General features: G+C 43.8%; 2 protein-coding genes across 7 annotated transcripts in view; both read right to left on the reverse strand.

The window, feature by feature from the left end:
* Positions 1-340: 340 nt before the first annotated feature.
* On the reverse strand, positions 341-81,391 carry ACTN1 (actinin alpha 1). 5 transcript variants are annotated; one of them, XM_072337150.1, is made up of 22 exons: positions 81,142-81,391; positions 45,779-45,893; positions 41,218-41,337; positions 34,170-34,256; positions 33,521-33,608; positions 32,321-32,399; positions 27,132-27,213; positions 25,449-25,534; positions 18,540-18,632; positions 17,207-17,437; positions 16,534-16,681; positions 15,827-15,977; positions 13,348-13,456; positions 12,725-12,865; positions 10,450-10,632; positions 9,438-9,572; positions 8,425-8,604; positions 7,383-7,529; positions 5,352-5,432; positions 4,748-4,813; positions 3,130-3,288; positions 341-1,240 (listed from the first exon to the last, which is right to left on the reverse strand). In XM_072337150.1, the coding sequence occupies exons 1-22, from the start codon at positions 81,247-81,249 to the stop codon at positions 1,082-1,084; spliced, it is 2,748 nt and encodes a 915-aa protein (XP_072193251.1). In that variant the 5' UTR covers positions 81,250-81,391; the 3' UTR covers positions 341-1,081. The 5 variants fall into 5 exon arrangements, with proteins under 5 accessions (XP_072193251.1, XP_072193250.1, XP_072193248.1 ...); XM_072337149.1 differs by lacking the exons at positions 5,352-5,432; positions 25,449-25,534 and adding an exon at positions 24,079-24,164; XM_072337147.1 differs by lacking the exons at positions 4,748-4,813; positions 25,449-25,534 and adding an exon at positions 24,079-24,164.
* Positions 81,392-101,143: 19,752 nt separating this feature from the next.
* DCAF5 (DDB1 and CUL4 associated factor 5) overlaps positions 101,144-141,041 on the reverse strand; it is a 62,393-nt gene continuing 22,495 nt past the window's right edge. For both annotated transcript variants that reach the window (XM_072337481.1, XM_072337482.1), the window contains exons 6-9: positions 131,175-131,388; positions 118,435-118,501; positions 109,154-109,281; positions 101,144-103,211 (exon numbers count right to left, since the gene is read on the reverse strand). In XM_072337481.1, coding sequence (XP_072193582.1) covers positions 101,403-103,211; positions 109,154-109,281; positions 118,435-118,501; positions 131,175-131,388 — 2,218 coding nt within the window. In that variant the 3' untranslated portion in view covers positions 101,144-101,402. The remainder of the gene's footprint in view (positions 103,212-109,153; positions 109,282-118,434; positions 118,502-131,174; positions 131,389-141,041) is intronic.

The raw sequence follows: 141,041 nt of genomic DNA on the forward strand, positions 1-141,041 counted from the left end.
GAACAGCAGAGGAATCCTTCATTAGATGGTTCAGAATGCAATGATTGTTTGCATACCTCTGCAATTAATTCTGTGCTGTTTTTAAAGGAGTAACAAGGATATTGTCCTGGAGATACGTGAGCATCGGGGATGATTAAAAGCAATACGTCTAAATTGAAGTGGTCAGAAAGCTGTGTAATTTCCAATCTGATTCAACAAAAATGAAAAGGTTAAGGAGGTGAGAAGCTGACATTTGAAGGACCATAATTTCAACTGGAAAGCATTTCAGATTCTCTTCGTGTATGTGGTTTCAACTAAAGAGGACTAAACATTCGCTATACAAATGAATAAAGTCTAGATTTGTTATCACAAGAAATTTTAATATGGTTTGTGACAAGCAATATCAAAGTTACCAACTCTCAAGCTTCATCTGAAACCAGACAACTCTCAGCAACAAAAAATGCTGTGCACTGATAAACATAGGAGGCATATTGTATTTTTTTAATTAAATATGAAAACATGAGCTGTGTACATTATTTTTTTCCCTAGAAAACACAGCAATTTCAAAAGTTTATCATAAAATATTTTCATGAAATGAGTGAACCAGCAAACACATGCACTTGTGTGCCTTCCCCCCTCCAAAGATAAACGTGATAAAGAGACATACGCATATGTAGAAGTTAACAGAACAAGTGGCGTTTTGTTGTTGGTTGGTTCTTTTTGGAAAGGATGGAATGTAACATTGTGCTCGACTTTCTATGTCACAACAAAAAATATTTGGTGCAATATTTGAACGTTTTCTTTTTTTTTTTTAAGTTTCAATCTGGTGGAGAAAAATACCCTTTTTTTTCTATAATAAAATATGTCTGTTCTTTTTAAAACGTAACTTTTTTTTTCACAAAATAATTTTGTAAACTGTCATTTCAAGGGCAAGGTAGGCGGTGTCATGTCAATGTCCTCCCCCCATTTAAAAACGTGATCTGTTATCTGAAGCAAAACAGGGAAACACAAAAAAAGAGCGGAGCAGAGGCTGCTTTGCAAAGAGAAAGAAGGGTGTGTTGGACGGGGAGAGGGGAGGGTTGTGTGGTGGGGCAGGAAAAAGTTAAAGGTCACTTTCGCCATAGAGTGCCGTGGAGAAAGACATGTAGTCCAGGGCACCGGGTACAGCATCACGGCCAGTGTAGGGTGCCATTCTAGCAATGCAGTACTCAGCCTGATCAGGAGGCAGTTCCCGCCGTAACTCATCCACGGTGATGTAGTTCTGCAATGAAGACACAGGATAAGGTGAACGTTGTCTTCAAAACACTGACAACCATCAGAGGGACCCCACTCCCTGCCCCCTCAGGGCAGCAGACAGCAGTCAGGGGCTGACCACAACAACGAGACTTGTACGTGCGCCCATACACAGAGCTCACCAGGCATGCACCTCTCAGGGAAATGCAGTTGCTCTCCCTACTGTTTGGCCAAGAAAATGTTTTTACCGAGGAGAGGAGGATTGTTTTTGCAGGAGACGTGCTGGCACACCTCAAGAAAAGACCTGGTGGGAGTTCAGCTAAATTGTTGTACCTTCTCACTGAAAGTGGAGGTCTGGCTTAAGGCAAATGGAAAGAAGCAGGATTTTCATTTGGATCCTGCCCGTGTCAGTTAGCAGTTAATGCTGCTCGGGAGCTGCCATTCCATCTCCTCAGAGCATGGAAAGGAGCCAGCCCCACTAGCACTGGCTGGGGGCACCACTGCAGGCAGCAGACAAGTGAACACTTCAGGAAGCTTTCACAGCTCTGCTAATAATTCTTGTCTTTCACAGCAGGCATTTTTAATAAGCAAGCAAAATGTCTTACATAAATTTGGCTTCTGGAGATTCATTCAGCTGAGGTGAGTCTAGCTTGGGTTCTTTTCATGCAGCAAGTAACAGTAACTGCCTGTTTGCTAACCAGTAGGTTGTGTTTAGCTAACTGACTCGCTTGCAGTTTTCTGAATTACAACTCAGGTTTCAGAGTCTCTTTTTCTTTCTTTCCTTTTCTTTTCTTTTTTTTTTTTTTTTTTTTTTTTTTTTTTTGCATGCCTTCAATTTTGCGACTGGAATGAGCAGAAAATTTTTCTTCATAATGAAATAGTGTCTGATTCATGTTATAGCATATTATACATCGACAATTATATTTAATGTACTCCAAAGAATGAGTTAGTAAATAACACTATATCCCCAAAAGCTTCCTTTCTCAGTGTTTAGCCCATCACGTTAAGCTGGAATTTTCAAGCCTTGAAAGACAATAGAACTGACTTTAGTTAGGTATCATGCCTTACAGAAAGATGGACATCATGGGTTTCTACGTTACAGGTTATGGAAAGATGATTAGTGAAGCACAGAAACCTACACTGGATGAAAGGATAACTTATGATAGCCTGAGAAGTAGAATCCCGTGTTTCATGTGAGATGATAAAACCATTAGAGAACACAGAGAATCATTAGTATCAGAGATATCACTTCTTTTTTTTCAATTACTTTGAAGATTAGTGGGTATTTTTATGTTAGAAAATTAGGAATATATAATTTTTTATATCACCTGGTTCCACTGACATTGCAAATTTAGAGGAGTCAGCATCATCCTGTGAGTTTTCTTACTTTCAACCAATTTATTATTAAAATATGCCCTTCTAAAATTGTGTAGCTGGCAGATATAACATATCTTTAATGACAGTCTAGTCTCGCCTCTCGGCCTTTTGGCTAAGATAATGTGTAGCATTCCGTGATTGACTGTGTAATGACTGCAGCGCCACACGTATATCTACAAAGATTGTCTCGAGTTTATAGCTGTCAGCAATTAACAGTTTTTCAAGAAGATTAATCAAGAACCATCTGTTTAATCTATTCTTAAAGTAACAAATTGAAACTAAGCTCTTAATCAATTTTTTAATGCCAGAGTGGGCAGCATAGTTCTGCTGATCTGCTGACAGCTGAACAGGACTTTCAAGTGCCTTGGCAGGCTGCTCATTAACCCACACTTCAGCCTTGCACTCCTCTAGCACTGCAGTGTTCCCATGAAAATGCCCTCTTTGCTAGAGAGTGCTTCCCTCAACACTTCCTCTTGCAGACAGGAGGGAACAAGGAAGGCAGGAACAACACAGACTGGAAAGAAGACCATAGAGCCTCACCTTATCTCCAGCCAGGATCTTGAAAGAAGCCATAACCTGGTCAGCAGTATCTGTATCTGCTGTTTCCCGAGACATGAAGTCGATGAAGGCCTGGAACGTCACTACGCCCATGCGGTTAGGGTCGACGATGCTCATGATGCGGGCAAACTCTGCCTCTCCCTGGAGAACAAGAGAGTCATATAAGCCTGGACACTTGGGCAGCAGTGACATGACAGTGAGGAGAAACTGTTCAGCAGTACATCTCACAGCTGGGAAAGCAAAGTCAAAGAGAAACAACTTCAACCTTTCATTAAAATACTCCTTTTTATCTGGCTGTGTGCAAATGCTTCCTACTCATTTGTCCTCTGGAATAAAATATTCTCAGCTGTTCCTTAAGATAGCACCCAACTCCAGCTAGCTCTAGGATAATGCTTCTCCTAGGGAACAATATCACACAGACTTGAGGAGAAGATGCAGCTTTCTCTGTAGCAGGTGTCCTAGATGTCTGCAGCAATACTGGAAGATTTGCATTCATTACATCCTTTTATTTCCTGAACATTCGTGGTTCTCTTCTGCTGCTAGAACAGAGTCCACCAGTAGAAACATCCTTGGGGCTTTGAATGTTTTCTGGTAGTACAAACTAGGCAGGCTTTGGAGAAAAGGACTTCTATATTGGAAAGGCTCAGGGACGTAGCTTTTAGAGGAAAGGTTGTACATATAAGTTTACTACAGAAGGCAAAACCGTGCAGAGTTTTCTGGTTTTCTGTAAGTTTTTATTTTTTTGTTTGTCTTTTTTATATAAACAAAATATTGTCTGTTCTCATCATTGGGGGATTCCTTTCTCACCAGGTAGGGAGGAAAAGAAATCAGAGCTGAGTATTCTCCTGGGTATACGATCTTCTAACACCTTTAGATCAGTATACCTTCCAGATTCATTGAAGTATGTCATCAAATGTTACTGCAGATTGGCACACTGCATCAAAAAGTGTCTGTGCTTAACACTGGGCTGATAAGGAAGACAAATAAACACTGCTTTGCCTGACATAATCAACAAAGATACTGAGAGTAGAGCTCAACATTTTTGCACCGTAGTTTTCTCCTGCCCTTTGGTGAACATCAGTATTTGGTGAAACTCTGCATTAGTTATCGTGCTTCTCAAGGTGCCACATGAATGTGCAAGTGCTTTGGTGAGGGAAAAGCTACAGGGAGGATGACTGGAACTTGAACCTACTTACATGAACAAAGAGATGTGAAATAAATGGCAGGAATGAGAGGAGCAACTTTGAATGTACTCAAAAATCGGGCTTCCAGAAGAGTTCAATTGATGCTTAGGTCTGGGAAACTTATGTGCCACTATGTAGAGCATATGTACCAATATAAGAACATTGTTTATAATGTTGATAATATTGTTTCTTCCACTTGTAGCTGCACAGTTTGGTAAACATAATTCTTACTTGAAATACAAAGAATTAAGACAGTGATATCATTTCTTTTTAATCTTCAGCTACTGCTGCAAGACAATATTACATGTACATGAGATCGTATTTACCTTGATTCACTCACTACACACTCTCCCTTTCTTTCTGAAGGTGGCTATAAGAATCACTTTGAACAGAAGTGATAGAGGGCTCTACATTACCATATTGTAACCCATGGAGATAAGGCAGGCTCGGAAATCTTCACAATCCATCATACCAGTCTTCTTCTACAGAGAGTGATGCAAAGATGGGAAAAGCCAAGAGAGAAAAGGAAGACCAGTCCAGAGAGAAATGAACCCACATGAGACATTGCAGACAAAGAGTTTTAGGGAGGAGATGGAAAAAAGTATTTAAAGGACAATGAGAAACAATGTAGCAAAGGTAGTTTGTGAAACCATGATGTAAAAGTTGTTTTGGACACAGAATAGTTAGCACGCACAGAAAACAATGATGAAAAAGCAGAAGATATTAAACAAGACACAATAAGAGATGGACAAGAGAAGGAGTGTTAAGCGACACGAAGTAAATGGAATATTTTAAAGACATAAAAGGAATTCCCACAAGACAAGACATTACAGAATTAAGAAGGAATAAATACCAAGGTATGTTTAGAGATAAAGTAGAACGGAAAAGCGATGCATATATAGTCAAACAAAAGAACAGCAATGACAAATACATTAAGACAAACAAGAAAAGAAAGGGAAAAAAACACGTTATTTTTTCACAGCTTAATATCTGTCTGTGTTCACCACTAGCATTCAGTACCTGTGCATCGTTTCCAATATCGTAACCCAAGCTGATGAGACAGGCTTTGAATTCCTCAGGGCCAAGTGTGCCGGAGTGGTCCTGGTTATGCGGTGTGCCAGGCAGCAGGACATGCAGTGCCAGTGGGGTGACGGTGTGGGGCAGAAGGAAGGGAGACACAGAAGAAATCAAAGGGAGGTGGAAAGACAACAAACAGGTGCACCATGCAGTGGGTGAGAGGACAGGGAGAGGAAGAATGACATGCAGATAGAAACACAGGAAAGAAAAATAAAAAGTGCACAACATTAGATATCACAATGACATTTCAGGATGTGCTAAAAATGCTCTTGAAACAGTCCCTTCTGAGAAAGCTCATCACATCTTGAGAGTGTTTGAATGATAAAAACAGTCATTGCTCAGAAGCCTCAAGATCTCCATCTCCCAAGTGAATTACTTGCATCACTGCTTGTTATCCATAGTGCCAGAAGCCCTGTGTTTCGCTAGTGACCTGGAGAGCAGGTAAGCAGGAAGAGGCAGTGGGAAGCATTGCCTTATTCTTTTAGTCAACAGTCCCACCAAAGGAGTAGGTGAGGACAGGTACGTTTGGCAACACACCCAAGGAAGCTGAGCTGTCAGGGCATCCCAGGAACAGACAAAGAAAAACAGCTGAAGCTCAAGGGAGTGTTATTGCTGTACTCATGAGACCTGCACATAAGGTGGAACTTTGATTGGCAAGCTGTTTGAAGTGCTCAGCTCTGAAAACAGCACTACTGTACAGCATGGCACAATGAGGCTTGGCAGCTGCTGTTTCCCTTGCTTATTCCCTGCTCTCCTAGTGCTCAGATGAATCCATGATCACAGACTACTACCTGAACCGAGAATCCCCATTCACCCCACAGAATTTTAGCTCAGAACAGCCTCAGGCATCAAAGAGCCCCTGCCAGCAGCCACCATCTTTGGCCATAGAAAGGAAGCTACAAACATCATTGTGGGGCCAATTCCATGTGACTTTCCTCAAACAATCAGCTTTTTAAAGCCAGCATCAAGCCCTCATAACTCAAACACATAGCTGAAGACTGGGAAAGACGCAATCTTTCTGTATTATCATTCAGGCCGTTGTGGAGGAAAGGGCAAATGATACACAGGTAAAAATGTTAGATCTACAGGGTTGTGTGGGGCCTGCTAAGGAAGGAAGGTGTGGTTTTGGTTTTCCTTTGAAAAGCTAGAGAAGGGCTTGAATGCACTCAGCAATCTTAAAGTGTTGTCAGCCTCTGAGAGGGGAAGCTGCAGCCCTGATTTCAGGGGATCTTTCAAAACAGTCTGGATCGTGCAGCAAATGGTGGAGGGCACCTACATTTTCATCACTGATTTAGTACCTGCAGGCTGCTCATGAATTTCCAAACACTGAGGGGGTTTACAACTGAACCTACAGTCAGTCAGGAGATGGTTTCAGGTTTGGGCTGCTGTCTCTGCCTCTCTGTGTGAAAGCTTCCTGATTTGATCAACAGAAGGATGCTAGCTGATGGCTAGCACACAGGAGGAAGAGCTGCAGGGGGGGTGTATAACTAAGGGGAGGATTTTCTTTGAGGAAAGCTTTTCTTTTTGTATCTGTTATTGCCTTGACAGGTATTTCCACAATAAGGCAAGGCAGGCTTTACATCAGGGTTTATTTATGTTTTGCAGCGTCATGCTGTGCATAGATCCTCCTGTTTGTTCCATACAAGAGCAATGCTGTTCTTTTCAATATCAGTTTATGTGGTGGTGTATTGGAGTGGAGGATGGCTGCTCCAAAGGATTTTATAAATCAACATAGTGAAGCTGAGGTAAAAATCAAATTTCCTAAATAAGCCCTCAAACATTTTCAACGTTTACCTTTACTAGGGATCTTGGCATTTCAGATATCCTTCAGTCTAATAATCACTTCTCAGTCTCTGTGCTCCACAGGAGTGGCATTTTAAAGAATCAAACATATTCTATTGATCTAGTTTTATCGTGGTGACTGTTTCTTATTGCACTGTGCAGTCTACCAAGCCGCAGTCAACACTGACTTACCCTGTCAAAATGGTTGAAAGAGGCTCGGAACTCATTCATCTGTTCCTGGCTTATTCCTTTGGCATCACGGGTCAGAATCTGGTTTTCCACTTCATTAATGGTTCTAGCAATTGTTGTTAATAGCTGCTCCCAGCCCACTCGAATATGCTGGAAAAAAAGAGAGTAAGACAATTTTAAAACTAAAAAGTAGCTCTTCTGCCTCTGAGGCTACTAGATCAAATGTGCCAAGGCAGTCTATTTGCTCATTAGAGCTTCCTTCTCATCTGCAGCGTGAGCCAACTGGATGTTTAAAATGTGAATTCTGACTGCAGAAAGCATTGAAGGGGCCACTTTCTGCCCACAGTAAAGTCCTGGTCCTATTGCAAAGGCCCTTTCCCTTATAGGTCAGCACAGTGGGGGCCTTTAACACAAAAGATAACCAAAGCCGATGCTTATAGGACTTACTTGGGCAGAAAACCCTCTTTACATGAACCAAGAAAATAAATGAACCACAGTCCTTGGAAGATACTGGTGCTCTACCACTTCTGTGGCCAGAGCTGGCCAGAAACAAAAAAGCAAGTTTCAAAGCCTGTCTGTGTTTTGATGAACTCACATTTAATTCAGGCTGTTTCCATGAAGCCTCTTGTTGCTAACAGAAAGCCAGACTCTTATCTTGAAAAGGTTCTGTTGGACTTTTTTCTTCTTCCATGCTATAGCAGCTCAGAATCACCAACACTTGTCTGGGCTTTCTAATTCCAGCTACTGGGCTAACACAGCCAGGTTACAAGACCAGCCAATTTTTCAAGCAACACCATTGATCTTATTTAGGTAATTCCTATTGTCTGTGTGTGGAAGTACAATGGACTGGGTTGGCATAAAGTACAGTAAGGTTGAAAAGAATTTCAGTGTCACGATGTTGCATGCTTGGCCACTCTGTGAAGCTCTCCGCTCTCCAAAGGACCACAACGTATTGCCTGAACTGGATGCAGCTAGTGCAACAACAGATCAAGCTGTCTAAACTGCTGGTGCTACATTGCAGGAAAAGGCACTGCAAAATGTTTACCTCCATGGTGTAGTTGGTGTGCTTGTTGTCAAAGATAAGCGCCTCCTGGATCTGTTGGTGGTCTCCTTCCAACTGGTCGATCTTTGGTTTGTAATTCACAATGCTTTTCTCATACTGCCGCAAGTGGTTGAGCTGGTCCTCCAGGGTCCCATGCATCTCTATTGAAATGCGGCCAATCTCCTGCATTAGCAAAGCCAAAGGTGTTAGACCCTGTTAGATGGAATGGCCTTCACATGGCTGATATTTATTAATGCAGCTATTTCATGCTTACACAGGACGATGAATCAAAACAAAAAATGCATCTCAGACAGAAGTTACTCTAGATGAGCAGACAGTGTCAGCAAAAATTTCAGCAGAGCCCTGAACATTTTCCAAGTGGAGTGCATCTTATAAGATGCACCTAATATAAGGATGCAAAAGAAGGAAACTGTAGCTCATAAGCTAGTACTGTAGCTAGCCAGAATTTCTCCTGATGCATTCTCTGGCATTGTGTTAATCCTTCCACAGAGTAATATTTCTGTAATTGCTCTCTTCTTATCTCCTACCCTCATTAACAGCTTCATAATTTTCATCTTACCAATTACTTTAATTCATGGTTTACCTAAAGAGAGAAGATCCCCATTAAAAATGTTTCTCTTCTGCTGATGTTCAGCACACTAGATGAATTTATTTTCTCATGTGTAACAAGAGCCGTGTGCAACTGCTATGAAAGCAGTTCCATAAAATATGCTTTGATGCAGGGTCTTTCCCATGCTGCATATAAATTCAACTCTATTAAAATGCCAGTGTTCCCCACTCTGGGTAGCATTTTTTACCTCTTTACAACAGAGTTAGGGGAAGAAAAGTACAAGCACTTCAGTAACTGATACCCATCTTTGGATTCTCTGTATTTTCTATAAAAGTTTCCCTTGTAATCTCAAGGAATAATGACGATATCAGTAGTAAAAGGTGAATCAGAATAAAAGGATCAGTGAAAATCAGAGAAAAGAGAATGAAAATGAGTAAAGCTGCACCTCCATCTTGGTCTGAATCCAGGGACCAATGACATTGGCTTGTGCACCAAACTGCTTACGAAGTCTCTCATTTTGCTGCTGGCGAGCATGTTCTTCCATTAGGGCTTGATCCCTTCTAGGAACCAGCTGCCGCACCTAGAGCAAAGAGTAACAAAGTGTGCATATTGTACATACAAAAGCAAATAAATAATAACTGTAGAACTGCAGAGTCCCACTGTGAGTGAGTTTGCGAAAGGACTGCTAAAAAAAGGCTCTTAATCCTGGCCACTTTTTGGGTGAGCCCCAGGTGGAGTGGGTGTTGGACCTGGGTACTCCCTATGGCTAGGGTTAGGCTTTGGAGAAAACACAGAGCTTTGCTGTCAGTGGGGTTGCAAACAGGCCTGTAAGAAAAGGGAGAGGAGTGTTTGTTCTGAAAAAAAGGCAGACATAAGCTTTAGGCCTTGCAAGGAGGCTCATGGAATGTGAATCCTCTTCAGTGGAGAATGAATTCTTCAAATTCATCTCATGCCATGAAAAGCAGCTTTCATCCACTATCTGGGGTTCTGGTGCCTGATATTTGCTTAAATGCACTAGTTGTAGTCTGCCACTGATTTTGTGGTAAGAACCATTGGCATAGGCTGGTAGTGAGAGTAACTGCTCTGTTAGTACTGTAGCATTAGAAAGCTCCTTGTCTGTGGAGGCTGAATATCTGAAGGGTTGAATGGTAGAGATGGACACTGACTCCCATACTGTACTTGCTTTTCAGGTCAACTGAGAACTTAAAATCACATCTTTCCCTAAAAAAAAAAAAAAAAAAAAAAAAAAAAAGAACAAAAGGAGATCTGACACCCTTAGGCATTTGTTTTAAAGGTCTCTTCCACTTTCCAAGCACATGGCATTTGAGCCATAAACATAGGGCAAACATGCAGAAGCTCATCAGTAAGTGTGAGAATAACAGAGAAAATAATTCTCTTCCTAGAGCTGTGGTGACTGAGACTTCTCTACACTAACTGCAATGCTGTAAAGAACTCACATGTTCCCATTTGCCATTGATCTCCTGTGGGGTGATTGTAGTGTAAGGATTTGTTCCTGCCATGTTGACATGGTACGTCTGGACAATCTTTGAGACTTCATTGTGGATTCCCAGGATGGCCTGTCGCTCCTTGTCAGCATCTGGCAAAGTGGCTTTGAACTGTTCATGGGCTGTGGTCAATCCCTGTGGAAGGAAGACAGCAGCAAAAAAGAGCATTAGTCACTGAATAGCCTCTTAACCAAATACAACCCTGCTGAAGAAACTGCAAAAGCTTACACATTTACAGGATACAAAACAGGCTATTCTAACAGACTTCCAGTATCTCTCAGCATCACTAAACAGGTTGTTTTAAGTAGTCTCCTTTCCCCTCTATTTGTTTCTGTTCCATGTTGACCAGAAACAGAGATCACATCCCAAAACATGATGGAATAATTCTGGCTCACAGTTTAAGGGAAACTGTTTCCCCAACACTGCTGTGTGACAGGCTGTTAGTCCCCTTAGGAAAGACAGAACTGCTAGCATTACTCTAAAGTGGCCATATCTCATGAGCCTAAATGCACAATTCAGTTCTTCTCCCACTAGATATGTACTAGCTCTACAACAAAGATGACTCCAGGTGAATAACAAAGTCAGATCCAGTCTGATCAGTGTAAGTTAGAGCTAGATTAAGGTCTTTCAGACTACAGCAAACCTGCACAGGCAACATAAGCTCCTGTTGCTGAAAAGTGCTCCCTCTCCCTGTACACAACAGGCTCTTTCTGTTCCCCATCTGGCTGTGGTGCCCAGACTGTGATCCAAAGACCGAAGTTGGGGGCACGCTTGCTGGCAGCTTGTGGACAGCTGACAAGCCAGTTGGTCCTGGCTCACTTCCCACTGCTTCTACAGGCCTTTAAGATACTTCATCCCAGAAGTCTGGAAGATCAAGAGTAGGGAAGCAAACACAGGGGAAGAGGCAGCAAAACAGATGTGAGACAAAAACACGTGCAGGGATAATGGAAGGAACAGTGCGGACAGAAGAGGGAATGAAAGTAAACCTTGTAACTGACCACTTTCTTACAACACATACACTGTAACCACTTTTGTAAAATTGTTTCCTTACATGGTGACTCATTACTTTGCAGCTGCTGCAGTGGCCATAGAAATGTAAGTCTGGGAGACCTGGGGAATATTCTGCAGTCACAAAAGCGATGATGGAAATGTTTAAACACTGTTCAGGTTTGTTTTGCATTATGAAAAACTTAGCGAGCCCCTTTATTCAGGAGAGAGAGGTGAATGTAGAAACTCCACAGTAACAGTGCTCAAACCAGGCTGGGGCTGTACTACTTGCTTCTGTCTCCCTGACTGCCTTGTTACCCCTGCTGGTTTCCCACTCACTGCCTCACTGATGGCCATATTGCTGTCAACTTTTCCTACAAAACACTCAAGTTTTGACAAACTGACCAGGTCCTGAGAAAGCACAATGTCAGGAGGAAATCAGGGCAGTAGCGCAGCAACTGCTATCTGTAAGAATATCCTGGCTATTCATCTCAACCAGCTAAATCCAAATGAATGGCTGGATTCTTTTCAGGGGCCCATCAAGCAGAAGAGACAGACTCCCCTCTAGAACCCAGAGAAGTATAATTCCTGCTCTCAAAGGTGAGAAAACTACCTGTAGATACTTCAAATTCCTTTCATTACACCCTTTCAGAAGAGGAAGTCCCCATTGTCTTGCAAGAGCCAAGAAACCTTTGGCTTCAAATGGCAATCCACTAACAAAGCGAAGAATCCTGATCTGCTCAGCACTGAAACCCAGCCCACAGCTCAACAGCTACCCTCATGACACATCGCATAGGACCAAATGACCTACATATAACAGTACATGGGACAACTGACCCACAGAACCTGACAGCAGCACTAAGTTTTGTTCGTTTTGATTAAAATAATAATAATAATAATAATAATAATAATAAACAATCAAAAAAGCCTAACAAATGCAGGATGCTAAAAAAATGCTCTAAGCATTCTAGCTCTCATTAGTAAGATTGGAGTCACAATGAAAAATCCACTTTCAGTTCATTGTAATCAGCTAGGATAGTGTGAACTCGACTCACATCTACTCAGATACAGGTTTTTGGAAGTAATCAAGGAAAAGCATGATCCTTTTTGTTGCTTGTGCTATGGCTTGTTCACTAGAACAGCACCATCAAAACACGACATAAATATCCAGCACCATTAGGAATTCAGAAGACCTCTGACTTCCCTCTATCCCAGTACAATGCAAATGACTGCTCTGTACCTGGATCTCCTCAATGGTGTGAACAATGAATGTGTCCTGCAGGTCCTCCATGGCCCCTTCCATCCAGTTATTGAAGGGGGCAGCTCGTTTGGCATATTCCAGGTACAACTGGTCAATTGTTTCCAGTAGCTTCTCTGTCCTCTAAACATGCACAAAAAGAAAAGAAAGAAAATCGGGGAAGATGGTTAGAGAATAAAAATCACACAGATGTGAGGGCTCTTTGAGTTGCTCCTTCCTTTCAGACCTGCTTGGTACTCTCAGGAGGGCACTACAGCAAAAGTCTCTACTAAGACATTACTCAAAGGATGGATTTTTTGCTCACTCTGAGGAAAAAGTATGAGGTCCTTTGCAACAAAATGAGTCTTTTCAAGGAGAATAAAATTACAAACACAGAGGACTAGAAATATCAATAAATCAATAGCCTGAGCAAATGAATAGTACTGTAACTAGGCTGGAAACAAAGAAGGTGGTTAAATATACTGAGACACAGCTTTGGGTTACAGGGTGGGATTTCTAGAAGTGGACAACAGGGCTGAAATAGGACATTCGTGCCCACTGCAGCTTGTTTCCCACAAATGACCTACTCATGTAATCCCAAAGGCCCATTTGGAGATATGACTCACCTCTAAAGCTTCTCTACGTTTCTGGGTTAGGGCACCCAGATTATCCCACTGATCACAGATCTTCTGGCACCTGGCATTGACACTCGGAGAGTCATAATAGTCCAGCTCACTATGAGGGGTGGAGAAAAAGAACAAAATACCAAATAAAGGCCTTTTGGAGAAGAATGATAAATGCATCAGAAATCTTTATCAGTCTTAAGAATAGATGCAAAATGAAGGTTTGTGGTCTCTGCAAATGAAGTATGCCAGGAAGACAGTAGCATCTAGCTTTGGAGACACTGGCACATCAAACAGCACAGAACAGGAAGAAAAATAATCACACTAAGGTTGCTCTGGGCTACCTGATGGGAATTACTTGGCACTGGGGGAAGGGAGTGGAGTCTTTTCTTGGGCAGGGAATAAGCAGATTAAAAGCAGCAGTATGCCCCTGTATTCTGCTTAAGAACATCACATAGGCTAGCTACCTGCATGTACCTGATATACACCAGGAGAAAGGACAACAATGGTTTTATTTCAAATGCAAAGAAGCCACTTAAGATTGTTTTAAGTGTTGCACAAGAGAGGTGGCAATCTGCAGCAACGATTTGTTTATTTAGGACAATTCCTGAATTTCAGTGCAGGTTTCTCTCTGATATGCCAGACAGATAGTACTTGGCTGCACTGTAGCCTGGCATTCCTGGAAGAAGGGCTGTAAAGAGCATGGCTGGAAAAACAGGGTAGAGGTAGGCTGAAGCTTATGGTTTTGCTCTGCATTTTGCTCTTGGTTCTGCACATGATCAAAGAGGGAGAAGCTTGTAGGCTGAGGGAGACAAGCCCTGAAAACTGTGAAGTGTCACCCATGAAAGAAGGTGGAATAACTTGCTGAGCTACCAAAAGACCCTGGGCAATATGATGAGCATTTCTTTTAAGCAGCAATACAGGTTTCAACAGTTTCCTCCTACTTCATTTCTTCCTATCATTGTACTGCCCCTCCTGAGGTGTGTGGGCACGACTGTTGGTGGAGTCTTGGGGAAAACTAGTCATGAAACTGCCTTGGGCTAAAAATAACATTTTCTTTGCTGCGTTTTTAATCCAGATCAGTTCCTTGATCTACTTTGCTGCACAGCAAGCACTGCAGCTGAAATAACTGCTCCTGAGTCTTGCTTATAATGCACTTGGATCACTCGTGCTGGGGAGTTAAATGTGCCCATACCCCCACACATGCCTGGTATTAACAGTCACAGACCTTCTTGTTCTCCCTGGCAGTGCATCTCTGGGGGGAAAAACGAGCTCAGCTATGTTTATTTGAAGGCACAGTGTCTTTGCTAATGTGGGAGATGGCTTCTGGAAGGATGGCAGAGCATTCTGTTCTCACACTTTGGAGGAAATTACCTCTCCCTCAATTAAGGATGCATCCTTCCCTGTCACTATCAGAGTTGCAGCTGTTTGTCTGGCACGTAGCATTTGCTTTGAAAGTGGCAGGTCAGCTAATGCTTGCTGACTAACTAGCCTCAGTGTTAATCTTACTGACATGGAGGATTGCCTTGAACTCTCCTCCTGTTTCAAGGTCAATCCTCCAGTGACAAAGGGAAAACTTCTGTAAATCTGTGTTGGTAAAGGAGATAATGATCTTGATCCAATAATCCTGATTTTTTAGAAAAAGAAAAAAAAGAGTCATTCAGCCCTAGGGAGCTGGTCTAATCCAGACAATATCTAACTTGAGATAGGTTGATGTGATATGGAAGTATTTTTAATTATAGGAAACAAAGTGAAAGCCAAACTGCTCAGACTGTTTTTGCCAAGAAATATTCAGGGCTTAAAAATCTTTCCCTGTGCTCTCCGTAGCAATCAACTTCCCACACTGATGAGGCACCATTTATCCTGGTGACTGGTTGCTCCTCACCCCAGGAAAAGGTGCGGAGGTGAAGGTTTCCAAGCCAGGGGGAAGCCCAGAGGGAACTCAGTTGCCAGGAGCCCCTGGTACAAGTGCTAACTGCATGCACATGGCACATTATTCTTAGAGCGAAATGCCTGCAGTGGCAACAGAGGCCACGATGGGCTGAAACAACTGATTGTTCTCCTTCACTATTTCTGATAAAACTGAGCCAACTGGGAGTCTCTGAAGTGCACGCTATCCTCTGCAATTTCCTTCTGTTCCTGGAAAAGCCAAACAGTGCTTCAACTCTGAAACCTAGCAGGGGCCAGAGACAGGTTTCCTCCTTAGGAAAAGGTTCACAGCAGCATAATGAGCTGGAAAAGAGTGGAAACTTGGCTTGAGAATGTAATTCTGCCTCCCCCTCATCAGCACCCACAACTCAACCATTTCCTGGCCTGCTCTTCTGGTGTGTCTGGATACTGAAGAGCAGTATCCTAGATACAGTTTGGAAACACTTAGACTTCCCAAAATGTTTGTATGGGAATGATTTTGTGGCTGTACAGAGGGCAAAGCAGATCAGGCCTCCCTGGCCCCAAGGATCAGATGTATGCTGGGGTGCCGTACTTCAGCTCTTGTGCAATAGCAGCAATCTGTTCCACACGGTCCTGGTGCGCAGCCAGGTCGCTCTCAAAGGCCTCGTGTTTCTTCAGCAGGGCCTTTATCTCCGAGAGGGTAGCAGTTTCATAATCCTTCTGCTGCAACATCGCTTCCTTACCTGGGGAGGGAGCCAAAGGACAGGAGAATGAAGGACTGGACCCAACCAGCTCCCTTGCACCTAGACAGCCCTGGGGCCCTCCATTTTGCACTTTCCCCACTCCAGACACTCTGCCCAAGTGTTGCCCTCACACATACTTGCCTAGAGTTGCAAAATTACAACTTTCAAACCACTAAGAATGAGTTTGCCACGATCAGCAGAGATGCAAATAGTGCAGCTTAGGACACTGCAGTCACAGTTTATACTGAACTCATCTTACTATGTGCAAACTGTGCTACACTTGTCCTGTAGATGCCAACTGCAGCATTTACTGCACAGCACCCTCTTCTCTCCACTGTAGCTCTATTTTATCCAAGAATCTCACTCTGTCAGCTACGGAAAGCAGATGCAGAATAGAGATCATGGTGATTTTCATGTTTTTTTTTCCTAATAAAGTAATAAATAAATCCCTGAAAAGGAAAATCTTATAGAAGAGCTTATATATGATCCATCTCTCCTCCCTGCATAACTGACAGCATTATGTCAGGCAATAAGAAGCATGTAGGCTTGCATTTACCATCTGTCCAGGACTCGTGAATAGATGCCTTCTGCCGGAACTTCTCTGCCAGGTGATCCAGCCTCTCTAGCCTCCGGATCTCATTCAACAACCACTCCTCATATCCCTTCTCAGCCTGCTCTAGGCCACCCCAGGCATTGTTTATATCCTAGAGACAGGAGCATGGGAAGAAATTGAAGTTAGAAGTTAGTGTAGAAGTACTTCAGAATTATTCCCAGTAGGAAACATGTTTCAAATTGGTTGGAGAGAATGGGTGTGGGCTTCTAATCTCAGAAGGTTGTGCAGACAGGTCAAGAAGACAAAGTGTCAGACTTAATCAGTTCTAGCAGTAACCAGAATATACCTGTCTGCATGAGAGTCTCTCTAAACATTCCCACACATGAAAATACAGGAAAACACAACCACCTCTGAATTAGAAAGAATGAGAGGCACACAGACATCTTCTCATAAAAGCATGGAACTTGTCAAGAACCTCAGAGTCTGAATTAGAGACCTAGGAGCAATGATTTCTTACTCCTCTCTTATCATGAAGTTACTGAACTGTGTGCTGCAGGGTTCCTACCACAGAATAGCTCACTCTGAAAGTGGGCATTGCTCTGCCCACCAATAGACATAAACAAGTTTCATTTCTTAGAAACAGCTTGGGTATACACACTCAATTACGCCCACGCACCGAAACCATTTTCCCTTCCGAAGGCATGAAGGCTGGCCTATTGCTGAGCCGCAGCTTGGTCTGCAAGGTGTTGAAATTGATCTCAAGCTGGCACTTCTCTTGGACTTTGGGGGGCTTGTGCAAGCGGCGGTAGTCCCGGAAGTCCTCCAGTTTCTGCTGCATGGCTTGCATGGTGTTCTCTGGTGCCCGGTTCTCCAGCCAGGGGATGGTGCGACGGATCCATTCCAGCAGCTGAAAAAAGCAATGACAATAAGCCTTGAATTGAAACTGTATTAAAACTGCAGGTGTTGGCCTGATCTTACTAGGGACCACTTACTTTTGTTTGCTATCAGAAAGGTTCTATCTACAGCAGGGCTAGTAAAGAAAACATCACCAGCCTTTTTGGAATTATATGCTTTCCTTATTAAGGAGCCCATTCCTTACCACACCGAGTAGCACCACTTGTTACAGCACTGCCAGTACAATGTGCTTAGGTCATAGCTTTCACGCAGTCAGGTCCAAACAACATCCTTAGATTACACTAAAGCCTGAGAATTTTGCTGGGCTATTGCACAACTAGAGGATGCTATAAGTCATATTAGTTCCAGAGGTGTCTGGAAGGAGAAAGCAAGTTGTTTCCTCCACTTACGCTCTTCTCACTCTAGCTGCTTAGAAGTCAGCATTGCCTTCGAGTCGCAGAGCTGGCAAGGTAGCAATGAGCAGTCATAGCATGAGTGAAGAAGTGTCCTACACTTTCCAAACCAGGCTGAAAACAGGCTTGTGGGCTATTTGAGCTTTTGTTTTCCATCTTTCCCTCCCTACTTATCTTACACAAACATACTCCAGACCACATTTGGTCTGGAGTTTCACAGATGTCACTCTGTCAGCCTTCTCCATTAACCAATGCAGCCTCAGATTGTATTGAACACAGATTCTTTCCAATTATCAGCAAACACATATTTCTTTCCTCAGTTATCTACCTCTTCCATGTTCTTAGATCCAATTCCTGACTTCTGCACTATGTTGGCCTATGATCGGTATAAAGGATATCATATATATCATTAGACATATACGCAGTCCTGAGCAAGACAAGTCAAAACAGCTTGATTTTTCCTTAAATCTTATTATTGTTGTGGCTGCTCCTAATAAAGTGAGAAACTTAAAGCTGCTACATGGGAGTCTTCCACTTAAAAGCCAACTTTTCTTTCCTTTTATTTTTCTCAAGCTATAAGGGAAAGAGAAGATTCTAGGAAAACACAGGCCAAAAGCAGTGCCCAGGATTAGCCGTAAGTGTTAAATGCAATTCCTTTCTACGCAACACCACCCAGAAACCAACAGCACCACGGACACCTACATCACTGGCCAGCTTTTCGTAGTCTTCCATGAGCTGTTCATTCTCTTGGTTGACTGCCAGCACCTTGCAAATACGATTTGCTGCTGTCTCCGCCTGCCAAAGAGAAGAAAAACAGGAGAAGGGGAAAAGTGTGAATAAGTCATAAACCAAAGCTTGCTGCTTAGCTTCCTGCTACGTACCTGTGGGTAAAGTCTCCTAATCTTGGCTCTTACAGCCTGTCTGTGCTTCAACTGACCTCTCTGCATGTCATCAGAACTTCCGTAACACTTTTTTTCCCCCCTTCTAAGGAGACCACATTCCTTCAGATTCTGAGCTTACGTGATCCCAGCCCTGTGTGTTTTGAGACAACCACCTTTCCATGTTTTTTCAGAAGCTGCTCTTACAAGAGTGCCCTGCTGTCTGCTTCCTGCCAAAGGACCCCAGCTACCTCTTTACAATGACAGTTTCTGTCATCACTTCCACTCCTGTCACTAACATGCAGAGCTGCGATAACAGGAACTGCATGTTGTCAACCTGATGGGTGTCTCTACTTACTTTTACGTATGGAACATAATACCTATCTGCACAGAATCGTAGAATGACTTAGGTTGGATATCACCTTTAGAGGTCACCTAGTCCAACTCCACTACCATTGGCAAGGACACCTTTCAGTAGATCAGGTGAATACATACATCAGACTTCAGAAATGTCCTACATCTGCTTTAAAGCTAAAGTAGTAGATATCCTTGAACTTAAATTCAACTCAGCAAAGATGTCCTCCTGCATTCCTTATATTCCTTGCACCCATAACAGGACCATGTCCTCCAGCATCTTGCTGCATGACACCTACCATGCACTCAGGTTCTTATGATCCAGCTGAAAAGAGGATATTTTCCCCCCTTCTTGGTAGTCTCTCTGCTTACTAGCTCAAAATAAATCTCAAGAAAACAAAACAAACAAAACAAAAAGAAGAGCCTGTTGTTGCTGTTTAGCTGTTGGGTTGTAGGATTTTTGTTTTTTTGTTTTTTTCACATTATGGGACTAAAACCTGTCTCTCTGCAGAGAGCTGGACACGTTAAAACATGACTTTGGAATACAGCAGTACTCAGAAGAATCCTAGCTATGAGCTCAGGAGTGAACAGTCTGCCCTGAAGTGCCACAAAAGTGTTTGGCATGGGCAATATACAGCAGGCTGATTCTTGTACAGTGTCTATCTGTGGATCTCTGCAGCTCCCCTTATCAATATTTAGGCAGGTGCAATGCTGTAAAGCCTTGGAGGATGTGGCCCTGTGATGGATGTCAGGAGACTGTTCAGTACCCTCTTATTGCAGCACAGCTATTGCCCTGGTGCCTGTGTAGGTGCTAGAGCTACCTATAGGACTCCTATAGAGGGGTTCTCCTCACTGAGCCACAGAGGCCACATGGAGATGAAGAGGAGGGCACATGCCAGCACTACAACAAGCCAGTTGTCAGTGCTGTGCCCTGTCTTAAAACTGTGTGGGAGTGATGCCAAAAGAAGCTTTGCTGAGCTTATAGCTGGCAAGTTTCAACCTCTTTTTATTTGTAAAAGGCCTTTTATGATCTGTTTACTCAATCTTCAAGGCTGTTTGAAAAAAAAATGCTCCAATTTTTGCAGCTGATGTGAGGCAGCAAGAACAGCAATAAAGTCACAGGCTATACAGTGACAAACAGATTGCTGAAATCTCAGGGGATATGATGATCTAAGTCATTTTTAAGAAGTTCTAAAAATGTATATTCAGTGATCTGCCTCTTCATTAAAGTCGGTCAGTTAGCAGATACAGATATTAACTCATTAGAAACATATCATAGCAAACTGTACAAGAGGAAGCCATTTCATTCCAAAATAAATCTGTCAAAAGTGTAAATGATGGCTGTATTTATGAAAGCTTGTACTTTGATCTGTTTTTACCAAAAGTTTGTACTTTAACAGGTAACTTTCTGTTACTGAGAGAAAACTTTACAGGCATGGGATAAAATGGTCTGTCAGAAAAACGTAGGGCCAGAGCCGTACCTTGACCCACCTAGTAGCTGCAGGAGACCAGCAGTCACAAACATTTATCTCTGTCTTCCCAGGAGAGGAGTGCTCTGTATGCTCTTAACTCTCCATTTCTTTTTTATACACTTGGAGCAAACTGAAGCAGCAGCCAGCTGTGCAGGAGGGATCTCATTTAACATAGGCACATTTACATCTATCTGACAATAGATTTCCCGCAGCTGCCCAGGATTGTGTGTGTATATATGTGTTGAACATCTGTCCAAACACAAAAGCCCTCTGAATGTCAGCAATTACGACATTATTTGTGTTACCCTAATGGTTGACACGCAGAGGCCAATCTTCTTCCTCTCCTGCACCAGCACTAGCTTCTCTGTGGTTCTTGCCTACTCCAGACTGCTCTGTGCAAGTGTCATGCAACAGCAGAAGGAAAGGTTCTGTGGTCACCATGACCATTAATATCATAAGCAAAATGCTACACTGACTTGCTAAGAGCAGGGCAGGACAAAAGGATTCCAGCACATTCAAGTGACCTCTACAAATACCCTTTGCACTACTATATATGTGAGCAGTTATGTGTAGATGACAGACTCAGTGAAATGCATTCAGGTAAAAGAAGAGTTGCACACTGATGTGTTTAATACATGATGCCAAGGCATCCGCTCCTACACCTTTGTTAGAGGAGTGAAAAAAGTCATTTAGTGCTTCCCATGCTGCTGAAGGCAATGGTACACTTAGGATGATCAGGCTGGGTCCAAACAAATCAGGATGCCCACAAGGCATGGGGCAGCACTGTCAAGATGCACCATCCTGGGGCCTGAAGTCTGCATAACTGCATTTGCTGAGGACTTCTGTGATTTGATTAGCTTTGGTACAGCATGGCAGACACATTATACTACTTGCTGTCAGACATCATTTGGAGGGCAAGCCTAGGGCATTCTGTTTGATACTGCACTGCTGTGAGATACTCATATCTTGTTGGGTAGGCTCAAACAGAAATGTGAGTAGCCAAAAAATAGCAGAAGGAGCAGTAACTTCTCTGCTTTTTGTCTTTACTGAAACCCTGACCTGGACTGCTTAGGATGGACATGGAATTGTGTCTCTAGCTCTTGGTTCCAGGTCCCTTCTTACAGAAGAATGATAAATGAAGGCATTCCCGCAGAACACTATCTAGGAATGATGTCAGCCTGCAGCCCTCTGGCCTCACAGAACCATCCCAGAATACTGTGCACCAAACACAATCTTTTAAGAAAACGGTAAAACATTAGTTAGAAATTTTCACCCCCAGAAATCAGGTTTACAAAATATTAAGCTGACCAGCAGTAAACAATCATGCGTTTAGTGTGAAAGTTAGAAGCAGTTAGAAAACAAGCAAACCAACCAAAGCAAGTATACCTACAAATATATATATATATAAAACAAAATGGCATAAAGAAAAAGCAGCCATCTACACACACATCAGGCTGGGGACCCTGTACCTTCAAAGGCTTGGTACAAGAGAGTGAAAGAAGCAGAAAGCGGCTCATGGGACTTCCCCCTCAGGACTGGTAGCAGTAATGAAAAATCTGAATGAAAAATGGAGTGATATCACAGTCAGTCACCTAACCGTGCACGAGGCGGCAACACGTTACAAGACACTTGGGGCTGGGGCTTGCACTCAGTCATCACTCTGCATTTGCCCTGGGATTTGAATCTGTCACTCGACAGCTGGCTAATGTATGGCTGGATATCTCCAAAAAGATCTCAAAGTGCCCCTCCTGCCAGGTCACTGCTAAGGTGCTGGACCATCAGGCCCACTAAATATTAAATTAATAATTAAATCCATAATTTTCCATATAAACAAGTTATACTACATGGGTTTTAAGAAGTTCCATCACTAGTTTTTGCCTTGCCTACTTGGCTCAGGTCTTGAGGCAGCATAAGATTGTTTTCAGTTATCCCAGCAGACCTAGCATCCATCTAAACTGCTGGAGAGAACATGGGACCTGCTAAGCAGGTTTCCAAAGGGTGGAATGGGCACAGATAGAAGAGAAGTGGATTGAAGAGGGACACGGCCACTTCTGCAGGAAGCCACTACCCGCCTTGCATTTGTGGCTTGCTCTTTCCTTAATCTGGAGTTCTTTGGGTTAAGCATGGAGGAGTGCCTAAGGGAGTACCTGACAAACAGCAGGCCTTACCACCTCATGAGTTCTGAGGATGTAATTGCCAGAGGCAAGTGTCAGCTGGATGGAGCTTGTAGCCTGGTGTTAAGGGTTTTGAACTATTTACAAAGCAGGATCCCAGTGGAAAATTCATGTCTACGTAAATCATGCCATGTGGGCAAATGTACTGCACTGCTGTGAGATCTATTTCCAATTCACTGGAAAGCAGACAGCATCATTAATATAGACAACACAAGCCAGGGAACAAAAAGCTTGATCTGAAGAGCTGCTCCCTGTAATCCATTGCCTGATTGCCCTCTGAAAGTCAGCATGAGCATGGTATCTACATCAACACTGAACCATTAGCATCATGTCGTACAAAATAAATGGAGTCTTTCTGGAGTCAAGCTAGCCCTCAAGCTGGGCAGTACATGGACTGTGTCTCAGGTAGAAAAGACCTGGTGAGAGAAAGAAGTAACGGAAATAAGGAGATTTTATATCCTTTTCATAATGAGAAGGATCTGGTCTTGAACTTTGCATTTTATTGTTCCAAAGTCTACAGTCTGAAGTGAGTGATGATCTTGTGGAAAGCCCAGTCAAGCTATGGCTTGGGACAAAAGGCTGGAACTTTTTCTTCTATTCAAAGGACTGCAGGGAAATAGATGCTTTGGAGGAAGTTCATCCAAGGAATGTGACTGAGTGACTACTTGGTTTCTCTGAGGACAGATGTCCCAGTGCCAGGCAAAGAGACTGGAGTAACGAGGAAGCAGAGGAAGTATGACTGAAGCTATGGGAATGGGAAAAGCAGGGGAAAGAGGAATAAAATTCCTTTGGGAAAGGGAGGAGAATGACTACAAATTAAAAAGAAATCGAGAAGTGGATGTACTTAAGAAAGTTCAAGGCCTGGTAGGGATGGTCAGAGCACAAAAGTGCTACATAAGAGGCTACTGCTAAGAAATCATTTGATATGATACAATCTAAGGAAAGACTCCTGAGCTATTGAGGGCTGTTTGAACAGAAGGCAGGCAGCATAAAGGGACCAGGCTGATCTGCTTATGATACTTCTGGAGATGAATCACCTGGTCAGGATGAAGCCCAGTAGTCACTAACAGAGTACTACTGACTGGCAGAGCAGATGTTCTTCTTTCTATGCCAGCTTCATCAAAATGCTTTCTCCACCACTGAACATGACAACTGAAGAGAAGGAGCAGCTCAAATGTGTTTGAAAGGATACCTACACCACTACTCCAGCAAGGCTGGAGCTCATGCATCCAAATGCAAGGCTGGATGGGGCACAGCTGAGACTGCTGAGCTGTGCCAGGCAGAGGGGCTGGAGCTGCCTTTGGTGGAGAGAATCACTGGGCATGGCAGGGATGGGGAGGGATTGTTAGCAGTAAAGTCTCACCTTCTGTGCCCCTGAGAAGGCGTGGTAGTAACATGAAACATAGGTCATTATGGCCTTCTCATCCGGCCTTAGCGTGCCTATAATATCTGTGCAGAGAAGGAAAAGAGGTTGAAAGGATAAAGTAAGAAGCAGCACATAGAATAAAACAAAACAGTCATGGGTGGCGTGAGAGAGGGGCAGAAAACTTCCCATCATGCATTGCAGGACAGGCCAAACAGATTTCCATGCGGAGAGCTGGGAGTTCGGATCAGAAGGTGGCTAGCAGTGTTGGCTTGTGGCTCGAAGCGGCACCCCTGCTCCCTCCCCCTGAGTGAGGATCTAGGCTCTGCACCTTCACAGCTGTGGTCCAAGGATAACAAAAAGGCTGCTGGAAGGTTTCAGCATCCATGCCTAAGGCCTTTCTGCACGGTGGCAAGCTGTAGAGATCAGAGCACTTCCTACACAGTGACTGCTCTGCTTCAACATGCACTGTGTGTTCCTATAGCACTGAAGTAAGGACCGCTGCTTGGTTTTAATGAGAGATGTTTACAGGTCTCACCTGCAAATTTTTTTCCTGAAGTGACTAGTTACCAATAGGAAAATGGCTAAGCCAAAACCAGTAAGGACTCAACTGTCCTGTTTCCAGTATGATGGGTGAGGAAAGATTAAAAGGAATTAAATGAACAAAACCAGGCATCTCAGTCAGTGTTCTCTTCACCAATCACCACAGAAGTACTCATCAGACATGTTCTGTAAGACCCAGGTGAACTGGGACTCAATTTGTGGTACAGCTCGAGACAGCAGCAGGTTTGGACCTCAAAGCTAGAGTGTGGGAACTTGCAGTGCATGTAATGTAAAAGATAGTTTGGGATATTCACCGAACCCTACATTGAAACACTAAGTCAGTTTTGTGTCTCCATATTTAAAAAAGAAAACAACAAAAAAAAAGTGAATAGATACCAGCATTATTGTCAGTGGGGTCAGCCTGCAGTGTCCTGCTCAGCAGAGCAATCCGGAGTCCCCATCTATGAAACCAAACATCCTAGCTCAGATTTCCCAGGAACAGGGGCTACAGATCCTCAGCCATCAGGGCTGTAGTTTGGAAGGCAAATGGAGAAGGTAGAGCGCCCTGCTTTACTGGGCTTTATGTGCATGCCAAGGCATATGTAAGTGCCACTGGAACAAGAACACTGGCTATAGGGAAGTGGGACTCCTGGTTGCCTTGCTCCATGTATCGTGTCTGGGGCACCACTTTGAACCAATAGCCAACTCTGCCAAAAACATAATAAAGATGCCCATAGCTAGAGAGGAAAGAGAGAAAGAAAAAAGGTTTGGACATTAGCAACGGCACCAGGTGTGCTCTGTGGAGGGAGCTTGGGATCCTGCGATACCTTCTGGGCTCCTGAGAAGGCGTGGTAGAAGCTAGAAACATAGGTCATGATGGCTTTCTCGTCAGGACGGGCAGTTCCAACAATGTCTGTCAAAAAAAACCTCACGTTAAGAGCATAATCAACTGATGGAAGGAAGGTAAAGGAAGGGGAGAGCCACAACTGTCCAGGAGGCCTGCTGGAGTATATGCTTGTCATAGCAACTCTGGAGAGATTCCCAGCCTTCCCCAGAAGATATGTCTCTCTCAGAAGTAAGGATCACCCCACCCTCAAGAAACAATTGCTTCCACTGTCTAACCAAGCTAATGCAGTCATGTGTCAGCATGTCCCAGATCAGAGCACATCCCTGTCCTGAGAAAATTACTGCAAATGATGGGTTGAATCAATCCAAACTAGCAACAAGTTGGCATGTTTTTAATGGATGTATCATACTGCAATTCCTTTGTGCAGTTCTTAGAAAGATGCTTTCTCTCTTCCATTCAGCGCCCTCATCCTCCATTTCAACACAATGATGATTTGAATTTCGAAATGCCCTTCCATTAGTTCCAGGAGAAACTCAACACTTTCAGAGATCAGAATTAATTGTGTAAAGGAATGTGTGTTAGCCCCAGTCTGTGAGTGAGGAGACTGATCAAGAAAGAGCAATCAGAGCTCTTGTAAGTGACCTTCATCATCACTGTTAGCCTTGACAAGATCTGAAGTTAGATCCACTTATTTTGGGGGTAGCTTTAATTCTACAGAATGGCAGGAAACGCTCCAGTCTATTCCATAAACCTCATGATTTTTTGTGATCTCAACATAATGAGCATAGGGAAAGCAATTCATTCTTGGGGATGGAAAACACTGCGTAGGGATTTGAACATCCTGGTTGTTGAAATGCAGGTTGACTAGGATCAGTCATCCTTATCCCATCTTTCTCCCTTGCTCCTCTCTCTCCTTTTAAAAAAATCCTTTAATTGCTTCTCCTGTTCAAACCAGGCCTGAAATACAGCTTCTACCATTGAAATCAGCTGGTTTCAGGTGAACAGCCCCCAAACCAGTGAATTATTTTAGGCTGTTGTTTATTTGTTTAAAGTTACAATCTTTAAAGTCTATTGCCAAGATGGTCCCAATAAGGCTCAGAGAAGCAATACTTGCTGTAGTGGTCACTGGGAAGCTGTCACAGTCACTAGCAAAAGTACCACTGAAAAGCATGGATTTCTCCCATGGTCTCAGTTAGTGAGGGATCTTCAGGCCCAACACATCCAAGTAGTCAAGAATTAGTTTACAAAACTCTTATTACACTCCCAAAACAGCAGTGACAGAAAAAGCTCAGAAAGGAAAAAATTCTGGAGGTAAAAGGAACACAGTCCTACACCATACACTATATCTGTATTATTTCTGATTCTTGAAAGGGAATGCTTTAGTCAGCTGTGGACACAGCCAGGTGTTACTCATCTCTTCCTAATGAATCATCCCCAGCTTAAAATCTCCAAAGGTACCAAACTGAGACAACTGAGGGGCACAGAAGGAAGAGGGAAGCAGAATATACAATTATTCCATTGCAACTTTTTTCCCACACATTTAGTAAGTAGTGATGGAAGGAGCACTCTGATTACAGAATTCTTGTAGAATACAGATCCACCTAAAGTAATTGGGAAATTCCCTGAGAAAAGGCAAGCTAACACCCACTGCATTGTACTTTACCTTCTGCATCCAACATCTTGGGGATATCCAGATATTTTTCAGCTACATCAAAGGCTGTGTTTAGATTAGTGAGAGGATCATCCTGGGAAAGAAACAGAGGCACAGAATCAGCATCAACTCATAATAAAGTTCTCCCAACTCATAACAACGTTTCTCTTAAGACAGAGCAATTGTGCTTGATTTAGTTCAGGTAACTCAGCTGTCCAGACAAAATTACATGCAGCTCCTCACGTAGCAGGATGAAATAATTAGTTTTCTTTGGAAAGCAGAGCCTGGAGACTCCCGATATGATAATAACATAGAATCTTTACACTCACAATGAGAAGAAATAATACACTTTGTCTTGAACCTAGTTTTAGATTACATTAGGTTCACATCATACAGATAGTAAGCGGCCATATCACACATTTAAATCTCATGCTTACATTAGGTTTTCATCTCCCATTTTAAAGAACTGCAAAGCAGTGTATCTGCTAGAACACCTAAGCAGTACTAAAATAGTAACAACATCTTCAATGTGTGCTGTCCTTAGCCAGTGCACAGTTTGTTGAACACCAGTTGAGTGGGAGGAAGAAAAATGTTTTAACAGATCTCTACAAAATAAATACAAAAGTACCCATTTTGTCTGAGTATTAGTCTTCTCCCCATGTGCTGCACAAGACTTGCCATTTCCTTAGTGTATTTCTACTTCTCTCTATATAAACCTTATGCTGTGGCAAGATGCACTTCAGATTCAGACATCAATGCACAGTAATCAAATTCTAAACAAAGTTGAGTGTGCCATGAGTCATATGACAAAGGTAAGTAGATTTTAGAGGGCTGAAGAAGAGGATGCGAAATGCAGATGTCACTGGAAATGAAAGACCTCTGCAAATTGCTCCCAGCATTCAAACATTACTATCAGCAACAGAACATTTAATAACTAGTATGAGACCCTCACACAAGCCTGATTCCTATGGTCCTTCTGAAATTCCATGGATGACAAAGGACATTTCACTTCTCGTTTTTACTGTTGAGAGAAGTGTCTCTTGCTGGAGAGGGGCTGTTCTCAAACTGCTTGCATTTAGTCACCATGTTTGCTAAGAGGCTTTCAGGAGGGGAGGAAGGATGGAGTGCCTCTTTCCATTTGTCATCTGTGGCACACTAAATGAATTCTGCCTTAAAAATTAGGAAACAAAAAGTATCATCTTCTTACATAAACCTTCTTTCTAAACTAGCATATGCATTCTGTTTCTTTTCTGTTTGAGAGCATGTGCCTTCACTTAGCCCTCCGACTTGGAAGATTCAGCTGTGCCTGAATTTCAGTCAATAGGAAACTATTTGAACCAGGCAGCATGAAACATGAAGTTAGGTAGGCCTGGGCAGACAGATTGTGGCTTGCAGGAAGCTTTCTTTAAGGCGCTAGTCAGTCTCTAGGTAGCCCTTGGATTACAGCTTCATGAAGCTAGGAAGTTCAGCCCTTCTGAAAAGCAGTTTGTTGCAGTAGGTCCCCAGGAATTAATGCAGGCTTTAGGTTGGCATCCCATAACAATTCATGTTCATTTGGATGAACGTCTCTAGGAGACAGCAATGCTTCACCTACCAAAGGAAACCACAGGCAGAAGCCATCCAAACAAAGACAACCACTGATTCATTCTTAGTCCACTGGGACAAGTCAATATTAAGTGAGAAAATGTTGCACACTGTGATGAGTCCAGCAGCTGTCACACACGGTGAAAAGCCATCATTTCTCAGCATCAGACAGCACTTGATCTCTATATAGTATCCTATGGTGACTTCATCAGGTATATCTAAATCCACGTTTTCAAACCTTACTGGTGTAGGAGATTTTACATATCTTCCAGCCACAAGAATCCACTCTGTGCAATGGAATTACAGATGTTGGCACCAATGCAACATCAGCATACTTGTCTTCTGTACATGCTGTGGAGAAACCACTAAGAATCCAAAGAGTAACCAAGCCCCTTATCCAAGGAGCTGAGACTAACTGGAATATAACATACCTTGCCTGCTTCATATAGACAGGCCCTTAGCTCCATTTAGCCTTAGAGGAAAAGAATCTAACAGCCTTTCTTTCACTTGAGTGAAATCTTCCCACAGTCTACATGTCATTTTCTGCTTCTGTAGCAATGTAATCACCATGTATTTAATTTCAACCCATGCTGACCGTTACTCCATAACTTTACTGAACCCCCTGAGAGGGTGCCTAGTATTACTAACCCATACTCCTCCTTAGCACAGTCCCATCTGCACAGGCTGCCTGAGGAGCAGTCAGCCTCTCCAAGAGGAAAGGGAGGAGCAAGCTCACTGCAGATAGCTTTCCTATCAGTCTGCAAGAAATAACACCAGGAGCAATGTTGCCAAAGGTTAAAAAGAAATTGTAAGCTGAAAGTTGGGAGAGGTTTCCTGATGGGAAAACCTACTGGCCTTGGGCACTCCCACAGGAAGGGCTGGAAGTCTTAATGTGTGGGAAACTGAAGACTCACCTAGATGATGCCAGCTGACTTCTATTTCATATGTAAGAGAGATGTGTGATCACACAGTCTCTTGAGAAATTAAGCTAAAGATAATGCTACTGAAAGCAAGCTACCTAAGGCCAAGACTTGCTCAGAGATGAACAGAGATCTAAGCCCGAGCAAAGTCCTGTTACCTGTGGGAAAAACTTCCCCCACATGGAGTGTGGAGCTGCTCATCACAAAGGTGATGTTCTTTGCTGCAAGACATAGGCTTTCCTGTAGTCTGCCCATGCCTGAAACAGGGCCTTGAGCCCAGGGAATTCCTCTGAACACCACTGCTTTCAGTTCCATACCATTGTACACCAGCTATCCATTGTTTCAAATTACACCTTTTGGTTGACTCCCTGTGAAAGGGAAAGATAAATGAAGACTGTCCTGGCAGCTCTAGGCTTTGCAGAGCAGCACTCCAGCACCACAATTGCAGGCACACTTTAGTGACCCAAAGGCAGCAGAGCAAAAAAAACCAACCGAGAACCAGAATCACTTGTTCCTATTCCTTTCACAGCTCAAGCACTGACTAAGATGAGGTTCTCTAGAGGTGCCTCAGCTCCCAGGCTGCCTACATGAACACAGAAATTGAGACAAGGAGACATGAAGAGAAGCAGTAACTTGGAGGCTGTAGCTTGGTCAACAACCAGGAAATATATAGTTTTCCATATGAGAATTATGTTGTTTTAACAGTGGCAGACTGCAAACCTGCTCTTAACAAATGCCTACCTGGCACGTTTGCTGCTTTTGCTGACTAAAGACAATCACAACTCCTCCTCTTTCAGCACAACCCTAACTCACACGAGGAGTCATCTCTCCTCCTCCAGCTAGTCCCAAGTCCCCTCAGCACACAAGGTTGCCATGGAAATTATTGCAGTGTGACAAAAAAAATCTTCTATTAACTAGCATTTAGGGAAGGAGATGGAGGAAAATCAAGAGTGTCAGCACTTCCTATATCTGCCAGACCTGAAGACATTGGGAAAAAAAATCCTGTTAATATAATTAATGTCTTCAGAAACACCTATAAGAAATGCATCCAACAGCAATATATAGACCACGTTTCTAGATGGACTGTAGTACATGGGGGTATTTGAGCCACCACCCGACTGAGCTAAGTTCTTCCCAGCTGTTTGCAGAAGACTTTAGTTCTGTAGAGCTATCAAACATGCATTTAATCTTATTCCTTTAAAGTAATCTAGGCAGAACAAAAATAAAAATGACATAGTAAGTCAGAAGACTACAGGAGGGCAGAAGGAACTTGATGAAGGATGTGATAAAGGCAAGGGGAGCACAAACACAGCCAGTTCCCTTTACTTACTTCAAGGAGGACAAATCCCTTCCCATCAATATTGACTTTAATTAGGACAGTTACATTCTCTTTCACCTTAAAAGGCCCACAGATAAAGCCTTTCCTTTTCTTTCCCTCTCTAGCTTTGCACAGACTTGGCTTAGGACTTTGTTGGTAACAGGCAGCATCATGACATTTTCCCCTGTTGGGTTTGTCAGACATGTTGCTTAGCTGCTTTTATTTTCCAAAGATCAGTCACTGAAAATGTAGTTAGTTCTAATAATTCCCTTTTCTATTGGTGCTGTTTATGTAAATATATAGAGCCTTTCCGCACAGTTTATTCATCACATAATGACTCCAGACACTAAAATTGATCGAATAATATAATTGAATGCTCTGCAAGATAGTAAAGATCTAAAAGGTTACTGAGACGCAGATCAGGCATTGTATAATTCATTGCCTCAAGGATTCAGCTAATTTGATTAAACCATTTACATACTGTCCATTTGCACAGTGATTCAAGAGCCCAGATTTAATAGTGATGGGATTCTATGCTTATTTCCCTAGCTAGTTTTGAGCATGACTGCACTTTGTAACAGCCAGCCTGAGGTCTGATGGCCGAACTTCTTGCGTATCAGCATCAGTAATGCTCTTGCTGACATTTCACTAGGATTGTGTGCAGGACATAAGCAGACAGTGAGAATGCAAGAAGGACATGAATCCAGTTTGCTCTGCTGTCGCTAGGTTGGGTCAGAACTCTGCTGGCAACACAAAGTGCTGAATGCTTATTCTCATCATTCACTGAACAGTCTTGTTTCCAAGACACACAGGAGGCAAACTCTGGAGCAAATAGATGCTGTGTTTCCAGCGGCCTTTTGTAAAATAAAACTGAGTGTTAAGGGAAATGCTTTTCTGGTGCTTAGCATCTACATGCCAAGAGACATCCAGAATTGCAGATGGCTCAGTGCTAGGTTGGAAGTATGGGACAAGCATCCAGTGAGGGCACCTCAGTGAGCTTTTGCACTTGATTGCCACATAACCAGTTTCAATCCAGTTCTTCCTAGAAATCTGACTTGTTAGCCTGTGACGTTAGTGCAGAATTGGACTCCCATTTGATGTGACTGAATTCAGCTCTTTTTTGCTAATCAGCTGCGACTGGAGCACGTGCTGTTCATTTAAGGCAGTCTGAAAGCAAGGAAAGTCAAGCAGGCAGCTCATTAAGTTCACGCTTCACTAAGAAGTCTGAATGTTCTGATTCATCTGTCTTTCCTCCCTCCTAGTCCTGCAACCACCAGTTTATGCTGAAGTTCTCCAATTATCTGCTTATCAAGCTAATTCTTCTCCTTCTTTATTTACACAGGCCAAGCATTTGGTACGACAAACAAATTGAGCTGTACCTTTCGTAGCTTCCCGTAATCAATGAGTTCTGGACGATGTCTGTGAATTAAAGCGCAGAAACCAAGGCCGTCTTTCCAACTGTGAGAGAGACAGAAGAGAGCAAAATGAGCAGGCTCAGCCAAGGAGAGACACAGTGATGGGCAGGAGCATGAGGGAAGACACCAGGATGATTAATCACAGTTTAGTTTCTAGCTAGCAGTGTCTCTCTAAGTGCTGGAAAGGATTTCTTTCAAGCCCTACAATAATTTGCTGCAATTAGGACTTGTCTTTTGCATTGCCACCTCCTTTACGCCAGCTCTCTGCTCTGAATGTCTACTATCCTGGGGAGCATGCAAGAACAGAAACAGAGCTTGAAAAAAGGCCATAGGGAAAGGCAGGCTGAGGAGGAGGGGAATGGCTACTGATGGCTATAAACAGCACTATACAAGCCAAAGCTTTGCCTCCCAGCCTAGACTGGACTTTTGAGAAGAACTGGAACGAGAATTTCTCATTTCAATTAGAACGATTGTTTCTTACAGTTTACTGAACCTGAAGACTTCAGCAACTAATCTGGGACGTGAGACACGGATCCCCTTGATTTTCACAGAGGCACTTGTGCACTCAGGTATAAATCTTAAGGCAAGTCCATAGCAAGGTTCACTACAGCACTGACTGATGTGGACAGAACTTAAGCTCACAAAAACAAAACAAAACAAACAAACAAAAACACCCACAAAACTTTTTATTTATATGATTAATCAATTCTCCAAGATGTGCTGGCAAAAGCACTATTACACACAATCTTCACTAAACACCTGTCAGTTTACAAATATTAAAAGTGGAAGAAAATCTCTCATCCTTTTAACTCTACTATGCTAAAGTTTCTGATGAAATAAGGGCTTAAAAAGGCCTTACTTCAAGGCTTCTAAGGTAAAAGCTATCTTGCTTAGCCTGTTATATTTACGATGCTTTCAGAGGACTTTATACCCTACAGTTTACAAAAGTTTACTTGTAACTGGAATGAGGAATTGGGACGTTGGTACTTGGATCATCCTATAACCTCTGCTTTTAATTTCCTATGTGTCTCTCTGGACTACTTTGTTACCGTGTAATACAGATCTCTGGAAGAAATGCAGTTGCACCAGGAACACTGTTGAATGTAGCAAAAAGACATCTGAAAATAACACAGATGGTAAAGCTGAGTTCTTGCCTGTTCTCACCTGATATGGAAGTTTTGGATGTTTACGTTTTTGTAGGGGGCTGTCTTCCTCTGACACCATAACAAAAGTCCTTCTTTAGCAGATGTCTCTAAAGAAAGAAAAGATGCACAACAATCAATCCATTTTCTCATAAAGCAAGAGTTGCTGAAGCATATGCTGGATATGACCAACTTCTCTTTAGGAGAGAAAGCACTGAATCACATTTTATTTAATTCATTAGTCAGAAAATTCCTTGATGAAGAGTCTACTGAAATAGTTTTGCTATTGTTATTTTCTTAATGAGGTTCTGTAATAAAGAAATGGTGTTTTGAGGTTAGATCTGTAAAACTTGCAAAAGAAAGGTCCATTTTCAGTGCAAGTCCTTGCATCAGCCTGCAAGAATAACAATAGATTCCAAAACCGAAGTTGACTTTCCTGCTTAGCCATCTTTTTGAGCTTCTCCTACATTATCTTTCAAGAAGAGAAACTGAAAAGCTCTTCTTGGTACATCTGAGCCTGGTCAGAAATGCCAATGAGACCACAATAGCAGCTCCTTGGGATCTCCCAGTGATGTATGTACAAGCACATTCTGAGCCTTTGAAGTGGCAAAGCCACATGGCTACCCCAGGATTTTGCTGCTTAACTATCATTGGAAAGAACTGAGATTTACCTTCAACTGAGATATCCTGAATGGCAAAACGAAGGATGATGGTCCAGATCATTCCAAGAGTCATTTTAACATTGCCATCCACGATTTCTGGGGGGGAAAAAAAAGAAGGGGGGAAAAAAAAAAGGAGGGGGGGGGATTAAGAAACAGAAGGCATCAAGTCACAAATGCAAATCCCAGTAAAATGGAAGCACTGGGTAACCTTCCTCTTTGCAGAAAGGAAAAGCAGAATTTAAGCTAAATCTGCTCTTTTCTGCCTCCCCAGATACTCTGATAGTGCAGCACAGCTTTGTGCAGTAGTACTCACTAATTACATTGGCTCTCCTGCATTTACTACTAAAAAACAGCATCTGACACAGAAGTAAGGACCAATCTATAGCAGTGTATTTCACCACGGGAGCTGGTTTTGTAGTGTGAACAAAACAAAACCAAGAAATACCAAATTTTCATTTCAAACAAACCTAAACGATCCAGACTGCCTGTGTAGGACCTCTTCCAGACATGTAATTGCCAAAAGACACAAAAGAGCGTTTCTCAAAATAAATGCATCATGCTTGAAGAGGAAGCAAAGACTCATGCTGATCAGGCTGAGCAGAGCATATTATAAACTAAGATGTCAAGCAGATTGTGTTTTATTGTTCACTGGACTCTGCAGTATAAATCATTCAGGGTCAACAAGCTTGGAGGCTTTAGAGAGCAACTGCTTGCATGTGTGAGGTATAAAGGGATAAAGGATAAAGCTTCTACAGGAGGTGCTGGGTGGATGCTCGCCCAGAAAGGGGTTTCTACTGCATGAAGATGAGCACCAAACAGTCCAAACTGCAAGCAGCTGCAGCTGGCTCTCGAGAGCTGATCCTCAAAAAATCTGTGCAGATGATATTTATTCAGGTTATAAATTTTACAGCCTTCGCTTTCTTCAGATGGTGAAAATAACGTATCTACCTTCTACTAGCCATTCTCTGGTAGTTTCCTGAACAGCAGGTAGATGTTTCACAAGCAACTAGCTGGTTGCAAAGGCGTTTTCAGTAAGAAAAGGGAAGGAAGTAACCCACTGTTTGAGCTAGAATAAAGCAAGTCCTAACAACACAGCCAGAGACCATTTCTGTAGTACTGTACACACCTCTGTGCACTGCTTCCATTAAGTAGAAACACATCATGTGCGGGGGCAAGCAGAAATGTGTGGTATAGGCTGCCCCCCATCTGGATTCTGTCATAAAAATAACAATATTTGAAATTTTCTAGTTAAGATGCCTTGTGATTTTGTGATCCCTGTGGTGCGATTTCCAGTGCAAACTGGAAGAAAATTTCTGCAGCGCTTTGATATACATCTACAGTAGGCATTTCCAAGTTTCAATTATATAAAGCTAGACATGCTAGCTTATTCTTCTCTGCCACGCCTCTCTGTCCACTTGTTCTTGCACTTACATCTTGGCTGGGGCATCAATTTGCTCAGTATTAACTGGCCAACAAACTTTTCACTGCAGTATGAGAGAACCACAGTTATTTCTGGCATGAAAAAATTATGTTTACTTGTTGATAAGTTTTCTAAAAAATGATTTTTTTACAGGTATTTTGGGGTCAGGGAGTTGTATTCTGCACCAGTGTAAGAAAACATCAGCAATGGTGAGTATATTCAGTCCTGTACTTTTTGCATTATCAGTCCCTCCCATGAAACACTATAATCAATATTACAAAAAATCCTTACTATTGTTAAATATACCTGAGTTAGCACAGCTTAAATAGAAAAGAAAGCACCCATCCATGTTTTCAACTTGTTTAGTTCAAGTGTGCAGATGTAAAAACAATCAAACAAATAAAAAGTAATGCTTGAAAAGACCATAGCTGTTGGCAGGAGGACCCTTGAGTCTATTTGAGATCTGAAAATAAATGTATCTTTTCTGTTTAATGGACTAGATTAAAATCTGATGGCAACGCTTCAATGCTGAGAATGGCTTATGAACACTAATATATCAATCAGTGAGCTGGAACAGGCAATTGATATTACTGTTCCATGTATTTCAATTGGAAATAAAGGTCAAGACACTACATAAAACCAGATGGTGTTAAGTTGCTGGTGTGGCATTAGAACCCAGCACTATGCCCTAGTTGTGTTCCATTTTTATAAAGTTATCTGGTGGAATTAAGGTGGAAAGTAGCCCTTCCCCTCCAGTCCTCTTCTTTGCAAAACTCATTTTAAAAGAAAGATGTCTGCTCCCCACTCCCATGTCAGTTTCTTCCTTGGCATCACACCAAATCAAAGCTGCTCTGGAAGAAGCCCAAAGTATTTCCACCGCTTCATCTCTACAGATCACTTTGGTTTTTTTCTTGACAAATAGAAAACTCACCACCTACCAAGCAGATACTGATGTGAATGACCCATCCTAGGTTGCAGATTTAACCTACTACATTATCCTAAGTCTTTCTCTTCCTTTTTATATTCTCTATTTTTTTTTCTTTTTTTTTTTTAAAAATAGAGTTCACATAATTGTTATTGTTTGTTAGAAGCAGGCAATCATTTCTCATTTCCACGACTAAAAAACTTCTCCCCACAACCTGGTTACAAAGAACAACCGACTTGTTCAGAAAGAGCCATGTGCTCTTTGGCCCTGACTCATCCAGTTTCCCATCCTTGTATTCCTCAGTGACAACCTGTTTTTCCTGAGGATTCGTTCAATGCCCTTTGGCTGGTGCCAGTCTCTTTCCACTACAATGAATACAAGAAGCAAAAGTGAAAAACAGGTTTGCAGGGAGCCACCTGCCTCCTGGTGATGATGAGAAAGAAATTCCACAGAAATTGTTAAACTTAACACTACAAAGTTGGAACAGTCTAATTGAAGATATTCTCTTTGTTCCCTCTGATGTAAGCGGCACTCAGCTAACATGAGAGTAGTTCAAGTATGCCATTAAAAAGCCAATAGACAGAATCTTCTGCTTGACTGCTTTCTAAGAGCTCTTCCTATGCAGGACCTTTGCAGACATTCTGAGTTTCCTCCACCAGCAGCAGCAGCAGCAAACAGATGTTATTAATGTGATCTACATTCAACTTGGGGGTGGATTGGTGTTAGCTAAAGCTGACAAGGCATCTGCATCTACTGGAAGAAAATTTCTTGCATCAGTGAATACACTTCCACCCAGCCCCTACTACTGCTCCAGAGATCACAAACAAAGCATGCAAAAATTACAGCACTCTCATCCATTTGTTTGACAGCCAATTAAGGGCCTGACAAACATTCACACCTTAGGAGCAAGACTGGCTTGCTACATAGATGTGACTTATAAAATGCCATTTCAAAGTCATTAATTCATTTTGAAAAATACAAAAAGGACCAAGCTTACTTTTCTACTGTTGGCCTGAGCAGTTAGAATCAATGCCACAGAAACTGTTAACCCCAATTGCATCTAAAACTGAATTATGCATGAGAGCACAGCACCTGGCTACCCCACGGAACAAAGGAGTTGCAAAGGTGCAAGTACAGGCAGGGAAGTGTTAGGATTTCAGAATTAAAGATATGTTGCTAGGGATGGTCCAGCCAGATTTAGGACAGTTTACTGGCATTAATGAAGGAAGTGCGCATTTCAGCTCCCTAATTGTGAGCGGGCAGGAGATGGGGGCAAATATAAAGCTATGTTTCACTCGCTGACATGGAGAGACCTTATTTTTCCTTCCTTTCCACTGCCAGATGCATGCTTGCTCTGCCCAGTGGTTCAGGAAGTGTTTTGCTCAGCTGTGACTTCTGCAATTGTTTAAATCTCTATGCTTTATTTCTCCTTTCACTTACACGGGTAAGAAGAGGGATCAGCAGTTATCTCTATGTTGAACTGAGCTACGTCTGTATAAGAAATCAGTAACTTTCTATGCAGGTTAGAGGTGCAAACAAAACAGTCGCTATTCAACAGACTATTCAATCTGGTAAAACCCTGGAGCATTTGATCTTTGTATGGAATTGATTACAGCAAAAGATAGCTCTTGAGATATCAGGTGAAAAAGAGTTCTAAAAGCAGATGAAGAAACATTTGAGAGCTGCAGCAGGCTAGACCATTCCCTGATCCTGGTTTTCACAGACCTGTTGTACACCACAACTGCTGTAAAAAACAGCTCCTAAGCCTCAATGCTTGTTCTGCTTGCTTAGTTCACTTTCCACTTGGTGTAGACATGGAACATGTCCCACACACATGCTGTGTGTAAGAAACCCTCTTCTACTGTGGTTCTCGTCCACTAGGACAAAGTTGCAAAGCTTGGCTTGTAAGCAGCATAGAGGGATCTTCATCTGTCAAAATGCAAGAGAAATACTGTGGAAACATTTTTTTCTGGCTTTAATTCTGATTAACCATGTTTTCACAAGGCCTAAGTTGACCCAAGTGTCTCCCAGTGGAATTCTTTCTTTCTGGAGCTTGTGTTTTAACTAAAAAAAAAAAAAAAAAAAAAAAAAAAAAAAAAAAAAAAGAGTGAGGAAAAAACATAACATTGATGGCCAGTGCCATTTATCTAGTGTATACAGAGAACTCCAGCTGGGCTGCAGACCTTCCACACAAAACTGCTGTCTGGCAGATAGACAACAAGAGATGGAGCAAGTGCCCTCGAGGTGAAGAGTGTGGTGGCCTAGCCAGTACCCTCATGCTGCCACAAGACACTAGTTTTCTAGTTTTCCCTTGGGGGAGAAAACTTCCTCGATCAGTCCTGCCTGCTTGAGGCATTTAAAGCTCATTTTATTGGTGCAGTATTATGACTGCCTCACTGACTCTTACTTTCTAGTCTGCTACTGTGCAATGTCTTCTTAAAGCCTGAGTATTATACCTTAGCATTCACACTCAAGAAAGGCTTGTAACTCCTCCAAGTGGATGGAGATACCGCCATACTGTTCAAAGCAAAAACCCATTTTCATAGCTGATATGTAATTTACCAGGTACGCAGCACTTGGATGGAGTGGGTTGAAGCCCTGCTGCAGGCTTATGCCTCCTGCTGACAGCAAGTGTGGGCTGGGCTTACCTCAGGGGCAAAGGCAGGTACTGGGCTGGGGCCCTGTCTGGAATTATGCTTGCCTAGCTTGAGCTTGCATCAAAATGCTCTGTATAAACACCAAAACTTAACATCAGTACAAACTTCAGTGCTGTCAAAAGCCAATTCACCAAGGTGATCTATTAAAAGCCAGGCCTTTTGAGGGATATAAGGAAACCCTTATTTGGATAACCACACATTTGCACAGTTGCATGGGCAGCAGGACAAAAGAGATGCAGGAAGGTTTGGAGAGTAGATGGAATTACAGTTTAGACTAAACTAAATCATGGTGGCTATCACAAAACTGCACCTCACAGACTATTTCTGAACAGGATAACTGCTGTGAGTCAGTACTGAGTAATGAGGCCCTGGAGATCATTGGTCACAGAGTCTTTTACTTGTAAATGATCTGTAAGTGCTGGAAGGGTAGTCATAGCTGATTCAGAAGCAGAGATCAAAAAAGAAAAATCCAGGGGAAGTAGAGGAAAAAGGCCAACTACTGCCAGGGAAACAAGAACTAGAAAAGAAAGAAAAAGGCATCAGAGCAGTGCAGTTCTGTTTTACACATGCTCTAGGTTCCCAGAAGGATACAGATGTCTGTCCAGGATCCAGATTACAATTGTCTTCTCTTAAGGCAGGACACCTACATCTTTGTGCCCAACTTCTAGTTACAATACATATCGATATGGAATACTGAATCAAGACACTGGACATGTCTTGTAAGGGCACAAAATAACTGTACCTGTGCTTCTGTGCTTACATAAACAGCACTCAGGGAATACAACGCCCTAAGTTGCTGTTGTGGGAAAAGGAGAGAAAAATGAAGGGAAGTTCTACATGCAAGTTATACCAAATTATTTCTCTCTTATGTTCATCTCTTAAGTGCCAAACACAGTAAGAAAGCATCTCCACAAAGTATTTTGAAGTCCTCATAACATCACAACTTTAATCTGGATTAAATGGGGTAAGGCAAACACAAACACCTCCAGGGGCAGAGGTATTCTACCTGATCTCATACAGAACCAGTGGACCACAGATGACCCCAAGAGTGTGCCCAAGAGGCCAGATCTCAGGACAACACACCAACATCGTGCTGACCTCCTGGACTATAAGCAGACAGATCTCAGCCTTGTAGTCCTACAACTCTGACAGAAGATGAGTGCTCATTCAGAACTGTACTATGGACTCATTTCCTGCTTGTCAAGAGTTTCCAAGGAGAAACCATGCTTTTCCATCTGTAGGATGGAGATAACAAACCCCCTCATTTTCCATGGTCATTGTAAAGGCAAACCTAGAAATACCACAGAAGCAGAGTGTTTCCACAGCAACAGTGACAAAAGGAGTCCAGAGGCAGAACTCAGACAAAGGTCTAGAGCAAAGGAAAACTAGTGTCATAAAAACACAGTCCAGATAAGATTACTAATTGCTAAGGTTTGTAAAAGAACAAATTATTCTACCATCCTGCAAGCCTATCTGAGTCTTGTGATATATCTGCAAAACACCTGTCATCTTCACTAGAAAGACAAAAATCTCGCACAATTCCATGCTGCCCAATCAATCTGCAAGTTTATTCTGAGGGCATCCCCAGTGCTGCCCACAATGATCTCTGCACAACAGCACGCAGGCTTCCATCCATAGCACTCACATTTCTAGAATGCACAAGAAGAAGCCTGGACACCCTGACAGCTGAAGTCTTTGGGACCCTTTACCTGTGTTGGTGATTGCTCTTGGCTTTGACCTAAGGGATGCCCTACAGCAAAAGGGGATCTTTCCAAGCAACTCTGCAACAAGCTAAGTACAAGAAGCTGCTCTATTTCAATTGAAAGAAACATCCTGATGAAAGCCCACTGTTTTCCATGAGTCGCGAGATCCAGGAGAAAAGAAAGAAAAGTGACCAATAAAGGCCAGGAGGTAATTAAGTTTTGCAGCCTGGTGACCTATAAAAGATCCAATATGTCCCCTTTCTATGACCATGGTTTCTTTTACAAGAACATGGTAGAGCATAGAGCTGTCTGGGCACAGCTTGGGTCCACACAAATCAGCTGGTTTCTTTACCTTCTGCTCCAATAGATACTAGTTTGACTCCTTTGCTGGCAATGAAATCCAAGGCCTTGTTCACGTTGGATATTTTGTGCACTCGCATTTTGCCTCTTTCAGGCTTAGCCAAACGTTCACCTAGGAAGAAAAGAGAAAAAAAAAGCCATAAGAAAACAACCCTGAAGCCTTTCCTCTCTTATGGATGTTTTCCCATCCTGGTGGCTCCCACTGCTCAGAAGGGCACAGGGTAGAATTCCCTGCATCTTTTCTTGACACTTACTGCTATGTACCTCCAAGTAGAAGCAGACGCCAGATTATTTCATAACTGAGGACTTGTCAACACTAAATCCCTTCTACTGTGAGTTTGTGTCAGAGATGTCAATTGTAGAAATCTTTCAAAACCACACTGAGCCCAGCATTGAAAAATTAACCTCTGTACCATTCAAGACAGATAATGGTGCCTGGAAAGGAAGTTAACTTCTCGTGAAGACAAGTGAGCAGCTTATCTCCAGTGTTTACAGCATGTGATTTACAAAGCAAATCTCTTTTCCTCAGAATTCCCTGCTGTCAAATACTAGGATGAACTTATACCTCGCTTTCTTTTCCCCAGTCAGGATACAGACCTTACATCTCTCTAGTCTTTGCACCAAGTGGTCACAGATGCACTTACTAGGAACTTAAAATCACTTCCACAGTGAGCAGCTTTATAAGGTCCATCATTTCTATTCCTTTCCACTAAATGCATTCAGCGTATTTCTAGCTCTTTGTCATGCTTTTGTACACAACAGTATGCATTTTAAATGCTTATAATGAGGCAGAGAGGGAAGCAGCATAGCTCTGGGATAAGGGAATGAGTCTCAGGGCACACACCGGATCTTTACTGGAACTATGCTGGAAAACTTGGAAAAGCACTTTCTGACCTTCTTTATTTAAAAGAGCTGCATTAAGCAAAGTTGTGCCCTTCCTGATTGGTTGCCTGCAACTGTTCCCATGGCCTGCTTTTACTCACATTAACCTAATAGTCAGGGTAAGCAAATTAAAGCCCATACAAGTGGGCTTCTAAGAGAAATCTCTACTGGAAATATAGACAGGACATCAGGAGGCACCTACATGTGACCCACATAACCAGAAATCAGAGCAGCTCAGGTTTCAGATCAAGGCTCCAGAATACAACAAACAAAATGCAAGGTTTTGCATTCTGAAAAAGAAGGTATGGAATAATTAAAAAGAGATCAAATGGGCAAGTTCAGGCAAGTAATGACTCAGATCCAATTCCAAGCGCCTCCTGCTATATCCTGAGCATGAATATTTAAATCAATGTGAGCTGACTCAAAAGCTTTATTGAAGGCTTAAGGGTGAGAAAGAAAAGCATTTTTTGAGCTCTTTTTTTTTGTCATATTAAAGTGGATGGCTTGTTTCCTAACAAAGGAGTGAGGAAACTACAAGGGAGAAAAACAGATTATCACCACAGCCATGCCCTCCCAAGCAAAAAAGTCTGGAAAAGAAAAATCCTTTATCACTGTAGGCTGGTGTCAGGCTTAAGGATAAAACTAGATTCACTTTCAAAATGACATGATTTAAGTGAAAAGATGTATTTACAGTACTAGCTCCTTCTTAGGATTAAAAAAATCTCCTTCACTTTAATGGACCATCAAGTACACGTCATGGTGCGTTGCTTTCTTTTTCCATCTGGATAATGCCAGTCATTGTAAATTGAAGTGGAAGCACTTTTTGTGACAGCTTCACAATGTCGTTTTTACAAATGTAGTTTCAGAGAAGACTTAAGCTGATTTATGCTGCCAAATGTCAACAAATGGTTCGAGTCAGCTAAAAAAATAACTATTTTCTTTAACTGATGTGACTGCAAACCAGAAAAATGAAGGAAGTTGGGTTTCAGCTGGAACAGCAAGCTGATCCCATTCACCTTATGGCTGCATAACGTGCATTGCCAACAAAGGGAGGGTACCAACTTGCTTCACCTGGGGCTGGGGTGGGCACAGTCTCCCCTCTGACCTCATCAGGATCCAAGAGAAGCCAGTAATGTTTGCATAACTGCAGTCACCCTCTCTGAAACAGCACAGTAGCAGCTTCTGTGTTAGAATAATTTTTGGTGAACTTAGAAAGTCCCCAAACCCAATGGCTATTGCCTTCAGTCCTGAACTTTATCACAAATTTAGATTTCCAGAGCAAAGCTTCATATGGTTCCATGCTATGCAGTATTAATGAAGTAGACTGTTAAAAGCGGAAGCCTGCTAGAAATATGTTCTGCTTTCAGCTGTTTGCATTACTGCTCTATTTCTCAGTACCTCTCCTAGCTCAGACGATGGAAATGGCCTGCTCACTTCTATTCTCCAGTTCTCGTGTACTAGATCAAGGCTGTTTGTTAAAAGCCAAATAACACAAGGAAGTGTTGGCTTAGATGTTGTTTACAGCAATTTTTTTTTAGGAAAGATTTCAGTTAGTGCTCTCTTCTGCTTGGTGGAAAAAAAAAAACAAAAGGGCCATATAACTGTTTTTTAAAGTAGTAAAGACAGGCTCAGCCCTTTCAAGTCTCATGGTATTTTTAAAATGGCTTTGTGAGGGGAAGGAAATACATGCAGTGAAAAATGAAAGTGCATCATGCCAGGCAATTTCTGTGGGGCCCACCTGTTACTTCCCAGTACAGAGCCAACAGGACATGATCTGCAGTGCTACCGCTCCCCCTCGCGTACCCCCAGACCCGTTGCCGAGGAGCATCTGGCTCTGTGCAGCTCCTGGCCAGCCTGGCTCCATGCCCTTGTGGCTGAAGGCTCCTCTGGTCATTGCTCTGCCCATGGCTAAGCTGGCTGAGAGGAAAGGAGTAGCATAGCAATCCCACACCTGCCAAATTCCTGCCAGCAGCTCCACAGTTCCCCAAAACATGGGAAAAGGAAGGTAGGTAGAGAGCCAAAAGCAGAGGGGAAAGCCAGAAGCTGAACCAGAGGGCTAAGAGCCATCCGGAGCCTCTCCCATTTGGCTGGCCATCAGCAGGAACCATGGCAGGAGCATCCAGGTAGAGCCCTGTCAGCAGGGAAAGCATGAGGAGGGGATTCATTCCCCTCAGGCGGCACCCTAGGTGCTGCTGCTTCCCAAAGTAAAGGTGAGAGGGGCTACCAGTGGGACCAGCTGCTGCAAAGTGGCTCCAGGAGGAGAGTAGGAAGCATGCTCTGTAGCCCAAGGCCCACAGCATTTTCACACACCTTTGCCCGCTGGTCACACTTCTGAGCGGGTGGGAGATGAGGAGAGGATATTAAGCATGTGAGGCATGAGATCTACTGTGCTAGCAGCCACTCTGCTGTACTCATCCACCATCCTCCATTAATGTCCCCCTTCCCTATCTTCCTGCTCAGCAGTCAGAACTGAAGCCACTAGGGCCCATCTGCCTCAGCTTCCTGGCTGCAGCCCCTCCTCTGGAAAGCAACAGTTATGCAAAAAAATAAGCACAGAAAAATAGGACTCTGCCTGCTAGCTTCTCACAGACACTGCAGGAGCAATGCTGTGAACTTTGATCCCTCCAAACTACTAGCACGGGCAAGAACTCAAAGGTATTATCTTATACCCATACATTCTCAAGAGTACACACACTGACAGAATCTTTGCAGGAGATGGAGAAGGTTAGGAAAACAGGGGTAGCAGAGGGAAGGTAGCCTGAGTGCCTCTGTCACAACAGTTTTACTGCAAAACACACCAAGAAGCTCGGGGACGCAACTCATATAGTTGTTCTTACTGACTGAAAGCCATCGGGAGAAAGTCTGTGAGCACACAGCCCCAGTTTCACACTCTTATCCCTCATGATGCCTCCCACGGTACTTTAAGGCATTTATTTTATCAGTACATCAACAGGAATTATTGCTTATACAAAAAAATCCTTGTTCAGGGAGATATCTGTCAAATAGTAGGACATTTGTGATAGGGAGTTAAAACAAATCTGACCTAATTTGGTCGCTGTTTTTATTCCAGATAGTTTTCTGGGATTTTGTTTTGCATTAGGTTTGGTTGGTTGGTTGTTATATTTTCTTTTTTTCCTGAAGGCCTGAGCACTGAGCTCAGATTGAAACTAGAATGGAAAAACTTCAGTCACAGCTGAAACTGAATGACACAGAAGATTTACTGGCCTGACTTTCCTTTTTCAATAACTTCCATCCTATTCCCACTGTCATGTGGCTTTGGTATGATTTGCCAGTGCAGCATTCCCACACTCTTTCCAGAGCTGCTTCATCAGCTCTGCCAAGGAGCGAGAGATGTTGCCTGAGCTTTCACAAGAGGCTGTGCATTCCTGGCAAATGGAGGAAAGCCGAGAGGCAGAGCAGGAATGCAATGGGCAGTCTGCACAGGCCATGAGGCTTGGAACACATTCCAAAAGCGCATTCATGGTCACTGCTGGAGACAAGATATTCGTTAGAGAAAAATTTGTTCTGAATCAGAAAGCAGCTGTTCTTGTTCCAGCAAAATCTACAGCATTACAGCCTTTGCTATCCCTGTTCTACAAGAAAAGGGGAAGACAGATTTCAGAACAGAGATGCTAAGGACACTTGAGAGCACCACACACAACCTCTCTCACCTGAAATGACTTCCAGAAGTAACATGAGTTTAAGACCATCCCTGAAATCTTCCTCTATGTTCTCAATCTGTGTCCCAGCCTTGCGGAGGTGAGAATTACACCATGCTGTAAATGTCTAAAACACAGGAAAGAAGAAAAAAAAAAAAGAGCAGTCAGTAATCTTCCCAGAAGCCAAACAGCAATTCAGGGGTACTACGATACAGAATGAAACACCAGTTAGATTATCATCTTTTTCCATCTTGCTGAGCATAAATGTTAGTATCCAAATACCCAAAGGAGTTGCAGGGTGCTCTTCTAGCAAAAGAAGTCTGACAGATGTGGTCACTTCATGGCTCCAGGGTGCTTGATCTTCTGGAAGGGCCCCTAAACTTTGTGGTTGGTTTACATCACCTTGAAACTTTTAAGGTATGCTGAAGGCTCACATTATTAGGGAGTCCAGTGGTGTTGGGTGACACACGTTAACAAAGTATGAAGGAAAAAGGAAAACAATATTCCAGATTTCTTTGTCTCTAGGTTGGTGCATTAAAAACAATGATTTTTTTTTTTTTCTTTTCTGCTGCCAACTGCCTCCAGTCTATTCCAATACCAAAGGCTGCAGCCCCAGAGGGGCACAGAACTCACATACACAAACCACATCCCAATAGTGTCAGTCCTGCTGCTGCTGTTCCCATAACTCACTGCTGAGCAGAGCCTCTTTCCTGCCTGCCTGTTCCACATGCCCCCCGCAGCTGCAACAACTGCTTATGAGAAGCAAATCCTTTCTGAACAACAATACTACCACCCATCTCAACAGAAGCACACATCCTTCAAAGGCTAACAGTAAGCATTACCTATGCTACTGCCTAGCAGAGTCCCAGACTCCCACTGCTTGATTGCCTCTGGCAGAGGGATTATAGCCACTCCGTAATCAGTGATATGACACAGGACCACTGCAGTAATGTATTTGAAGTGGAGCAGGAACTGAAGTCCAAATTACAACACAGTCAGTGGCTTTCAGGCCAGATAACACCCTTTTGGGAAACGCCTTCTGACCTCAAGTGGTCAAAATAAGAGGATCTGTCATACGAGAGAAATGAACTTTGCCACAAGTGATGACAACACACATTTTCTGTGGGCGTGCTCTGTCAGCATTTGTTCTGAGCAATGGGTACACGGACACTGCCCAGGGACAAGACCAGCTCGTCAGTTATGAGATCCAAGCCTGGGTTTAAATTTGTAAGTGACATGAGAATAGAAGTTATCTTAAAAGATCAAAAGCAAGTCTGAAAGAAAAAAGCTAGTGCTATCATTGGGCGGTCAAATATAAAACACTCTCAGTGTGACAAAGCCTCAACCAGAGGAATGAAAGAGCCCAAATTGGAGATGCAGGAGTTTGAAACAAAAGAATGGTTTGAAGAGTAAAAGGCACCAACTGATTCTTTATAGGCAGAGAAGTTTGTCTAAGCACTAATGAATGAGCTTCACAGTATTTGAACAGGACACCAAGCAAACCTTTTCCTTTGTACAGACGAATAACCCTTCAATCACTCCTTAAATAGGAGGGTGAGGTAACTCAAAACTTAAGCAGCTCCAAAAGCTCAGTTCTACCACAGAAAAGGTCTTCCCTCTCTCTCTTAAGACGTGCTCCCAGTGCCAACTCAACTCACTGACCCAGTGAAGAACTGCTTGCTTTTCCCAGTATGCCAAGTCTCCTGCTGAGCTAGTGTATGGAACAGAGTCTGGCAAGACTTTGCAAGAGGAAACTGGGCAAAAATGGAGGGTAGAGCAGACCACAGCACTCATGCCATCTTAGGCTGTTGCACAACTGAAGCAGGAAGGACCCTGCTGACACTGAAGTACAGCATGCCAGAAATTCAGGAATGCTTCACCACTGCTTACACCGTGTGCTGGAATTCAAAAGAAAGATCATCCCAAATGGCAAAGACCATCAAGGCTTTTTTTATTTTTCTAGAGGCTGGGCTTCCTGTGTTAACCTGCTTGCATTCATGCTTACAGCACTGCTAACAGTGTAGAGCAGAATCTTTCCTAGGAAGAAGCATGGCTTAACAGCTGCTGGGCTTTACATTGTTGTGCTCTGGCCTTGCTCTCTGCTGGGGCTCTGGGACAGAGCAGGAAAACAGTGCAGCTGTAAATATTTTCATGGCAACAGCTCTTTGGATGGGTAACATGTATTGTGAAAGTCTGGGATCTCCATTTTCAAGATGGTCTGGTTTCCTTCCAGATTTGGAAGTTTCCTTCCAGATTTGGAAGTTTCAAAAAAGTGTAAGCTATTAAGTACACTTTATTGCTTTTTATTGTTGTTCCCCTGAGAAACAGAAGCGTGGTTTGTTGTTGTTCTCTGTTATCAGAACAAGAGTGGCTTTACTTGTGAACAGACTGCATCCTGAAGTACATCCTTTCGGCACTACTTTCTTCATTCTACTACCTGTGCTGTCTTATGTTAAAGAGGCTCATTTACTTGCCTCATTTTTGCAGCCAGGCTCCTTTACTCTCCCAGAGTAAATGAGAGCATAGATGTTTTCAAACACCCTACTGTATTGGTTATTAATATACAGATGGTAGCAAATGTACAGAAGGAATAAGTAAAGGAAAACTCACCAGTGGTGGTGGTGCCTTGGCTGAAGAAGCTGGAGCAGTCCTCACTGGAGAGCAATCTCCAAGAGATGCTGCCTCAGTGGGAGTCAGCCCTTAAATGAGGTCTCAGAAGGGATGGAGTCAAGCTCCACCCCTTCCAGGAGCACAGCTACATCACTCTCACCTGTGCTCCCACAGCTGACCCCATACTTGCCTCAGCTGATTAATCAGAGGTTCAGGCTGTGATTACCAATCTCTCATACACCCTACCAAATACAGTATCAAAATACGAGAGCAACTTATGTCAGGAAAGTCATGGATGCCCATACACCTCCCCCTCATTTGTGAAAGTAGAAAGAGGAAGATACCAACAGCTAGTGACTGGTCCTAGCTTACAATACAAATCCGTGTTGAAGCAAGGAGGAAGTCAAAGATCTATTTCACAGGCCACCAGACTGCACTTTTATTTCTTGTATGACATCACTGAAAACATTTCAGTTTTCTTGTCTATCAGCCTAAAGCAGATCAGAAAGCTCTGCTCTAAATTGCAGATAAACACAACATAACTGGGCCTCTTCTTGCACATTGTGAAGAAAGGGGTGACAGGGTCAATGTTGCCAAGGAACACGTTAAAACCAAACCACAGATCTTCTAAACTTCGCATTATTATAAAGTTTGGCATGATGACCACGCAACTAAGATGACTTTTATCGGTGCAAGAGTCCCCTGAACCTTGGTGGAAAAGTTCAGGTGAGAGCCAGCCCCCTGACTATACTGCTGGAGCCACCTGCACCATTTCATGTGGTACCTTCAGGTCATATGTAAACTCCACAATACCACAAACAGTACAACAATATATGGAAACAGCAGCTCTGTGTGGATGCATTAGGCCATTTTACAAGCAAGGCAGATTATTAATGCTTTTAATAAGAATGGGAGTTTATAGCTATGGGATTCACAGAGAGTACTCCTTGCAAACCAACCCGCAACAACATCTGTCAAAACAGTAATCAGAAAGCTGCTTTACATTGCATCTGCTGCACACACTGCCAAGGAATAAAATATTTCCAAGTAGTAAATTGGAAGGAAATGTGACAGACAACTGAAAGAAGGCTGAAAAATATGCTAGAAAAGTTGGGAGAGGTTGGGAGTAGGAGAAGGAAGAGCTGAAATTTCTGTTGTCCGCTGAGTCTTGCAATCCTGGCAGTCTTGGTTGGAGTCATTTATACTGACTTGGCTTCATGCAGCTGCACAGGATCCTTTTTGTTATTCTGGGAAACTTACTGAAACCACCCACTCGCCCCATCCATCTCCAAGCACCAGATCCCCTCCTCCCCACACCCTTAGTCACAGTGGCAGCAGTTGTGCTGCTGAGCCCCTGTGCTGCCTATCCCCAAGAGCAAGGGCAGAACTGCCGTGCCGAGCACAGGCATTGCTTCTGGAGCCACGGTCATACCACTGCTTCGAAGTCACACCACTGCTGTAAGCAGCAGACATTTTTTCCTCGTTGTCTGCATGTGTAAAAGCTTGGAATGATCTTTACTCTTACCTCTGGCTCTCTGTCCCGAGGAAGAGAAAACAAATACTCTGTTAACCTTGTGACTTAAGAAAATCTCACATAAGTGGAGAACTACTTTCACCAAGTAACAGCATGAGAAGATGCTGCCATGTAGATTCTCTTCACGTGAATCTCACACCATACATTTTCTATGGTAACCTTAGCAGAGGTGCAGACAGAGCTGTGTTTCTTGGCCCCTGGATCTTTCCATAGATTGGACACAGCAGATCCCCTTGAAGGTCTGTTTCTTGCTCAGTGCTCACAATGAATGAATGCCCAAGGAAGAAGCATGTGTGCATACATTTGCCATTGCTGCTGTCTGCCTTCCCTTGCTCCCAGCTATAGCTATGATTTGTACCTTTCTGGTACCTGAGTGTTTCATACAGTGTTCCTGGAACTTGGGGAAGCAAGACAGCAAGTCAGTATTTTAAGTTCAGAGCTGAAAGTAGCTCTAGTGAGCTCTTTGCTGCAAGAAAACAGCCATAAGGCACTTCATCCTCAAAGCAATTTTAGCAATGTAAATGTCAAAGCCACCACAACCACATAGATGACAGTAAAAGAAATAATAAACGGGCAGCTTTATCTCTGTGTGGCTGTGACAGTGACATTCCAGCTTTATCTGACCTTTCCAGATGCTCTTCACTTCTCTCCATGCTAAATCCCTCTTCCACACAGTCCATGGATGAGTATAAACTTCCCAACACAACCAAGAGCCTGCTGAATTTTAAGAGCAGCCCCAGAAAAGCTATAATTGATCTTAAGCAGTGAGTGCTGCTTGCCTCCCCTCTGACAGCAATGAGGTTTGGCTTAAGCAACCAAAGAAAGAATTTGCTGGAACACTGCTTCACTGGCAAGCCAGGACCACTGTCCAAGGGAGGCAGAGCTCAGCCACCATGAGATCCTCTTTTCTTGTGCTTAAGCTGGGGGGTGAGATTTAGTCAAGAATTTCAAACCAGCTCTGCTGTTGCAATGTGCCCACAAAGCTCTGGCTCCTGTGAAGGAGGGGATGGTGCTCCTGGCACACAGAGGCCAAGGAGAGTGTTTCTACACTACTGCATGTGTACCTGCAAAGCAAGGGCTTGAACAGGCTGTAAGCTGCAAGTACAGGTCCAGGCTTTCCTCTAGTGTTGCAAGGGAAATTACAGGAAGATTCCCTTTTGGACAACTAGAAAGGAAAGCAGGATACTCACACAATACATCATGAACAGCTGGAAAACAAAGTCATTTCAAACAGCTGCAAGTGCTTTTCCTCTGATTGCCCACATCCAGACGAGCACACCTGGGCTTCTGCAGGCACAGCCGCAGCAGTGTTTGCTGCCTGGTCTGCTGTGTCACTGCAGGGCCTGCCCAACATGGCACCATACAGGACAGTGTTACTCAGACAAAGCTGCTTGTCCTCGCAATGCATTCTACATGCTGCAAGGGATTTTATTTGAATGAAATTGTCTGGAACAAGGATTGAGGCACTCACCCAATAACGACTAACAGTTTTTTAAGAGCAGGCAGAAAACTGCTGCACACAAGGTTTCTTTAAGCCCTGGAATTACTACTAAGCAGTTCCAGCTGCTCTACAATGGGCTTCCTTCCACCCTGGTAGCCTGTGAGCTGAAAACACCATATCAAGGAAGAAGATCCTAACCCCCAGTACCCCAATCTCTATTTCCTTCTCCTCAACCAGACTGGTGAGAGAGCTCATTAATGGGAAGTGTTTGGATTGAGGGGCCAGGAAACAAATCCCAACTTCCCAGCCTAAGTTCCCCTCTGCTCAGCACCAATCCATCACTAAAACTAATCCCAGAGCCTCACACAGTTTCTCCCTCGTGGTGCTTCTGGTGTTTCTCTCTCTCAGCCACTCTTTCACACCTAAAGAACCGCTGGTGGTCTCCCCACGGCTTTATGCACACCAGAACCACTGCCTGTGATCTTCCAGCAGAGAAGCTCTAGAGACTGGAGATGGTCTACACAAACCTCATTGCAACTCCAGGGAGCTCCCAGAGGACTTCTTGTTCAAATCTGAATCTTTTTAGGCCATACTATCTAATTTCAGCTTCCAACCTCAAACATAGACTTGGCTTCTCTTCACATTGCTCTGCATTTAATGCCAAAACTCCTGAAAGAAGAGTGGCATTTGATAAATCCTTTCAGCATGACCTCTGAGTCCATTATTCAGGTGATTTAAAGAGCTTGGTTTGTGTTGAAGGGTTCCACTGCCAGAAGCTGACCTACAGAATTACAGATCAGATGGTAAATGAGACTAATGCTGCACAACTGAGAACTTTACTTTCCAACGGGGTTAGCCCATTTTCTTAGGGGAAAAAAAAAAGAAGAGCATTCAGAAAAATATCCTTACAGAAACTCAGCCTTATTTCACCACGTCCACAAAAGGAGTTTAGTACCACATGCATCAGGGGTAATGACCACTTCTGGTCTAATTGCAGCTGTTGAGTTCCAAGCGTGGCTGAAAGATGAAATGCAGCTCACACTGCTCCTGAAGTACTATGTACTGAAAAGGGGAGGTGTCATTACATTGTACAGCACATTACTAGCACCTGAAGCACCATTCAGTGACTGCCACAGGAACTGCTTGCACCTCCCAACTCCAGGGAACAGTCCCTGAACTTGGAAGTACAGAGCTCAGTCACTGCTTCGAAGCTCACACGCTTAAGCAGTTTCCTAAAACCCAGCTTTGCAGCTTGGGATGAGAACAACGCTAGGGCAGGAAGAGCCCAGTCCTGACTGCAACCACATGAGCCAGGCTAGATTCCACAGGGAACATAATGCTCACCACCAAATCCCTCCTTGTCCAAAATACCTAGGAACAGGAGTGAAGGGAAAACAAAAACCTAATGACATTCAATCCATCCTTTTGGACAATGGCAGTGAATCAGCAAATCACTTACAAGAAGCTTAAGGAAACAGAGTGGGAGTTTTTCATTTATGCTCAGGGAAACGCAGAGCTCAGAGTCTTTCTTCCCTCCCATGGAAGAAAGGAGGAAAAAACCAAACTAACAAAACACAAACAGAGCACCTTCCATGCTGGTTTTCCTCTGGCATGGTATTAACTGCCCTGGAGTCAGAGCGATCCTTTTATTAGCTAAGAACAGGCTAAAGTGATGAGGGCAGAGATCTCAATCCAGTGCACTTCCCTTCCATCACAGGGTAAATATTTGTTCTTCTCTACATTTGTTCCTCCAGAGCCTTTAACTCCACTACTGCTACGGAGCCGCACCATTTCAGGCATTTGTTTCTACCATTTGAAAGCTCCTGGACATTAAATCAATGACTCAGCTGGCATTTCGGAGCAGTAAAGCACAAGCACTCTTTATCCCAGAGTTACCAGGGAGCATGAATACCTAGGAAGTTACAAGAATTCTTCAGACATGCAAAAACCAGCACAGCAAGATCAACTAGCCAGAAGTATGGTCTTTTACAGTTTAAGATGAAGCTCAGACTAGCAAGTCTCTTCATTATGTTCTTCTGTCTCCTAAGAAATCAGCTCATAAATGTCAACTTGCTTTAAGTTCTTCCATAATAAAAATTAAACAGAGCTGGTCTCTGCACTTTATATGCTGAGCTTCCCAAATCCTTTATAGCATTTGGAGGATATACTGAAAGAAATCATTTTACTGAGTACTGGGATGCAACTATTTATGGACTGGAAAGTGGCAGCAAACAAGGTTGTTCAGCCTTGGGAGGCTGAACTGCAGCCACCCGGCACGGAGCTGGGCCAGAACACTGGGATAAACACACGCACAATCAGTTTTACACCCCAGTGGCAGGCCTGCACTATAAATCTCACCACACAAAGTTTCTCAGGTACTTCACTCTGGCCCTACATTGATTTCAGTGCGGGGTGTCACTCAGGCTGTGTCAGGGACAGGCTGGGGGAAAAGGGTTATATTTAGTTTCTATGAAGCCCAAAAAGCCAGCAGTGCAGGGAGCTGATCTGGCTGAAAACTGCACTGTCAACCAAAAGAAAAGAGCTGACAGGGCTTGCTTCACACCTCTGCTGTGGGGAAACATGCTGTCAGCATGAAGAGGCATCCCTCTCCAGGGCAGCCCTTGTGTACACTGGCTTATAGCAATCTCTGACTTGGGGCTTTAGGAAGGCCTTGTGCAGCCCAGGCTCAGACAGTGGGAGTGCCCCTCACTGCCAGCCGGCCCACTGCTGTCTGAAGCAGTTGCTTGGTGGGAGGGCTCCCAGGTGTTCCCTTTTCCAAGGCTCTTCTTTGGCTGTTTACTTTGCTGATGAAAGGGAAAGCAGGAAGAGGAATTTACAGCTTCATCTATCCAGACTTTCTAAATATGGAACTAAGTAAACAGTTGGGATAATTGAAACAACTTAATGTATTTGCCCATTGCTCTGTACAGATGCTGCAAAATTAGCACAAGCAGATGGTTTTTGGTCTGTTGTTGGTGACTGCTGCACTGGAGGGAAGAAGAGACTTGAAACTATCTGGTTTTCTAACTGGTGGTGGTGAGCATCCTGGCTAAAGAAACACACATAATTTCCAGTGAGACAACTCTGAGGCATTCATACTACCATGGGCAGACACCTTCCTGTGCTCGAGGATACAAAGACTCATAGTGATAAGCTGTTCTGTGCTCCAGAGCACTTTCTGTAGAAGACTTAGATACAAGAGAGGATGCAGCACAACTCAGCATGGGATGTCAGCTGGGGTGCTTGACAGAGGGCTCAGCATGCCCACAACCTACCGCTCGTCAAGCTCTTTGCCAGGATCATGGCAAAAGAGATTTAATCCAAAGAAGACAGTGAGCTAAATTACAGCATTTCCAACCACCCTTCTGTGAAAAGAGCCGCAAATAATTCATGCATCTATAATCACAAGCCACGTAACTGCATCTGAACAGCAGGTTCCTATGGAAGACCTTGGGACTGGGTTCCCCTCAGTGGTTATGTTTTGATACTTCCACCTTGCTTGAAAGCTACAACCTCGTGCCACACTGCAATTTGCTCTCATTTGGTCCATGCCATTGGCGCTGGCAGCCTACCTGGAAGGGAGACAACAAAACTGCAAAACTGTGGCTGTTCATAGCAGGTTCCTCCCCAGAGGGAGGCAAGGAAAACAAGACCAATAACATATTTGCTAGAAGGCATAATGAGCAGGCTACAGCAGACAGTAACTGGTACCAGGCTGATAGATGTGAGAGCCCCCAGCACAGACAACTGAGAATGTGAGAGGCAACACAGAGTCTAGAAAGCAAAGACAGGCACCTCAAGTTTATTGAGGTGAAGAAAGATAAGCTACAGGAGAGATACGAAGTGAAGAACATGACTGTAAGTAATGGGTTATGAAAATTATCTGCTGCATCTTTGTGGATGAGTGTGAGTGCGACTGGATTGCTTCATCGAGGTTGGGATAAGGATGCTGCAGCTATTTAGACATACTATAACTGCAAGCCCATGTGGGAGTTTTAATGGAGATCCATCAGCCTTTCTGGAGGGAAATGAAATGTCAGGCCAGAGAAGGGAATGTCACAGCTATTATTGTATGAAAGGTTTTAACTGATCTGGGTGTAGATTAGATTTTGGGTATTTACATAAAGATACTTCCAAAAAAAAAAAAAAAAAGTCTCATCTCCATCTCCCTGAGCTTTAAATGTCTTTTAAAAAGAAAAATGTAAAACTGAGCTCTGAGGATTCTGAGCTGGAATCCCCACTTTCCACCCCTGAGGAACAGAACAAGGGGCAATTTTAACACCAATAGACTGTGAACAGGAAGAACAGCTCCTCTCAGCTCTTTCATTTGCACCCACAAAGCGGCAGCAACTGACACTTCTTACAGCTGTTGCCTCTAGGAATCAAGAATGGTGCTGATTCCCACACCTTCTCATGCACAAGAAATGAGTCCTTACTGGGGCTCACTCAACCCACAGGCCTCCAGCTGCTCACACACAAGCACTGTGAGGATGATCCAAACCTCACTAAACTACTGGGAGCCAACCTCAGGCACATTTCCTCACAGGCTGCAACTCCTAGGTGGGAGTTGCACGCGTTTGCACAGCCGTAGGTTCTAGAGTGTTTGTCTGTGCCATGTATTTAAGTCACAAACAGCCAAGAACAAGACAAGTCTAAATATATGAGCACCTGCATACTCTACATTCTGAGGAGAGGTATATATTAAGGTAATGGTCATATTCAAATTAGAATTGCACTGTGACTTATTCTTAATTGGATACCAAAAGCACTAAAGCTACTGTGGGTGGTCAGATTTAAGACACATTCCCTGTTGAGGCATGAATGTGTCATCTAAGAGCATGGATAAAACAGGATTTAAACTGTCTACACTAGCACTGAGTAGCAAGCTGCTCCTCAGTGAGTATCACAGGGCAAGGAGTGGTCTACTTAGTTCACCTCTTCATGGGCCCTAGGGCTCCTGCGTGACAGCACAAGTTTCTACCACCTTACCCCTGTACACACTACAGGCACTGAGATCTTGTATCCTCACCCAGCACACAGACCCTGGCTGCACTGTGGTGTGCTTTCAGACTGAGCCCATGCGGGTACACATGGACATCACCATACAAACTGGTATAGAGGTGCCTGGGTACCTGAGCCAGGAGACCACAAAAAGCACTGGGGGAAGTCAGGCTGCCCTGTGTGAAGCAGGAGCTGTACCAGAATACACAGCAGGGACAAGAACCAGGATCAGAGCTGCAGTGGAGCAAAGAGGCAGGGGAGGTCAGGCCAGGTCTTCTCAGCGTGTGTGCTCAGACCAGGATGGAGAGCTTAAAGCAGGAGCATGAAAAAAAGGAAGCGGAAGATTAAAAACCATGATAGGGGAATAATTACAGCAGGAGCTTTGTTCCAGGCTGCTGTGGTTCAGTGTTTCAGACATCCTGAGACAGCAGCAACTGTATTAAGAGATGGAGGCAGGGCTGGCTTCCCCAGCACAATACCTGGCTGAGGCCAGCACAGCATTTGTTCTCCACCTCCTCTCAGGATGCTCTGTGCTCAGTCTCATGCTCCTTTGCCTTCCCTACAGCCACCATGACTCCAGGCTGGGGAGCAAAGCAGGAGATGACCTGGCTTTAAGGGGATGAACTCTCTTAGTTTTCTTGAACTGATCACCAAAATCTCTTTTTTTAAAAATAAATAAATAAATAAATTCTGTCTTCAATTATTCTATTCTCAAAGCTGTTTGTGTAGTTTATCAAAGAAGAAATATCTCTTTAAAAAGAAATCAGATGTTGAATTGATATCAAGGATTAAAAGGGAAGGAGAACCATTGAAGGATGTTGTTTTTTCTTTTTATCCTTTGATGTTTTATTCAAGCTGAACCATTAACAAACACATTATTGTTTCGCAGTATCACAGTAGCTGTGCGCTATTAGAAAACCAGACATCATCATTCTTCCAGTTTCTGCTATGGTTTTACAGTCTTTTCTTTTTTTCTTTTCCCCTCGAAACTTTTATAAAAAAGGTGAAAAGGAAGTGATGCTTAAAGACTCATACAGCAGGAAACTGCACTGACCATTTCAGCAGCAGTCCTAGGTGAGATCTGGGAAGCACAAAACAAACCTCCAGCATCTGGCACAAGGGCTACCAAGGAGAATGTTTCCACTGACACCATGGGTTGAACCAGGCCCTGCTCTTCAGGGCAAGGACAGAACAACAAACATGGGGACTCCAGCCCAGCCCAAAGGATCCAGGAGTTGTTTAAATGCTAACAGGCACAACACTTCACTAACAGGAAGAATTAGATCTATCTTTTTAAACCTGGCAATCTGATTTTCACTGTCCTGATGACAGGAAAACCTATGGGAACACAGGAGAAAATACACTGCTGGAAGAACTGGAAGCCAAACACAGCTACCTGCCAGTTTAGCCCCTCAGGAACCATTTGCCACGTCTCCTTTTCCACCTCAAAGTGTCAGAGGCCTCAAACAGCACGGGAGGGGGAAGGAAACAAGGCCTACTCCAGCAAACAGAGATCCCATAAACCTGTGAGGACTTGGGGTGTCGTCAGCCCCAGTCCTCTTTTACAAACATCAGACCCTGAGCCTCAGTTGCCTCATGGAGCATGCAAGCCCAAACGCCATAGTGGTGCCTGCTGTACTCTAGGCACTAACTCAGGAAGCTGGGCCCAGCACCCTGCAGGCCAGATCAGCAGCAGTGCTGGTGGCAGGGGATGGGGATTGATTTACGCCCTAACCACAACACATTCACATTCCTGCATTTGCTCTCTTCTAGGAGATGAGGGCAAGGAGCTCACCATAAGAGCAGACAGATGATGTAAACTGGATGCTGAATGCCAGAGCACATTTTTCTTCCCTGTGCGCCACACATACCCAGAGCCTTGCCATTTATAGGAAAGGCCGTGGATACAAAAGGTGCATTCTTCATCAGGCCAGAGGAGGAGGCATCGCAGTGGGTATATTTCATACCCACTGCTAGCAGTTTATAAAGTTCTGTACTCCAGGTTAAGGGATGAAAAAAAACATAAATCACATTTTCTTACTCTAAGGAGGAGTTTTCAGGGGGGCAGAACACTGCAAGAGAAGAGAGTTCCTCCAAGAAAAATCATGTATTGTCAGCAAGAAAAATGAATGAGCCTCAGAGATCAAGTCTTAACTATTTTTAATCAGCCTCGGCTAGAAGAGTTTTAAGATGATTCCTAATAGCCATGCTGAATCTCTCAAGGTGCTACGCATTAAGGCAAATATTACTAGGGAAAGAGAGAAGGATAGGAAGATGAGAAATCTAATGCATTCAGTAAAACCCTTCTCAGAACCACAAGTTAAAGTGAACTTAGTTAAGCACTTCTGTATCACCTTGAAATCAATAGGATTGTTTCTTCCTTTCTGTAGCTCCGCTTCATCTCTAACTACATTCCTCACTATGTTCCAACTAAATAGTGCCACCACCCAATTTCAGCGCAGCTCTGATAATCTGAGCTATTGGCTAGAGTGAACCAGAGACATTTTTCCTGCTGTACAGAAAAAGGCCTGTTTTCAGGAAGGGTGCAGGTAAGAGGAATATCTTCTCGTGAGCTTGTTGCTTTGGCAGCAGTTAGCTTCGGCACATTGTGCTCCCACTATCTTTCACTACACTAATCCTCTTGCTTTGAGGATTCTTCCACCAGGGATGATGATATATAACACAGGTCTGGCAACTGTACTTTGTGGGAGACTTGGAACCCACTCCACAAGTACACCTGAACTTAGCTGCACACCTGGATGTATTTTACAGTAGGGCAAGGAAACTGGCCAAAATATTTGGGATTTCCAGAACCTGGCTTCTGGAAACAAACAAACAAAAACCTTTTTGACTTTTATGACTTTTCACCCCCATGGAAAACACTTCTCACTAAAAAGCTGTAATTCTGCAATTGCATATAGAGACATTTTTGGTCAAAGAACATCTCCCTAGCATTTCACGAACAGGCCATTTGCAGTAACCACATGGGGAGGGAGGATCAGTGCCTCAAATCAAACTGGCTGAGAACACTTCTAGAGTTTTTCCCAAACCATCATCATGAGAAAGGGGCACGGTTTTGCCACCAGCACGTGGCTCAGCAATGAAGGTATTTTCTACACCCTGCCAGCAGGCCACCATTGGGAAGAAATGAAAGGCAGAAGTAGCTGGGAGAGGATGGCAGAGAGGCAGGGCTTAACTTCTGACTCACCCGCAGAGAGATGCTTTTAGCTATAATAGGTGACTGGTGGCTGATGAGCATTGATTCGATTGGAGTTATACAAAGATAAAACAGCAGCAAAGGTAAATAATCAAGAGAAAAGATTATGAAAAATGCAAAAGGGAAACGGCTGCTGACTTGTCCTGAAATAGGAGGAGGGAAAAGGGGAGGTGGAGACCACTTTTGTTATTTCTTGAATGAGGGAAATTGCAAAAATAGCTGGGGGAACAGTTTATTTCTGCTATGAGCTTTAATCTCGGTCTTGCGGTGGTGGCAACAGGCTTTGGTCCAGCAGCAGCTGGAGAGAACAGCCATACCAAAATCTACATTGTACATGCAACATAAATCCAAAATTTTCCATTCCTCTTCCTTCTGCCTGGATGCATATGGCGTCTATTCCCTAGAGTTTCAAATACCAGACACTGAAATGATCATTGTGGCCTAGATATTACTTTTTCAATGGTTCTAGGTCTAAAAATATGCATTTATTTCACCCTTGAATACGATGAACTCTCACAGTGCTTTTTTCAACAAGGCATTACAATTTTTAACCTCAGTGCTAAGCGGAGCCCAGGTGCTCACTGCTGATTCTGACAATCATACCTACTCAGAACACACCACCAGAGGGGCTGCCAGCCCCCAGGCAACACTCTGTGAGATATGCAGGCTATGGGTGGAGAGAGCAGGAAACATCCACACAGGTTGCACAGACCCATACAGACATCTCCTCCCTCTCAACACGTTGCACACCAACTAACACTGCTACATTTGGGCTTCCTGTCAAGAGCACGGTTCTCTTGAGAGACAGAGAGACCACAAACCACACTTCAATAAAGAAAGCACAGAAAAGAGAAATTTCACCACGGCTAAAACCCAGTCATCCTAAAACTCTCCCCACCTCCCATGCTGAACAGGGACTTTCAGCTCAAGGCAGAAGTGACCAGTGCTCATCAAAGCACATCAGCAGCTTTACAGCCTCTGTAGGCAGCCACCGCTCACACGTCTGCATGCACTCATAACCAAGGGACTATTTGCCTCTATTCCTGGGCTGAGCAAGATGGGAAGCAGCCAGCACAGTGAGTGCTGTTGCAGATCCCTGGTAGACAGCTGTGCTTAAACACCCCACATGCACCCAGGCACCAACTGCAGCACAGAGCTGGTTCAGGAGCCCAGAAAGAGGCAGGGGAGCTGCAAGGCATGGCAGGGGCTCAGGGTCCCCTGAAAACAGCCATCACTGACAACCCCCCCTGCCCCGTCCCACTATGCACACAAGAGCTTCACTGTAAACACATCCTCCACTGAAGCAGAGAGTACTAATATAAACCAGATGCTGCAGGGAATTTTTTTCCCTCTTCGTCTGCACTAAATTTAAATACTGAGCTCTTCTTTTGCCAGCTCCTTCTTAAAGGGCCTGCACACTGCTCTTCAGTTCCGTCCCACTCTTCTGGGCCTAGTGGAGATGCCCCATGCTGTGACCGCCCCAGGAAGGACATGTCCTCACAGAGCCTCAGAGGCTGAGACCAGACTTTGCAGCTCCTGTGCAGAGCCCTCCTGGCTCCTCTGCCATTTCCTTGGCACAAAGGAGGTCCTGGAAGTGAAGTCATGGTGCAAAAGCTTGGCTAATTGCTCCCAATGCAAACACAAGGGGATAGACACAAAGCCACCTCCTCAGCCAGGCTCTGTAAAGGACCGGCGCTGCCTCACACAGTCTAGCAAAAACACCGAATTCAGCCTAGTGGAAGCACACAAGCAGCCATGTAATTTCACACTGGGTAATGATGCTTCCCAAAAGGTTTTTCATGTTTGAACTAGAAGGTAGGCTCCAAAAAAAATGTCTGCACCCTGCCAGGTGGCTGAACGCTGACATCCCACTGAGAGGTGCAGCAAGAAGCACGTGCCTGAGCCTCAGCTGCTCCACCTCCAGATTCAGTCTTTGTTCACAACAGGTGTGAGCACCAGGAAAGTTTCCCTGTCCTTCAAGTATACCCTACTCCAGCTCTTTGTCTTCTGACAAGTGACGAGGTAGAGTCAACACAGAAGCATAAATTCCCACCTCCTGTATGACAAAGAACTGCATTTAGCTTGTGAAAACTGCACTTGGCCTGACCAACATGAATGATGTTCCACCCAGAACATAGTTGCAATGCCAAGAGCAACCCAGCAGCCATCCCAAAGGAAATGGCCAGCAGTGACTGGAACCAGCATTCACCCCATCATAGGCCTTGCCTTCTTTCCAAGAAGAGTAATGGAAATCCACATGCCAGTGAGGCTTCTAAGGTCTTTCAGGTCCTTGAGCTTGATGATCCCTGCAGGTTACCTCTTGACACCACAAGACCTTGCAGCATCACTGACTTCAATAGAACAGCTGAACTGGCCACATCAGGCATGGACACTCATCAACACCATCTTCTTTGTAAATGCTCTAAGTGCTTATCTGTCATTGGTCATGGATAACCATTAAAATGACACTGGATTCGTACATCATACATGCTGCTCCCCTTCCCTGCTACTATCAAAGCCCACAGCTGCTTTGGTTATATTTCAGGAAGTCGCCTTCACTTCCTAGCACTGTTGAGCATCAGCTGCCCTTGGCAATTCATAAGCAAGCCACCAGCAAGTTAATGGAGTTTGCCATTCTTGGAAGATGTGGTAATGCTGGCACACACTTTTTTATGTACAGTTGCATTAATTGCTACTTTGTTTCATCTCTTCTTGAAAACACCTCACCCCAAAGTCAAACACAAACCTATTTATTTTTGATAACAAACTGTTCTGCAAGCAACGGAACCAATGAAGCTGGCTTCCTGCTTGGCTCTGTGGTGAGCTCTCTCCAATGCCTAATAAGGAGCAAAGCTCTTTGCCTTCCTCATCCTGCCGCTCCCCCAGCAGCCAGCATACAGACAGCACCTCTCTTTGTTGCTTGTTTTCCCTGACTTTGTTGAATCATATCATCATTGACACTTCAAAAGTGAACAGTCACATTTACGGTAAGGGGGATGTTCTCTCCTTGATTATAAACTAGCTAAATAAGAGAGAGAAAATGAAGTCATAAAAAGGCCTCCTTTGCAGAACAGGGCATTACCTACATTTCATGCCAGGCATCATTTAATTATTAGAAAACAACAGAACAATCAGGAAGGTAAAAACACACTCCTGTTTATGGATCCTTGCTGTGAAGAACTACATTTAGTAATACAGGTGAGTAATGATGACAAACAAGACACTGGTGATAAAACTCCAAGGATTTACTGAATATGAACTACTCAAATGTCTAACTGGATCCTCAACTCAAAAAGAACAGGGAAAAAACTGTGAAGAGCCCTCACCAGTTCACCTCCTTAAGGCAAAGCAATATTCTAAATGTGAGGCTGCTGAGAAAGGTGAAGAAGGAATGGCATGAGAAATAATTACAGACACTGGGAGTAACAGCGCTCTGCTCCGTGCTCGCCTGCACATGGATCACAGCAGGATCCTGAGCCTGCACAACAAGGGAGTGAGAACAAAGCATTTTTGTAAGCAAACTCCTTAAATCATCCGAGATGTTCAATTTACTTCTGCTTTACAGTTCAGTAGGAAAGAACAGAATGATGGAACGTTGTTCCACACATCCATGGCAGATTTTATGTAGAGTTTGACTTAGGTGAAGGTCAGATCTATACTATGTGGCTTACAGTTGGTTTGTTTGCCTTTTTAAGGCAATACAAAGTAAATCACCCTTTTCCTGCCCCTCCCTTGCTGCTCTTGAAAATGACATTGTCAAGGTACAGAAATAATTGTTTAAATCTAGACTTTCTGTGGACACAGTGGTTGCACATTAACTACTGGGGAGAACAGCCACGGACAGCATCAAGGGCTGTGTGGGGAGATGCCTTTCTGCCATGCACAGAAATGAAACCATTCAAAGGATGGGCTGCTTTTTCACCAGAGCTTATATATAGCATTTCAAACGACTCTCACAAAGATACAGTCACTTTGGGTGGCTAACGGAACTTCACTGCTTCAAAAAGCAGCTTTGATAAAACAGAGCGTGAAAAACACCAAACCATCACAACACACTATTTGCTTAAACTGAGTAAGCCTGTAATCATATCTTCAACCCATATTCTTCCTTAGCTTTTTTCTTTCTAGTAAGCACTGATCTCATCTGAACTGCATGTTATTTAGCTATAAAGTCCCCAGCTTATAAATACTTCTCTTGAAACTCTCAGCTGTGGCTCCCAACCACAGGAAACAACCTGTGATCTAGTCCATCAGGCAGAACAAAGCACAAGGATGCCCACTGCTTTTGGTTTGCACTTAAGTATTTGCAACCACTAATTGCACCTAGAAAGTTCCCAGGACACAGGCTCATCTTGTTTTCTGTCATGAATGAAACACTCACAGGTGCCTCAATTCTGATGCACAGATTATCTGCAAGTCAAAATAAGAGACACCCATCAAGAAACCAGCTGCCGCTTTAAAGCAGGAGTCCCAAACTGCCACAGCAGTCTGTCACAGCAACATGGGATCTTCCTCCCCAGGGTGGAGAGGAACTCTGATCCCATGTAGTCACTGAGATGGCCATTTCAGATCCCGGATGGCAATTCTTCAAACATCTCTGCCTCTTCAGTAAGTAGTATGGGCTTTATTCAAGCCAGAGATATAAGAGAATTCCAGGCAGTTTTAGCTTTCATCTGTGGCAATTTTGGAAAAGCATGCTGGCAGTAGACTGAAATTGAACTCATTAAAGCAAAGGAGATGCACTCTACAAGCAGTGCTAGGAAAGGAGTTCCCACAAGACTAGGGTGCTATTTGTGGTTTTATCATTCCAAACCCTTTTAAGTCCTTCAATGGTGCCTTAGTTTAAGCTACAGGGGATTTATTATTATTATTATTATTATTTTCCAAAAAAATCCCTGGAACATCACTTTGAGGCCCCACAGTGTCATCACAGACACACAAGCACCATGAGGTTGCTTTCCCCATAGCTGGACTCTCTCAGTCGCTGTCTCTGTTCCTGAGCAAGCTCTCAGACAACACCAAGACCTACAGAGGATGCCTGTTTGTGGAACTCAGTTTCCAGAGTCTCTAAACTCTTACCCATGCTTCCTGACATGGGTCAGCTGATTTCTTTATTAACAGAGAGGTTGCTGGAGCTTGTCACAGCCCCAGCACCTGCCAAGTCCCCTGCTTGGTGAGCAGAGACAAAGCTACAATGAAAAAGCCCATAAGGTATGTCAGCTGAGGGTAGGTGAGACAGCAGGGACTCCACTTTTGTTTATGAGCTACTGTGGCTTGCAGCAATGAGGATTCCTGCTAAAGAATGACAAAAACAAACAAATACATAGAGCAGCCTGAATGATAAAACTCCAAAATAGAGCTAGTGGCACCAATGATCATAGGACTATCACAACCCACCATGCTGAGGGATGACATCTTTGGTGTCCCTCCACTGCAAAGGACAGGCGTTGGAGAAATATTCAACACAGGTGGGAAGAAAACTTCAGAAGAGATAATACATTGCTAAAATTTGATCTCTTATTAAGCCCTTTGAGATCAAACCTGTGAGCTCTCACCTTAGAGAACTTCTGCTTGAGTCACTCCCACAAAACACTGACCCCCAAGTGCTTCTCTTGGGGCAGGCACTTAGGAAGCAGTGCCCTGTTCCCATCTGATCCCAGGCCTAGAAGGGCAACAAAAGCACCTGACACCTTGCTGTAACGCTGGGCTGCCAGGAAAACCAAAACCTTAACCCCAAGGCCAGGCAAGCAGTCTGGGCCAACACTACAAAGCTATATTGCAACTCTTTCTTACAGATCTCTTAATCTTCCATTTATTTTCTCTTCAACAGAAAAAATCTATGAAACATGTGCCAATAATTCTCCCACAGACAACCCAGCAGAAAGAATCTCTATGCAGTCCGAAATGCATCTCCTGCATGCCAATTCAAGGCAGGCTTCTTTTGCCTTTAATCATTTCCCCTATGAATAAGTAACGCCTAATGCAAATGCTCCTAGCCTCGCAGTATTAGTATCCTGATACCTAACTGCTGCTCATACAACAGTCCCATGTTAAGATCACAGTACCAAGGGCAGGCAGGAGATGTGTGGAAGCAGACATCTGGATGGTTGCACTTAGCACCCAAATTCTTCACTGCTCCCCAGTGAGGGGCCACAGAAGTTAATAAGAGGCAAAGCTCTCTGACCCTGCAGCCTTGCATTGTGAAGCTGCCTGGAGGTATCTACAACTCCCAAGGCCACAAGAGCCTTCGTATAACTAGGGGATTAAGATTGCATATGCTTTGATACACACATTCATAAGTGTCCATATTCTTACTTGTTCATAAGAAAATACCAAATCATTTAGTCAGAGTAACACGTCAGAGTACAGCTCATCGCTTAAAAGGAGTGCCTTCCATACACATTCCTGACTTTGCTGTTGCCTGATGATTTTCCTTTGCAACAGTTGCTAGGCAAAACATTTGCAATTCAGCTTACTATCACAACTGATACATGGTGGTTGTGGATACACTGTAAAATTCATGGCTCTTTAGTCTTGTTCATTTTATGGCACACCTTAGCTTCTTTTCAGATCCGTGACACTCAGGATTTTATTCTTTACCTACGCAACACGTAAGTTATTAGACTGCAATATATGCATGGACACATACAGTAGGAATAACAAAAGTAGCAGATCCTGCGTCATATTACGTTAGAGGAAAAAAAGCACTTGACAAGGAATAGAAGAGCCAAGTGGCAGCAGACACAGTTTCTGTGTAATCTATAAGTCATCACTGTCATGATGTTTGTCATCTGCTTTCTTCACTAAGGAATCATCTGAGCGAGGCGCAGTGCATGCAGGAAGGTGGCATTCAGATGAGAGATAACAGTGTTAGTTACCACATGGAAGCCAAATGACACGCTGGAACAAAGAGCCAAGGCACGTTGCTTATTTCTGAAGCTTGTTTCAGAAAACATAAAAACTCATCCCACAGCTAAGCATCATCCCACAGATCAGGCAATAGTGACTATAAATAGCTATCTTACTAGTACCGTAAGATACCTACCATTAGTCTGTTAATTAGAAGATGTGGGGATTATTTCTACAAGTCCAAGTGGCTTTCTGTTTCTCCTGCATTAATCCAGTTCAGAGCAGGAGAAAAGTTCATTTAAGACCGCCATAAATATTAAAAATACAACAATTTCAGTGTAAGAAGCAGTACCCTCAGCTGGCAGTCACTCCTAGCACTCAATGCAGTGGGAACCTAGAACTCACCTCCTGGCCAAATGTACAAGTGACACCTACACAAACCCTGCGGCCATGAGGCACTGTCCCATTTCCCAAACCCATCACTGTCATGCCTGAACAACCTCAGACATTCATCCCAGAAGACCAGGATCCCTGCCAGAAATCCCCAGAACATCTTCTGAAAGAGATCAGGTTATCATGGAATAAGTTCATTCCTGGCAAAGGCTCACTGGCTTCAAGCTTGCACCAAAGATGAATGCAGCCCAGTCCAAACTTTGTCCCTAAAAACATCCATTTTCTTCTCCCCCCCCCCATAGCTTCCTCTGAAGGCTGCTGGAGGAACTGGTCTCTGCGAGGGGGCTCATGGCAGAATGCGCAGCTTCACAGGAATAGCAGCATGAAACACATTGTTTCAGGGTCTCTGGTTAAGTGCTAATCTTCTTCCGGATTTGGATGCCAGCCCTGATTATGAGAAGTATGCAGTAAACACAACCTCGCCATGTGATAGGAGAGCTTAACCCTCTTCCCGCTGGCATCTGCACTTCAGCACAAAGTTGCAGTGGGAACAGCAAAACCTCATTTCCACAGGCTGGCTGGTCTTTTGTCTTCAGCTCAGCACTTGCTGCTCCTTTGGAAAGCCACGCTCATGCAACGGAAGGCTGCGAAGGATGAATGTGATTTTCACCATAGCCAGTCCCCTGGAAGCCAGTTTTGCATGGTGTCTGTCCCATTCTACCCAAGCACATGACTGGGCAGCAGCCACAACGATGTCAAAGAACAACTCTGGTTTATGTGCAGCTTCACAGCAGGGGGTTCAAGCTGATCTTGTCTGTAGGCCAGGAAGAAATAATCCCATCCCAGAATACTGAACAGCCAGGGGGTGGTCTTGAAGTGCAAGGGCACACTTGTCCTGGCCCTTTCTTTACTGAGCAATAAAGTAATTGTCACACACTACAGCAGGCACTCAGCAGGCACTGGCCACTGCCCAGTGCCCCACATCCACTGCATGAGCATCTGGCAGCACCTGGCACACCATGTCCGGCTTCAGCTACTGCAGGAGGTTCCCACTCAGCTCACTGCAGCCAGCCCTGTTGCCTCCCAGGGAAGTGCCAGCTCCAAACCAGAAGGAGCCAACATAGGGCACAGCCTTTTGCTCCCAAACTTCCTACTGCAGACTTGACACTCTCTAAAGATGGGGGATCAGACTACTGGTACTTGCTCATGGAAGAAGCCTGGTATCCTGCAGAGCAGCAAGACAGTCTCCAGGCTTTGAGCTTTCAGGCTTGGCAAGGAAGCGTTGTTGCCTCATATCTTCAGCAACTGGGTCCATGTGAAGTGCAGAGCCCAGACACACTCTGCAGGGCCTGAGAGAAGGCACTTACTGTTTCCGCAAAGGTGGCAAAAACAGCTTCTCTCCTAGATCAGCACTTACTCCAAAGTGTATTGCTTTGGATATTAAGTACTCATTTTCAGAAAGAGGAACACTGCACTGAACCTGAGAGTGAGACAGATGCCAAACCCCAGTTCAGGGCCAATGCTTAGGGAACCAGGTAATGCGATGGTCAGAACACAGATCCACCAATGAGTGATTTTGCCATGGAAATAAGTAAGGATGGCATGGCTGCAGGTGGCTTTATTCAGCATTCCTACCTTGGGAGAGCTGGTGGACAGTTTACTCTTTTCACATGCAGACTAGAACTATCACCTGGAGCTGCAAAAATTCCAGGAATTTGGGCAGGGCTTAAAGAGTGAGAATGTGCTGCTTTGCCTTCCAACATAATAAGAGCTATTCAGAAGCTTCTGTATTTGCTCCAGCTCCAAATACCACATGGCTGAGGAACTGGTTTCCTGGTTGGCTTCAGCAATTTGCATCCAGATGATAACAGCTGACACAGGTAAGAACACTCAGGCTGGACTGAAACTTGTGAAACCGAACCTGGAGTGAGTCCTGCCCCAAGCAAGTTTCGAGAGCACTCAACATTTGCACGTGGAGAAGTTAAGTAAATGAGGTGCAAACTGTTAAGATTTTGTCATGTCTTTGGAATCATCAGGGATGTCAGCCTGAAGATACCTTACCTCGCCTCCTGATAAACTATCTAAAGTACACTTTACAGACTGCAGTTACAGTTCCTATTGGAAGGGCAGCACTCCAATTTCATGACAAATAAGCACCCTTAGAAAATCTTGTTAAGGGTTCACATGAGAAGAAGTCATAGGAGAATGTGACTTCCCAGTCCATCAAATGGGTAGGTCAGAGAGAACACAAGCAGAACTATGCTTTGTCAGTGCCTCGTGCTTTGCTCTAGTGTCTGGACAGCCTGCACATCCATAGAGGCACTCTTGTCCAAAGGACAGCTCTTAGCATGTGCTGCACCCAGTGCCTGCTCATTCCCAGAGAGCTGTTTCATTGGGTAGGACACGCAGACAGAATTCACACTCCCACACCCTGGATGTGCCCATGGCATGTACTCCCTTACTTCAGGACTGCCTGCAGCTGCTCTGCTCAGAACCAGAACAGGGCTCATCTGGTGTGGGGCTGCCAGAGCTCACTGCCAACCAGAGACTTCAAATTAAGCTCTGAAGAAAAATGAAACCACTAAATTACTCTCTACATGAAGGAGATGAAGATAACTATAAAAAACTTATTAACAGAAACAGTTTCAAAAGTGCTTCTTAATACCGTACAATTTTGTTAATGTATCAGACCATGAAAGTCAGCAACCTACCTAAGCAGAAAACAAACTTCAATCTAAAGCATAAAGTGTCTCTCAGTAAAATGTCAGAGTAATGTAGAAAAACAGATTTCCCTTCCCAGCTCCTGTTAATTAAGGTGGGGCAATGAAAGGGAGGGAGCAGAGGAGGAGGGAGTATTTGAGACTGAGGAAGATAGGAAGAAAAAGAGATACAAAGGAATTCCACCTGAGGCTTTAAACTCAATGCAAAATTTAATAAAAAAAAACAGTATGCTTCTGTGCATTCAATGTATGCTTTGTGGCTATACCACACCAGCAGCTTGCTACAGAATACTACTGTACAACCTAGCTGAGTTGGAAGGGTGTGGAGTGAGGCACATCTCTGCTTACAGTTTTGAAGTGACACACCAAAAGCAGCAGACATCTAGAGCCAAAGACGACAAACACAGAAGTGCAACTCTCAAGTAGTCTATTACTGGATCTCTCCCTGTAGAGAAGTGAGAAGTGCTCAAGCAGGGCATGTCAATAGAGTTCAAGGCAGCACCTAAACCAGACAGAAAATCAAGTGCGTGGTGCTAGAACAGGAGTTGAGAATATTTTTTCATTTGAGTGAAGAGAGTTGTTGCAAGCAAGTATCACAAACAGAGAAGCAACTTTCATTTGCTATTACTGGTATAAGTGGCTTTAGGAAAACATTAAAAATCTATTCTTATCTCGTCAGTGCTCATGGCCTTGCAGTGTCTGGAAGCCATGCTCAGTGATTACAGATCTGCAGTGTAAGGTACAGGAGGGCAAAGAAACAGCCCTTTTCTCAGATACCTTACAAGCTACCAGCAAGCCCAGCAATTGATGGGAGGAAGATGCAGACACAGAGGCAGGAGTACAAGGAGACAGACTGCTGCTCAGGCCAGCAACCAGAGACAAAACCCGGAGGTCCATCCCACATGTCTCTGGGCTCCTCACCTTCCTGAGCACATGGCAATAAGCATGAGATCAGTATACCACAACGCAATGACAACAGCAGACACCTGGGGCAGTAAGGTGGGTACACAGTCATCAACCTTCAGTGCTGACAGCATGCACAAGATCTAGAGGGGTGAGAACACCTCTGTCTTTGCCACCTGAAACTCAGGAAGAAAACTCTAACTCCAGTGTTACCTATGCCACTCTCCCAAGCTAAATCCACGGCACACAGCACGAACACACAAAAGTTTCTTCTCAGCTCTTTTCACCTGCTGGGAGCCAGGATGCAGACTGAGATCTTGTTGCACCTCAACTCCCCAGCACCAGGCAGCAACAAAGCCCAGAAAAGCAGCAAGGTGATGGGGCTGAAGAGCAAAAATGGAAACTGCAACATGATTTTTTTTGTTTCTTTTTTTTTTTTTTTTTTTTTTTTTTTTTTTTTTTTTAAACACTGCCTTCACACTGAACAGACTCCTCATTGTTCTGACCTTATCTCACACCAAATACTACAATTGAATCCCCTACTCAGCTGTTGAGCCCAGTGAGCCTGCTGGCTGATGGCTGGCAGTGGGGTAAGTAGGTATTTTCCTTTGCCTTGGAGGAGGCATTGAACCTGATTCAAGGTTAGTTTATTACATGGTAAAAAAATGCCTAGCATTAAGTACTGCTTATTACACCTTCACTTCTGCCAGCAGCCTCATGCTCTTTGGCAGGACTTGTGATGAGGAGGCTCCTGGCTGACAGAGGGGCAGCAGATCACCACATACCAGCTGCAGTCTCTGCAAAGCCCAGATTCTTCTCACATGACAGAAGTGAGCCTTGTGCCTGCCTGTGCTGCTTTGGATAGATCAAGGAGCCAACCAATTGGTGCTAAGCAAAGACCCAGTAAGTCAAGAAGCCTCAAAGCATTCCCAGCTTCTGCCAAAGCAACCTTGAGGACTTGCTGGCTCACCTGTACAGTGTCCCGAGCTCCCACCAGCTGTGAGAAACCCCATAGCACCAGGTTCACGCCAGCACCCCCCACCCCTTCCCAGACCTTCAGTGGTCATTGCCTCTTACAGAACAGCAAGCAAAAGTTGTTTCAAGCTCCACAAGCTGCAGAGGGTATTAGGCTTCAAGTGTTTTACTTACTGTAAGCAGTTCACTAATTACATTAGTAATGATTGGATTATGGCCAGTTAACAGCTTTAAAGAAACAAGACATTGTAGGAGAAGGAGGGAAATATTGCTCAGGGTCTGGGCCGAAAGCCTCTGTCAGATTTCAACAGTCCACACATGCAAGGATTAAGGAGCTGGCTGGGTCAGGCCATTTGCAACAGGCTCCAACAGCAAGGCATGGTGTAACGTGTCACTGAATAATAGGCTGGTGCACTAAAATTATTAGTGTTGCAGGAGGTGTGCTCACAGGAACAGACAGTCACCTGCTCATTCGCTGCCTCTACCAGCTCCACTGCCTCCAAGTGAGCAGGCCCAGAAGCCAGGCTGCAGACAGGCATATGCATGCTGCTTTGCTGAGACAGTACAGTGCCTGTGATGCTTTGTTTCAGTCTGCAGCACTGTAACTACAAGCATTTTAGATACAATTCAGCAGAGGCCCAATAGTTCCAAACAAGCAGCCAGATGCAAGTATCCACAGTATCAGGAGCCAGAAGCATTCATCAGAAACAGCAGCTAGAAATCTCCATTCCTTAGTGATTTTTGCCAGCACTGGAAGGACCACATTAATTCCTTCACTTCTTCAGTTACTAAAAGTTCATACAAGGCATGTGCAGGACTTGCCCAATGAGAGCTGACCCCTTCTGTTCTCAACACTGTTCTCCCCTCTCTACTGAGCCCTGGCTGAGAAGGCCCTTGTGCCACCGACAGCCACCTCCAGTACTGCCCACCTGCCCCAACAGCCTCCCCAACAAACTCCTGCCTACTGCTTGGTCTCCTCCTCCTCCCTGCAGAGATCTTTGGCTGAGTGCTGGCAGAAACTTGGTTTGGTGTTGCTGGCCAGAGGGTGAGGATTTCTGGCAAGAACAAACAGCAGAGCTGGGCATACTGCCCGGGGTGAGTTCACACTTGGCTCCCCACAGCTGGAAATAGTCTCATCCCTGGCCAGCATTCCCCAATGGCTCAACAAAGCCCAAGGAAACAGCAGGTTTCCATGCACTGGCCATTTGGTGGCAAGCTGGTATGTGCTGATGAACATACCCCTGAGCTGCCTACACCCAGCCCACTCCATGCAGAGCAGCCACGTGTGAGCAGCTCTGTCAGGGCACAAAGTGAACAGGCACACTGCTGCCTGTGAGGTTGTGTAAGGCCATGCACAACCCAGAGTGATGCTTCCTGCACGGATGCTCTGTTTTTATTTTTTACACAGCAACACCACAGACAGAGCCAGAAAGAAGGTAAGGGCTCAATTAAGCACGTTCCTGCATCTTTATGTCCAGCACACTCCTGCAGCAGGGCTGCCACACTCCCCTCCCTCCTCAGAGATTTCCTCATCTCCTGAACCAGATAAAACATGTAGGAAACTCACCTGGAAGCATGAACACACTTAGAGAGCTGCAACTGCTTTTGGCTGCAATCAAAATTTTCCTACGGAAATTAAGTATTTTCCGTTGTGATAAAACCTGGCACAGACACGGTCTGAGCAGCTATAAACAAAGTGCCTTTTCTTTTACATTGTTCAGTTGAGAAATACACTTCTTTGCTTTTTTGTGGACCCAGTTTTGTTGCTGTCATTTTCTTTAATCTTTTTTCAAGTTTTTTGGGGACATGTAACATGCAGATTTATGGAGGACTATGTTAAATACCCAGAGGGGATGGCAGGTAAACACACTGTGCAGCAGAAGAAACTGCCACCACAGAACGCAGGAACCCAGCCAGGGAGCTCAGCCCTGGGCAGGCACATCACTTTCCATGATGAAGGAAAGTGCTCTGCTGGGTGCAGACACCATACATGGATCTCTCTCTGCCTCATCTCTTGGAGGCCTTTACAGGCGAGCTCCTGGAGCAAGGATGTAACAGCACAACTTCCATTTACAGCAGCAGCAAGTTACTGCTCAGCAGCACACGCTGCAGGGAGCAGCCACAAGTGCCTTGACTCCCTGAAGCAAAGGCCATGGAAAACCAGAGTCCTTCCTCAGCTGCCAACTGGCCATGGATCAGCACCTCTGTAGGATGGGAGGGAGAGTTGTCCTCAGAGTTGTAAAAGGAAGCATGAATTTTCTGTGTGAAAACTTTCCAGCACAGCAGCAATCCAGCATTTGGTTCATGAAGGAGTGGAGCACACAGCCCATCCACAGCATGCTGCTTGGCACAGAGATGAAAGATTTTGCAAGAGTCTGCTTAAAAATGAGGGCCAAGCATGGGATGTGCAAGCAGAGCCTGTCTGTGCCGCCCTGAGGGACAGCAGAGACTCTCAGAGCCAGGCCTTTCTGCCCAACAACTGCCCACCATCAGCTACGAGGGCTTAGGTTACATTTTTAGGTGAACTTCTTTCAATGTCTTAAGTCCCTCCTCACCCAACAGCACCTCACAGCTATGAGATGGCTGTACTGTCAAACCAAGTGCTAAAGCAGCAGCTGGCTTGTACAACTCATCCTGCCTTCCCACAGACCATGTAGGACATCCAGGAGGATGAGGAACAAGTTGTTAAAGTTTCCCCTGCAGCATTATCTGCCCACAAACTACCCACATTATTGTGCTCCCAGAAGACTGCCCAGAAGTGCTGGATTTTGAGCATTCAAAGGTTTACTTGAAATCGTTCCAGTGTGAACAAGAGGAGACATAGGGAGACTCATGTCAGTGGAGTCCACCGTAGCGAGTGTTCATAGCCAAGGCACGGCCTTTTTATCTGCCAGCACATCCCATTCACAGCACAGTTTCAAATCCAATGCAATGGAAAGGCCACACCACAGGGATGAGCATGCTTCCAGGAGGCTTTCAGTCCACATAGATAGAACAATGAGCCATCTGAATGAGAGACCAAAATCCTTACTGTTTAATCATGCATAACCCAGTCCTGTCATTGGAAGCTGTTTCAGTGTACTGACAGCAAAGGAAGTCTCTGCACAGCTTTGATCGTGCTGTAGTGCTTTCAAAACAGCAACACATACATAAGAGAGAACGACTGCAGGTGAAAATACCAGGTCAGCTGCAACACTGGCACAAAGGCTGCCCAGCATAGGCCTTACCAATAGGATGCACACATCACCAGCTGAGCAGGAAGGACACAACAACAGGAACCAAAATAGGAACAAAATGGTTCTGCTTTACTGTCTGATAGGGTGCTAAGAGGTTAAACTGGCACCAGGCCATACCACAAATATCCTATTGGCCAAGTTCTTGCTCTGATGCATTGAGGAATGACAACAGGGAAGATGACAGCAGAGAACAGGAAGCAAGCTCATATACTAATCACACTAATGCTACTGAGTTCACTCACTTTAGCATTTTTGGGGTTGGCCCACAAATTCCTCAGTTGTGCCTCAAGGATCTGGGTGACTGTTCAGAACCAGCCAAGACTGGTGTACAGTACAAGAGAGCTCAAAATGCAGTGGTGGACAGTCCTGCAGATGTAGGTAACACAGACTGCGTGGTATGATGTGTGGACTGGAGGTTCTGCTGCTGACAAACCTATTTCATACTCTGCACCAGTTCACCCCAACAGATCCAAGTTCTGCGTAATGTTCTTCAGCCCCGATATCTCAGAAACAGAGCAAATCTTAGGCTCAGAGTCAGCTTTTCTTAGAGGCATTTCTTGTTAAGATCACAGTTTTTCCATTGAGCAGCTGCCAAGCACACTATGTCCATGCTTCCCCACTTTACAGAGATCAGCTACAGTTTTGAGAGAGGAAGGCCTTCACATTGAAGTACACTCTTTGTAAAAGTCATGCTAAGCATGTTCCTTATGGTAATCATCACGTTTCTAAGAGCCACAAATGGCAAGAAATCAGTTTTTTATATAAAACTGTAGAGTAAGCTCTGTTACACTCTGTTTCACATCCTTCCTCTCTGACACCACTGCTTCAACTGTACTAAATGCCACTAGAAATCACAGCAGAACATCCATCAAGCCCTGGGGTAAACACATTATAGGTCCACTCCACTCTATTTGCTGTACTTTAGCAGCTCCCCAGGGTTTCCCCAGATAGAGTTCCAGTCTCTTTTCCACAGCAAATGCTTTCCTTACCATCAGCAGGACCACAGCCATCCCCTGCTAGCAGAACTGTGCCCCAGGGAAGGGCTGAGGTGTCAGAGACAGCAGTGATAATGCACAAGCAGCTGGAAGCACTTTCAGTCATCCTCCTTTGCACCTCATGCTAAGTTTCACCTTCTCTGTCACTTCTATTTGTACCAGCCTTAAGAACTCCAGTCCAAAGTCTTTAGCAGGTCTCAAGGAGGCTCCAAAGAAAAGCACAGAGGCTTAAACCTGGCTGGGAAAGCTGACTAAATGCTGCCGCTCCTCCAGTTTGAAATACATGGGATGTGGTGGGCTGTGAAATTGCATCTCAAATGCAAAGAGCAAAATAACTACAGCAGGAGCAACTGGGGGCTCATTACAATTGATGGTGGCCACTTCAGTATTGCTAAGAGCAGGCAGCATTCACCAGGGGCTTCTGAGAATATGATGTAAGTACTCATGAAAGCCAAACGCTTACTGAGCAGATTTGCTGATGCACATTCTTATAACTATGCTTGATTTTCATAGCCACCCCACACAGAAGCACCCATTTCCTTCTAAAGGGACAAGTTCTCACTAGACAACCAAGAAAACTGAAATTCCAGACAGTCTAGAAAACTGCAGATCCTGACAGTCTCTGTGGCAGGCTAGCAAAGCAGATGCCCCAAGCTACACCAGGCAGCTCCACAAGTGGTCAAGAAGGGAGACAACATCAGCACTGCAGGCCTCTGCACCAACAGCCTCACCTCCAAATCACATACACAAGAATTTAAACCCGTAGTCTGAAGTGGTCAGCAAGAAGTTCCTCAGACGGACACATTTTACATCAGTGGGATGGTAGCTGGATGCCTTTGAGGTATTTCACCCTTCCCTAGAGGATAAAGAGTACAAGCAGTTCAATCCAGTTTGGTGAGCACCTCTTCACACCTGCAGCTCTTCGGGATCAAAGAACATGCAGTTTTCTTTTTAACCCATGCCTGTTTGCTCCTCAGTTTTTTCCTTATCAAGATGCTGAATAGTTGGTAAGCTACTGCACCCCTCATGCATCAAGAGGCTATGATGAATAACGTTCCTGTCAAAAACCCACAGACCTCACTTCCTGATTAAACCTGATCACAGAGAGAAGGAAGCAGCTCCTACACTCAGGGACAAAGCATCTGATCTACAGAGCCAGATATTTCCAGAGACCCCCTGTAGCAACTTCTGAGCTTAACATTTTAAGAGCAAGTATTTGGCAACAAGCTACCTATGTTAAACAGCAAAAGCTTGAGCTGAAAGATAACAGATAACTGGTGACCTATATTGCCTGCCTGTATAACTGTAAAACAACAGCTGAGAGTATTCTTAAACATTTTGCCATTCTGCTTTTGCACTGGTATCAGTCTGTGCTAAACATGGCATGGAGAATCCCTACATGCATCAGGGTCTGCTTTCCTACAGCACACCCACACTGCAGAGACCAGAGGCCCACTCCTTGCCATGACCCATCTATTATCATCAGAGTCATGCAGAGGGAGATCAGGGACCAGAGCTGCATATTCATTAACAATACACATTTATTTCACTACTGAAATTGTGGTACGACTGAGAGGGACATTAGCAAGAAACAGACAGTGTGTGGTATCACACCTCCACGTGGGCCCACAGCAGAACCACAGCTGTGCAGAAACGCAGGCACCCTTCCCCAAGAAGGCCATCAGGAAGGGAGGACACTCAAACCAAGGGGAAACAAAGCGGTGACTGCAACATCTACATTTTGTCAGCTATTAGTCACACTCATATCACTTGGTATGAGCCTGTTATGAGCAGGCCTAGAGGTGGGGTGTTTCCACCAGGGACCTGGGCTACGTTTAACGAGCATTTTCTATGCCTAACAACCAGACACTGAGGCAATTAGCACAGCAAAATTCAAAACATAACAAGAGCAGCAAGACCTGCTGGATGCAGGCACAGCAGGGCCACAAGAGCCATAGCTTTTTGTACTCGTGCATCTTCGGGTGTATTTCACACTGAGAGCTTTGGGAAATAGTTGTTTGCTTTGAGGAATTCCAGCAATTGCCCGAATAACTAACTCTACTTAGCACTCCTTGAGGGCAGAGGAGGGGCTCCCAAACGCCGCTATCATTGCTTCAGTAGCAGTGTGAACCCGAATGTTTCAGCTCTCTCAAGCAACAGTATCATTTACTGATACATCGACACAGAAGTGCCAACCTGCAGAGGCAGAGCAGCAAGGGAGAGAGACGAGGGCACGTTTATTTCACTGGTACTTTAAAGAAAAGCATTCCCACCATTCCTTACAGTGCTGAAGTCATATATGGCTGTCTTCTATATGCTGCAAACAAACACTACTTCCTACTCACACTGCCAAGTCAGCAGCTGTCAAATCAAAAAGCAATGCAGCATTTAAAGGGGATTTTTGCCCCTCAGCTCTGCAATCTGGGCATGTCATTTCAGGTCATATTTTGAAAGAACCCTACACAGGGTGTATCCTGAGCAGTCAAGTCCACAAAATGAGTGCACAGCAGAACCAGGAATACCCTCGGCACTGTGCAACTCCAGACAGTGGGTCCCAGCAGAGCTAGCATCACCCCTGTGCTGTCCCTCCTTCAAGCACTACCCCAGACAGTCAAGGCTGCTGCACCCATCCCTCAGTGCAGGCAGCTAAGCTACTGAGAGCTCAGAAACTCATCCTCCTTGCAGCATAATGCTCCTGTTGAGCACATTACTAAAACACATATCAGCAGTTCTTCCTGCTTCTGAGGCCTGCCATGAGCTCCACTGAGCCTATGAGGCTGAGCGACAGGGAAACGGATTCAGTTCTCTGAGCAACATCCCCAGCCCGTCTGCTTCCCAACCTCAATTGATCCCAGCTGCACAAGGCAGGCAGGGTTGCACAGCAGCAACAATCCTGAGCCTGCAGGGCCTCACCAACCTAGGACGTGACTGGCTGGACTGAGACAGGCAGCGAAGCTCAGCTGCTTCCCACAGACATCTGCTCTCTAGCTGACCAGAAGTGCCACTGCTTTGGAGATAATACCTCTGCTCTGAGTCAGTTCCTAAGCACCAAAGTTTCAGAGTGCCTCACTGGTAGGCATTGGGGAAATCATAATATCACAGTAATTTGTGAGAACTTGAAACCCCACACTGACAGATTTCCTCATCTCTCTTCCCTGTACCAGTATGAAAGCTTTGGGGTCTACTGTTTTCAAGACTGGAAGCAGAGACTCCCTCATAGGGAAGTCCTGGGTCTTCTGCATGCAGGCAGTGAAAAATCAGCATTCTCCCATCAATACAGGCCCTTGACTGATAGTAGTGCTGAAACAGGCACAGCAATTTCTAAGGACTTATTGTCCAGACACCTATTTACATGGGCAGAAAAATCCCATCTAAGTTCAAGATTCATAAACAGTGGAATTAAGGTCACAAAGCAGTATCTCAGTACTCTTCCAAAGCAATCTTCCTCTTCTTGAAACTCACTACTCTTTTATTTCACACAGACAGGCTTTTAGAATTTCTCTAGCTGTTCCTTGGATGGGGAAGAACATACGCCACATCAGCCTACTAGAACAGCCCAAGACTGAGCCACGGAGAGCCAATAGGAACACTTGGGAGGCACAAATCTCTACAGTTCCCTTTGGTAAGCCATCCATCACAAGCACAGAAACAAACATTTAACCATAATTACTGCAGCAATTTAATTTTGCTGGCAAGAAACATTACTTCACTGCACTGTGCCCAGTGGATACTGTTAGCTCCTCATCCTCAGGAGGCAAACGCCAAGGCCCCAGCAGGGCTTCTGGTTGCCTTCCTACCCACAGGCACTGGAGGGATGGGCCATGAGGCTACAGATCTGCATCCACCACAGAACAGCTTCAAAGGGAGAAACATCCCAGTGACCACATTGTGAAAGAAACAGTGTCCAACAAGCCCGAGAAGGACGCTCTGCCCACTATGTTCACTGGCAGAGGATGACCATCAAAAGAAACTGGCTTGGATTATTATAGAGTACACACGTGAATACCTTCAAAGTCCCCCCTTGCTTTTCCCCTCTGCACAAGTAACCCAAGTGAATACAGTGGCTCTCTGTCCCCCTCTTGTGATAGCATCAAGAGGATTGAACATCTCCTGGAAGGAGGGAATTAAAAGGAAACACGGCCTTTGAGGCTCGTTCCACTTGTGTTTCAGGACCAAAGGTTAGACACCTGCTTCCAACAATCACCTCAGTGTCTCTCTCCACATAAATACTTTCACCACCCCACAAAGGGGGAAAGCCCTACCGTATTACACCTATTTTCCCTTGCAGGCAACAATCAACACCACCCATCCCAACGTGGGCCCCATGAGCTTCTCCACGCTGTGTAGGCCAGAGATGGGGACAGCTGGAGATACAGGTCATGGGGAGGACTAGAGATACGGGCTGTGGCCAAGCAGCTTTCTTGGAAAGGAAAGAACTTCCCTCCCAAAAGGGGCAGAACCGGGTTGGCAGACGAGCCACCCAGTGCTTGCACCCAACAGAGACTGCATTCCTCTCTTTCTTCTTCGTTGAAACGTAAGCTCCACACACCATGAGCTCTTTCTCCACTAAACGCCCTTGTTTGTATGTTTTATTCTTACGCTGTCTCCCCTCACCGTGCAAGTCTCCCCAAGCGAAGAAACCACTGACAGTAGCTCTACGGCTCTCCCCTCCAATTAACTCATCGGGCTCCTGGTGAAAGCCTTCCCAGCAGCACTTTTGGTGGCTACGGACAAGAGACTCCTCGGTCTGAAAGCGGAGGAGCGTGTTGGACAACGGGAAGGAGAGGTGCCGGAGAAGAAGAACCTTCTCAGCGGCAGTCCCTTCTCCCCGCTCGCTCCCGGCTCCTCCCAGGAGCACCCCGTCCACCTCAGTATTTCACGCGCTTCCGAGCGCTCCCTGCCCCCAGCAGGGCGGTGCGGGTCTCGGGGCGCACACCTGGACGCCGGACGGCCGGGAGCAGCGCGGACGTGGGGGAGGAGCGGGGGGCGCGCCCGTCCCAGGTGCCCCCGCCGCGCTCCGCTCCGCGCACGGTGCTACCGGACCGCTGCCCGACGGAGCGGCCGCGACGGAAACGTTTCGGGGCTCGGGATTCCCGAGCGGTCTAAAGCGGGATGCTTCGGGCTTAGAGGAGGGGGGGAGGATAAACCACCGAGGGAAAGGAGCGAGGCTGCGACTCCGCCGAGCTCCCTCCCCGCCACCACCCGCAAGTTTAAAAAAAAAAAGGGCCGAATGTTACCATTTTTGGACATGAGCTCCGCGCAAGCCCTGCCCTACCCCACACCATTCAAACGGGCGGCGAGGCACCCTCCTGCCGCCGGAGCCGCTCGGGAGCGGTCGCCCCGCCGCCGCCGCCCCTCCCGGCCCAAGGCCGCCCCCCCGCCGCCCCAGGGCGCACCTGCGGCCCCGGCCCGCACGAGTAGAGCGGGGGGCGGGGGGCGCGGGACGGCCCCTGTGGGCACCTGCCCGCCTGGCCGCGCTAAGGGGCCCGCGCGCCGCTCACCTTCCGCTGCTGCTTCTCCCACGCCGGGTCGAGGAGCAGATCCCGGTCCCAGTCCTCCTCCGGCTGCATGTAGTCGTTGGTCTGCTGCGGGTCGTAGTGATGATCCATGGCGGCACCCCGTCTGTCCGTCTGTCTGCCCGTCCGTCGGTCTGCCCGGCTATCCGCACGCACGCTCTCCCCGTCCCGTCCCGGCGCTGCCCGCTGTGCCCGGCCCGCGGCCGCTCACCCCGAGCAGGCGGCGGCGGCGCCCGCTCCCTCCCCTCAGCTTCGGCCGCGGGGACGAGCCGAGCCGCTCGCCCGCCCCCGCCCGCCTCTCATTGGCCGTCTCCCGGCGACGGCGCCCCTCTCATTGCTCTCCCTGCCCGTCCGTCACGACCCGCGGCCGCTACTATTGGCGGACTGATGATGCTCCGCCCCGCCCCCGGCGGCCTCCCCCGCGGCGGCGGCGGCCGCGGGCTCGGCGTGAGGGAAGGCGGCGGAGCGGCTCGTGTCGGGCGGTGTCCGGCGGAGCGGCTGAGGGGAAATGGCGGCCGTGGACGTCGGGCGGGAGCGGGACCCGCTGCAAGGGCGAGAGCAGCTGGCCCCCGGACCGAGCCCTCTCGGTCCTCTCGGCTCGCCCTCTGCCCCGGGGCACGGCGGTCCCTGCGGCGCTCCCCCACCCTCGCGGTTTAAGGGCGCGTTGTCGGGTTACTTTTCACGCCCCCCCGGACGTGCCGAGAGCTGCCGCTCCGTGAGCGGCGATGTGCAGCGTGTTCCCGGGATGCCACCGAGCTCCGCGTCCTGAGGCGGGCAGCGTCCTGCTGCGATGCTGAACCTCGTGCGCTCCTACGGCGCGACCTCCTTACAGCTCCGCGGGGCTACCAGCGGCAAAGTGCCTCCAGTCACCAACACCTGCAGCCGTGTGCAATGGTAGCGGCCTCTTCTTGTAAAGGATGGGTGGTTTAATGCACGGTGTCAATGCAATGTAATGCAAAGGAAACTGGTGTTTCTTGCAACAGAGCCTCCCCTAGTCGTCTCCCCTTTTTTTACTTCCAATTCCCCAAATTCTTCCCTGGATTTCTGGGAAAAATTTTATTTTTTTGCTCTTTTTCAAGGGCTCCGTAACAAAACTGAAAGTGTTCTTGGCCAGAGTCTGTCAGCTTACGGGTAGCGGCTGAGGGCAGAAAAATAAACAAATGCTCTAAAGTCGGGCATGTTCCCAGATCCACTTGACACTACGCCCTTGTGAGGAATAGCAGCCCTGCAAAAGGGAACAGAAGAGCTCACAACGGGAGGGGGTTGCACAGCAGCAACAGGAACAGCAGAACCTGGTGCTCCTGACCAGCTGCCTGTAGCCACGCTGTGCACAAGACCGCTGCTGACTTCCTTGGGCATCGTTCAAGCAGGTCTCCAGCGAGGTCCTTCTCATCCAGTGAAGGGGGAGGGCCGTTTCCCAGACAGCAGGCAGAGCCACTGTGGGAACAGCTGGCCCTGCACCCCACTTCTCCCACCTGCAGCACACGAGAAGAGGAAGGAGCCAAAGGCATTTCTGGTTACCGTGCTGCTCTTTTACTTCGTGTTTAGCATGTTAGCGATAGGTCACAAGCTTCCCTGGGGAGATATCTGCTTTCTTGATTGGGTACAACTTTTAAGGGTACCACAGGATAACAGGGTCCGTGCTGGTCATTCAGGGATAGCCAGAAGTAAGGCAAAAAGGGAATGAGCAAGGCACAGATACTGCATTTTGGAGGAAAGGAAGAAGGGGCCTTAATGAAACTCTTATGTACAAAGCCTCTTCTGGGAACGTGTGTCGTTCTGTGACCATGTGTGACCACTGTATACTTACTTGCCTTTGCTTCCTCCCTTATGCTCTGAAGAGAAAGATGTTTACTGTTCAGGCATGCATAGGGGCATCACATGTGAGCCAAGCCTGCTTAACTCAGGCAGCTGCTGAGCTGGTGCTGGACGGGGATGCCAAGGGTAGAATCAGACAGATGGTACCTGACCTATGGAGCCTATGGTTTGGGCACGGGTACCTCCAGCTGCTCATGGTTTCTCATTTTCATGTTGTACCTGCCAGTTGTCCTGTACTGAGGGGCACGTCTTCATGGGCTGGTTTGCTCAGACGTTTTAGTTTTCTGTTGGAAATGATGTCCCATTTGATGGACCTGGCACAGTGCTTCTGCGTGGCTCAAATAGAAATGCTACAAACTTGGCCGTGGAGCAAGCATGACAAGCTTTGGAGGGAAGTGCAGTGAAGTCCTGTGAAAGGGAGCAGCAGCACGATGGCAGCAGGAGGACAAGTGCAGGGATTAGCCTCTTTCCAGCTCACCCTCACAGAAAGTCTTTTCTCATGAGAGAATTGCTGACCTCTCATTATTTAGCCCCAGCTTAAAAGCTTCACTTAAAATCCCTTCCCTTTGCTTTGATGTTCTCTGTAATTGAGGGTCTGCAGTCTTCTAGAACAAAGCATGAAAACAGCAGTGCTGCCCTACCTGCAGCTGCACCGGATCAGTGGCCCCCTCAGGCTGCTTTCTGGGGAACCCCTTTCTGCCCAGAGCTGGGGATGACCTTCCTGGCAGGCTCCAGCAAGTGCAGAAAATTATAGAGGGCAATGGAAAATAGAAATGTGATACGCTGCCAAATCCCATTGCTGCTTTCTGGCCTTTCCCAGGAATCTTGTGCCTGGAAATGCACATATATGTCAGTGTCACTGAGACACGAGGCCACCACTTTCTGCTCCCCTTAGCATCTATGAGGCTGTGAATGGAGTGCTCTGGCTTTGGGAGCCAAATGAACTGCAGTTGGAAAGGGTCCAACGAGAAGTAACAAGGAGGCTCAGAGGTCTAGGAAGCCTGCCTAACCTTTGAGGGGAGACTGGGAGAACTGGTCTTGTTTAGTCTACGGAAGGAAAAGCTGAAGTGAGATGCAGTAGCAGACCTCAAATATGTAAAAGTTTACTGCAGGGCACAAGGCAATAAACTGTTTGCTGTAGCTGCTGATGGACCTGTCAATAGACAGCACAGTTAAACACTCAAGCACAGCAGAAAATAAAGCCGCTAAAGAACAGCTATAAGAAAGGGCTGAATTTCTTGTGCAGTATATCCTGCAATGAGTCTGGAGGATGAGATCCGTGTCATCTTCCAGAATCCCTTGTAGCTCTGTTTCATAGCACTGCACTACAGTCTGCTTCGGAGGGTAACATAACACTGCAATGCAATATGAGGTGGTTGTTAAGTGACTAGTGATGTTGGAAAAGTAAATACAGCTGCTGGGAAAAGGCAGGGATGTAAAACGTAAAAGCAGACACATGGAACCTGACTTAGACTGTCCCATAAAGATGGCCATGTGTAGAACACATGGCAACAGAGCTGCGGCAGGAGCTGGAATCAGCTGAGAGAGGTGACTGAGGTGAGTGGAGAAAAAAAATACCACCATACATTTATAGAGACAGAGACTGCTTTAAATCCACTTCCTAACAAAGAAAGATGCAGTCCTCCCATGATAAGGCCAACAGCAAAATTCACCATCACAATTCCAAGTGCTGAAACAAAATGCTTCCCCTCCTAGTTTGCACTTTCAGACGTGACTCTCGTGGCCTCTCCACCTCTCATGCTTTTAGCATAAACCATTCCTTTCAGTAGTGAGACAGGTCACAGTGATATCTGACTGCTGGCAGCAAGGTATAGCCACAGTCAGTGCTCAGGTATGAGGCTGCAATGGTGCAAAGAGCTGAGAAAATGCAGATCTATAGGATTGAAGAGACCTCACCCTCACTGTCAACAAATAGGACATACGTGTTCTTAAAAATGGGAGTACTAATTCTTACCTGTTAGCACCAGTCTTCAGGACACATGGCTCTTGTATCATCACCCAGCGTCCAGGGGCTGCCTTAGGAGATTAGGGATAAACAGCTGAGCTGCTGATTTTTGGTGTCCACAGGAAGTCATCCTGCATTCATTATGCTTTCCTCCTAACCAAGCCACTCTCTCTATTGGTTTTTCTTGGTAGAGTGGGAGCAACAACATGCAGCTACCTCACATCAAACCACACAGTGCAGAGTCACCTCCTTCGTCAGAAAACTTTCCATTCAGGAGGCAGCAGCAAACTTCACATCTTCACATTAGCAGCAGGTACACTGCAGAAAGATGATACTTGTGAGGCACCACATCCAGCGCTGTAAAATGGAGTTTGGGGATGACATGTGGCAAGTGAGAAAATGCCAGTGAGCAGCACCAACAGCACAGAAAACAGCCAGCAGCAAACAAGATCAGCTGCTCTCCTCAGCTTCCTTTACTCTCTTCTCTGGTAGGATTTCCCCTTCCTTGCCATCGTCTTACATGATGCACACCTGTGATCTCACCTGTGACAAGGCTCCAGGCCAGCAGTGCCAGCTTGGGGTTCCCTGTAGTGCTTTGCCTCTGATGTTTCTCACCAAACAATATTTCCCTGCTCGTGCCTTGCCCCCAAGCCTACTGTGAAACTAACTTTGAACCACAACAAGTGAAGAGGATCATGAGAAACACAGCCAGGGACACTTGCAGGCTGAGGGGAAGAGGCTCCTCAAGCCCTGCAGCCAACACAGGGTCTGGGCTGCAACAGCCTGCAGCCCCACTGGAACTCTACAGCCATGGCCCAGCAGCCAGGGGAAGGGGCTCAGGGGCCATCTCTGCTGTTTGGAGTCTGTCTTCTGTCTCCTCGTTTCTCATCCCTAGTTCTTTTCTTGTTGTTTTTTTGTGTGTTTTTTCTTTTCTTTTCCCAATGACCTCATCTCAGATGGCATTTTTACTGCAGTAATTCCCGTGATAACTGAGCCCAAAGGTATTTGGAAGAAGAGTTTCAGAAAGTCTCAGCAGAAAGGCTCTCATGGCCCATGGCAGTGAGCAGGGGCTGGGGCTGAAGACATCAAGGGTTTTCCTCTTGCAGCGGTCACTGCACAGGCTATGTACAGCATACCAAAGTGCTGCGGCTAGAGAAGCCAAGCTAACAAGGCATAAGGCTCAGAAAGGTTCATTGGATAGCTGTAGTAAGGAGTCATACATGCCCCATGGGTGACAGCTCTAGATTATAATCCCTCTTTCTCTGCAGCAACACCCAGATGAAAGGAAAAATGTTATGGGAAGGCCTGCCCCTGTGTTTATAAAGACAGTCTGATCCTTTTTGAATGGCAGATATTTTTTGAAGGGGCGAATCTGTGAAAAAATCAAGGGGGCTGCCAGAGGTATAAAGCAAACAGACAGTATCTTTTGTTCACTGTGAAACATATTCTTCTTTGCTGCAGAACTGGGCGAAACAAGTCATTGTGACTATAATATGCCCTAGTGTTCATGACAATCTCAGGTACAGAACCAGGAAACTTCTCTCAGATAAACAGTTCTAGTTCTCTGCTGCTACATACTCACTTGCAACCCGTGAAGCATGCCTTAATACCTGTCTGTTTCTCTTCCATACCCAAAGTACCTGAAGGACCTGGAGTGCCTTTGAAGAATAATGGAAACAGAAAGAGCAAACATTTGACTGAGTACCTCAGGGAACTTGCACGCAAATTGTTTGTTTGCAAACCACTGCCAAGCCAATGCCAAATTCATCCCCAGCACTACAGAAATATAAACATGGTGCCGAATGGCTTTTCTGGGGATTTCTGGTTCAGTTCTGAGCTAACAGCAGCCCTTTGGGGCATCCTTTGCAGAAAGAGTCTTGAAGCAATTTCCATGATGGCTCTGTGCATATACTCTGTTCTACATACCTGTAAGAAAATAAAGATAAATATGAGCACACAATTAATAAAGATCAATATTTATCTATCTCTTGAATCAAGGTTCCATTTTGGATTTGGAAAGACACCCCTCGTACTCAGTTTGGCTTAGTGCCATTGCTTGACTTGAGTGAGAGGAAAGGGAAGATATATGATGAAGGCTGCGGGAATATCACTTTGTGACATCCTCAAATGACACCTGTTGCTAGTTAGCAGAGCTCAGTGCAGCTCCTTGTGTGGTGGCATCTATGTCCCCTCTGCCCAAGGCTGTGGTTGGGGCCATAGGGATGCTGGAACAGTCTGCCTGGCTCTCGCTGAACACATAAATATCCTCACCCCTCTCCAGTGCTGTTTACTTAAAACAGCAAATTAGCCACAAGGTACATTGCTTTAGCTAAAAATAAAACGTTGTCTGCAGACGTCTGGTCTCTGTACGTGACACCTGAGATCCCCACAAGTGAAAAACAAAGTGGAAGGCTCAGGGCTCCCTGTTTTCTCCACGCGTTTGTGGTTTGTTTTCTCTGGACATTTGTCAGCACTGTGCAATTGCTGAGTTTCCTTTCCAGGGCCACTTTCCTTGTTTGCCCAGGCCTTTCAGATGGGGAGAGAAAGCACCATGGTGGTGGCACAGCATCTTTTCTGGTGGTAGCTGGTCAGGAAGGAGCCCCCTAAGCCTCCTTATTTTACAGCACACCCCCATCTCAGCACAGTCGCACCCCAGCCCAGAGGCACTCTCTGGGAGTGACTCATTTGCATCTCAGTTTTTGCACTCAAGCAACGAAAACTTTCACAAGGGAAAAAAAAAAGAAGGACCAAGAGCCAACGCCACACAACAATAGTGGTAATTATGGAAAGAGCAATTAAGAGAAGAGAGAGGGAGAGAGAGGACCTGGGCCCCGTCCAGATTGTGTGTAACTAATAGCAAAGCTACCATTACAGAACAGGGCTGAGGCTGGCATCTTCCTGATTCCCAAATAAAGCTACAGGAGAGGGCACACCTTGAGTTTACGGCAGCTTCCTCTCTTCTACCTACTTAGCTGTAACTTTATATGGACATTCCTACGTACAAAATGCAGCCAATCCAGCAGGTTTCAAGGGAGCGTATTCACAGCAGGTTTTGTACATCTAGAACGCCCTGGGAGAAGAAACTAGCTCCAGGAGCTTCTAAAACATCAATAGACCTCAGCTCTGCCAGAGCGTTGGTGGGAGAAAATTAGAGATGAGTGTGAGCAGCTGGAAAATTTCTGCCACCCTTCTCCATCCTGGCTCAGCTGAAATACGGATCTCTGTGCAGCAAACTTGTCCCCACAAAGAACGATCTGTGGAACGTGGAGGATCTCCATGCTCTACCCCCACACGCAGTCTGGATACCCCCCAGCCCTCCATGGCCAGCGCTGATGGTGTTTCAAGATGTGCTCCCCTGAAGGTGGCTGCAGGCTGGGTGTGCTAGCACCCTCCAGGGCAGTGAGGTGCTGGTATTGCTGCCCAGAGAGGTTGTGGATGCCCCATCCCTTGAGGTGTTAAAGATCAGGTTGGATGGGGGCCCTGGGCAGCCTGAGCTGGTGGGTGGCAGCCTTGCCCATGGCAGGGGGTTGGAACTGAATGGTCTTTGAGGTCCTCTTCAACTCAAGCCATCATATTATTCTATGATGCTCTCACATCTGTCCCATCCCTCTCAGTAAGCAGAAGATGACTTGTAGACCAACCTGTTCTCAGATTGTCTCTATTTTCAGATAGCTCTTGGGAAGGTGCCCCAAAGGAGCAGGGCCAGTTCCCGCATTTCACTTCCTGTGGAAGAGCAGAAGCAGCATTCTTGCTTTTTACTCTCTTCCCTTCCAGCACCAACAGGGAGGCCTGGAAAGAGCTCCCGCTGAGGGTGTTGCCGTCAGAGAGGACGTGCAGACGCAAGGCTGTGGGGTGGGAGGAACTGGCTGAGCAGCAGGGCTGGGAGGGCTGCCGGGAGCCCTTGGCTGCCACGTGGGCTGCTGGAAAATAAAACCAAAAAGCCACATCAAGTGCTGGGCTTATAATGTAAGAAAGCAGCCGGAGCATGAATATGGTTCTCAGTGTTTATAAGTTTGGGAGCGATTTTCCTGCAGGCCTGCAGGCCTGTTATTCTTCAGTATCGCAGGATAATTTAGGTCAGAAGGGACCCCTAAGGATCTCTGGTCTGGCCGCCTGCTCAGAGCCAGGCCAATCTTGATCAGGTAGCTCGGGCCAAAAAGCGCAATTCCACTAACACTTTCTTATTCATCCTCCCTGTTTGCTTGAGACTGGGTTGTGCTTTTACCACATTTCAGTCACACTCGCCACACAAAAGCCGCTGCAGCTCTGCCCAGTTAGGGAGTCAGGTTCCGTTTTTCTTCCTCCTGGTTTGTTAAAAAAAACAACAGGAATTGGTAAGGGCCCAGAATGCCCCCAGCTACCCAAACAATGGCCATTGTTCTGGAAATAAACAAGTCCCTCTGATCCCCATTATGCTACTTCTAGTGGCCCTTGTCTCTGATAATGTAACCCAGGGCTATTCTTTAAAAACATGTTCTGAGCTCCTCTCGAAGGACAAAGACTTTCTATTAAAATAATACATAAATCTTGTCTGAAAGGCAACATCTGCCATAGCGCAGGCTCATAATAAGCCAACAGGAATAGCACAAATAACCTCTTCCCAAGGTACCCGGTTTTGCCTTGGTGACCTCCTGGCCAGAGAGTGTCTCTGGCTCTGCCTTGCCCTCAGGCTGGGTGGGTTTGCGGCCCTTCCCTCACAGCCCCTGTCTTGGAACTGCTCTCACTGCAGTCTGTGGGCCAGGCGATGGGAGATGTGGCATCTGGCTTTGCATTGGGCAGTGCTGAGCAGGGTAGGCAGCATTTTGGCTGAGTCCTAAGACCAGGAGAAAGACACTGTGGGAAGGAGAAGTTCACTGCTGGGCTGTGTTTCACTGTCACGGTGTATTCTCCTGCATGGCAAGAGGAGCAGAGGCTGCAACTGTCAGGAAAAGTTGCCCGAGGGAAATTACAAATAACTGACAGATTGAAAGGCTTTTGTCCAAGTCCTCCCTCATTCTACCCCTACTCAACAGCAGCAAAAGGTCAAAAACAGGGGTGGCACAATGTGAAGGTCTGTGGAGACCTTGGATTTTGTCACTTTACCCTAAAGCCAACAGAATCACATTTCCAGTCAAGCATTTGTGGAGCCAAAGTCCTATTGATGTCAACAAAATCCTTCAAAGAACAAAATAGGACACACTCAAGCAAGCAGGCAGACTTCCAAACAGTCTGGCCTTCTTACATCATTTCCTTCTCGTAATTCACCCTGCACGTTGCACCTCTTGTACATCTCTGGCTTCCTCAGCATAAGAGGGAAATTCTTCTCGTGTCACACGAACTTCTTCAGCCTTATCACAAATCTCTCAGATAAGAGGCTCATGTGAGGCAATCCTCACCATCCTCGCATTCCAGTCTTCCAGGAGCAAAACATGGAGCCTTTCCGCCTTATAAGGAAAACTCACTTGAAAGGTACTGCAATTGCTTTAAAAGGTCTCAGAGTGGCAGAAGGAAACGTCACCTGGTACTCACCATCCTGAGCTTGCTGGGCAAGCCTGGGATGCTTGATCAAAAAGCTGAAAGGCTATATTGTAAACCTTTTGGCTTCTTATAGGTGATTTTTTGTCCCTTTCCCAGCCTAAGTCGGTGCCTCCTGCTCACAGCATTCCTGTGGCAAATCAGAAAGCTTTTCTCAAACTCTGTTATCCCCCTCTGAGGTCTGAACTCCAGGCTCTGAGTACACATTTGTTACTGCTGCCTAAGAAACAACCAAACTAATGTATTTCTATCTAGAAAATCCCCAAAGAGTTCATTTTTTACTGCATGTGAGGAAATCTGGAATGTAAACATATTAACAAAACAAGCACTGCCATTTAAAATGAAGCGAAGAAACCAGATGCTTTACCTTCCTCTTTCTGCAAAGCAAGAAGGGTCCTGAGAAACGCTGAGAAACATTGAGGTTTGGGATCAGGAATCTTTGGTTCATTCACAGAAAAAAAAAAGAAAGAAAGTAAGTAAGAAAGAAGTTATGAAAGCAAAGCACTGGGGAGGATGGGAAAGGCTCCCTTTTTGGCAGCCTAGCTGAACATCCGGGCTGCCCCGATGAGTGATGTTCCACTGACGATTTCATCAGCCACGCTGCTCTCACAAGGCTCCCTGTTTCTCACAAGCCTCCCTGCTCACTGCAGAGAAAGCCGAAGGGCACAGCCTCATTGGGGCCATGTCTCCTTTGGGTTGTGTCACCAGCGAGATCAAAATGAGGAGTATTTGGCACTCACATCTCACATGGATCACATCACATTGACGTTGTTCCTATCAACACGTACTGGTGCTGAGAGGTCTCCAGAGCAGGAGTTGGAGGGTGAAAAGCAATGAGGAAAGCTTCAAGGCTTTGCCCTTCTCAGAGAGCCTCGCCTCTATGTTGTGCCCTCACCCTACGCCCCTCTCCCAGCCAGCCTTGTGGGAAGGGGACCCGTAACATCGTCCCTTCCAGCACAGCACATCAGATGTGGGCAGGGCTCAAAGCATGGGGCTGCAAGGCAGGGTGAGGCAGGATGGCTCATGGACAACTCTCAGTGCCTGCAGCATGGAGATGACCTCAGCTGGAAGTGAGGGTGGGTGGCAGAGTCTGAAGGCTGATGTACATACAGCTCCAGCAGCCTCAGCCAAGGCCAACACCAGAAGGCAAATAGGTTATTTTTAATTAAACCAACAACAGAGGAGGACCCATGATATTGTTCTTGAATGAGGACTATTTAAAGGAATAAATCATCACTATGGAAACAGGGAGCTTTGCCAGAGAGAGGCAGGAAATGAAGCTCAGTGAGAGATACTGAGGAATTTTCAGCCATGACAGCAGCAGAAGCTGCTCACATCGGGGTTGCACCTTTGGGCCAGGATACCCCAAGCTGCCTTCCTGAGCCCGAGGCAGCTGATGGCCCGCACCTGCAGTAGGCACAGTGGTTGTGCATGGTGACTCACTGGGGCTGCACGCACCTCAAGAGGGCTGTGAGAAAGAACAGAGCCTGTGACAGAAGCTGCAATGGGATTTCAGAAGCAAAATTAACTACAGAGGGATTAGACCAGAATGAACACAGAGGGCTTGAAAGACTTCAAATCTGTTATCAGCTTGGCTGCTTCTTGACCAGGTCCAAAGGCACGTTCCTTATCTGGAAGTCCTAAAGAGGCAAGGACAAGAGCTTAGCTGAAAGGCAACAACCTTTTCACACTGCTTAGGTGTTCCTCATGTCTCCTGCACTCATTCCTGACACTATAGCGGGGTTATGGACAACCTGCTTATGGCTGTTGCAATTGCTCATCAAAAATAAGCCTCCTAATTTAACAGGATGGTTTACGTAGCCATCACAAACCTATCAGCAACTGATCCTCCTCCATGAGCCATCAGGGATGCAGACCTTCTCTCTTAATATGGTTTCAGCCACTTCGTGAGCCACTTCCACAGTAAGGAGCCCAACCTGAGCAGCTGTCAGCTCCTCTACTGCACCTGAAGCCAAGTGGGATATATGGGCAGTGTTCTTTGTTGAGTGCCCTTGATGCAGTTCCAACCACGGCTGGGTGTGCAGCAGAACCTTAGCTGAACAGATGCAAAACCTAGAAAAAAAAGATGCAATTGCATAAAACAAGGTGGGGAGGTGGCCTCAGCAGTAGCCCAGACAATGACAAGGTGAGAAGGGAGGTTAGGGAAGCCCACAGGAGCAGCACCACCCATACATGAGGAGCCAGCAGCCCCTGCTCTCACTTGAGAGCCTCCCCAATACTCATTCTAACATTTAATTGCATGAAAGAATCGAGATGGACAAGATACTCCATTGCTCCTGCATGAAAACCGGTCTGTGCAGAGGAGCTCAGAGGCAATCTCTGCTGAAGCAGCTGCTGCTTCCAAGCCAGCCCGTAGCTTTGCAGCCACCAGTGTGTGTCTGCAGACACCTGGAAATCCATGCTGAGCAGCATCTCATGGCACAAAAGAAAACATCCTCTGGTCAGCCTTCTGGGACCTGACGGCAGCTGCAGACACCAGGATTAGTCCTCAGAGATGACGGGGACCACCGCCTCCAGGCAGATGGAAGCAGAGCTGGGAAATTCGCACCTGAGGAACGGTTGGATTAAGTGTAGGGTAGTACTTGCATTCATCGATCTCACTGTGCGGCACTCTCCTTTTAAGGGAGCAGCAACCCCGCAGCAACCCGGGGACACGTCAGCGCCGGCCCTGGGGGCAGCCAGGCAGCAGGCGTCACAGCCCAGCCAGAAGGCTGCGGACCAGACGGAGGCTAATGTTACTCTTCCCAGAGGTTCAGGAGGTCACCACTTCATCCTGCGAGCAACTCCGAATTTCAGGGCAGTGAGAGAATTGTTTATATTGGCTACTTGTACAAATGCTGGAGAAAAAAAAGAAAAAGAAGAGTATTATGGGACTTCTGTTCTTTAATTCCAAACAGAAATCAAACATGTCTAGACTGTTGCATGCATGTGGCTTTCTTCCAGGCTTCTCCCACCTGGAGCAATAAGCAGGCTGGAAACTCTCCACAAAAGAGTTTTCAACATCCATTTTAAAATGCTCCCACCCTGCGCACACCAGCCAGCACTGACCCGCCAAATCCTATTCAGAAGCGGCGTCAGATAGGGAAAGTGATTTCAGAAGCAGGTCACAGAACAGCACCGTGGTGTCCTGGCTCTCCTTTCACAGCAGGAGGATTGGGAAGCAGCTGGTAGGGTGCCTGCAGCAGGATGGGCACCACGGGGACTCTGCTGTGGGGCCACGGGAGCTGCCATTGCACTGGGATGGGCATTGCCCTCCTCCAGCAGCAGCTCACCCCACAGGATTGCCCTGCACCAACCTGTGCAACCCAGGCTGCAGTCCAAGTACAAGTTGGTTTTCATCTTGTTATCTGGTGAGCTTGGAATTGCTGCTAACGGGAGATGTCTGAGCAGCTTAGGGTGACTGATGCAATCTCTTAGCTTAGAAGCAGCTGAGGTTTCATCCTGGTAGCTCACTGAGGAGTCATGGTGGCAGAGCTGGGGCAGCACCGTTTTCCAGTAGATAACAGGATACTGGTGAGAAAGTTCAGCCTCGCTGCCATACCATCAAAATCTGCCTCCGACACTGTGGGCCAACATCATAAAATAAGAGGCATTACTTTTGGGGCAACCTTTGTAATAACTTTGCTCCCTCGTACTTGGTAATCCAGATAAGAGGATTTTTGCCACCCTTCAACCAAACACAAGGAGAGCCCGAGCTTTCCCCTGATGAGACAGGGCCAGATTCTGCACTGCGACTGGGGCTGCCCAGCAGCCGGGCCCTATGACATGGGAGAGGGAGGCTGCAGTGGTGTCAGACCGCAGGCGGCCTGCTGCAGTTTGCCATCTGGCAGGGCTGGTGGCTAACTCCATGGTCACACAGATACGCTACGTCATGCATAATTCAGGGTGTGTGTTGACATGTGTCAAGCCCTGTATAAGAATCCAAGCTCCATACAACATTACCAAGTACCTTCACCAGGCACTGCAGCCTGCTGCCCCTGCGCCACCCCCACAGCCTGTACCAGCCCTATCCGTCAGTCCAGCAGAGCTCCACCATCAGCATGACGTTCCACATCTAGGAACAGCACGGTCTGATGAAGACAGGGGAATGATCATAATCTAAAAATGGTTTCTTTGGGAACCTGAGTAATTTGATCAGGTACTTCCATTTTCTTCCACTTAACGTCCAGGGCCAAGCATGCTGCTGCCTTCACCAACAGGACATGGCAGCGTTAGCATTACGGGAGTTCTAAAAGGATGGATGAGTGATACCTATAATTTCATTTCATTTCCTGCATGGAAAAAATAATTCAATTTATTTAAGAAAAGAAAAACAACGGAGGCATTATTCATTACAAAGAGCTCCACTGGGAAACATTACCGAGCTGAGGAGAAAAGGCTGAGCCCCAGAGTCAGCGCGTTGTGTTCATGTCATAAAATGTCTCTGGGAACATCCATAGCTCTTTCACCAACACTAATTCAGCCTCTTCCTCCGTTCGTGCGGCAATGAACTCCCTGGCAACCAGCTCCTCCTTTGGGAGAACTGGGCTCGACCCTGTTGGGTTTGCTGAAGGAGTTCAGGTACCAAAATCTTCAAGCTGCTTTTCGGAGAGGAGCAACAAACCTGGAGGTAAACTTGGCAGACACCACCACGGCTGTGTAGTAAAGTAGCCTAGGGTGTCCCAGAGAGTAGGGATACTACCATGGAAGTAGATCACGTTGACAGAACAAATCCCTCCTGGGTCTGTCACCTCAGAGAACCCCTGTGAGCTATCAGCTGCTGTCTGAGGTAATAGGTTTGAAAATGCCAATTAACAACTGACTAACAAGCGGGGCCTTTCTCTCTGTACATAGGGGAACCACAGCTTTCACATCCATCTACTTGCAGGCCATGGGACTCACCAGCTGCAGCACCTTAGATCTGGGACACTTGGGTTCAGCACAGCTTCCAGGAGTTGCACACAGCCCTGTTACATGAGACATGGTTGGGCTTTTTCAGGAGTTCCTCTCTCTGCCTCTCCTGTATCTTGGGCTGCTGCAGGCTCACCTCTGCAGGGCACTGCTCATGGCACCACTAATTTTGGTGGGAATCTGGGCTGTTCAGCACATGAGTTATGGGGAGGAATGCACTGCAGTCATACCCCTCCATGCACAGGGCCTGCACTGGCATGGCTCTGCGCTGCTTGCAGCACACACAGCATGGTTGTGCACAGTGAAAGGAAAACAAGCTGGCTCAGTCAAACACACACTTGTGCCTTCTCTATGGACAGCTGAAGCCTGTGCTGCGTTGATTTCCCACAGGTGAGGCACTCATATCACTATCCCAGTGCTTCCACATCTATTGGTTGAAACTGAAGCCTTGTAACATGTGCCTAGCTTGACACAGCCTGCTTTCTATGCTATCAGCTCACCTGTTAGTTAGCCACAGAGGTATTTTCTCCCCTTTGCTTTAGCTCTTGTCCCATACCAATCCTTCCATTGAGCCGTGAGCAGCTGGTGGACCTAGAAGTAGGTCGCCTTGCTTCTGTGGTGCTTCCCAGTCCAGTCCTGTTGCTCCTGGACTCCCCAGTTTCCCCCATGGGAGCAGCTCAGACACCTCCCTGTGCCTCACTGGAGCCTCCACTGCACACTGCCTGCTCCAGGCCTCAGCTTCCCTCATTACTTTCCTGTATTTCCTCCTTTCTAAATTACATGTATTGCTGTGAGCTTTTCACTGCTTGCCCATCATAAATTTGTGCTTTATTCTCACATTTGCTGTCCCTGATCCTGAGCCCATTGCAAGGCGCCCATCTCTCTCAGCACATCTTTGAGACTTTCTAGGAAAACATCGTAAAACTATTTTAAGTCAGGGCCAGAGGGAAAGGAGGCAGCTATGTTCCACCCTGCTCCTGGCAATGAAACCATCTCTTTGTGTCCTGATGGCATCAGACCTACAGACTGCCAGCCCCCTCCCTGCCGGGTCAGTCACTTCTGACCAAGGCAATGCTTTAGAGGAAGAGCCCTCTCCCTCTTCCATGGTCCAGCCCAGCCCAGCTCCCACCAACCACACTGCTGCTGCCCATGGGGTTTTGCTCGAGGGCAAACCCACAGAAACCCCTCAGCTCTCCAGCAGCACAGGGGCATCTCCACGCAGCAGAGGAGCTTTATCTTGCAGCAGCTTCACAGCCTCAGTTGCTCATGAGGCCACCAGCTCCTGCTTACCCAGCGTGCTCTTTAAAATGGCTTTTTTCCCAGCTGGGCACAGATGAAATCCTTCCCTTTCGGTCAGTGGGACTGTCACTTGGGGCAAGCAGCTGAGAACTTGGTCTGGTTTAAATTTCAATAAGCAATACGTGAACTCGGAGTTCTGTGATATTTTTCATCTGGCAAAAGCAAGGCTAATGCAGAATTGCCCTTGGGCAGGAAACAAGTCCTAGCTTCAGAAACAACAGCGTAACATGGGGAAACATTAGGGGTATTACAGGAGCAGCAGTGTGAGACATCAAGACGTGTCACTGGCTGAAACAGTTTTCCATGTAAGATAGCAGCTAAGTGATTAATGAGCCGTTCCTCCTGCTGCACCTCCAGCAAGGTGACGGCCTGCCCTAACGTGCTTATTAGCTGCTGGGACGTGGGGCCACACAGCTTACATCTTTTGCATCCATATCCTTAGGGAGACAAAGGAAGAAGTGCTCCCTGGCTAGCAAAACATACGGTAGATGAAAGCTGCAGAGCCCATCCACTGGGTGACAAACTGCCACAGTTCTGACTTAAAAAGTATGTGTACATAAACAAATGTCTCCATCTAAGGCTTTAACTGCTCCCGCTGCTCCTCAGATAGATTATCCTAGCCAGGAACCGACTTAGGAATTCAAAACATTGCTGCAGACATTCCCAGCTTAAAAATAAGACTTCCACATCATCGGAAGCATGTAGGAGCTAAAAAAAACCTTCTTTATGGAAAATGGGAGATTGGCCCCAGAGGGCACACTGAGTCAGCCCTCCAGTTCTTGCACTGAATTAAAAAGAAATACAGGGCTGCTGCTGTTCTCCATCACCATGGGCACTGAAATAAATAGCATGGCAGAGCCAGCCATCAAACCCCAGTAATGCTGAGAGCTTTGGGGGGGGCTTGTGGACAGCTTGAAGTACAGGCATCCTTCCATTCCAGGCTGGATCACCTGCCTTTCTCTCCGCCCCAAGGTTGCATCAGTGGGAATGGAGATGTTTCTCATGCTTTGGAGAAAACTGTATTCAAGGATATGATCCAAGCAAGAAATTCTGGATCCGACCATCACAGGCAGGAAATGTGACTGGAGCAGTATGACAGGCTTCATTTCTGCTTGCCATTCCCTGGAGCACTGTAAGCCCTCTGAGGTCTTTAGAGGGAAGAAAGAGGAATTAGCTTCCTCAGTATGGAGTGGAACCCTCAGAAAGAACAAGAGAGAGGCAGCTCTTGTCTTGGAGCTTCTCTGTTCCACTTGCAAGGACACCCTATTTTTCTTTCCTCATTTCAACACGCTGCATGAGGATCACAGTTTGGTTCCTTTCCCCCTTTCCTGCTAGAATTCATTCCTGAAGTTCATGCATTTTCTTTCCCACCTGTATATTTTTAAAGAGTTCAGAATTTATCTCATTAGGATCTAAACTTAAATGCTGAATTTAAGCCAAGGCTTCTCCGCAACACAGGCCAGGCTTCACTCAAAGCCAATTTTCTTTCCAAAGAAGCAGAACTTGGCCCTTTTAGTCCTTGTTCTGGAAGCAGAACACACACACAAGACTTTCCCAAAGAACAGAAGGTTTATAGTTTTGAAATGACTAGGATTCCAATCAGCGGAATGCCTGGAAAGCAGCGATTTCGGCTGCTAACGCTGCTGTAAGCAGCCATGGTTTGTATCATCGAGGCCTGCAGACCAGCAGCTCATAGTAACATAGTTGCAGGTGTAGTCTGCCCGGAAACAAGCAGCTCTGCTAGTATCTGGCCACACAAATGCCGTGCCTACAGCCTGTGGCACTGTCAGGCTGCAAAGGGCACGATCACAAAGTTGATATTCAGGCTTTTCTTCTTTAATTTGTGTTACAAATTTTAAGAAAAACAAAACAAAACAACACACTCATTTTAGGAGAAAACTAGATCCTGCAATCAGGTGTCCCTTCCAATTAGTACAACAACCGAGGGCAGCTGGTGCCAGAGCATCCTCATTGATGCGCAGGTCAAACTCTGCGCTCCCCCTTTCTCAGGGCAGCTGCACCTTTCCTGCAAGCCCTGCCCACAGACACAGCCACCCGCGATGGCAAAGCAGCATCTTCACTGAGCTGCTCACCTAGCAGCACTCTCATCTGGCTAATGGGGAGCTGCTGGCACAGAACAGCCCCCAGCTGTGCACGACGGAGGCACAGAGCTCTGCACGTGGGTCAGTGGTGAAGCAAAGCAGCTTCTGAAGAGCAGAGCAGCTCTTCCCTTGTTGTCCGCCTGTAGCAGACATGCTTTTTTCCCCCTTTTATTCTTGATTTTCTTTTTGTCTTTTCTAGATAGCATAGCTGCCCAGTACTGATAACATTATTTCTGCAAGAAGGTGAATGCATTGATTTGGAAACTACAAATCTTGCATGCAGTGAAACTTCCTGTGAACAAAAGGTTAAGATTGTGACCTACCTTCCTGCTCCTGTAGCACAGAAACCAGAAACAACAGGCATGCAGACAACATGGGAGGCTGCCTCGGGGAGGCACAACAAACCTGTTATGCCCTAAGCTCATAGGGGAGCATAAACACCAAAGCAAGGAGCTTCTGTTCTGCTTCTGGAAGCAAAGAGAAGAACTGCAAAGTGAGCCCACAAGGTAGGTGTTAAGGAAATGATGAGAACGATGAGAAAAGAGCCATGGCTCTGTCAATAAGAGCAGGGATGCTCTCATCAGCAACCTGGGTATTCTTCAGAGGAGGGCAGGAAAAGTGACTGTACGAGCTGAGGAAATCCTTCCAATGTAAAGACCTTACTTTAAAAAAAAAAGGCAAACAAGCTTTTAGCTTGAAGACAGCGTTCACAATAAGGTGTTTATATAACCAAGTAAAACACTCCTACAGCTGATTGCAGTGATCTAAAATACAACCAGTACAGCATAATTTTGTCAATAGGGGAGCAGTGTATCAGCTCTCTCATTGCCGCTTTCAGTGGTGTTTGGAAACATCCCTTCCAGCCTCCTTACACGCTTCTCAAATACTACACCACGTGCTTATTTTAAGTTCTCACCTTGCAAAGCTGATCAGGCATAGGGAAAACAGACCATTACATGCAGTGGCTGCAACATGTTTTTGGCTTACGCTCACCCTCCCTCTCATCACTTTACCTCCTAGCAACTCTCCTGGAGTTCTCCTTTACTTCCATCACGTTTTAACAGGGCACCTTGCTCCCTTCCTCACATACCAGGCAGATGCCTATAGGAACAAATTATTCTGTGACCACTGCTTGATGGTCTTGTACTGCTAGAGTCCTATCTAAAGAAAAAACTTCCTGTTCCTTAAGATACACCAGTCGTATGTCAATATAGGACTTGAGAGCCTGTAACAACTACCAGGGTCAACAGCAGCATGTTTTGTCCTGCCAGCACTACAAGGCACAGCCTTTAGGTCCTTCATATGTGGTTTCTTTTCCCTTTGTGCACTGACTCTTCTTACCTTGTTGCCAGGAAAGCAAGCACACGAGCACAGCTCCACTGACTGAGGCCTGCCAGGGTCAGGAGGTCTCACTGGATGCTCCATTGGAGACAGGCACAGGACAGTGATGGATGCAGCTCCCAGGGCAGCCTCTGGTGCTGCTCTCTGGCACACTCATATAGGGCCACTCTGCCAGAGGCCTCCTGCACACACCTCACATTGCGGTGGAGCCCATCTCCTCACCTGCCATTTTAAGCACTGGCAGCAAACCTGCCCCGACTTCTAGTGCCAACCACCTTCAAGCTGAGAAAGCTTTAACAGCAGTTTTCAGACTGTACTGTGTGCTGCAATTAGCTGGTGTTTCAATCCATCCTTCCACTCCTGCCTCTTCAGCCTGCTGCCCCCAGAAATGAGGCATGGGCACAGCCAAGGTACATCCCAGCATTCAGAGCTGTAACCTGAATAATAATGACTTGCTGTGCATTAAGCACACAGAAAGGCATGCCTCAGAGCCTGATTTTTGATAGCCCTTGGTTAGAGAGAGGCCTGCAGCATAATACCCTCTTGCCAAACAATCACATTTCAGTAGTGATAGCACTGTGCTGTTCTGTTATTTTCTTTAAAAAAGCCCACAAAATTGAATGTCACCATGGGAACAGTCTAAAGTTGATTTTGGAAAGGAGCTCATTTCCTATAGCTTATCTGTTAGCATAAAAAAAAAAAAAAGTCACTGAACTGTATCAGACGTGAGGGCTTTATGAAGTATCATCTCTCAAGGTATTAGGAAGCTGTGAAAACATCCACCCTAAGGGCTGCAGTTCTTCAGCTTCTGAAGTAGAATAAAGAGGTCAGAAAGCTTTATTCCTTGTTTTCCTCAACAGGAAACACACCCCAAGCTACCACCAATGTGATCTAACTCGATCACTCTTCAGACTGTAACGTGTAAGAAGTGTCAGAATGGAAAAATTCCTTCTAAGAAGAACAATTAAAACTTAAAGCAGTCATCGTGGTTGGCTGGTTGAACAAAAGACACATGTTCACACAAGAATAATTCAGTCAACCGTCTTAATAAGGATTTACTTTAAACAGAACCTTGTATGGGTACACTAGACTCAGTCTCATTAAGGAGTAAGTCGGATTTTTATACAGCATGAACCATTGGCAATCTAAAACAGACCCACTGAAGAATGAAATGGAGAATCAAACGCAATGTTTCAGATCCAAGCTCTATGTGCCTTTAATACTTTCCTTTTTCTTTCTTTCTTTTTTTTTTTTTTTTTTGATAGAGTGCACACTACGACAGACATTTGCATTTATCATGTTTTTAACTTCTTTTCTAAGGATGATTTCTCTGAATCTGCATCTTCCAGCTCCGCTCTGTGTCTTTTCAGTCCTCCACGAGACTGAGCGCTCTCACTGCCTGCAGGATGCAAGTCAGAAGTATCCTCTCTTGTGCTCGCACTGTAGCTGTTGGAGTCCATTTCAGACAAGCAGCAGTCTTTGTGCAAGGGCACACCCATTTGTTCAAGGTTGCCATTATCAGCATTTGAGTGCGCCTGTAGTCCTTGAATCACAGCCTCCTGTTCTCCAAAACTCTGTCCATTGCTGAAGCATGAAGGGCGAAGATGCAAGTGGCCGTTATTGTGGTTAACGCAGGAAGCGTCGAGGCTCCTCTCCTCACCGTCATCAGTCTGGTTTCTGGAGCAGTGACCTGACAAGCTGCAGATGGCAACAGCGGAGAACGGAGGGACCAGTGAGTGATGGCTTGACGCTGGTTGACAGTTCTGACTATTTTTCTGTTCCACAAGTCCTGCAGTCTGAATGCAAGCTTCTTCAGTACAACTATTTAGCCCTTTGCAGTTAGCTTTTCCATTGAGCTTTTTAGTCTCAAAAGAACGCTCCGCACCTCCGCTGGTAGTGTCTTCAGATGCATTTTCTTGACCTTCCATCCGCCGCTGATTGTCACATTCATGACTTTGACCATTACTAGAATTTTCTATCAAACCGCATTCTTTTAAAGTTTCTTTGTTGTGGCTTTCAGTAGAAAGAACAGGGGAACCTTGAGAAACTGCTGAACTCAAGTTCCTAGCATCTTCCTTACTTAGTGCGTGTGCTGTACTGTGCCTTCCACTAGTTCCTGGTTTCCCTTCATCATTCACCGCATCTCCTCTGGAGGATTCGCCATCTTTATTAGCTGAATACGATATGTAAGAATAATGCAGCCATTTGTAGGCTTTATAAATCTTTCTCTCCACTGATTCACTGTCCGAACAAGGAGAGGTCCTTTCTTTGAGAACTTCTTTGTTGGCTGAATTCCTTTCCGGCGAAGACGCTGGAGAAGAAGAAAGATCATCTACTTTGATCTGAGGGTAATCATATATATCCTCACCTATGTAGGGGGTCACATTCTCTGTGTTAGTACTAGTCCTTTCCTCCTTTTGCACCTTCTGTCGGCGTCTCAGCGCATTGCGTTGTCTCATAGACGTACGTCGTTCATTCAGTTCCTCTTCATCTTCTGTACTGCTGCTGCTGCTGGAACTGCTAGATTCGTTCTCCTCGGGACTCGGGGATCGCGGCCTTGGGAAGAGGTCTGTGTCCAATTCTGCCTCACAGGTATTGTCATCAGAGTCAGACTCATTGGAGAGGGCCAGCAGACGTTTATCCTGATACTTCCTCAGTGCTGAGAGCCTCTGCTGACGGGAAGCCATGTCTTCTCTGCCCGAGGGGGATTCAGCTGATCTTAAGGCCCTTAAGTTGTAGGCAGTTTCTGCAGACTCTTCAGCCACATGTGGTGGGGAGTGATGCAAAGAGGCGGAGGACTCCGACTCGCTGTAAGCAGAGCGTTCGCTTACTCCCGCGTGGAGCTGCAGGATGGTGCTCTCACTGAGGTCACTGTCCGAGTCAGAACTCCAGCCCTCAATCTCACGGCGTACCAAGGAGTCAAAAAAGGCCATCATCCGTGGGTCCTCCTGGACCGACTGGTTGGCATAATCATGCGACAAACCACTACCACTGTTCAACACAAGACTGATGTACTCTTCATGTGTGTAGAGGCAACGTGAATCATCCTCAATTCTACCATCTAGATCCCCCGTGCAATCAGGCTGCTTATACGGACTCCAGATCTGTAACAGAAAATAAAAAGCAAAACACATGGCTCTGAATTCATAAACTACTGAAGCACCTGAAATAGGGCAGTACAGCAAACACTACGAACAACTGCAAGTTGCTGAATTTCTACTATTGTTGCTAATGTTTACCCTTTAAACCCCTGCTGGCAAGTATTCCAGAGGTGTTTTCTTCCTTCGCAAATTTGTTTTTCCTGCATCTAATGCACCCATCCAGAAACCTCACTGCATCTACCATTTCAATACTTTAGCATGTAATAATTTCTCCCAAATTGCAGGACTCTATTTTTATGTGATAGGTGATGCTTACTCACTAACTGTAAGAATAGTTTGTTGCCTACAATATAGTGTTAGCACTAATGAAGGCACTTGTTTCCCAGGAAACTAGAGTTGCTTATGCCAGTGATGTAGAACAACACTTCATCCAGCTCCACAGTCAGACACACCTGATAAACAGGCAGGGTGCTGAATACACGGAGGCAGAAAGTTGGCTTGCACTACTCCCTTTAGAGAACAGTTGTGAAGGGAAGAAAGCCTCCAGCAGCTTCTCAAGATGCAGCAGCAGCAGGTTTAGTGGGGAAAGGTAAAGAGGAGTTTTAACGAAAGCTACTGTTGAAGTGGGCAGAGGTAGTAAGGTTGCAAAATGAAATGATTTCACCTATATCAGCAACCTTGACTGATCCTCCTCTCAGTGTTCAGAGTGTCAAGGAAAAAAGAAGAATATTTCTGACCCAAGAGAAAATCCATCAACATCCTTAAGAAGATGCTAATCTAAAGCCAACACTATAATGGTTCTTCTTACATTTCTCAGTTTTATTCATAGATTCAGGGCAATATGATAAAAACACTCATTTGGACAACTACTACCACCCTTCCTCTAGATCACTGCTCAACTGACCACAACAGTGCAGGCGTAGCTTATCCACAAAACTGCCTTAAAGTTCTGATAAAATATCTGATTTCAGTCACGCTTTGGTTTTCACCTTGCTAACAAATTCAGGACAAACCTTCCTGTGCCTGCTGTCTACATTAGGTTGGTATTCTGGAATAGAGCTTGGCAAAAAAGTCCATATCTTTTCCCAATAGAAATCAGAAAACTTTTGTTTCGAGAAGAAAAAAAACACTAACAAAAACAGTATTTTGCTTCTGTAAATGGGATAATCACCCTCATTTTAAAGATGCACAGTTAACATTTGCAACATATATCAGCATGACAAGCACTCTAAAAGATGCCACGAGGCTGCCAGTAATTCTGTATCCACAGCTGTTCAATAGTGAACAGCAAGACCTAATACCTTTAGTATAAAATAAACAAAATAATCTTGTAGCCAATTATTCAGCGCAGTCAAATTTAGGAGGCAAAGGTAATCTGTATTTTAAAATTCTCCCCAACTCAGCCATTTCAGCAAGTAAATGGGACCCCTTTTTGTATTTAGGAAACACGTGCCTTCTTGTAAAGCACAGACAGGCATTTTCCTTCCTCAAATAGACAGACCTAATGGTACTAGACTGATCACTAGGTTTCATAAAACGATTGCTCTGAATAAGTTTTGCCATCCAATTCAGCATCATTAAAAAAAGTAGTATTTGAAGTGAACATAGAGATTTCACATCCTTGTTATTACCACCAGATCTTCCTCCTCACTCAACAAGCATCAGAAAAGATAAATCTAAATACTGAAAAGACATATATAAAAACAAGAGTCCACAGCAGGGCTTTTCCCTCCTCTCAAGAGGCAGTATATAAAAAAAAGAGAAGTCATGGAATTCAGGATTTGTCCCCATGAATGCCTTTTCTTACAGGATCAGATGCCACTGGAGATCCAGCTCCCTGCTGAATAGACATTTTGCAGTGAGAGATCAGAAGGACCTTCCGGAGTCCCAGAAAGACTTCAGGCTAAGCATCTTGCCTCAGCAAAACTGGGAAGCCTTTAAATTGACAGCAACTTGTCCAAAGCTCTCTATGGTACCTGAAATGTGCTTCTTTGTAAGTGGAACCTTCTTCTTATCCCCTGACTGATGCCACATCAGAGAAGAATGTGAAGAAGTGAGAAAAAAATCAGTTGGCAGATCATCCCACTGAAGCAACTATCTTATCAAGAAGTTCTTCCCTTGTCAGAGGATTAAGGAGCTGAACATTAGTCACCGATGCCCCAAGTACAGATACAAAAATAGGAACAATAACAGAAACAGAGTATGAAACTAGTTCTCTACTTTGACAGAGATGCTTCAGAAAGCATCTTTTAACTTCTTTAATTCTGTGGTGGCAAAACCCCAAATTTTAAAAGAAGTAGTTACGTTGTTAGCATGAGAACAATTAAACCCAGCTATACTAGATTATCTGATTAGGCAAAGGCAGTTAGATACTGTGACATTCATCTGTCACCATAGCAACAAGGGCAGATAGACTTTGCTATCTCTGACATACTGATGATTGTTAAACAAATGGGTCCTGTAACACTTGTCCTCAAAACTACTGTTACAAAGTATTCTGTTTCCAACACAAAACAGTATCTATTGCTAAAAATCCATATAGCTTTATCCATTTTATCTTTTCTGGAACTGTCTTCTAACTTCATAGTTCCCTGTGGCCCACCTCTAAGCCCCACATATTACAGGGAATGTCTCATTTATTCCTTCTGTAATGAAATTCATTTTTCTGCCAGCACATCCCAGTGTCTTACACCAAGCTGAGGAAAAAAGAGGTATTTTCTTCCTATTTTGTGTTGCTTAGCCATAGTAATAAATGCTTGCTGCAAGGTGTTAATTTTAGTACACAGCTGTGCTTTCTCACACTGTGTTTCTGAGGTTCAGGTCTCTGAAATGGAGGACAATGAACAATTCAGCTGGGTCGATGTGTCCAAAACACATCTGGAGTCAAGGCTTAATTCTCCTTTATTAATGAGTTTCTGAATCTCATTTTAGGTTTCTGAAGTCTCATTTGAACATATACACACTCCAGATGAACCACTGTATTCTCATTACTGGCAGAAATCAAATCTTAAGCTACTGAGTTAATTATATTCCTGCAGGTGCCTTAAAACAAGATTAAAATAAAGCAAAAACCATTACCAAAAAGGTCAAAATCATTCTTGTGAATACTATCAATTTCAGTGAGGCTAGGCTTGAGATGAATTTGTATCTCATTTGCAATCAGCATTAAAATAGCAAGTGTGTTGGCAGAAGCGCACGGCATTATTGAATGGCTTGTCTGTATCATGCCTTGATGCTGGTGCTATCAGTTCTTCACTTCTACAAGTACTAAAATTAGGCCAACTAGTCTAAAAATTTAGGGCTCAGACAAACCAACCACTTGCATCCACATTCTAATTCATCACAGTTTCTAAAACAGAGGGAATGGAAGAATTAGAGAATCACTATGAAGTTCTCTTAAGATTTAATTCCAGGGATTTTTAGAAGACACCTGAAGGGCAGACACTTCTGAAGGAGTTGATTAAAACAAAGACATATTAGCTGCAGTTTCTATGTATGGCTCTTCCTCTCATCTTCTCCACTTCTAGAGGCAAGCACTTGAAGCATCTGTGCGGGGGAAAGACAGCCATACACAGGAAGGACTTGTGTGCTCAGCTGCTTTCAATGCAGTAAATAGCACTGGTTGTAGTAAACTTCTTCCACTGCTCATCCAGTTGCCTTTCTCAGGTGTTCAATTCATCACTTCCTTCACCTTCCTGCCAGTCACCACCACCTTAACTCATTTATTTTCCCCTCTCAAGTGTTCTCCTTTCTCCCTCACTCCTCAATCCATCCACATTTTGCAGTCACACTTTCCTCTGCTCCCTCAAGGTCCTCCTCCTCAGCCTGCTCCTGCATTACTGTGCCAGGCAGACCCAGCAGCCTCTCAGAACTGCTGGCGCCATTTTTCCTGTTTTTCTTCCACAGAATCACAGAATGTCAGAGATTGGAAGGGACCTCAAAAGATCACCTAGTCCAAAGCCCCTGCCAAAGCAGAAACACCTAACTCGGTCATCTAGATTTTCCCTATTGCTAGTGGCTGATACCATCCTATAATCTATCTGTAGAAGGAGCTGAAATGGAGAAGAAACCAGCAGCACCCAGCCACCTACAAAATGCTGTTTACTAAGACAATGCTGTAAGCAGTAAAGTCTCGTCTGATCCACATGACAGGAGCCTTAAAACAATCTGATCACCAAAGAGGGCACAAAATACACCAAAGGGTAAGAAGTTCTGCCTCCATCAAACTTCATACACCTTTCCCTTAACTTTTCTCTAGTTTACATTGTCCAAGGAGTTGAGTTGCTCAAGGCAGCCACGCAAGTTCCATTGCTCACACTGTGACAGAACAGGCATTCCCCTTTAAGGAGGCATTCAAGCAGAGATGCCTTTCAAAGAGTTACACAACCTGTGACAGGATTCTCAGTCAAACTGGCCTTTTAATCACAAGGCAAAAAAATAAAAAAGCAACAAAGCAAAGCAAAAAAAAAAAAAATACAAAAAAACAAGCAGCAAAAACAAAGCCCTGGCAGAAGTACACAAAAGCAGCACAGGGGATGTTTATACCAATGCTAATCCAATAGTCTAAGCACACTCATGCAGGAAGGATCCACAGGGTGAAGGGTCAGCAGATCTAAAAATCCAAAAGAAAGGCTTCAGGCTGCATGAATCAAGTTCCCAAAGCAAATAAATTCCTCTGGCCAAACTGCTTTTAAACAGTGGCAGATCGACTGCTTGGAAATGGAAAGGTCAGTGAGCTGCTACACTTATTCAGTGCACTTTTATTCAGAGCCCATATTCGGTAGATTTATGATCAAGATATTTGCATACAAATCTAGAAAAGCAGACTAAAGTGCCCAGTAGAAGACAGAGAAGATGAACTAGGATCAGATACCAAAGGCTGTAAAACAAGTGGTGTAGCAGTCAGTGGGCCACAGTCCTAAGGAATCAGGGACAGTTCTGGTCTGTATGTTGCAGATCATTCCTTCTCAGGACAAGTTCATCCCATCAACTTGTAGCCGACTAAAGAATTTGTTATTATTGAGATGTAAACCACCTCATTTATAGCCGTATGCAGGAAAGATCTTTATGAAAACACTCAACAAATGTGTAAAGCAGCACTGGTTATAATGCTACTTAAAAATAAAGCATCCTGGTTTCTTTCCTATCACTGACAGACAAATAATTTATATAATTTCTATAGCATAATCTCTAGAGCAGCAGAATGCAAAGTGCATTACTGTATCATAATCCCCTGTCTCTCCACCTTCAACCTCTACTGTCAAAAACAAAAAAGGAAAAAATCTGCCTTGCTCCCACACTATTGGCTGTCTTTCTCCAAGGAAAAAAGAAACATCCAGAGCCTAACAGACTTTGCCATCTCTTTGCATTTCATATAACAAGACAAGCTTTCTAAAAATACAGTAAGTTGTTGTATCATTCACAGAACATACACAGTGTCTGGAAGCCACAGAACTTTATTGTTGAAGTGATCTAGTGCAGAGGTGTGCACAAAAATTACAGGTGTCCCTGAAGCAGCAGCTGGACTAAGTTCAGGCTATGCTAAGGCTCAACTATACCACTCAGAGAGAGTGCATTACATTTTCCACACACAGTACCAGAAGTATTAAAAGATCACGTATTGTGGCTGTGACCAAACTTTGTATGGTACTTCAGAAACAAAGAATGAAGCTGGGAAAAAGAAGTTCTTTTTTGAGGTACAAACTCATGAAATCCTGATCTCTTACCTCTAAAACCTTCAAAACTGAAGAGTGGTTTTAAGTCGAAAAAAACGCAATAAAACATTCACATTATCTTAACCAGGCAAATGAGACATACCACCTTAGAAAAGAACATAATGAGAAGACGGGGGGGGTGGGGAAAAGAATTATCTGAAGGATTTGAGCAAAACATAACACTTCTTTCTGAATTAGTACAAGAACATGTTTACTGACAACTAATCTTACCTTTATAATCTTTTCAACACCAGAGGAACAGATCATGTAAGTGTGAGGATTAAACCGGACTTGGTTTACAATTGACCGATGACCTTTCAATACCATAAAGGCACCATTGACAACCCTGCCAATGCCACCTAGGGGAAATACAAAAACAACCAAAATTAATAATTACATGTCCATATTGCTTTCATTTATAATCATACAAAGCCATTATATTTGACAATGTGCTTCAGCTTTCTGCAATACTTAAGGCCCGTCCTGGCTGCAGAATTCCAATTTTATGAGTAATACCCCTATGAAAAGCTGCAAGTTTGATGAAAGGCATCCTTCCTGTAAATTAGGACTTGGAAGTTAGCTTTAGTTCAGCCATCTAAACAAACAATAAAGGTTTCTGACCCAACATGACAAGTGTATGAATAAGAACAGCATACGTACTTTATGAAACCATACTGCCTAAGGCATGACACTACTCAACTTGTGAATGCGAAGCAGAGACAATAAAAGAAATTGATTTTGTAATAGCTGTATTTTTTTTATATTAGCAATTCACTGCATTCATAACTGACCCTTGTCCAATGGATAAGAGTTTAGGGGTATCAATTTTAGGACTACTAGCCTGAATTACCACATTACAGCTAGACCTTTCTATTTCTTAGGTTACATAAATGACAAAGAACTGGAGCTTACATCCATCTCCTCCTTTCATCTTAGAGGTACCCCTGCCTTCCACTCATAACAATACTCAAAATATCAGACTGATGAGTATGAACTGGGATAAGGATTCAGAAATGAGGAGTCACCCAACACCTAATAATCTCAGATCTGTCTGCAAACAGAAAACTTTCCAAAAGCTGTAAAGATCTATTTGCTCAGATCATTTTTTGCAGATCAAACTGCAGTATCATCACGCTTCAAGACAGAAAGATAACATACCTGAAAAGGAAAGAGAGATGAAGAGAGATGATGATCAAGTCAAAAACAAAACAAATAAAACTTGATGCATCAACTCTGTCTACAAAATAAAGGCTGATTTAAAATTCAAGTAGCTGGAAAGCAAGATGATTCCAGTTAACATCAAGATGCATTCACCAGAATTGCCCTGAGACTGAGCTACCTGCAATAGTTCATTAAATGTTATCTTGGGCTCTTTTAATTTTCTTTTCCTTTCTTTCAGATTCCTCACAACCTTTCATTCCACTCATCCCAACAGACGTTCATGACCACATTTGTGGCTGATGGCAAGTTGCCCTACTCCCACAGCATTCTTTCCAGACAAATCATAGTTGTCAATCCAATTGCATCTATCAAGCCAACTGTACATGGTTACATTAAGTCCAGTTCTCAATGTGTTTATCTTGACCTAGCAGACAAACGTTCCAGGAAAGAAGGCCTTGGGACCAAAGAGACAATTTGCTCAAGAAATGTTTCCAAACCTGTAAGTAATGCTGAAAATAAGTTTTAATCAACCATGGACTCTAAGCTGCCTGAATTCAGCAGGAAACAACAAATACACCCAATGAGACACTTACAGAAAATTCAGAAGTTAGAGGAACAATGAGCAAAGAAAGAACCATAACAGAAATGAAATACAAATTTAGGGCATCCTTAACTTGGACTGCATTTCTAAGTTAGTCATTGGCCTCTTGTGGAACCATCAAGCGCTGTGAATTGACCCATGATTATTTACCTAGTAGGACAGTATTAGCAGTTATTTAATGTCAGAACTGTCCTCTGAAACTTCAAATGTTTATGAAGAGCACTGGATGAAGAGTACACAGCATGCCACATCTAGAACACGGCTCTCCTTGGGCCTTTTTCCACATTCAATCAGTGTGACTGAACTCCAAAGCTTTCTGCTTTTAGTACTGAAGTTCCCTAAATTAAAGATGATTCCTTTCAAGCTGTTAATAGTAAAATCAGATACAGCACAGTCCTAGAACATGCTTCACTCCTTTTAGAGTGAACTCAATTGAACTTCTCCACAAAGCCCCTTAAAACAACTAACTGCCAATTACAGGAAAAGTCCCCATGAGCTTTGTGATTAGTGGAATCACAAAGCTTAGCAGTCTGCCTTTTCCAGTAGTCTGAAAGGTTTCAATTATTTAAAATACAAAGCACTGACTCCAGCAAGGCCCCAGTAATCTTTGTGCTGAATGTAAGAGACTGCCCCAGCACCTCATTTTGGAGAATTCCTTTGCCTGATGCTCTACCAACTCCTACAAACCTCAGTGATATCTCTAAGTCACTGCTTAATGCAAAGCTGCCTTCTCTTTCCTCTCAGTGGACCCTCCGAATTATAGTAGCTCAGAGGAGCTGATAGCCTATTACATGAGTATCTCTGTGGCCGACAAGCTCATGTTCAAACTTGTCTGGAATGCCCCTGGTCTCTCAAATAGTCCAGGCTCAGCAGAGACTGAGCTGCAGCCATTCATCTTCTAGCCATCCCACACTGTGAGTACGGCCAGCTTATGTCAGCTGGCAAAAGTAAATAAATAAATGGAAAATAAAATGCATCTGAATGTTGAGGTTGGCCACTCAAATTCCTGATGCCACCTTCCAATATCATAGTATATTCAGAGCTGGAAAAGACCCATAAGGATCATCAAATACAATTCCCAGCTTCCCACAGAACCATCTAAAATGCAAAACACACTCCTGAGAGTATTAGTTCAGATGCTCCTGTCTATCCATGCTGCAAAGCAACATCTCAATTGCTTTCAAGCCGTCATGTGAATCAGGCTGGTTAAAGTGGTGCAACAACCAGAACAGCATTAATGAAATTGGTGCTGCTGTCTTCACTTTAAAATGGTGTTTTTACTTGGCTGGTTTCACTTCTACTATCCCAACAAATCTCAGCTTTTGTTTTTGAAGTTTGTTGGGGGTGGAGCAAGGGTTAGTTTCTAAATTTAGTGGCATGCACAGGTCCTGCAGCCAGGTTAGCATGACAGCTTTTATATCCTTAGTTACACGTTTGTATATGCAGTATTTATGCAGAAGCCATAGATATAGCTGACGTGTTGTTATTAATAATTTATTTACTTTAAAATTCTTCACAGGCTGATTATTCATGCAGATTTTAGAACATTTTAACTTCCTAACCACTGGGAGCGGGGATGGAAATACAGGAGCTGGTCTGGCAATACTTCCCAAGAATTGCTATGCTTAAAGACAATTTTGACTAGTTATTTAGTGTTCTAGCTCAGCTAGTCGATGCTTTTTTGTTTTTATGTGATGCACAAAGCAAAACATCAAGGAAATCCCTCTTTTCCTACACCACATAAGTCGACACTCTGAAGCAATACAAAGTCTCAAGAAATTCTCTAAATAATATCCTATTGTGCTATTTGACCAGCCGGAACAAACCACTTGTTGAAGATTAAATTTGAAGCATACATCTTTAAATGTACATTTTTAAAAGCTCCTTCTTCTACACACGTTTGACAAGATGGTGGTAACGCCAAGGCATATCTACATGCTACAATATAGACGGAAACAGTAGTACAATGCCTTGAAATCAGTGGGTATGTTCTAAGTTATCAAAGGGATTACATATTGACTTGCTTTATTATTTGTGTTTTAAATTTTATGCTAATGAAACTCTAATAATTTATGCAGCTTTGCATATTTATGAAAATGAGCTGATGCTCTCAGTTTAAGAAACATGCTTGATGGTACACACCAACTAATTAAAAACAAACAACAAGCACACACTAGTGAAACGAGTGAGAGCAAGCTATGTGGGCAGCAACCTGACTCCCCATGCCTAAGATTCACAATGCACAGCAGTATTTAAACCAAATAAACAATTGAAGAAACTACTTGGAGAATAAGAAAAAGAGAGAAGTGAATATTACAAAGAGCACCCTAGTGCAGAAATCCCCTAAGAACGTGAAACAGTCTTTACAGTAATGGAAGCTGCTATGCTACAAATATTTTTAACAATTCAAAGCACTGGAGAATTTTCTGGGATAAGGAACAATCTTCACTGTAACAGAGGAATTAAATGACCTCATTAAAAAGAAGTCCTTTCTATCTAGGACACTGCAAAAGCAGCCCTGCTGGTTGTTCATATAAGGTAGAAAGATGCTCCATAGAGTAATGCATAACTTCATACACGCCTTGTGAATTACTCAAAGCGCTGAAAGCTTCTGAGAAAAACCAGCTGCTGCCAGTGTGCCACAGCATGCCATTTGACTGTAGTACTTGGCACTACAGTAAAAATCTAACTTAAAAATAATTTGGTTTTCATTAATAACAATACAGGACACATTTAGACCATAGGCCGCAACCCCACATTTGAATCCTATGAGGTCACGATGTGCTCATGGGAGAGAGCAACAGCACTGCTGCATGCTGAAGAACTTTGACATTGCTTCACGTTCTTGCACCAGCCAAACAAACAAACAAATATTCCCAGCGTACAAGACCTCTGCCATTGGAGCAGCTGATTATGCTTATAGCCCTTAAAAAGTCCCTGGTCACTTGCAAACCCCCCATTTTGTTTTGTACAGTCATGCCAGCAGATGGCTTTGCTCCTCAGACCTGTCTGTAGTGAAGCTTAAACACAAACACTGCTGTCCTGAAAGCACAGGTTCCTGCAACATCTCCTCTAGCAGAACCAGGATCCTGATTCCATCTGTAGTAGCAACCAGAACAAACTTGAGGTTTCTCAGCAGCAGAGACAGAACTGGCTTTGGTCACACCAAAGACAGGGTGAGAACAAGGGCTAGCTGAGAACCTGTTTCAGCAAGGTCAGGGATGGTTTGGGGGAGGCACCAGGGAAGTCTGGCTTAGCACTCCTGCTGCTCCTGTAGAAAATAAAAGGCTGCATCTCTCCATAAGAAAGCAGCTCCAACACCAGCTGCAGCCTGTCACCTTCATCACCTTCCCACCACCGCTCAGGCTAGGTGAAAGGATCAGTGAAAGCACATGGAGTGGTGGGTTGGTGTCAGCCACCACCTTGGGCAGCCTGCCTTTCCAGGCAATCCCTACTGCACCTCACCTTCCAAAAGCAAAAAATAAATTAAAAAAATCACATTTAAACATCTAAAGAATACATGCAAAGCTGTAGCAGTAGAGGCTATTTTTGAACATCTGTTTTGTCCCTACTTTTGTATCAGTATCCATACCTTATCTATACCAGCTGTCCTACTGTTGTTGCTGGCAGAGACAAGCAACAGTGTGAAAGCAAAAGACAGATTTACAATAAAAACGAACCTTGGCACAACCTTCCCATTCTGATCCCTTTCCTTATCTAAGAGAGATGACTACTGTGGTTCTGCCCCACCACAGGCTTGCTGCAATCACTGCATAAATGTCCCATAGAACACTACTGTCAGCACTGACCTGAAGGAAGAAACAAACTACAGTCCTAAAAGCAAAATGATCCCAAGACCACTGCTCACAAATAAACACATTTTTATTGAAATTAAAGAAAAAAAAAAAACAAAACACAAGTTTCCGGGGTATTCTCCCCTGTGAGTGAGGTCAGAAAACTGACCCTAAGTGAGCACATACATAAAATCTCAAGAATAACAAGACATTATGAAGTAACTAATCATTTATTATTCATCTTCATCTGTCAGCCTGCAACTCAGGAAGCTGAAACCACGAGCTGTCTCCAACGAGACAGCCCTATTCAACTGTTTTTATTAAAAGATCTGTTGCTGAACTCTTCAATCTAAAGAGCAGTCTGCGTTTACAATGACCAAGAAAAAGGGAAGAAAAATTGCATCAGTTTTGCTGAAAGTTCATGCAATTAGTTTAGTAACCGTACCACAATATTGGGCCCTTTCTTGCTAGCAGTTGCAGTCAAAGACAGAATTAAAAAGAGGTCTTGAATCAGTTTGTAGTTCTGATTTAGTAAAGTTTTTTGCAAAGTCTGATAAGAGCCTGACAATGTAAACTGAAGGATTGCAGACTGCCTTTTTGCAGTCACAACTAAATATCACGCACCTCACACAGCATCTTAGAGGAGTATTTCAAAAGCAAGAGAGAAAAGCTCTGAATTACAAAGATGATTCAGAGTAACGAGTGAGGAATATAAAGCCCTACCAAGCCCTCCATTACTCCACAAGATACGCCAGGCTCTGTCTTGAACAGAGATTCTTTACCAAGAGACTATGTTTATGGGAGTCTGTTCTAATACTGCCTGAAGTGTTTGTGCTGTTTAACAAGCTTGCTGAACAGGTCACTTCTCACTTCTAGCTTGCCTTTAAGTCAGATAAATGTCATGGAAACTCAGGACTGCTTTTCTTCTACCAGGCCAATGTATATATTTTGCTAGAATCTTCGCCTCTGAAGAAAATGGAATAAGTGCTTTAAAGAGGAAGTTGGCTAACACACTTACCAAACAACTGGCAATTACTTCTGAAGCAATCGTGGATGGAGAAGGAAGTGGAATAACTAACAAAGTACTCTGTTTTTAAATAAGGACAAAAGATGATTTAAAAGCAACTCCTCTTTTGGCACTGAAAGTCCTGGCCTGTTTAAAACAACCTCAACTTGTAGAGACAGTCAGCAAGACTCTTCAACAGAAGAGCCTCCTAAGCAGCTTAGGGAATATCTTTTCCTCCTCCCCAGTTTTCACATAAATCCTGTCTTAAAAAACCAGTCTGAACAAAACCACTGGAGGAATCTCAATCTGAGGAGAACAACTCAAAGCAGCCTACTGGTATGGCAACTCTGAATTGAAATTATTTGCAAAATAATAATAATAATAAAATAAAACATAAAAAATAAAATTAAAAAAAGGCAGAAGTTGTTCAATTTTTCAGGCAAATTTACAAAGCAGGTAACTGGATTCCTCCAACATGGAATAAACTTGCAGTTGTTTGACTGGTGTGTTTCTTTCCATTCCTTATCTCTCTCTAGTAATATTGCTAACCTTTAGATAGCAAATAGTAACTACACCTGAGCATAACCAAAGGGATCTGTTTCAGAGTTGTCCCTAAGGAGAAAGTCTCTAAAAAGATTTATGCTTGAAAATAAGTTGTTTTTTTTTTTACTGATAAATGATATAGTTTAATGGAGTTGTACCATAAATATTTATAGTAACAGTGTCTTAATTCAACTGGAAAGACAGACATCACTTGGGGCACTACTTTTATATAAAACGGCGACCATCAGGACATTATATCATCCTGTCCCGTTTGTGAAATATTTAAATGAAAAACCACATTCTACCCCTTAATATTGCAGACCCAAATATGTTTGTAATCTAAGCTAGAACACGAGAATAAGGAGTGTTCCTCTGAAGCTGGAGGTTTCTAGGCTCTCCACACCTGATAGCAAGACTTCTTTTCCAAGGAGGAAGCAGAGCAAACTCTATAGATCAACTATTACGAACCACGGGATCAGATTTTGAAGAGGACATTTCATCACAATCAAAACAGGCACAACCCTTCAAGAGCTGAGTGAAGAAGAGCTTCAGCAAGACTATCGCAAGTGATTGGGGTGGGTAATGTGTTATTTGCCATGAAAACAGAATTTATGTGTCTATCAAAACAAAGCTCATGAGCCTTTTCAAATCTTCCAATAAATCTCATGTAAATCGAGCAGTTCTCTAAGACATGCAGGTTCCTACTACAAGATCTTTCAATTCCATTAGGCAAGTACTGAAGGCAATTGACATGAAGTAATTAATTTTGTAACTGAAATGTTGCAAGTTTACTGACACCCTTCCTCAAGTTACAAGAATCAGAAACAAAAAAAGCTGACTGAAACACACATGACATTGTTTTGAAGTAATTCTAGCTACTGCTCTGCAAAGATCCCAGATAAAAAGTTTGCAATCTGCAGTTATCTGGAAAAGAATATAATCGGGAGCATTACAGCCAGACAAACACAAACGTCTTAATTTAATAAATGCAGTCAGGACAAGTACAGTAACAAGCAACAAATGTCATTCTACAGCGCTCAAATGGAAATTTACTGATAAATAATATTAAAACTTATGTAACTTTTGTTTTAAAGAGAAGGCAATTCCATAATTAATAAAAGTATAACAAAACAAAAAGAGAACCAGACAAATTAAAAGCTGAGCAGAGGAAATGTTTCTACAAAACTTATAATAAAAAACACTAGGCCAAGAAACAGGCATTTTTAACAGGACCATCTTCAGAACTTCCGGACTGCAACACCAAATGTTCACTGAATAACCAATCCAAGATTCAAGTGACATTTTACTCAAAACTCTACCGGTAACCAAACCTTTAAGAAGCAAATCACCCTCTTAGCTTCAATTAAACAGTGGTGATGAATGGCCTTTCAAAACAAAACAAGACCTTTTCACTTCATCTCCAAGACAGATTGCAATTTGCTCTCACTATCGCTAGAGTACCTCAAAATCATGAAATAACACTTGGTTGTCCTTAATACCACTAAGATGTACGATTTAAATTGTGAAAGTCATTCAAAATAGAAACAGTAGATTTGCTTAGAGATTTAGTGAAAATACAACACCACTCTGACATTTTAGAGATGCTGACATTGTACAGCCCAGAGGTAATAATGGATGATGTTGTATAGGCAAACTCTACATATTACTGGATGGTATAAAATCAAGCATTGAACAAGAGCAGCGTTTGCAATGCTACTGTTACAGCCCAGGCTGTTGCTTTTCTTTACTCAACATCATCTCTCCAATTCTTTTACACAGATTTTGCTACAGTTACTTTCTTAACATGTCTGCCCCACCTTCAGAATGGTCAATAATTTCTACCAGCGACAGCAGTTCTCCACTCAGAAAGTCCAAGAGAATAACTGCTTTGTACTAGAATTCAGTGTGAGGTTTTGGGGTGGGAGGAAAGTCACAAGAGAAGACAGGTGCACTGTACAAAACAGGTCTATGTACTGGAACTGTAAGGATCAGTTTGGAAACCCAGAAACATTTTATGCTGCAAGCTTCTTCCTGGGATGAAGTTTCTTAGCAAGATGTTAAGTATTACTGGGATGAAATTTCTTAGCAAGACCTTACGTAGTTCAGTGAGCTCAGTTAAGCTTAGAAGCAAAGTTGGCAGACAGAAGGGAGAAAACACTGACTCTGCCTCCAGCCATAGCTCCTCTAGAGGATTTAGATGATAGTTACATTGGAACAGAAAGAAGAAGAAAATTACTATATCACAGATTCCCATAGCATTACCTATTACTACCCTGATAGGTTTCATTCAAATAATTCTAGAATAGTGGCTGAGTGAAAATAGCAATTATTCAAAATGCAGACTAGTATGTCAGACACATTCCTCACCCAAACCCAAATTTCTAAAATAATAATAATAAAAACTTACCTGCTTCTGGATCTGGAGGAATCCTCCACATATACAAATTGAAGTCATCAGAGCCCGAAAGAATGTACTGTTAAGAATAAAAATAAAAAGCAGTTTACCACAAGGTAACACCTGAATTAAGTTATTCTTGATCTGGCTTCTCAAAACATAAAAAGAAGAAAAACAAGATTTTCTCATTCTTTACACTGCACTGGTCAACTTATCCTTAGGTAGGGGTAAGGTACAACAGAAAAATGCTTCATCTTTGTAAATGGACCGAAGTTCAAAAGTACTCTTCACAAATCCAACACCCAGGGTCTAAAGAGTATGGCTTCTTCGCTAAATAAAGTTGTAGTTAACGACTGGCTTTGATGCATACAGGCCTAGATCAAACTTGTAGCTTGCAACACTTGTCTTTAAAAAAAAAAAAAAAAAAAAAAAAAAAAAAAAAAAAAAAAAGTTTTATTTATTTACTTTTTGTAATGATAAGTCATTTGTTCTTTTTTTCCCCTCAGCTCTTGAACTGCAAAGAAAAACTTCTTCAAGAGTGTGCCTATGGAGAAAGCCAGCACATCTGCTACCCATAAGCACGATGTGCATGGCTCAAGGCAGTCCACTGGAGACCATCAAAGGTCTCAAAGGGCAGTCAGTGACGATGGTATTCTTGCACCAGTGTTCACAAACAAAACAAAAGTTGAACACTCTTACCAAGTCTCAAGCAGTCCAAAACAGAACATGTGAATCACACTGATTTTGGTTTTTTTTTTCCTGATTACAGTTCCTCTGAAGAGATGGACAGATTACAGATTGAATGTTGCCTAAATCTTTAAAAGCCCGATGTAACATACTACAAACATTCACTGGATTAACAGTTGACATCTCATGTGGAAAAAAAAAAACTTATGCCCTTCAGTTCAAAGAGGCCATAAGCTGTGCCATGTCTTCAAATATCTCTTTTCCAGTGATCCATAAATCCCAAATTAGAGATGAGATGACACATAACAGAAACACAGGCAGATATGAATTCTATTTATACTCATACAGAGAGAGTCAATCTAACATCCTCAATGGACTTGCGACTTCTGCTTACTCAATGAAGTCAAAAAGATGTTTTTTAAAATTTTTTTATAATTATTTGAATAGAAGAAAGGAAGAAACAAATAGAGCAAGACCATCTTTTTTCTAACTTTTGATAAGAAAGAGATTTTGTTTTGTTTGGCTCAAATATAAGTTGTTTCTGTCTTTCATTCTCCAGGAATACATAAAATTATCAGGCAAAGTATCATCAAGCAGCTCACGCTGTCCTGTGTTATTCCAGGCCAGTCCTGGAATAGGACTGAGAAACAAATAAGCAAAAAATATACACCAACATGGAGAAAGCTAATATAGCTTTGCATATACTCTGTTTGCAATGCTAATTACATTCCTGCAGAGTTTGGATGTTTCCAACCACACACACACACACAAAAAAAAAAAAAAAAAAAAAAAAAAAAAAGCAATTACCAGCTACTGAAGTTCCTTCTCTGGTCTCCAACTACCACAATCCAACCATTCTTCTCTCTTTTATTTTTAAAGACTTAGGATGTGAGTAAGCACTTATGAATGCAATTCTGCTCATTTTTCTGGTAGGTAAGAAGCACTGATCAAACACAAGTCCCATTAAAAACTTGTGTGCACTAGTTCTGCATCACTCATAGACCCTTCCTTTCCAAGCCAAAAAAGCAATTTCTGCAAGTCAACATGTTCAAGCACTTAGGCAGCTAACCTCTGCCAAAACGACCTGACAGTGCCAGGAATACATGCTTCCCCTTTCATTTGACTGCTTGTAAACGTTAGACCACAGCAGGCTGAGCTGCGGTGCCAGATCTACACAAATTAAGGCTCTCACAGGCAACCTCCCAGCAACCAGAAAGAAAGCAGCTCTCATACATTTTGGTACACAGAAAATGAATGCTTCAAAGAACAGCAAAAAAGTCTTGCTTAAAGTTATGAAAAGTGTTGCCAACCATTGGCATTTATTACCAAAGCATTGCTGTTTAAGCAATGACTGGTTTGCCTACAAAACATTAAGATAAACGAGAACCTCTAAAATGCTCACTATCTTGAACTTACAACCATAAGGCATATTTAAAAAAAAAAGTTCTAACTCCTTTATATGAGAGCAATTTACCACTTTATGCAATAAATCAAACAAGCCTAACAACGACAGGCCCAGAAGTGACAGAGCATCCTTTGATTTGCAGATGAAAACACAGGGTGACCTGTAAACTCAATGGCCAGTTTTCTAGGAATTCTGGCATACCACTCACTGCCCACTGAAAACTCCTGATTGAGGATATTCTCTGTTTCTTTAGAAGAAAGAAAATAAAAGATGAGCGTAGTGTCCCATCAACAGGGACTAATGGCAATTGGACTGCATTATCTTGAATGGAATCAAGAGGTCAAGACAGGTGATTATTCTCTTTACCTGTCCCTTGAGAAGCCACATCCAAGTATTGGATCGGGGGACCCATGAGGACACAAGAGCAATGTTAATAAATTGGACAGAGTGGAGAAGAGCCATTGAGACTGTGAAGGCACACAATCTGTGAGGAAAAGCTAAAGGAACTGGCTTTATTTAGCTAGAGGAGAAAGCAAAGGGACAGACACCAACAATCTTCAAAGCGCCTAAAGGAACACAGAGCAGTCAGGGATGACTGTCCTCAAGGGCGGGCAGTGATTGCTTAGGAAGCAACAGTTACAAGTCACAGCAAGTAAAGTTCCAGCTGAGCACTAAGGAACAGCATGTTCAGGAGTGTGACAAATGCCCCAGCAATGCAGGGGAATCTCCATCCTTTCAAATACAAAATTTAACCAGACAACTCCCTGAACAACATGATCTGACTTCAAAAAATGCCTGCCTTGAGATACAACTTAGGAGATGTTGCTTCCTGAGATCTTTTCTGATGCAATTTATTCAATGAAAAACACAAAACTAACCCCAAACACTGTTTTGTAGTAGGGAGTGTTTTTTGTGTTTTTCTCTTGGTTTGGTTGCAGGGTCAGGAAAATGCCTACCTGGAATTTTTCAGTACATCACAACATCACGAAAACAGGAAGACAAACTCTGCCATACAGACAGAGATATAAGCTGTAGTTCAGCACAAGGACTTGCATAAATCCTGGTGCATAAAGTTTAGAGAGTTTAATTAATTATATATATATATATATATATAGGCAAATTATTTAAAATAATTCACAGATTCACAAAATGGCTGAGATTGGTAGGGACCTCCAAAGGTCATACTTTCCAATGCCCCTGCTCAAGCAGGGTCACTTAGATCTGTCTGCCCAGGACCACCAACTCTAAGTAGATATGAACTATCTCTGTTAAAAGCACCACCTCAGTTAGTCATGCCCTTGTAGCTTAATAACATTTGCAACAACCAAATATAAATACAGCTAAAGTATTTTGAAGTGCATTAAAAGGCAATGAGGATGAATGAATACAGCATCAGTGTTACGACTGATGTCTAATCAAAGAAGAAAGCTCAGCTTCTGAAGAAGTCACTGTGTCTAACACTGGAATTAAGAGAGCCCTCAGTAAGTACCAAAAGAATTAACTGATATAGTCTCCTATACAACATTAATGTTTTAAACTACAGACTATTTTAAAACTATAAAGCATATATACTAGCTGGACTAGTAATCCTCAGAACCATCATGTTCTGCAACATAGCCACAATCTGTGATCTTCCACTACCACCAGTGAAGCAGTAAGTGTGGTTTTCCATTCTCCTACCATGTTAATGATACCACTGGGATGTATGTTCTTTTAATGTTCTCACAACATAGAGCTGAACTCCTAGAAGCATAACGTATCTTCTCAGCTTGAGATGAAGAGCCAAACAGAAGCACGACTTTATAGCTATAGCCAACTTAAGCTTCAAGAGCAGGCATCCAAGCTGTTAAACCCAGACACAGCCATGACACTTAAATGCTACATGAGTAGTATTGCACAAGGCTTCTGGAGGGCACAGTTGGGCTGACATTTACATGATCATCTCCGTAAATCTTTATTTCACATATACAGCATTAGTATACCAATAAGTGAATAGTTTTCCCACACAAGTTGAAAGCTGTAGGATAAAGATTGAGAAATTAAAGTCTGTCAACACTACCAGAGAATTCAAAGAAATAATTGCTGTTAAGTACACCAAGCCTTTGTTAATAAGGCTGAAATCCTGAGGGAAGGCAGTAGACTTTTTAAAAGGAAGGAAGAGAAAGGAAAGGGCTTTAGAGTAGAGTAGATGAAAGAACATCATGCTGCATATGCTTAGACTCCCCTTTAATTCTGTCCAAGGATTTTTGGTCCCAAGGGGATGTACAAAGAGTAATTTCTAGGAGAGTACCTTCTGCTGACTTGCTTCAAGAACAGAAGCCCAAATAATCAAATCACAGAGGCAAGCTAACTTGCTCAGTTATAGTATATGCACTCAGAAAGACAAGTAAATGCACAGACAGGGTGCACTCCCCTTCTCCCACTCTCCCCTCAAAAGACAAACTCTAAGCAGAAGGTAACCCAGAAAACTGGTGTTGTGCTGAATTCTGCATCAAACCAGACACAGAGCCGGGAGCACAGATGCTCAGATGTCTGAGGGGAGAGACCGATATTAAAACCACCTGTTTCATTGTCTGCATTTTTGCTGCTGTATCTAACTAGGACTTCAAAAGACAACATTCAGCATATTCACATGAAAACAAGATTAGAGAGAAAAGCAGTTGATAATAATTATTTTTTATTATTATAAGAAGAATCAGCTTCCATGTCTAGCTGTTAGTAACAATGACAGGAAAAGGCTTCCAGATGACTACAAGCTGCTGATTCACAAGTTTGCCTTAGAAGGAAGAAAACTCTCAGGCGTGGTTAGAGTCTGCTGCTAGAGAAAGAACAAATTCAGTCCGAGTTTCATGTATGCATGAACTGCTTAAAATGAACCGCCATCAGGAATCTGGCAGAACCACGCTGGACTAGTGCTTCCCACTCATTCCACTGCAATACGTCTCATTTTCTCTTTCCCCAAGGAGATTAGAACAGTTGATACGAATAAGCGGAGATCTAATCTGTTGCAGCTATAGTCTCTTAACAGCAGCATTAGCGTTGCGTTTTGCAATACTAGCACTCTGGGGAATTTATTTTTATTCTTACCACTGCTGTTCAGAGAGCTTTCAAAATCTCACAGGCAACATTGACTCAGGTACTACTGAATATGGAGTATTACAATAAAATTATACCTAACCTTATTCCATAATTTGCAACATCCGTGTTTCCTGTTTCCATAAAATTCCCTGTTGTTTATGAGTAAGATCAGCGATATTTTTAAGCTTTTGGCCCTATCAGTAGACCAGCAGACGTGGATCATTTTACCAAAAATATGAGTGGATCTTTGGGTTGAGCTTACTCAGGTAGTAGAGAATAAGAACTTAAAAGAGCTTGCCTTAAAATGCACAACAGAAAAACATGTAATCACCATTTCATTACACATGGATAAATGTGACCACAGGTAACAGCACATAGAAGATAACGGTGTTTTTAAGTAACAAACAGGAAATGCAAAGCTGAAAAACTCGTGTGTCTACAGATGTCCAACTTAGGGTCCCTCCTCCTAAAGACAGCAAGAAGTCTGAGAGACAGAAATTCCATGCTACTGCTTACTATTTTACCAACAAGTCAGCTCTGAAAGAGTCAATTCCCACTCACCTGAGCATGTCTGCCCCTTTCTCAACAGGGCCAACAAAATTTTCAACATGAAATAGCAGATTAGACTTTTTTTTTCTCAGGCTTTTAGAGCGATGTTCCTTATTTTCTTTTAGTACATCAAAGTTCACATGCTAAGGAAGAAGTATAGAGGCATCCAAAATTTGAAGGAATTCTAATGGTGCCTTGCACAACCACTTTAAGAAGCAGGAAACACAGGCCTCCATATATTGCCTTAAATATAATTAATGGCAGGGATGCAAGTCTGCTATGCTGAACTCTTAATTGCTCTTGACCATAAGAGATATCTTGGACATCTTCCCTGTGCACCAACTTGACATAAAGTCTGGAAAAAAAAAAAGTTAACTATTGATCCAGGAGATAAAAATTCATTACAATCTGCACTTTGAAGAATATAAGAACGGAGTATTCTTCCCAAAGGAGAAAGGTTTCCTAAAGAAACAAGACTTGGGCTACTTTGTGCTCTGTGGCACCAATCTGACTTACATCATCTTTCTTTTGTTGTGCCCACAGATCAGGAAAAAAGCCCAACAAGTTAAGGACACATACACAACTGATGGTCAGACTTAAAGATCATGAATGTTTTTTCCAAACTAAACAATTCTATGAAGGAAAAACATTTTTTTTTCCTACTCAAAAAGCAACAAGATGTGTGCTCACACACACACAAGCAAGATAATGCAGTCTGTGTGACATGGGCAGTTCCAGAGGTATAAAAAAAGATTTCCCACAAAGCAGACATACCGCATTTTTCCTTTCCTCAAGCAATCAAGAAGTAAACAAAAGCCAGTTGACTAAATATTTCTGTCTCTTTTCATGCCCTCATCTTTGCGTCAGGTTTTCCTTTATGCTGATGAATCTTACTGTATAGAGTTCCTATGAGTACAGCTTGAAGACCTGCTCTGATGATTATCTGCTGTCCTCCTCAATAGGTACACTCCTACATACAACCCTTGTGGCTCTCACAACACAGTAGCAGCCTGCGTGAGTACAATTCCTGGGCTTTATTTTAGCCAGATTGCACAGGGTTCAGGCAGAGGCCAGCAGAACCTAAGAACCACACAGGACATCCCCACTTGATACCACACTACCTGGTGTGTCCCCTCACAATGCAGCCCAGAAGAGCAGCTGCCTCTTCTTGTCTCAGAAGCATTGTCCTCTGCTAAGAAATTCCTTCCCCCAGGTGAGGTAATCAGGGGGTAGGGTGAGGGAGTGGTAAGATGCAAAGAACAGCCCTACCTGTGCAGGTGGTTCATCTCTTGCTGCTGTCTCAATGACAAGGTCTAAAAGTACAAAGAGATAACTGGGAAAAATTACTACTGAAGTATGTTTCAGATAGCTTATTCCTTTTAGTAGATGAATGATTTTCTGAATCGTATGTTTCTTTTATATTCTTCCTTGTGTTAAATCCTGGGACCTGAATCCTATCCTTTGTGCAGTGTCTGACACTACAAAAGATTCAACTTACAATTAGTTCTTACAGCACTGTGGTGTTAAGGAACACATCTGCTTTGAGCACAGCCATATTCTCCATACACTTTTGTGCAAAAGCCAGAGGAGCAGCTTGAAACCTTCATTTCTGGGTACTGTTGTTCAAGATGGTTCAAACTGGCACAAACAAGAGCTTAAGAGATTTCCATCTTGGCCTGAGAATCAGGCAGGTACATCCAAAAGCATTTTACAACAGTAGCTTTGTTCCTCAGCGCAAAGCACTCCTGAGACTGAAAAAAGAAAAGCCACGACACAGGAGAGTGGAGAAATACAAATTGCTTCTAGTACATAAAGTTCAAAGCCAAATCGTTGCATTTCCACTCTCTAATCCTTAGCTTCAGGAGCAGCCAACTCCGTCAGGGGCAGCTCTGAACACTTACAGAAGCATCACTGGGAACAGTCCACCAACATTGTTACAGCTACCTTTTTGCTATGCAGAAAGGCCATAACAGTGACTTTATTAATGAACAAAAGTAACTTCCTTCAAAACTTTTGCTGCGGATTTTTAGGGTAAGGGAAATATTCTAATTACATTCCAAAGAAAGTGTTATCTGAACATACGAAGGGGACTCCTCTTATAGGTGGCTGAAACTGCACGTCCCCCAGTTGCTCTGTTTTGCTCTTCTCAGCCATCTGCTACATTCCTTTTTTAAAGACATGCTAGATTAAATATTCTACTCACCAGGACAATCTAGAATTCACAGTCACTTTTTCAATACCTAGAAAAGGCCAAGTGGCCTTGTTTCACAGCTCAGTGAGAAACGATGTCAGTGTAGTCCCCATTGCTCATCATACTTAAACGTGCATTCTGTTCACTCTTCCTTCCCTTTCATCTCCCCATCTCTGGGAGCTATACTACTAAGCTGCATGTCTCCTGTGATGGACCTATGCCTGCAGACCTCAGTTTTCCCTAGTTAGGGCTCTAAAATTCAGTTTCAGAATGGTTCCCCTTGAGTTCATGCCTCACTCTCCAGAGGTCCAGCTACATCCACCAAGGGCTTCTGGGAACTCAGAAGAAAAGGAGAAGAAGTAGGGCTGGGAGGATGCCCCAGGGAACAGAGGAAGAGGTGCTCAGAGCCAGAAGGGCTAGAGGAAACTCCCAGCCCCTTCTGCCAAGGCCCAGACTCTGAAAAGCCTCCCAAACGTCAATCACCCAAAGCGATGGGGAATAACTAACTAAATCCATAGCCAGATGCATTACTTGTGTATGTATTTTTTATATACACGACTTTATGCACATAGCTGTGATTTAGCCTACTGATCAGATAAAGTAAAAACAAAATATCACCTCATCAGTAATTCTTCAAAGAAGCCAACTTCAGACAGACAAAGACACTAATTTTCTTTTTATCCAAGGATAGCAAAACATTTGCACATTGACTGCTTTGCATATATATTAAGCAGTAACGACTGCAGTAGGCTACTCTTCACTGTGAAGTCTTCTACGCAGAGGAAACAAAATGCACTTCTTAGAAAAAGGATTTACCTTTTTCAAGCTAGACACTGGTAAGTATTATTTCCAAAGATAAATGGTCCTTACATGAGATGACACAGCAAAAGAAAAGTTCTATTTCTTTATAAAAGCAATGTACAGCCATGTAAGACCTCTGGCACCTATGCAGCCAATTCCACTCTTGGAAGGGTTACATTCATGTAATAATTCTGTTGTGTCAAACCTCTGTTGTCCCAACCTAGGGCTATTTAGTACACAGACTTGAACATAATGAAGGCAGTAACTTTATAGGGTTTGGAGCAGTCTGCAGTGCCGTGAGTGGTGCATTCCTGAAACTCTCCTGTACCAACGTAATGTCAAAAGAAAAGGCTGGGTGGTGATGTAATGTCTGAGGGCATGCCAGAGTTAAGACCGTGTTTGATTCACAGGGCATAAGTTATTTCTCTCCACCTTTTTTGAGGCAGGCAGTTTTACAGCTACAACTGTTACAGAGTCCCACATTAGCTGCACAGGTAAGAAACAAAACAACACACACCACAGTGAGATGATGGCATTTTTCACTGTGACACAAACAACAGTTATTGAGCAAGAAAAGCTTCTAGTCTATTCTTGTTTGGAGGGGTTTTCTGAGTTTTTCTGCGGAGATTTTTTTTTTTTCTATCATCATTACAAAGCTCCTACTCTTAAACGCACATATGAGTACCTGAAGCTCCATAATATTTCCTGCATCCTCAGACCCAGGAAGACACTTTCCATACTTGTCCATCAACTAAAAATCCTTACTATTTAAGTAATGTTTCCTGAATTCTGATGTTGATAAGTAGAACAGCAGTTCCCCACCAGTCCTACTGACACAACTTGAGGGTATAATTAGTGGGATTTAGACAAATAAGAAATGGCTTTAAGAATCTGGGCTTGGATGCCTGTACCAGAAGGATGGTCAAATTATGCTCTGCTCATCATATATGCTCCATCTAGCCTGTCTTAACCTTCCTTCCTTTCACAGTTGTATGACTCAATTGAGCTCCTGGATACAGCAACAGCATACAATTTTGAACACATTTATCTGAACTCCTACAAAAAGAAGAAAAATTAGTGGCATGTGAATGAGGTCAATGCACTCCTAACATAGACAAAAGACAGGGTTCAGAGAGAAGCAAATGAAGGCAATTATAAATGGGTGCAAACAAAGCACCAACTAAACACCGCCTCTCATGTTTTGGTAGCAGGAATAAACGAGACGGGGGCAATTCTAGGAAAAACATTTGCATATATTATTTACTGGTTTTCAAATCAACTTGATAAGGGCAACAATGCGTTTGGAGGAAAACAACAGCATTCAAGGACACAAAAAGAAGCAAAGCTGTTCATCCCCTCATCTTCAGAGATCTTTGTTACCTTGCTTGTGCTGTACCTCTTGCCCCATACACGTACAAACTCAAAACCATCTAAAGCACTTCAGATTGTGTTGCTTTAGACTTAAATAATAATAAAATAAAGTAAATCATTGGGATTAACAGGTGAATCTTTAATACTTTAAGGAACAAAAGCCATAATGGTATTTCATTCATTGTTAAGAGGTTTCAATTCTACTTGCATCATGGGTGCTATGCAGGTGGTATGCAAATCATTGCAAATCTGCTAGATGCAGGCTCCCCTTTTGAGCGGCAAGCCAGGAGAGCTTGATTCAAACTGCTGAGTACTTGTGACAACTGTCAAGTACTGGTGAATTAAGGATATGCCTTTTCTCATTAAGGTTAAAAGAGAGTCAAAATGCAACTTGATCAGATGAAGTAACTGTTTAGAGAACACACGATAGTTCCTGGACAATGGAGAGTCGCATTTTCAAATTACTAGAGACAATATATGAACTATTAGTACCTGAGTATTTAAGACAACTTTGAAAATAAATAAATAAATAAATTATCAGTTTAATGAAGATGAAAAGAAAAATCAAAAACAGATAATATGGGAAGTGCAACAAAAGAAAAATCCAGAGGAATCTTTCCTACCACAAGTGACACTCATAATCTGAACACAACCTTTCTTATCCCTACATCCATTCAAACAACCCCTGCACAAAGAACTTTAGCCTACACAGTTTTGATTCTTCACAGAAATACAAGCAAGGAATTCTATGAAACTCAGTAGGGACTTCATATGGATCTCAAATGAAAGACTTTCTTTATTAAGGCAAAAGACAGTAATATTAAAGGGGGAGAGGGGCTGGAACCAGACTAAATTGGAAACAGATTTTTTTGTTGTTATTGGTAATTCTGATTTTGGGGACAGTTCTTGCATGTATTATTTCATTTTCACAAAACTGACCAAAAAGCAGAGGCACACTGTTTGCATAGAGGACTAATCTCAAAAAATATTGCTTTGTTTCCTTTTCTTACTCAATTTGTCTATCTTCAGAACGTTCCAGCTCTTATCTAGACAAACCTGGAAATGGAATTGAGTTCTCTGTAAAGGACAGCATCAAGGACTCTCTATGGTGCAGATAAACCCAACCAGCTGAATTTGAGCATTACTGGACAGGTTTAGACATACACAACTGGCCCACACGTTGGTATTTCCTGCAGATTCATTATCTTTCTTTTACTCCCACTAGACGATAGGTACAAGACTGTATTTAAATACCAGATCACACCTTTCTAATGTTCCATATTAAATCTCATCTTTCCTATTGGCTTCTTATAGCACTTGTAAGGGAATAGAGCTCTTTTTGCTCTGATTTCCAGCTCATTAGTACCACCGCGTACTGCTACTTATCCAAACTAAAGGTCCATCCAACCAGAAGAACATCAAGTTTTTCAAAAACACACGCTACACAAGCACAGCACCAGCCTGATACAAAACAGCCATATTCTTCCCATTAAAATAAATAACCGTGTACCCATAAGAAAACTGCTTAAAGGGAACAGACGCTAAGGCTTCTTTCTAGATCTTCAGTAATGAACAGGTAGCTGAATTATTTGTCAGAGTGTACACAGGCCTAACTCTGATTTCTAAAAGAGAAAACTGTGCCATCTTTAGGCTTACTAAACCAATGGACTCCAAATCATCAACTCTTCTTTTTTTTTCCTCCTTCAACAATAAATGTGTTTATCATACTTTACAGCAAATAATCTCTATTTTTTCAAGATGACTTCAGTATTGAATCATCATTCTCCTGCCAAAATCCATGTAAAACTCAGAAACAAAATGCAACACAAAGACTTCCCATACCCATTTGTCACAATGTTAAGTTCAGTGACGCAAATGTGTTTTTCTTACTTGTTATGTGAAAAAAAAAAGCTCAACTCTGCCTCCTGCAGCAGCAATAGAATTAATTACTGAATTCTGACTACAGGACTTTCATTGATGACAGCAAAGAAATTCTCAGATCTTATTTTTGCAGAATTGTGTTTTGAAAATAAATCTTTGGTCCCCAAACATTGTTGGCAGTTATTAAATACAGCTGTTCAAGGACCATGTTCAGCTCTAGAAATATGTAAACTGCTGTTAGTCACTTTATGAATGACCTACAAGTAGGGACAGAGTCCTGCCTCAGTAGAGGAACAAACTATTCCTTCATAACCCCTCATCATCACCACTTACTGAACAACAAAGATCTATGATCTGATCCAGCACTGCAGAAAATAAGAAAGAAAGAATTAAGGATTTTTAAATTCACAATATTTATGTTTTGGTGGGACTGTCTCTACTGCATTCAAAAGCAATACTGAAATGAAAGTAGTACACTTTCTTATCATATGTGTATGGTACTGTCCAGTCATGGTTCTAAAATCATATTCAATGGACTTAAAAAGCCTTAGGAAGTATTTCTCTTGTGAATACAACCTTCCACCAACCAAGAGATAAAATTTACCACATATATATTTTTCTTCATTCAGAGTCTATGTTGTAAAGCAGTTCTGAAGTAGCCCTACATATGTTCCAACTCCTATTTTGTCAACTGAAAGCAAATAAACAAAAGCCACCAAACAAACCCAACGAAGGTGTTTTCATACACTCCCATAAGCTCTGTAGACTCCGGAGAGCATTGCTTATTACCTGATCACGATCACCTGCAAAGCAGCAGCTCTTCATGGTACATGAGTTAAAGTAGCCCTGGTTATCAAACTGGAAGACAGGCAGTCGACAGTGGATGTCATAGAGGACAGGGGGCAGCCGCCGACGCAGTGCCAGCAGTTGAGTTCCATTGCTGTTGAAGCGGACACTCATGGCACTCTGAAGAGAGAGGTTTCCACCATAGCGCAGCAATGAACTGGGGAAAAAAAGAACAGAAGAAATGAGTGAGGTGTGCTGCACATATGAACTGAGCTGCTTATAGACAGAATTCTTTTACTTTCTCTAACAGGCCCCATAAACTCTAATCTTGTGTATTTTCTGCTACAAAAAGGGTCAATTCCTGAACAAATTTAATTCAAAGCCTGAATGACAAACTTTCAAAATGCTAAGACTTACAAAGTTTCCAGAAGACTAAAGTTGAATGATGTGAATAGTACTAATTACATTTGCTGTGTGGGAGCAAAGTCTCACATAGTAACCATAGGCCTTAAACAGCCATTCTTTTACTTCTGGGACGTCAGCCCCTCTTTGTGTTCAGACAGCGCCCTAACCCAGCCAAGTCAATTTTTCCTTTCTCCCTCCACTTGGGCACTAGATGGTATTTTCTCCAAATGCAGATTCTCTATTATCTCACTTCCACTTCTATTTACATCTCTACGGAGCATCAGAGGATGTTTGAACTATAAAATCAGTTTCAGCTGAAAAAAGCCACATTACTAATAAATTATTACAAAAAATGCTAAAATAAGACACTTAGCTAATCTCAGCCTTGCTTCATGTATAAATAGGCAGGCCAATTATGCTAACACATGACACTATTACCTAAAAATCTCACATGGTTGAAATAGCTGGTTTCCTTATTCCATATAAGGCTATGTGACCAGAGCTGGACTGTCTGTATCAGTTCTTACTGACATACACAAGACTAAAACTAAGGGTCATAATTTTCTAATATCTCTCTTAAAACCTCAACAGAATATGGAATTTGTCTCATCCAGGAACTCAACAATAATCATAGCATGCCTGAAATTGTATAGCCTCTCTTCTCAAAGACATATTTAATCCTTGTACTCAAAATCATTATGCATATGGGGAGGAAGACAAAGAAGGAAGATAGTTTCCTTGTCAGTTTGTGGGTTTGTTTGTATGTTTTTCCTTCATAGATCACTGAAACTTCCTTAAGAAGTAAGCAAACATGGATTTTTTTTGTTAACAGGTTCTGAGAAATCTCCATCAAATCTCGTATATTAGGAGCTGTGACTTTTACACACCTTCTGGATTAGACAAGGTATGCCAGAACATCAGTTGCAGATTCTAGAAGGAAGGTCATTCACTGGTTTTAATACATAATGCTTTCTGATGTAGCCCTCTGCCTCAACATCTGTGAAAAATGAGTCACTCTGCTTGTATGAGAAGGCACATTCCACACAGGTTGAAGCATGCATCATTACACGAGATACTGCAAAGTTAAAAAAAACTATTGTTCATAATAAGCCATAGTTAAACAAAACAGGAAGCTAGACTGCACCTAATAAAGGCACTAGAAACACACTGCTCCAGCACACACTTTGTGAACTCAACAGTCAAAGCCACGGTGTGACAAAAGAACTAGAAATCACCTTTTCAAAGCCAATAAGAGAGTTTCAAATGCCAGGCAACAAAAATTCTTAACATATTTTACTGTCTTGTGTAGCGAGACATGTCATTTAACTTCTGATGAACATAGATTTGGGCTCATTTCACTCCCTTCCTCTTAGGCCTTAACCACAGTCACTTGCTCCTATGACTTATCTGGGCCACTGGACAATTCCATGAGCCAAGTCAACTCAGCAACATGGGAAAAACAGGCACATAACTTTCCAGTTGGACAGCTGGTTTGTGCCAGCTCACCAAAGAGCCTAATGAGTACCTGAGTAGGTAGGTAAGAAAAGAGGTAAAGCCAGTTGTCCATTAGCAGGGAAAGACAGCCCTCACTTGGTAACAGCAAGTTATCCCATCCCATCAATCCGCTCACGTATCTTCACTTGCAGCTTCATCACCACTTCACATCAGTATAAACCAGCCTACTGTTGATAGAGCAGATGACACCCTTCACCTCCTTGGTGTGGAACAAACCACAGCAAGGAACTGATTTAAGTAGAAAGCAACCACACAAAGAAACAGAGTTAAGTTCTGATCCCACTCATTTCCCCTTTCCTGCTGACCACACAAAAGCTGATATCACTACAGGGCAGAAATCTTACAAAGGCAGAACAACTTGAGATGAGAGTAAGTAGGCCTATTACACATGGCAGTCACACCAGGGAAAGCATGCCCACTCATATCTGAGTTAAGCACACCTGTGCCCACTGGGGCAGAAATGGCCTGTGAGCATCTCCTTTGTGTCTCCTTCACTCTCATGTACTGATACTAGCACCTATACTTCAATCTGGTCAAACTAATTCTAGGGAGATGGAAGGTACAGCCAGATGTGACCTCTGTACAAGCTTCCCCTATGGCTCTATGAGCCTGAGCACTAACAAACAATGAGCTGAGAACACCCAACTGGTGGCAGCAGATTTAGATCCACTTCATGCAATTCTGACAGCCTTCCCAAACAGTTTCTAATGCACAGTGAAATGTCACAAGTTAACTGCTTTAAGTGCCACTTACCTGTTATAGTTAGTACCTACAGAAACGATTCTCAGTAGCAACTAGCTTTGCCATTTAGGTATAAAGGTATGGCATTAATATATTTCAAGAGGATCTATTGTGAATGTTTGTATCATCAGGAAGAGTCCTTCCCTCTCCCTTGTGCATTCCCCCTCTCCTGGGTAGCGTTGCTGTGCTTCTCTTAATAGCATTTATGGATTTAAATGAAAACATGAAAAAGTAATAGAAAAAAAAATACATAGAATACAATTAGAAAATAATGGAAAATGCTATAATCTGTCATGTTAGAGATAAGGATTTAGAATTTCCACCCTCCCATCCCTCCTCAGTAAGCCCTAGTTTCTGTTCCTCAAGATAAAAACAAAACAAAACACCAAAACCCAGCAACTCAAAATACCCAGATCAAAAAGAAAAAAGATAAGGTTGGTTTGTTTTTTGCTTTTTTTCTTAAACCAGAAAAGCTTTCTGTCAAGGTATTTCTAGGTTCTTAAAAAGAAGGAAAGAAAGAAGAAAAAAAGCAGCATCACAAAAATAAAAACAAAGATACAGCAGAAGAAATAAGCCAATACATCTTCAGTTAACATCAGTTTTTCTATTAAAAAAAGAGTTCTCCATCACAGGAGAAAATCACAATGTACATGCATTAGCCAGAGCTGGTGCAGCACTGATGTCCATCTTAAGACCAAACCCAAGCCCTTTCCCTCATCACCAGTTCTCTTCCTCAGCCCTAATCACAGCTCACGTAGATGAGCAAGACTACCACATACCCCACCCTTCCAAACCTCTATGCAAAGTTGCCATGGTTACTATTATTATTTCTGGTCTGAAATATTTTGAGATTATATTTTATAGTAATAGTAGTGTAATAATAAACTAGCTTCCATTCTGCGTATAGATGTTTTTATTATGCTCCTACAGCAGCCAAAGCTATCAAGTAAAACATTTCTTGAAGTAGAATTTTGTATCCTGTTTCAGTAACGTTTGTGAAACAAAGCTCTAAAAGAACATTATACTTTTGAGATTAACTGAAGTAAGAAAGAACAGAACTTCAGAACTCACCATCATGTACAAACATGAGAAGTCTAGTATTGTGAAGCTACATGGTTAATACCCCTCAAAAAGCTGATAGCTTTGCCTGCTTTACACAGCTCTGCCACATTTGCAAAGGAAATCATTTGTGCTGTCCTTGACCACAATACGTCTCAAAGTAAAAATAAATAAAAACCACAGATTAAAAAAAAGACTGCAATCAAAGTACAGCTGATAAAGAAATGCTAAAATAGGCATTGACCACTCACATCCAAGAGCGACATGCTGAGCTCAATCTCTAATCTTAAGAGAGAATGTCTGAGAGATGTGGTTAGAAGCATGATGGAGAAAATAACTCATGGGTCCTTCTGGTGGAAAAGCTAGGAGCCCAGCTCACAAATTGAGGTCGAAAGATGCATGAAATCTCTCTCTGTATTTTACTCCAGATGGCACATGATAAGTATCTAGAATGGAAGTCCTAATGATCTTCCACTATAAATTTAGTTGATTACAGAACAATCTCATCAGCTTCAGAAAAAATAAAAATAAATCCCAAGACACCTTCTAGTATATTTTGTCTCTGTCAAAACTGCATGACAAAGAAGGAAAAAATCTCCAACAAAGAAGCTGGAGGAAGTTATGTTATTTTTACTGTATTAAAACTGTTACTAATACTTATTAATACTCAAGAGGATGCCTCAGCCAAGATTCTCTACAATCTGCAATGAATCAAAACCAGAACCAAGGCAACTCTTTGTGGGGGCATCAATAGGGAGAGGAGGAAAAAGCTGCACTTTAGCATGTTCAGTGGTAAAATGACTACCTGCACTTTTCAGATGGCACCATGATGCTGCTTCATACCTTTAGTCAGTGTTACTTCAGGATTTTTTTTCAGTCAGGACTAGGTGGGCCACTGTAGTCATGCTTGGATACATTGCTCCCTTTAGAACTACCACTTCTGCCTGCTCTTTATTTCATGTTCCAACAAAGAAATTAACACCTTCTTGCAGTTGCAAAAAGCATATCTGATATGTCAGACTAAAAGCAATACACTCATCCTAAAGACTCAGACCGAGTTCCTTCTGCTGAGAAGTCTGAGGGCAACCCTAAAAGGACATGTCTAAGCAAGATGGGCAGCACCCACTCTGTGCCACAGGTATTACCTTCATGCACCACTCCCAGGCTTCTCCTGGCATTAGACTGCTTCCAAATTTGCCTTGCCCAGGTAGCTGTGGAATGTCTCTGTTTGCCTACCAGCTCATGAAGCAACATGGAAAGAGATGAGCACGCTTATGAATTTTTAAAAAGTCATCTAGTGTGATTAAGAGAAATGTTTAGTCCACAGATGGAACATTACAATCCAAATGTGTTGGTGCTGGATGGAAGCTGAGGAGGGAGAGAATGACCATGTTGCATACAACTGCCCAATTCCACAGTTGGATTATGCTGCATGCAGGCAGCACTCAAGTGTTAACTAAACACCAGCTCAGCCAAACAGTGGAAGGTATTCAATCCAAGAGTAGCACTACTAGTATAAATAAATCCATTTCTACTGGCAGCTTGTGGGGCAAGGGAAGCAGCACAGTCTCATGGCAGTCAGAATTTGCAATGCTTAAACATCTCTGCAGGAAAAGACTATACCTGAAACAAGAGTTTCCCTCTCCTCCTCTCCCCTATTCCATCTTAAAAAAAAATAAATAAAAATTGTTTAATCACTTTTTGGAAGGTCAGTTGCCTGACTGGCAACATAAGTTTAACCCACACTATTCAAGAGTTACTTTGACAGACAGTGGCCATTAGAATTGAAAAATCAGTGTCGAAGTAGACTTAAAAGATGGCAGAATTAAATGGCATCATTAAATACAATGACAGTAGTTTTACTTGATAGGCTACAAATGCAACAATGAACTGCAGTACAGACACTGTACATGGGAAATAAAAGTCATTTAAGAGGCAGAAGGAAGAAAGGGAGAAAGTGTTATCATAAACAACAGTGTGTAAAGCTAACTTAATGAAAGAATGACCTTAAAAGGAAAAAAATGCGTTGAATGCTTGTAACTAATACATATGATTGCACACAACTGTGTTTGTCAGCATTTCTGTAACCACTACATTGAGAAACTTAAAAAAAAAAAAAAAAAAAAAAGTGCAAAAAGGTTTGGGCTTTTATTTGGAAGAAAGAAATTCTGAGCATGTATAGAAACCCACACAGTTCTTACTTAATCTGGGGCAAACACTTAGGAAGAGCCCAATCCAAGGCAACCAGCACAGGTTCACCAGGTGCAGATCATGCCTGACCTATCTGATGGCCATTTGCAGTAGACTGACCACACTGGTGGACAAAGGAGGGGCTTATCTCCAAGGAGTTTACACAAGTAAAATTATATGCATCCACCAAGACTGGAAGAGTAGAGAATTTAGGGTGAAGATCCTGTATGTAAAAGAACATGTCATTCATTCTAATCCTTACTGTTAGGCTCAGGAACATGTAAATTAATATATATATTAAAAAAAGAAGAAAAAAAAAAAAGAACCTCCAATATTAATAAACTTTTGTGCTTGGCAAACTCTAAAGTGAAATGAAGCTTCATCTTTCCCTTCAAGCCAAGAGGGCAATAATAATTATTATTTAAATAAGGGAGATTCTTATCTGATAATTGACTTCGGAATCTGAAACTTTATGAACGTCAGGCATCAACACATTCACGTATTCAGAGCAGCCAGACCTTGTAACAGCAAATGCTTGTGTGGTTCAACCCTTATTATATAGTTGAGCAGCTGAACTTTGACAGTGCTTCACCAGTGGTCTTAGGCAATTCTCCAGAAAGTACTGTTTTCCTTTACGCTACCTTCATTCATAAAAGCAAACAAACAAACCCCCACAATCTGCAGAATTTCATTATTTTCAATAGGATGACAGAGTACAGGCATAAAGTGTGCTCCCTCCCTCATCTGTATTACTTTTATCCTTTCAGGACTTAAGGCTATTAAAGCAATTAAGCATTCATTAGGATATGACAACAACAACCTGTTTGTTTGAGTGTTTCCCATCCTCCTATAGCTCTCCTTAGTGTTTTAGTCTTATTACAGACCTGTTCGCAAACATTCTCACCAGCCTACCCTTGCCCTCACTGCAGATCTGAGTCAGCAGGCACAAAACTGCCCTATTCTCATTCCACTTAAATTATAGTAACACGTAGAGAATTCAAGTAATAAATGAGATCTCGTAGTGAAATTGTTTTGCAAGAAAAGAAAAAAGATTAAAAACAAGAAAATAGACAATACAAAATAAAGATCAACTGTCCAGTATCACAAGCAAGCCATTGAAATCATCTCATAATTATTCTCTTTTTCTGGTCTCTGAATTCTACAGACTATTACTCACGCTGGCCAGAAATAGCACCTTGCAGAACCGAGTATAGACTGTGTGAGAAACTGTCTGAGAACAACAGCAAAGAATTTAAAGCTGAACTACCACCAATTACTCTTAAAAAAAAAAATAAATAAAACTGAACATTAGTATTCCACGACTCAATTTGATCAACAAATCATCTGGGGACATTAAATGGTAGTCAGAGCTCTACTGGCTCAGAGTGGCAATCACGAAGAGTGCACGTGCAGGAAAGTGATCTGCTCAGCAGAGATACCACTTGTAGACAGCTTTAATAATTGTAACCATTTCTCTTCGCACAAAGTCAGAAAGGTTTATTTGAAAGTCCTCCCTTTTTCCTTCACTGCCCCCCTCCTAGAAAGGGGAATATTTTATCTGATTTTTACCTAAAATCTGTGGCAACCAGTTGCAATGAGGAAAACAAATCCAAAAAGCATCCCACTAAAATACCCCCACCTCCCCTTCCATTACCATTCAACAGTTCCTTCAACACATTCCAGAGAGTTCCATAAAAGAAATAATTCTTCACAAACTTCAGTGATAAATTCACTTTCTATAACACAGTAAAATCTTAAAGAAGTAACAGAAAACAAATGGAGGGATGGGGAAAATCTAAGTTTACTTTCGGTGTCATCTGGGGGCAAAGGCACTAAACTGGAACTGGTCAGGAGATCTTCAAATTCCAGGCTGAGACACGAAGATCAGTTGAGCTGCCGCAGTAACTGCCTCAGTTGAGCTGCTCAGAAGCAAACTAGACCAGGATTCTACAAATGCAGTTGGCCTGAACTGTGAGAAAGGATAAATAACTATTTAACTATTGGAGGTGATATGGTTAATTTATACTAGTAAGTGTCTAAAGAATTTAAAATTGATGTTCTAACCTAACTAAATTAGTTACTTTAGGTGGTACAAAATGAACCAAAATTTGTTAGAAAAAAAAAAAATGTTTCAACTGAGAAGGGAAAGAAATTAACTGTTAAGCCTGACAAGGAAAAATGGTTGCCAAGAAACACACATTTTTCCTTCACTCATTACTATAGTGCTCTGCTCAGAACAGGACTGGCAGAGGTCTCAAAACAGCAACAAGCTGTCATTGCTGTACTAAAATAATTTAAACAGATAGCTGGAGATTCAGTGCTAGAGAGAGGACTCCTCCATCCACAGGAGCTCTGGTAACACGCATGCATTGGGATTACAGTTGGTCAGTAGCATCACAGGCTTCCTTTATATGCAGGGTCAAAATGCAAAATGGCCAAAGAAAAACCTTAAACCACCACAAATTCCTGTCATCCCAAAGATCAAAAATCCATAAGGATAAAACAATTGCAACCAAAAATGTTGCTTTGAAAGAAGATTCCAACAATTTTATCCTCCGAACAACCTCAAACCTCATTACATCCATTGTCAGAAGCAATGCTCGTGGCTATCCCTGGCCTAACATTCCTGTAAGCACAACCACAACTGGGTCCCACATTTACAATTCCAGAAGCTCAGTATATTTCAGTCAACATACCAGACATCTTGGCAGCACACAGATCAAACTAGGTGACAGCTACTTGCTAGAGCGAACTCCAGAAGGTAAGCTAGAAAAGCTAACAACACTTAGCAGTTATTTTCTGAAGAAAGTTCATGTATGTGCTATCTTTGTTCTTCTGACATCATCTTTAAAGAGTCAAATAATACCAGGACCAGGTATGAGCCTGGAAATTAAAACTGACAGCTTCTGGAGATTGACTATCAATGGACTCGATTCCAATGATGGTTTTACAACCTTTAATATCTTGACTGTCACTACACAAGTTCTCAACACTCTTTTCTGTTCCACAGGCTAAATACACCACCTGTGGCACAAGCAAAACTGCAAATACCCATCATCTCCCTTTCTTCCCTCCTTCTTGTACTCCCACCCACCACCACCTCAAGCATCTATTTGTAGGTACTACCCAGCCTTCTTTTGCAAAGATGGTTTGGCTGATGTGCGTCTAACTAAACTCTGAAGAACTATACTATAATTAATATAGTTACAACAGCTACTACTTCTTTCCCATACCTAATGAAGGACTTGTGAACCCTGAAGTTCACCTGCCTTTTCCAGTTACACATCAGCACATCAGTTCAACATCAACCACTTGCAAGGCTTCCACTTCCCTAAATTAATATGAGTAGAGAGATTCTGTATTCCTCCTTGCATTTTAACCTAATAAAGCTATTAGCACAAAAGAAAGAACACTCTTTCCCATCACCTCTGCTAATCACTGGGCCCTGCCAGAGAAGGGATCAAAAAAACCCACACAGCTTCAACTCCAGAAAAGCAAAGACAAAAGCTCATGGAGCTGGGGGGGGGGGGGGGGGGGGGGGGGAGGGAGAAAACGGGAGTAACAAAAAAATATCTTGAGTAACATTACTGCTTGAAATATATATGTAAACTCATTTGCTGAGTTGACCTCAGCAATTCTGTAACAATACATCCACGATGGTTTTTTAATGATTCGCAGGAGTGTCTTTATTGCACAGCTTCTTAGGCGCCATCTAGTGGTGTGAGTACCTTACAACAGATTCACTAATTAACATCTTTTAAAATCAAGCTGAGGAGCTTTAAGATGAAACAATGCAGCTGGTTGCAGTTTAACGTGCACGTGAATAAACAGCAATACTAGCACACTTTAAAAAAAAAAGGAGAAAGAGAGAGAAAGAGAGAGAAAGAGAGAGAAAGAGAGAGAAAGAGAGAGAAAGAGAGAGAAAGAGAGAGAAAGAGAGAGAAAGAGAGAGAAAGAGAA

Source organism: Excalfactoria chinensis, chromosome 5 (assembly GCF_039878825.1).
Source record: "Excalfactoria chinensis isolate bCotChi1 chromosome 5, bCotChi1.hap2, whole genome shotgun sequence".
NCBI lineage: Eukaryota > Metazoa > Chordata > Aves > Galliformes > Phasianidae > Excalfactoria > Excalfactoria chinensis.

Coding starts and splice junctions, on each gene's coding strand:
- ACTN1 (XM_072337150.1), bottom strand. CDS start 81,249: ATGGATCATCACTACGACCCGCAGCAGACCAACGACTACATGCAGCCG. Junction 10,633..12,724: donor ACACCATTGAGGAGATCCAG/GTACAGAGCAGT, acceptor TTCCTTCCACAG/GGATTGACCACAGCCCATGA. Junction 3,289..4,747: donor TCTCCATGGGTTACAATATG/GTAATGTAGAGC, acceptor CTTGTTCTCCAG/GGAGAGGCAGAGTTTGCCCG.